This window comes from Chionomys nivalis, chromosome 11 (assembly GCF_950005125.1).
Source record: "Chionomys nivalis chromosome 11, mChiNiv1.1, whole genome shotgun sequence".
Taxonomy (NCBI): Eukaryota; Metazoa; Chordata; class Mammalia; order Rodentia; family Cricetidae; genus Chionomys; species Chionomys nivalis.
In genome coordinates this window covers 2282293-2422592 of record NC_080096.1, presented here as the reverse complement: position 1 = coordinate 2422592, position 140300 = coordinate 2282293, and the positions used below count along the sequence as shown (strand labels likewise).

The 140300-nt window shown below is 49.7% G+C and overlaps 6 protein-coding genes across 11 annotated transcripts in view; 3 read left to right on the top strand and 3 right to left on the bottom strand.

The window, feature by feature from the left end:
* The first annotated feature begins 57417 nt into the window (after nucleotides 1-57417).
* C11H1orf174 (chromosome 11 C1orf174 homolog) lies at nucleotides 57418-62493 on the top strand. The gene is made up of 4 exons (XM_057785086.1): nucleotides 57418-57506; nucleotides 59734-59847; nucleotides 60900-61364; nucleotides 61780-62493. Exons 1-4 carry the CDS (start codon nucleotides 57492-57494, stop codon nucleotides 61885-61887), a joined length of 702 nt encoding a protein of 233 aa, XP_057641069.1. The 5' UTR covers nucleotides 57418-57491; the 3' UTR covers nucleotides 61888-62493.
* A 31-nt stretch (nucleotides 62494-62524) lies between these two features.
* Dffb (DNA fragmentation factor subunit beta) lies at nucleotides 62525-75485 on the bottom strand. Of its 2 annotated transcripts, XM_057785085.1 has the most exons (8): nucleotides 75258-75485; nucleotides 74971-75101; nucleotides 74755-74789; nucleotides 73221-73478; nucleotides 71287-71366; nucleotides 68699-68869; nucleotides 67596-67696; nucleotides 62525-62796 (listed from the first exon to the last, which is right to left on the bottom strand). In XM_057785085.1, exons 1-8 carry the CDS (start codon nucleotides 75378-75380, stop codon nucleotides 62529-62531), a joined length of 1167 nt encoding a protein of 388 aa, XP_057641068.1. In that variant the 5' UTR covers nucleotides 75381-75485; the 3' UTR covers nucleotides 62525-62528. The 2 variants fall into 2 exon arrangements, with proteins under 2 accessions (XP_057641068.1, XP_057641067.1); XM_057785084.1 differs by lacking the exon at nucleotides 74755-74789 and having other exon boundaries at nucleotides 73221-73409; nucleotides 74975-75101.
* Nucleotides 75486-75615: 130 nt separating this feature from the next.
* On the top strand, nucleotides 75616-109748 carry Cep104 (centrosomal protein 104). Of its 3 annotated transcripts, none has more exons than XM_057785083.1 (21): nucleotides 75618-76008; nucleotides 79917-80043; nucleotides 82540-82713; nucleotides 82907-83045; nucleotides 84867-84929; nucleotides 85208-85290; nucleotides 86528-86855; nucleotides 88043-88270; nucleotides 90045-90242; nucleotides 90995-91162; nucleotides 91640-91813; nucleotides 94564-94740; nucleotides 96781-96987; nucleotides 97529-97636; nucleotides 99080-99116; nucleotides 100092-100158; nucleotides 100339-100447; nucleotides 105200-105338; nucleotides 105433-105500; nucleotides 107889-107979; nucleotides 108671-109748. In XM_057785083.1, exons 2-21 carry the CDS (start codon nucleotides 79931-79933, stop codon nucleotides 108784-108786), a joined length of 2787 nt encoding a protein of 928 aa, XP_057641066.1. In that variant the 5' UTR covers nucleotides 75618-76008; nucleotides 79917-79930; the 3' UTR covers nucleotides 108787-109748. The 3 variants fall into 3 exon arrangements, 2 of the variants coding, with proteins under 2 accessions (XP_057641066.1, XP_057641065.1); XM_057785082.1 differs by having other exon boundaries at nucleotides 79892-80043; XR_009058010.1 differs by lacking the exons at nucleotides 107889-107979; nucleotides 108671-109748 and having other exon boundaries at nucleotides 75616-76008; nucleotides 79892-80043; nucleotides 100339-100443.
* Nucleotides 109749-118920: 9172 nt separating this feature from the next.
* Lrrc47 (leucine rich repeat containing 47) lies at nucleotides 118921-129897 on the top strand. Its single transcript, XM_057785096.1, has 7 exons — nucleotides 118921-119553; nucleotides 124877-125329; nucleotides 126425-126541; nucleotides 127251-127366; nucleotides 127695-127797; nucleotides 128293-128382; nucleotides 128511-129897. Exons 1-7 carry the CDS (start codon nucleotides 118930-118932, stop codon nucleotides 128754-128756), a joined length of 1749 nt encoding a protein of 582 aa, XP_057641079.1. The 5' UTR covers nucleotides 118921-118929; the 3' UTR covers nucleotides 128757-129897.
* Nucleotides 129898-131436: 1539 nt separating this feature from the next.
* Smim1 (small integral membrane protein 1 (Vel blood group)) lies at nucleotides 131437-134880 on the bottom strand. Of its 3 annotated transcripts, XM_057784894.1 has the most exons (4): nucleotides 134816-134880; nucleotides 134407-134532; nucleotides 132506-132624; nucleotides 131437-132312 (listed from the first exon to the last, which is right to left on the bottom strand). In XM_057784894.1, the coding sequence occupies exons 3-4, from the start codon at nucleotides 132613-132615 to the stop codon at nucleotides 132186-132188; spliced, it is 237 nt and encodes a 78-aa protein (XP_057640877.1). In that variant the 5' UTR covers nucleotides 132616-132624; nucleotides 134407-134532; nucleotides 134816-134880; the 3' UTR covers nucleotides 131437-132185. The 3 variants fall into 3 exon arrangements, with proteins under 3 accessions (XP_057640877.1, XP_057640878.1, XP_057640876.1); XM_057784895.1 differs by lacking the exon at nucleotides 134407-134532 and having other exon boundaries at nucleotides 134816-134875; XM_057784893.1 differs by lacking the exon at nucleotides 134816-134880 and having other exon boundaries at nucleotides 134407-134636.
* Nucleotides 134881-135665: 785 nt separating this feature from the next.
* Ccdc27 (coiled-coil domain containing 27) overlaps nucleotides 135666-140300 on the bottom strand; it is a 16142-nt gene continuing 11507 nt past the window's right edge. The window contains exons 9-12 of the mRNA XM_057785483.1: nucleotides 139819-139896; nucleotides 139366-139578; nucleotides 137012-137116; nucleotides 135666-135788 (exon numbers count right to left, since the gene is read on the bottom strand). Coding sequence (XP_057641466.1) covers nucleotides 135666-135788; nucleotides 137012-137116; nucleotides 139366-139578; nucleotides 139819-139896 — 519 coding nt within the window. The remainder of the gene's footprint in view (nucleotides 135789-137011; nucleotides 137117-139365; nucleotides 139579-139818; nucleotides 139897-140300) is intronic.

Sequence of the window (140300 nt, the reverse complement as noted above, 5' to 3'; positions counted from 1 at the left end):
ATCTAGACAGCTGCCGGCGCCTCAGTGAAGTTTCCTGCCCTGTCCCATGCCTGTCATCCCTGCCTCTGTTCCTCAGTATCAGCTAGCCATGACATCAGCTGGACTCAGACTCTAAACAGGGGCTTTGCTCCTGTAGAATCCCAGAGTGGGCTACAGGATAGAGTACAGTGGAGTCCTGAGGAAAGAACTTTTGCTATACTTGGCATGCACCACACACCTCAGAATATTTAGCACTAAATCCTTGGCCCAGAATCTTCAGTGTGGATCTAGTCAAGTGTTGACAACGACCTCATCATGATGTATTCACTGATGTTACTTACGTTACATCACTCAGGTTAACAAGTGAAGTGTTGGCGTGACTTAGGTGACGGGGATTCTTCTTCGGTAGTAGACAGTGCATTAGGAGACACAGGTGTGAAGAGAGCTGGGTTTTGGAGTAGCCACCAACAATGTGTGTAGAAGCAAGCAGATCGGTTAGAAGGACAGACTGTACTGTGTTTTCTAGCTGCTTGGATTCGAGGGTGGAAGATGACACACTCAAGTCAGACTGACAGCCACAGCCACATTCAAAGCCAGAATTCCTCCATGGAAGCATCTGAAGTAACCTCATCATCATGACCAAAGAGCAGGTGGGTGCTGCTCATCACGCCTGCAGTTAGATTTGGGTGGAGGACGGCAAGGGGAGCTGAATATCACATTAACGGGTCTCCTAGGCTCAGGTGGGAAGCCAGCAAAGAAAGACTGGAGCCCTGAGTCCAGAGAAGGAGACATTTATGTGAGTGTCCCTAAGGCTTTTAGACCTTATTTGCCAAACCCTCCAGCAGGAAGAAGAAAGTGTCCTTCCTCTCTAGAGGCAGAGACACCCCTAATTGGTGACCCTGATTAGCAGAACTTGATCTGATGATGCCTGGGAGGTTATGCTCCACCTTCTTGGTGTTCTCGGATTCATCTGACTACCTCAAATCAAGGCCAGGCCCTGGTGTCAGAAGTTCAACGAGCGCATGAAGGCTGTGAGAAACCCAAAGCAAGTGGAGGAGAAAAATGCCAGGTTTCAGTTCCCACCTCTCAGGACCAGAGAAAGCAGAAAAATTAGCAGATTCTCAAGTCTCCGTAGCTTATGCCTTTGGGTGCAGCCTTGATGATTCCATGAAGAGTGGGTAACATGGAACATGTGTTCTGTGCATCTGAGGTCAGTCAAGGAAAGAGTACCACAGGCAGACCACAGGCAGAGATTTCAGCACTGTGCTCGCGGACAGTTCCATCGGCAAGGCTGGTTCTTGCTTTCACTGGTATCTTCTGTTCCCTGTCTGCTGCAATGCTGTAGAACGTTCCCCACGTAGGGTTAACGCTCAGATGATAATCACACCCATATCTTCTTCAGAGGGCAGTTTCAAAGAGTCTTGATCAAGATTCTTCAGGAATCTGCAGCAAAACTGGGCCCAGTCACCCAGGTGGTAACTAACTCAGACTTCTGAGTTAGTTACTGGCTTCTTTCTCTCCTTCCCCACCCTGAGCCATTGATCTCTACTGCTTCTGGGGAACCAACTCCTAATCCATCTCCCTAAACTGAAACCAGGTCCTCAGGCAAAGTAACCATGGCGGCTGGTGATGTATCCATCCAGGGTGTGCATGTGTGCTTTTGTCTAAAACAGATGAACTGGGTCTTAAGGTAACCCAAGTGGTCAAGGCTGATGTGTCTGTCAACAATTCAGATTCTCTGTCTTCCCTAAGACCCCTGTCACAGAGCTAAGACATAAAAAGACACTACAACACCCCTCTGTTCTGGGGGCATTTTACCCTACCTCGGCTCACCTAGGTATATATACATATACACACATACATACATATACACACATACATATGCATACATACACATATGTATGTGTGTGTATATGTATGTATGTATATGTATGTATGTGTGTGTATATATGTATATACAACCAAAGTGGCCCTAGGACCTCCCATCTTCTTCCTAGTTGACTTCTAGAACTCTGTATCCAGCCACAGAGAGCAGCTCAGTGCGCACCTTGCCTCACTGTCTCACCTCCAGCCCAGGCCCCAGGCCCCAGGCTCAGCCTCCTGGAGGAACTGCCTCATCTTCTGTGCTACCTGGACCGCCCAGCCCGATCTCCTCCATGTACACAGACAGTCCCTCTGCCAGGATGTGCCACTGTTCCCAGGATTCCTCACCTGTGGAATGGCATCTCACCTGTGGTAACTATGGCAACACTTCTGTGTTACTTGTGGAGTTAGCATATATATGGACCTTGAGCCATCATCTTCACGAGAAGAGGACTGTGGTCACATCCGCTCTGTAATCCTGACAGCAGCACATTTCAGGACCCATAGTGGGTGCATGATTGGCATGCTTGCTTGAGAAGTAGGTGCATGTGAAACACGTCTGCAGGGAGCCCCGCTAGGTTACCACCAATGTTAGCTCCTGGGAGTTGCTGTAACAGTGAACCTCAAATGGAGTAGCACTGTAAATGGACTCAGAGCTTTTCTTTTGTCCAGTCCTCCCAGTCCCAAACACACAGAAGTTTATATTAATTACAGAAAGTTTGGCCTATGTCTATGGCTTGTTGCGCATTAGCTCTAACAACTGAAATTAACCCATTGCTGTTAATCTACCTTTCCCATGTGGCTTTGCGGCTCCACCTGCTCTCCGGCACATCTTGTTCCCCTGGCGACTTGCTCGCATCTCTTTCTGACTCTGCCACTCTTTCTATTTCCAGTTTGGCTTTCCCACCTAGCCTTATTCTGCCTTGTTATAGGCCAAATCAGCTTTATTACCAACCAATGAGAGCAACACATATTCACAGCATACAAAAGCATTATCCCATAGTTTACCGTGAAAGAGGAGTTGACTTTCTCATAGGTCTAGGAACTAGATGTCTAAAATATGGGTCTCAGTGGGACTTGAAGTCACAGGTACTTTGGAGATATTACCAGATGAGCCATCCCGGGGGGGTCCTGGGAGAACAGAGAGCTCAATGCACCAGCAGGGGCAGCGTCCTTCCAGGTCACTGAGTCAGGGACCTGCAGCAGCTTCCAGAAGTTTCTGGAAATCCTCAACATTCCTCAGTTGCATCTGTACCTTTTCAGTTCCAGGCTGTTGCTGCATGACCCCCTCACGTGCCTCTCTAAAGCCAGAATTTCCTCTTCTTACGAGGATACTGAGCACGCTGTATTAATTACCTCTCCAGCGACCTCATCACGACTTTATTCTACAAAAATCTCTGTATTGCTTGCTTTTTGTGTATCTGTGGCCAAACGCGTGGGAATAACTTAATGGAAAGATTATTTATCTTGTGATTTCAAAGTGTCCACTGTCCACTTGCTCCTGTGAGCTGGAGCAGAACACTGTGACAGCAGGAGCATATGACAAAAGACTGACATTCGTGTCACAGATGGCCAGGAATCAGAGGTCCGGGGATGCACACTGCCAGTGGCCATGTCAGAGACACTGCAGTCAGCGACAGAGCTTACTGAACACAGCCCAGAGGATAGCAAAGCTACTCTGGATGCGTGCTGCAGAGGCAAAGCCTGGGAGGATTGTTCGCAGAACACCTCTTGCTTCTCTACTGTGCTTTTTCCTGCTTGCTGCTGCCATGTTCCTTCTGTCTTTGGCACAGTGTGATTACTATATGAAGGAACCCCACTGTACTTAGTAGAGTGTGATTGTTTCTTGGGAAAGCCTACTCCCTGCTGGGAAGTTTACATACAGATCATAATGAAGATGACTTTCTTAGGAACAATGATACTTAGTTGAATCAATGATTTAACTGGGCTTTTTGAGTTAGCCTAAAAGATACAGATGGTTAAGACAGTAAAGATGATTAGGGACATGATTTAGGATATTCTGCCAGTTGTTCTAATAAGAGATACAAAAAAAAGGCAGATCTAGGCTAAGAGCTAACTTCCCCTTGGTTAGACATGAGATTTGCTGAGCATGGGAAATAAGAACAAGGAAGTTTCATGCATTATAGACCCATGAATTGTGCCTGTGAAAAACAGGCAGATGATCAAAAGATACAATTATTTCCTTACACCCAAGGTTAGGCCCGAGTCCCTTGGTCATGTATGCACTTTGAGAAAACAAAGTTGTGAAAGGAAAAGGACCCTATTGTGTGTAAAGAAGAATAGGTAGTTAGCTAGACCATTTAAATGATGTTTTGTAGGAATCTGCCACATTGAAACTGCAGACAGCTGCCTGCCAATACAAAGGAACTGCAGAAATGTACTTGGCTTGCCTAAAACTTTGCTAATTAACTATAAAAGAACCTTAGCTTTGAGGTAAAGATGTTTTGTTGGGAAAATTAATACAAAAGAAAATGTTGCACTACTGTGGGCTTCTAAGTAAAATATGTAACATGATCCTAATGCCATTTTCTTTTGTAAAGATTTTAATTTCCTTTTGGAAAATATGTAACTTGTGGTCATGAGATAATCTTTTCTTGCATATAAATCTTTGTATGAGGAGGTATAAAAGGAAAAAGAAAAATTAGAGAAGAAAAAGAGAAGAAGGAAATATGTAGACAGAAAAATATCAGGAAAGAAAGAGAAGGGAAGAAGCTGGGAAGAAGAAAAAGGAAAACCACAGGGAAAAAGAACAGATCAGAGAAAGAACAGAGAGGGAAGAGCAACCAACAGAGAAAAAATAAAATGAAGAGTTAAACTTTGGCCCTCAGCTAAAGTTCCCACATGTGCATATATGTTTATTCCAATAGTTCGCCTATCCACATACCATCTCCAGTTCACTTGACCCATAAGGGCTGAGCCCCTCCTCAGTAGCATGCCTTCCGGAACCCACACAGAGACCTCCTTCCTCCAATCAAGTTTCCCTTTCCTAAGTTTCCATAATACGTCACACCAGCAACTTCACCAGGGTCTTGATGGGGGCATCTCAGATTCAAACCGTAACAGCCCCGCTTCCAAATGGGGATGCTCCCATGCATGCTAGGAGTAAAACATCAACATAGGTCTTGACACTGTACAATCCACACTGTCAGAGGAAAAAGGGACATTCATATGGATTGACACTTTGGGTGTCATCCCTACTCATGTGGGCATAGTGAAACAGAACCCCTGGTATTGTAACAAGTATTTCCTGTGGCCACACAGGAAAGGTGGGCACAGATCAGAGGTTGTGAATCCTTCTGTCCTGGCTTCAGGGAGGCCACTAGAGCAGTTTGAACTCGCATGTCCTCCCACGGTGCAGTCAGTCACTCATGCAGGACTCTCCTCCCAACCTTTTGCATGCAGGGTCATCATGTCTCTACATCTTGCCAATAGAGTATGGGTGACAATATGTATCCTCCCAGCAAGGATGTGGTGGTTTGAATGAGACTATGCCCCCATAGGCTCATATATTGAATACTTGATCTCCAGCTGGTTGAACTGCTTGGGAAGGATTAGGAGGTGTGGCCTCTTTGGAGAAGGTATGTCACTAAGGGAAAACTTTAAGGTTTCAAAGGTCAACACTATTTCCTAATGTCTCTCTCTGCCATATTATTGTCTCAAGATGTAAGGCCTCAGCACCATGCCCTCTTGCCTGCTGTCATGTTCCTCACCATGATGGTCATGGACTCATCCTCTGAAACCATGAGCCTCCAATAAACTCTTTCTTCTATAAGTTGCCTTTGTCCTGGTGTCTTATCACAGCAATAGAAAAGTAACTAAGAGCCGGACGGTGGTGGCGCACGCCTTTAATCCCAGCACTTGGGAGGCAGAGGTAGGCGGATCTCTGTGAGTTCGAGACCAGCCTGGTCTACAAGAGCTAGTTCCAGGACAGGCTCCAAAACCACAGAGAAACCCTGTCTCGAAAAACCAAAAAAAAAAAAAAAAAAAAAAAAAAAAAGTAACTAAGACACAGGTTTACCTCCCCACCCCACCTTCTGCTCACCATGGACAGACAATGGTGAGCTCTGGGAATTTGAATGGTAATAAATCACACATTATCCTTCACTTGTCTGTAGACAGTACATGGCACCTCCTTCCATCATGAAAACAGCTATCTCCTTCATGGGACAGCCTCACGGAACTCAGGGCTCTGAGACAGACAAGGCATCTTTGTGTCACACAAGAGACTGGGAATATGCAGTATATTTCACCACTGGCTCCTTCAGAATTCTTCATTAGAACTGCTGTTGGCCTTTCACACATTGATCAAAAAGCCTGTATGTTTGTATTCCTCAAACACGTTTGTAAATGGTCTGATGACTACATCTCAACCTGTCTCTTTGGTAACTGTGTGCCTTATTCGGGATGTGTGCAGGTGTGTATTCATGTTCATGGGGGAGCACATGGAGGCATTTACATAAAGGTGTACGGAGACCAGAGGTTGATGTTAGCTGTCTTCTTCAATTGCTCTCCACCTTGGCTATAGAGATAAAATCTCTCACTTGAATCCAGAGCTCACCCATTGAGCTGGTCAAGATAGCACTGCCTAGGGATGACTTTGTTAGCTGTTGAGTGTATGGCATCTTAGGATCATGGACCAAGCACAGTGGGGACAAGAAAGGTCCCACCATACTCAAAATTCCTACATCAGTGGGAGGATGGAGGATCCTAAGACTCAGAAAGGAAGTGAAACAACTAACCAAAACTTACAAGGCCCGGGAAGTTCCTGAAACTTAAAAGACTCACAAGGGCCTCCCCCAAGGGCATACAAGGAGTAACTGCTGAGAAGTAGTCTCCTACCCTCTTAACTGCAAGCCATGAAGGGAGCTTCAGGAGTGCAGCTTTCCTGAGTCATCACTCTTGTTGGGGTGGAATTTTCAATGACAAGGGTGATTTTGAATCACCTATGTTCCCATAAGTAACCTATCTCCCCCCACAAAAAAAAAATTCTCACTGATTCACTAAGCTAGATTTGAGTAGGATAATTTCTTTAGTCTGTCTCTAATGTCCTGTCTGGAATGAACAGACATTCACTTGTATCTGGTTGTTGCTAAAAGGACAAGGTGTTTCTAAGCAGATGTAGAATGGTACTGGGACCTCCAACACAGCCCAGGCTCCTTAGGCAAAAGGCAGTTCTCTTGGCTTTACTTGGGAAAGACAGTCCAATTGAAAGCCTCAGCAAGACCAAAGCAACAATAACTGGAATGAAGGGGTGAGGTCCAATTTCTACCCCTGGGCCTGTGACCCTAAGCACCCCTGAGATCCAGCATTTTCCAGGACTGTAATGGGAGCCAACCTGATTCTCCTTCACCACCCACCCCTTCTCGGATGGGGCTAATGATCTATTTGTATTCACCAAACTATTGTTAGGAAGATTAATTAAAGGGAGAGTATTTTTAGCCATCTGTACTAATTCGGGGAAAGAATTTAGAATATAATGGTATTATCTGTGGCTGAGGAATTCATACACCCCTCTTGGAATCAGAATATTAATGTCTCTCCAAAAGACTATGCAACACTGACAAATTATCACTCCTTTCCTCCTAAATTAGTCAAATTAAATGAGGATAATCTAAAACGTTTGGCTTATAGGGGAAATGACATTTCCGTGCCTCTAAGAAGATGGGCTTTCTCCTAAGTTTGGAGGAAATACATCTCCAGCCATTGAGTGAAGCCCACCCATGCCCTAGCTGATGCCACTAGAATTAAAACAGGGGAAGGTCTAGGGTGATAAAAACAGAATGGAAATCAGATCAGCCTCAGCTAGGGAGAGGTGACTCACTGGAAGTTCTTGCCCATCACCCGTGTCATCACCTGCTTTATCCTATGTCCTAGACCATTCTCCCTGAGTGGCCCCACCAGATCCTACGGGGAGGGACCAGTGCCCATGGAGAGAAAATGTAGTCAAAAGTTTATGTCTCGCTGGGTCCCACAGCTGTTCAGTCCCAAAGAAGCACATAGAAGCTTATATTAATTATAAACTGTTTGGGCTATTAGCTCAGGCTTATTAGTAACTAGTTCTTACAACTTAAATCAACCCATAATTCTTATCTATGTTTAGTCATGTGGCTTGGTACCTTACTCAGTAAGGCATTCTCATCTTGCTTCCTCTGAGTCTAGCTGGAGACTGCAGACTGAGCCTTTTCTCTTCTCAGAATTCTCTTAGTCTGGTCACCCCACCTATACTTCCTGCCTACCTACTGGCCAATCAGCATTTTATTAAACCAATACAAGTGACAAATCTTTACAAGGTACAAGAGTATTATCAAACAGCACTTCCCCTTTTTTTTCTTTTCAAAACAAGAACTCTGAATCTAATCTCCCCAAGTTGGGCACTAAATGAAGCATGATTAATAAAAACTCAGAGACAGATATTGGGGTTCAACCTGAAGACCAGAAAAGCAAAGCAGCCAGCCACTGATTCTTACCTCTATCTTAGTCAGAAATGATGATCCTGCCTCCAGGAATCTCACAATGAAACTGAGACTGAGAGCTGTCTCCTCCCGTATTATAATCCTCTCTAGTTCTGGGATTAAGGGCGAGCACCTCTACCACCTGGTTTCTATGACAAGCTAGTGTGACTACTGGATTAAAGGTGTATGACATTGTGACTCCAGGATTAAAGGTGTGTGTCATTGCTGCCTGGTCTGTAGGGCTGACCAGTGGGACTGTTTTACTCTCTGGTCTTCAGGCAAGCTTTATTTATTAAAATACAAATGAAATGCCACTACAAGGAAAGGTCACTGAGCTCAGCCTTCAGAGCAGTGTAGATGTGCACACCATGGCTGACCCAAGTGGAAGAAGCTTGTTCTTCCTCCTGGATGATACTGCCTCCTAGGGTGTATTCTAGGTCTTGGTCCAGGAAGGATTTCCCACGGAACTGATGAGGTTGAGGAAGGAAAGGTGCTGTTGGGTTTGACTTTGACTCGCCTTTCCTGGTTCCTCTGTGCGACTTCCTTGGCCGCTGGTGGTAGCATTCATTTGTTGACCCTCTCCAGGGCCTCGCTCAACCTGCTCTTGTACCCTGCTGCCCTATGTGCCCAGATGAGCCCCACCATCACTTCCCCTTCCAGAGCAGGCATCTTGGGTCCCCTTCTCAGCATCAACTGTGACTGCTTTTCTGAAGACCACTAATACTCCCCACAGCACATGGTCAACCACCAGCGTTATCTCTTGATGCCCAGGAAGCGTTCTCCTCTCTTCTCTGGTACTCCTTCCCAGGCCATTCCCTCCTACTCACATCCAAGATAAAGACAGAAATGGAGAGAGACAGAGATCTCATTGTGAGACTCTCCATCACAAAAAGTGAAACAAGAGAGCTTATGCCTCCCATGTGAGACTGCAATCAGACAGGTTTGGTCCTCACCACACAGTGAATCAATCCACAGGCATCCTGACCTTGAACTTCTAGCCTCTAGGCAATGAAAAAAAATCAGGTCTGCTCCCAGAAGCCATCTAGCTTATGGCATTTTGTAGCACCCAAACAATACTTAGCCAGTGGGTATTTGCCTCCTAACGTCATAACTTTTAGTTATGGGTCATAACTAAACAGATGGATACTTCCTGACCCTGCACCATTGCAGCTGTTTGTGACTACATCTAGAGACTCCGAAGAACACAATGTGACAAGAGTCACAGTTAGCCATGTCCTAAAAAGAATGTAAGTTCTCCCCTTCTTCTGGTACCTTGTCAGCAGTTGGAGCACAGCAATGATGGAGGGAAGTGGAGCAGCCATATCAGACTCGGTAAAAGAGTGAGACAGGAAGCTGAGGAAACGCAGCCCTTTGAGATTGCAGCAAGGCAGGGTGGCTTGTCCTTGAAATATTGCATGCTGGGAAACAGTCTTCTAAGCTGTTCCTGCCAGAGTGGTGTCTCTTTTTCTCCGAGTGTTCTGGGTTCGTTTCTATCGCTGACAAAAGTACAGTAAAGAAGAAAAGGAGAAAAGGGCTGTGTGGTTCACAGTTCCCATCGCTGCTGGGAAGTCAAGTGTGCAGAAACCTGAAGCACTGGCCACATCACATCCACAGTGACGAACCCAGCTTGCCCACTCCAGTGACGTAGCCAAGGCTTCCTCACCCAGGGAATGGTCCTACCCATAATTAAGATGTGTCTCCCCACATCAGCTAGCACAATGTCTGTGGCAGTCCCTCAGACACCATCAGAGGCTAACCTACTGGGTATGCCTGGCCACCTGCCTCCTCGGCATCACACAGAGGCCAAAGCTGCATTAACCTAGCAGAGAAGCTTCGTCCTCACGAGGGCTCAGCACCTAGAAGCTTTGGAGCAATGGAAACCAGCCATTCTGCTTGTGGTTTTGTTTTTGTTCGGTGTTTTTGGTTTTTTTTTTTTTTTGTTTTGTTTTGTTTTTAATTAGCGCTGTGGCAATTTTCTGAGTTGCGAGGAAAAACATCTCACATCATCTACACAAACGAAAGCACCTACTTGTGTTGACGGAGATGACGCCAACCGTTCCAATAAAGCCAGCGCATATGGCAGCTCAACAATATGACACAACAGTGCTTCAGCTTGAGTTTCAAAGCCTGAATGGGTGTTCCTGAGCAGGGATGGCTCTCCTCCCAGCTGCGATTCAGGGCAGTGCCACTCCTGATGTCCTTACTAGATCCCTCTCTCCGGTCACATGATGGGGAGAGAAGAGGACAGGGCACAGCTGTGCCTCCACTTACCCCGGGGAATGGCTCTGATAAGCCCACTGCAGTCTGAATGCACCATGGCTGGGAAGACCCATCGGGCAACCTGAAGTTGTGGCATCGTGTGTGGTCCAGCCATGCCTTGGTGCTTTCCGGTCTGTACTCACCTCCTGCCCGACCCACGGCCTCTCCCACAGTCAGGCTGGGATTGTCTCTGACCCCAACCCACCCACCCACAGAAATGTCCCCCACTCCTCCTTTGACATTAATCTCAGGTCTCTTCTTTGGTTGTTCTCTTGAGACAGGTTCTCTTCATCATCCTGGAGCTCACCCACTGGGCCACGTGCTAGGCAGCAAGCTCCAGGGATCCTCCTGCTTCCCCTTCCCCACCACTGAGACTGCAAGCCTGCCACAGTGCCCAGCTCTTCACCATATAAGGTCTGAGGGTCCAACTCAGGCGGTCTTGTCCAGCAGGCACTTACCCACCGAACTATCTATCGTCCTTGAATTTTATGTTTTTTTTCATTTTTCATAAAATATATTTCGATCATGTTCTTCCTCGGGTTCTTTTCTTAATTTACATTATTATTTAGCACAGCCTTGGGTTCACAGAAAAACTGACCGAAGGCAGCAGAAGCCTCTTCCCACATCCACAGCCCCCACTGTCGATGTCCCATCAGACAGGGCAACTGATCCCTCAGTGAGCCTGGCCTGCACAGCACCGCCATCACCCTCCAAAGCAATGCCTGTGCTTGCATCCCTTACTGCCTCCCCCACACACGCACCCGCCCCAGGACTCTCAAGAAGGGGGTGTTTCCTGTCGTGTGGAAAACAAGCCAGGCACACTGCAAACCTTGACGGCCCCTTCAAGCCACCAGAGCGGCTTCACGTGGCGTGAAAGAGGGGAAAAAAAAAAAAAAAACAATTTACAATTGCAAATTGTAACTCCTCTCTGCCAGCTCGGGAGACAGATGGTGAGGATGCATTCCAGGAATGAGCGTGTTGGAACACTCCACCGAGTGGCAGAGGCGTGCCTTCCCCACAAGGCCACTGCCATCCTTCCAAGCTTGATTGGCTTTCAGGAAGTACCTGTCCACACCCTCTCCTCTCTCCGCACCATCCTCCATCCTGCATGCTTCCTACTGTGCCAGGCGTCAGAACTGCGGACACTACCCCCTGTGCCAGAGTCCGGAACCACAGGTATCTATCACAGCCATTGCTTTTCAAATGAAGGGCAAGCATCCAGGGAGTTCCTGCAGCTGCCAGGGCTCACTTCACCCTAAATTGCAGCAAAGGATGCCCCAATGTGGGAGTGCAGGCTGGGTCGCAGGGAGGAGGAGTCAGCAGGTGTGCAGGAAGCTTGGCACCACACGGCCCCTCCTCCACCAAGGCCACAGGTGAGGCCTCTAGAATACCCACAGGCTGCTCTTTCCAGGAGAGAAAAAGGCTCCGCTCTGCAGATGTGAGCCTAGAACAAAGGGTCCTTTTACTCAATGCATCGTAGTCCCAAAGCTCACTCAGTCAGTGACCTCTGTGGCTATCTAAAGGACTGCCACAAAAAGCAGTGTGAAGCCAAAGGCAGACCCTTGAAGGGTGTTCACAGGTCAGTGCCCTGGCCACAAGAAACAGGAGAGAGCTGTGCCTGAGATCAGTCTACACACCACTGCCACACAGCACTCACGGTCTAGGCTAGTGCCAAAGCAACCAGATGAGCTAAGGCAAAGCACACTACTGGACAGACCCCAAGGCCCAAGTTGGATCGCAGAGTCATGGATAGGCTCCAAAGCCTGGCTATACTACAAGGCCTCGGGAGAGCCCCAAGGCCTGGGCAGACCAGACTCCGGGAGCAGGGATGTGGAAGAACAAAGGGAAGAGTCAAGGCAGGAGCTCAGAAGTGCATTCCTGTTCCAGTAGGCCAAGGGGCTGTGGAAAACCGTGGGCACACTTGATCATGACTGAAGCCAGAGCTAGTCTCCGTGAGAATGACCATGGAAAGAGAAAGTAAGCCCCAAGCCACGAAACGAGCTGCAATTCCAGCCAGTGTGTCCCCTGACCCTCTACCCCCAGCTGTAACTGCTCCCTGGCCCTGAGCTGTATAGATAGGCCAACCCCCATCTGTCTCCAAAGGCTGCAGCATGGAGGTTCTGGGTCACTAGGCAAAGTAGTCCATGCTGCCTCGCCCCTCAGAGCCAGTCCTCTGCCTCAGGGTCCTTGAGAGGTCACAGTAGGATGAACACGGTCCATCATGAATGCCAAGCACGAAAGACTAGTGCTGGGAATAGCATTGTCTGAGGTGTTGTCCTGAGCAAGTGGGACTCACTTCTCAACCCTGCAATCCATCTGTGAGTTGTAAAATTAATCCTGCAGATATCTACACGCAGCTCTACTCTTCCAATGGGGAAAGATGAAGATGCTGGCAGAGTTCCCGCCTAAGCCTCCCTCTCCCCGAGCTCTGGTTTCAAGAAAAATCCTGGGGCTGTTTAGGAAGCCAAGCTTCTTATTCCTCCAGCCAGACACCAGGCTCTAGACTCTGAGAATTCCTGCCATTTCCTCCTCTGAGTTACATTCCTGGATATAACAGGGCCACTGGCTAAATGATTTAAATCACATAGACACACTACCCCATGGCACAGGAAATGGAAGGACCCAGAGCAGGCAGCAGGGCCAGCTCCTCCTGAGACTCTCCTGGCTCACAGTAGGCATATTCTCCCCATGTCTGTGTGTTTGTGTTTTAATCTCCTAACCTTTTGTTTCACCCAATGTATTTGCTTTTTTAAAAAATTTTTAAGGTTTATATTCATTATTTATTCATGTGTGTGTGCAAACACATGAGTGTGCACCCATATGTGTGCTTGAGTCCACAGAGCCCAGAAAAGGAGGTCAGAACCCCCTTGATCTGGAGTTACAGGTAATTGTGAGCTACCTGATAAGGGTGCTAGAAACTGAACTCCAGTCCTCTGCAAGAATAGCAAAAACTTGCAACCACTGAGCCATCTCTCTAGCCTGTTTGGTGTTTGCTTGTCTGTAACAGAATTTCAGTGTATATCCTCAGCTGGTCTCCAGCTCAGTACCCTCCTACCTGCGTGAGAAAGCCAGGGGTGGCATTAGTGTCTTCCTTTATGGCTTTCCACCTTGTCTTTTGAGACAAGATCTTGCACTGAACCTGGTACTCACTAGCTGGTTAGATTGGCTGGCTGCTGAGCTCTGAGGACTCTGCCTGTCTCTGATTCCCCTTGTATTAAAGCTACAGAGGTGTATGGCTACCTGGGTGCCGGGGATTGGAATTCAGGTCCTTACGCTCAACAGCAAGCACTGAACAATCTGATCCATCTCCCCGACCACTTCTGATAGCAAGCTCTGTTTCTATTGCTATTATGCATCAGGTATAATATATAAACCAAGGTTCCCAAACACAAGAATCTGGAAATCAGTGGGTGCTCTCTGGACCCCAATCCGCACCTACAATAGGGTGGGGACACAATTCAACACTAACAGTCTCTGGGTCTCTGTGGGCAGCACCTGGAGACCGTCAGCTTGTAAAGGGCCTTGCACCACCCAGCTACCCTGTGACCACCGGGCTCCTGGGCAACGAAGGACATTAGCACATCCACCAGCAGAGAAAATCCTCTTGGAGAAACCAAGGTTCCTTGAAGGGGTCAGCATGGGGTCAGCACTGCCAAGTCAGACAATCCACCTCTCCGGCTAATTATGCCGCCCACTGGTGGACAGCATTACATGCTTACTAAGACTAGCGCTTCAGAGGTAATAAAAAAAGAAAGGCAAAAATGGCAGCCCCTGGGTGGGAGGGCTTTGGCGGTTCATTTGGATTCCATCATGAATAATTTATAGGAAAGCTTTTTCCCGGAGCCCAGCTTTCCACAGTAAATGTTCCACGAGAATGTACGCAAATATTTCAACACCGATATCTCTCCGGTGGATTCGGCTGACGGCCCAAACCAGATTTGAGTTGCTACATTGCTTATTTACGAAAAATATCATAATCTTGCTTTTATTTGCATTTTTCCAAGCATTGGCGGGTGATTTGAGAGGCATGACTGCAAACACAGCAGCTGCTGCTGGCTCCAGGGGCAAGGAGAGAGGGGTGGAAGGGATGGGAAGAGAAGGAGGGAGTGGGGGAGGAAGGAGCAGGATGGGGGAGAGATGGAGAAGGGAGGGGAAGAAAAGGGAGGTGGAGAGGAAGGAAACAAGGGAGGAGCTAGAAAGAGAAGGAAACAGAAGGCAGGATGGAGGGGAGCAGAGAGGGGATGGTAGAGGGAAAGGGAGAAGGGAAAGGGAGAGAGGAGGAAGGGTAGGAGAGAGATGGCTGGAAGGAGAGAGGAGGGAGCTGGAAGAGGGACAGCAGGGAGAGAGCACAGGGAGGGAAAACAGGAAGGAGTAGGGATGGAGGGGAAAGGGGAGGAGAGGGAAGAAGGGGGAGGAAGTGAGAAGGGGGTAAGAAGAATGAGAGGAGAGGGAGGAAGGGGGAGGAAGGAGGGGAGGGGGAAAGCAGGAAGCGGTAGGTATGGAGGGGAAAGGGGAAGACAGGAAGAAAGGAGAGGGGATGGAGTAGGGGAAAGAGAATGAGAGGGAAGAAGGGGGAGGAAGTGAGAAGGGGGTAAGAAGAATGAGAGAAGGAGAGGCAGGAAGGGGGAGGGAGGAGGAGAGGGGGAGAGCAGAGACCAAGGGAGGAAGGAGGGCCTGTGTCTGGGTCAGGGAAAGGGGACATGGGCGCTGGCCCCAGCTCTACTGCTGACCAGCAGTTGGACTTGGACATGTTTGTTAGCTTCTCTGCACTCTGTTTCCTGGCTTCTCAGTGGGTGACCACAATCCCTTCCCAAGAGGAGCCTGAGAGACTCCCAGGTAGCTGTGATCTATAACCTTGATACAGAGCTGAGGTAATTAACTCCATGGGGCTCTTAGAAAGGTTTGTTGTTGGACTTCATATAAGTCTTTCTTGAGGGGAAGGTTGGTGACCCAGGATGTAGCATTTCCCATGGGCCCTCGATGAGCTGCTAATGAAACCAGGCCTCTGTCTACTGCCCCTCCCCACCCCACTCCCAACCCCCCACCCCCTCGCTCATCTCACTAGAACCCAACATGCATCTCTCAATACCCAGCATGCATCTCTCAATAGCCAGCATGCATCTCTTCCCCATTCCCTACAGATTGTTATCTTACTCTAGAAGGATCTTCATTAGCCAATCACAGTCCACCCTCTTTCTTGCTGATGATACATTAGTCGATAGGCATGCAAATTCTCTGGTTGCCTATTATAGGTCTAGGAATGGGCACATAACCTGTATTAGCCGATCAGAAACAGAATGAGGACTGTCCATCTCCTTCCCACTGTGGGTGAATGAGTGAGCCTAGCTCAGGAGGGAGACTGTACGGGGGGCAGGAGGAGGCAGAGCCCTGGTCGCATGTGCCCGCAGCCCACCCTGTCTCAGAACGAGCGTTTCCAGAGGTCCAGCTTGTCCATCACAAGTCTCAGACTCCTTCATTCATCCTCATCTAATGGCGCCTTCCACTCTTAGCGCAAAGAACGAAAGCATAAGTAAAGCCTCTTGCCCTGCGTGCTGAGAGCCTCTGAAGGGGTGGCAGACAAGCTAGCCAACACCCAGGGAAGTCAGAGGATGAAAGAGAGGCAGGCAGGCTGCCCACAAGGCTGGCCTAGAGAGGGCAGAGCTCAGGGAAGCTTCCAGAAGTTCTCAGAGGAGGCAGACCTGGCTCTGTGACTGGATTACTTCCCCATCATCATGTGGGTGGCAGACCCTCATGTCCTGAGGGCACTGGACACTCAGAGAAGAGAAATGCAGGCAGTTTATTTTAGAATCTCGAAAAGTCGGGACATTGGCCTAGAAGGGCAGGTGCTGGTTGAAGCAGAGAACAAATTTCTAGAATTTATCTCTATCCTTGATTTTCTGTGGGTGGGACAGTTGCTCTCGGGAGCCAGAAAGAGGCATCAGATCCTCTACAGCTGGAGTTGCTGGGACCTGTACCTGGGTCCTCTGAGTCACCTCTTCAGCGCCCCCCCGCCCCCCGAGAACAATCTTTACAAACCATCACTTGTAGCCCTTCCACCATTTCCTCCTGGGCTGAGTATCAAGAGGGTTCAACCTTACACATCGTCCGGACTGATCTATTCCTCTGCCATGTAACGTCTGTCATTTCCTCAACAAAAGCCGGGCGTTTGCTCATCTTTACATTTTACATTCTGCTTATTTTAAGCCTTATCAGACTCATGACCTTTCAGAAGAACTTAGAACCTTAGCTTCTATTCTAGGCTTCTAGATGTGTGTGGGGCAGTGGTGACCTGAAGTTGGATCCAGGCACCTTTGGAAATGAGCCACCAGTGCCATTTCTAACAAGATGAACCATGCAACCTTCAATGTCCCCACGTGTAAAATGAGAAGGACCTCAACAGCAGCTGGACTTTCATGGGCTGCGTGTACCCAGACCCGGAAATATCCAAGCCAGAAGATGAGCACACAACAAAGTGAGGGAGGAAATGCTTGACCAGACAAAGGTGGGGAGGAAGGCTCCACCCAGCCCTGGCTGCTCTGGAGGGGCCTGACACAAAACCCGCAGATGCTCTGTGGTGTGGTCTGTGGCTGGCACTCCAGCTGGATGGTATAGCAGTGTGACCCAGGTAGTAGCCACTTAGGAACTGAGTGGCCTGGGCAAGAATCAGTTGTTCCGTGTGCAGGAGGGAGTGGCAGTGATGCCCACCTTACCAAATCACGGGGAAGATGCGACAGATAGGAAAAATGAAGTTCTCAGCAGTGTGTCTGGCAGAGTGAGTGCTCACTAAGTGTTCATGCCATTTCCTCAGCAATTAAGGCACGAGCGTGTCTCACCAAGTACAGTAACAGAGACTGGATGTTCCCTCCCGGTAGAAACAATGAACAGACACATGAAGTCGTGGTTGTCAAGCCGTGCCAGACAGACCGCCACGGCAGCGATTCTTCAGCAATGGCAAACAGAAGAAGCAAGTCCCAGTGTCACCACAGATGACAGCATCAGGGAACCAGAGTGCAACAGACCCCTAAGCGGAAGAGACAAAGCTCACTGTCCAGGGAGGCCATGAGAGCCGAGAGTCTACAAGGTGGCGAGCAGCGAGGAGGCAGTGCACAGGGTGTAACAGGTTCCTCCGACTGTGCAGAAAGGTGGCAATTAGTGAATCCAGGGAAGGACCAGGAGCTGGGAAGAGGAGCCCAAAGTGTCTGATGAATCAGTGCATGGTGCCTGCAATCACCACGGTGTGAAAGCGTTAATGTTCCCACAGAGCACCTAGAAGCCCTCCGCACTCCTGAGGGACTGATTGGGTAGAGCAGCTCACCTCACTGTTAGGAGTGATTATCTCTGCCCAGACACCGGTTTGATCCCACCTAGATCCCACCTAACAAAAGCTAAAGGCCAAATCTGAAAGGATAAAGTGTGTTCAAAAAACTTAACTACATCCCAGGACAGAACTTAGGAATTTAGTCGGGTGTTTTGCTTTGTTTTGCTTTAGTTTGCTTTGCCTTTATCAGCAACCAAAATAACCCTTTCCTAAATCAAAGTCTGACACCCAGTGAAAATTTCTAGACATGCACAGTAGTGTGAATATAATTGCCCCCATAAGCTCACAGGGAGTGGAACTATTAGGATGTGTGGCCTTGTTGGAGTAGGTGTGGTCTCACTGGAGGAAGTGTGTCACTGTGGGGGTGGGCTTTGAGGCCTCACATAAGCTCAAGCCACACCCAGTGTCTCAGATCACTTCCTGTTCCCTTTGGATCAAGATGCAAGTACTCTCATCTCCTTCTCCAGCACCATGTCTGCCTGCGGGCTGCCCTGCTTCCCACCATGGCTTTGATGGACTGAACCTCTGAACTGTAAGCGAGCCACCACAATGAAATGCTTTCCTTTATAAGAGCTGCTGTGAGCCAGGCGGTGGTGGTGCACACCTTTAATCCCAGCACTCGGGAGGCAGAGGCAGGCGGATCTCTGTAAGTTCGAGGCCAGCCTGGTCTACAAAGGGAGTTCCAGGACAGGCTCCAAAGCTACAGAGAAACCCTGTCTCGAAAACCCAAAAAAAAAAAAAAAAAAAAAAAAAAAAGAGCTGCTGTGCTCATGGGTCCTCTTTACAGCAATAGAAACTGTAACCAAGCCAACATGCAAAGACATATGAGGGGCTGGGGACATGGTTCGGTGGGTAAAGTGCTCACCACACAAGAACGAGGACCTGAGTTTAAATCCCCAGAACCCATGCAAAGGCCAAAGGCATAGCATGGGTGTCTGCAATTCCAGAGCTCCTACGGGAGACGAGAGGCAGAATCTTGGAAACTGAAGCCAGCTAACCTGTCTTATGCAGAGGAAAACAGTGACCAGAACCTGTCTCAGATGAGATGGGAGGCAGGCCCACCCACAACAAAGTTTTGATGGGCACCCTGAGTAGAGGTAGATTCGAGAATCCTGCAATTTAGCTGAGGGTTTGCTGGGTACGACAGCATTATCTAACCCGAACGCAGTACAGCTCAGATCCAAACACGGCGCTGAGGAGAAAGCTATGGGAAAGAAGTTCTTACCCACTGAACAGGATGGGATCTCCCAGCATCAGAGAAAGCACAGAAGGCCACGCCCTGCTCTTTTGTTTTCACACTTCAGCCTCTAAGCCAACGTTGGGGGTAGAAACTCTGTCAGAAGCCCATAAGAGCAGACCCTCTGAAGGAGGCTAACTTCCTGTTTGAGTCTCAGGTCTTCTACCAGCAGGCTGTAGAAGCTGGATATGCAGAGGAGGCCCCCAGGCCACTTCCAGAACCTGCTCCCCAGGTTGACATGGTTAGAGCAGAGAGGAGCCTGGGAAGAGAGGTCATCCGGGGGTGCCCGGCCTAGAACGTGGGTCATTGGTGTAGTGTGGGTTCTAATCAGTCTTAATAATAAAAACCTGGAGTCAGATATTGGGGGTGAAAGCTGAAGGATGAGAGAAGCAGAGCAGCCAGACACTAGTTCTTACCTCTACAAAATCCTCAGACCCAATGGGGTAGCCTGTGTCTACAAGTCCTCAGACTGAATCTACTTCTGTCCGTCAGGTGAAATGGAAGGAACCCAGAGGGGTAGCTTCTTCCTGCAGAAGCTGGGGACGGAAGACCATGTGACGACAGCTCCAGGAACAGAGCTACCTTGAGTCCATCAGCATGGAGTGACCACCAGGAGTGACTCTATACGTGTGCTCATGTCTCCATGTGTGTATCTATGCCACTATGTGTGTGTGTGTCTGTGGTTGTGTGTGTATGTATTGTGTGTGCTCATGTCTCCATGTGTGTATCTAAGCCACTGTGTGTGTGTCTGTGGTTGTGTGTGTTGTGTGTGCTCACATCTCCATGTGTGTATCTATGCCATTGTGTGTGTCTGTGGTTGTGTGTGTGTTGTGTGTGCTCATGTCTCCATGTGTGTATCTATGCCACTGTGTGTGTGTCTGTGGTTGTGTGTGTTGTGTGTGCTCATGTCTCCATGTTTGTATCTATGCCACTATGTGTGTGTGTGGTTGTGTGTGTGTTCATGTCTCCATGTGTGTATCTATGCCACTATGTGTGTGTGTGTGGTTGTGTGTGTGTGTGCTCATGTCTCCACGTATGTATCTATGCCACTATGTGTGTGTGTGTGTGTGCACGCACACAGACGATTTAGGGCTTACTCTAATAACCTCATTTTAACTGATGTCAATTGCAAGAATTTCCAGATCATATCTTATTCTCTGGACATGGAGGTCGCCATACCATCCATAGCCTTCTCCTTTATGTAGAGATGAAAACGCCTTTTCCAGTGACAACCATGTACATGACGCCTGTGTCACAAAGTGGAAGAGTGGAGGCAGATGTGAAGTGGTCTCACTGGCCACACCTCTGGCTGCTGGAGTCTCGCACCTCACCAAACATCCCTGTGTGCTTCCCTAAAGATGAGTCCCTTGTAGTTTCTAGGCTAGAGAAGGGGCACAGAGCGACGGTGGGTGTCCTGGATCCATGGCAAGTGTTCCAGACACACCACAAGGAGGCCCCGATGTCAAGGCACCACCTGGCAGACATGGCCCCACCCACTTCTTTACAAACGGCCAGAGGAGTGGGGCAAAAGTGAGCTCCCAACCTGGTACAGTTTTAACTTCCCTCCCTAAAGCAAAGCCTCTCACAGCTGTTCAATGGCTGGCATCTCACTCACGGTGATTCTCCGATAGCCTCCCACTTTACCAGTCACTGCATCAAAGGTGACTTGCAGTCAAGCCTGAGCACCCAGTGGGCACATCAGGGAAGCTGGGGTGGACTTCCTTTAAGCCCTAGCTGAGACAACAGCAGCTTTCCCTGAAGCCCCTGGCCAAACCCCAGACGCTGTCGTGGGAACTTGTAAACTGTCGTGTGAAATATTTATTCACATACACTGGCTTAAGCCACTTAAGTTTGGTGGAAATCAGCATCGTGTTTTCATTTTTAATGAACCTCTGCACAGCAGCCGCTTCTGTCACAGGCAGGTGCTGGGGGCAGGAGCGATCACAGCCAGATGCAATTTTAATCTCCCCTATCAACAGCACTGAATAACGTGCCCGCAGACGCAGGGTAGGTGGAGCCCCTTGGCCCAGGCAAGCCTTTCCTTTGCTAAGCCCCCACTCCTCTTATGTCTCCAAACACTGACAGATACCCCTTAACCAGGGCTCCTGATGCTGCACCAGATGAATTAAGCTCCCCCCAAACATATTCCTGTCCTAGTCACTGGAACCTGAGGCAAGGGGGACTTGGCAGACGTAGCTCCTTGAGACAATCAGTGTAATTGTTAGTTTTACGCTATTTTACTGGGACAAGAGATGCCCTGGAAGCTGGGAGAACCGTGGGCATGTCTGTGAAGATGCTACCAGGGGAGACAAGCATTTAAATGGGGAGACAGAAGATACCATCCAATGAGATTGGGTCTGAAGAACAAGGGCAGAGGGGAAGACAGTGGTGGTCTCTCTGGAGCATCCATCTCTTACCCTTATGCATCAGACCTGTTGGTTCGTGGGCCTTCAGACTCAGGCACTAACACCAATGACTTTACAGTTGCCAGGCCTTCACCCTGAACTACACATGGGATTTCCTGGCTCTTCAAGGTGCAGGCAACAGATCACAGGATTTCTTGTCTATATAATCATGAAAGTTAAGTCTCGGAATAAATCTTGGGTAGACAGGTGTGTAGGCAGATGGATACAGACAGATATATGATACAAACATACATACATACGTACATGATTCATAGACAGATACATAGATAATAGACATATGAGATCAGTGACATATAGTTAGATAATAGATGAACCAATATTAATAGATGAGTAAATAAATGAGTTAGATGATAAATACATACATACACACATGCATACATTATAGATAAGATAAATAAGATTTATTAATGATAGATAAGATATATGTTAGATGATTGATGAATACACATGTATACACATATAAGCACACACACGTATACATGCTGTGGTGGTTTGAATAAGAATGGCCCCCATAGGCTCATACATGTGAATGCTTGGTCCCAGTTAGCAGAACTGTTTGGGAAGGAGGAGGTGTGTTTCTGGAAGTGGGCTTTGAGGTTTCAAAGGCTCACAGCTCACACCAAGCCGAGTCTCTCTCTCTCTCTCTCTCTCTCTCTCTCTCTCTCTCTCTCTCTCTCTCTCTCTCCTGCCTATGGGCCTCCACACTCCCTGCCATGATGATAACTGACTCTCTGAAGCTGTAACATGATGTGGAATTTCCCTCTGTATGCTGTGATTACCAATGATTAAAAAGAGGAGTTGCTTTGCGCCTATAGCAGGGCTATAGGGGAACAGAGCTAGGTGGGGAAAACTAAGCTCAATGCTGGGAGAAAGGAGGTGGAGTCAGAGAGGAGCCATGGAGCCACTGCCAAAGACAGACAAGCTGAAACTTTGCTGGTAGGTCACGACCTTGTGGTGATGCACAGATTAATGGAGCTGGGTTAAATTAAGATGTAAGAGTTAGCCAATAAGAAGATAGAGCTAATGGGCCAAGCAGTGATTTAAATGATACAGTTTCTGTGTGATTGTTTTGGGGCTAAGTGACTGGGAACTAACCAGCAGCCTCCTACTACAGTAAGCAAGTCCTCAATTAAATATTTCCTACTATATGTTGGTCATAATGTCTCTGCACAACAATAAAACAGTAACATATGTAGAAGATGTTGGATAGATAAGAAGTAGAGATGATAGGTAGATAGGTAAGTAGATAGATAGATAGATGATAGATAGATGATAGATAGATAGATGATAGATAGATGATAGATAGATAGATAGATAGATAGATAGATAGATAGATAGATAGATAGATAGATAGATAGACAGATAGACAGACAGACAGACATGGTAGGTAGATGGATAGATGGAGAGAGAGAGAGCGAGAGAGAGAAGCTGAAATAAAGTGGATAAAAGCACTTCCCACATAAGACTGACAACCTGAGTTTTATCCTAGGTACCCATGATTGAAGAATGAAATTGACTCCAAAAATTTATCCTCCGACCTCTATAAGGTATCCATGCCCACACTTCAAACACATTTTAAACACACATAATGATAACAAATTCATTTTCAAACAAGAGATAGATGACAGAGGCAGACAGATCGATACTGATGTCAGTTTGCAGCTGACCCTCCAGACCCACAGATTTATATCCATGAATTCAAACAACTTCAGATTTCAAAACAAAAACAAAAAAGAACAAGGACTAGAGAAATGACTCAGGATTTAAGTTCAGTTCCTTGCACCCATTTGGCAGCTCACAACCATTTGTAACTCTAGTTCCGGGGGATCTGACACCCCCCATGGGCACCAGGTGTGCACACACATACAGGAAAACATCCATATCCATACAATAAATCTTAAAAGTTTATAAACTATAAAAAGAACTTGTATCCACTCACAAGTATAATCTAAAACAATTGTTCACATGGAAATTGACCAGAGACAAAGAGAGCTGGGGCAGGAGGGCAGAGGTGGGGAAGCTCACAGCATTGGTGTTGGATATGGGAATGAGTACAGGCATCTGACAGCAGGGCAAGCTGAATGTAATTAACAGGAATGGGTTGTGTATCTCAAAATAGTTAAAAGAGATGAATTTGAATCCACTCGCCATAAAAATGATAAATGTTTAGGCGATAGATATGCTAATTACCTGAGTGGATCACTACCCAGTGTAGCTGTGAATCAAAACATCACATCGTACTTCATGAATATGTACAAAACCCTGCATCAATCAAAGAAATTAAAAAGAAGAAAATTAACGTCTGTACGGGGACTTTTTCTCTTGTCATTATTCCCAAAACAATACAGGATAATGACTATTTACAGGGACTCTACATTGGATTACATAGCATTTACATTGGATTTACATAGTATTTACATTAGATTTACATGACATTTGCATTAGATTTACATAACATTCACATTGGATCACTTATTGAAGTTATGGAGAGATGAGTGAAGGCCTCCAGACACGCCCTGTCCTGATCACTGGAACCTGTGAGTGTGGAAGAGAGGACTTGGTAGACCTATGGGAGAGCTTTGAATGTGGCTGTAAGGAAGAGCCCTTGTGGAGCATGCCCGAGGCTCTGTGTTTGAACCCCAGTACTGCAAGATAAATTAATAAATACGACTAACGTCTATGGTAGAGTGCGTATAGGTTAAATGTGAACAGTGCACTGTTTCATGTAAGGGACACGGACATCTAGAGGTTTGTGTATTCACAGGAAGTCCTACAGTAAATTCCCATCAATGCCAGGTAGCTAGATGCATACATACATACATATAACCTGCTAGATATGTTTCTCTAAAAAATCCTCACAGAAAGATTATCCTAGATTACAGAATGGGGAAGCATTGCAATGACAAAGTAATCATACAAGAAGACAGGGAGTATGCGATACCTCCTGAGGGGTCAGTGTCTTAGTTAGGGTTTCTATTGCTGTGACAAGACACCATAACCACAGCCACTCTTTTTCTTTTTCTTTTTTTTTATAGTTTTTGTTTTTTGGGTTTTTTTTAAATATTTATTTATTTATTATGTATACAATATTCTGTCTATGTGTATGTCTGCAGGCTAGAAGAGGGCGCCAGACCTCATTACAGATGGTTGTGAACCACCATGTGGTTGCTGGGAATTGAACTCAGGACCTTTGGAAGAGCAGCCAGTGCTCTTAACTGTTGAACCATCTCTCCAGCCCCCCACAGCCACTCTTTTAAAGTAAAATATTTAATTGAAATGGCATCTTATCTTACAGTTTAGAAGTTCAGTCTATTATCATCATGGAGGGGAGTACGGTGGCTTGCAGGCAGATGTGGTGCTGGAGGAAGAGCTGAGAGACCCCCATTTTGCAGGCAACAGGAAGTTGACTGCCATCACACTGAGGGAAGCTTGAGCAAAAGACTTCAAAACCCACCCCCACAGTGACACACTTCCTACAAAGTAGTCATATTTTTCTTTGGGCTGCCAGTTTACAAAAAATGCAATGAAGAGTTATTATTAATTATGAAAGTCAGCCTATAGCTTAGGCTTGTTCCACTAGCTCTTATAACTTAAATTAACCCATTTATATTAATCTATGCCTTGTCTCATGTCTTTTTACCTCCTGTTTTCTCTCCTTGTCCTCTGGCATCTCTCTGAGTCCACCAGAAAACTCTACGTTCCACTCCTGCCAGCTGAATGTGACTCCGCCCTCCAAACCAAGGCTGATTCCATTGGCAGTCTCAAAGCAACAACGCATATAAATCTGCAGCACTCCAACCAGGCCACACCCACTTCAACGAAGCCACACCTCCTAACGGTGCCACTTCCTATGAGATTATGGGGGCCAATTACATTCAAACTACCACAGTTAGTGAGACCCCAGAGCCACATCACCCTAAAAATACAGGTTGTTCCCATTGCTTTTGTTGGCTCACCAGAACTAGATGGTGGGATCTTATAAGCTGAAGGCATCATGCACTCTGCTTGCAAGGCATAAAGAAATCAAACTGGAGCTGATCTAGAATCTTGCTTCCTTTTGACCAACTTTCATACTGAGAAATGTGCTACACAGGCCGCTAGGGAAGAAAAGTCACCATTGGTCTCATCCAGCAAGGAGCTCCATGTACCACAATACACCAACTGCCAGGCAAGCCTTGCACACCGCTGCAATAGTGGCATGACTTAACTTCCGGGAGAAAACAATCACTCTCTCATTAGACTTGAGGCCTGCTCCACATGAGGGAACTCCTGCCTGGCACTGAAAACTGATCAAAAGACATGACTGGGGAGATCTTGGGCCCTAAAATGAATCTTGCTACTGTGCTTTGCTAAACGGACATGATGTCAAGATTCCTTCTAAATAGTTATACCCGTGGGTTAACGCTGCTCTCAACCTTGGTTGGGAAGAAGCTTTCTTTAGTAACTGTGGTGAATGCAGGGACTTATCACTAGAAAAATAAGTGATAATAAAAATAATCCTACACAGCTCATCTGTAACACCCCCTCCAAGATCCAAGGAGCACCAACGGAAGAGGGACAGGAAGGACAAAAGATTCAAAGGATGGAGAAAAGTGCAGGGAAACACCATCTTCTGGGCATGACTATAGTGGTATATTATTTGTGTTTTAATAAATAAAGCTTGCCTGAAGATCAGAAGGCAAAGCAGTCATACAGGCCAGGGAGTGGTGGCACACACCTTTAATCCCAGGACTCAGGAGACAGAGGTAAGTAGACAGAGGTAAGTAAATGAGTTCAAGGACACCCTGGGCTGCACGAAATTGATCCAGATCTAAAAGAGAAACAGAACTCACACAAAGGTGATCCCAGCACTTGGGATCCCACACCTTTAATCCCAGTGCTAGGGAGGTAGAGACAGAGGTAAAATGTTGGGTGGAAAGAGGAACATAAGGCAGGAGGAGACAGGAGCTCAGTGGAGTGTGGAGTCTGAGGACTCGTGGAGACAGGATCTTGCCCTTTTGGTCTGAAGATCTGGTAAAGGTAAAAGGTCTCTCTAATGTTTGGCTGCTTTGCTTTTCTGATTGTCAGGCTGAACCCCAATATGTCCCTGGGTTTTATTATTCCTGCTACACATGACGTGAGCATTACACTCATGAACTTCCAGCAGCCGCGGTCACGTGCACAGGACCTGTACAAGATCAAATCAGTCAAAATGCCAGCATGGATGGGAGAGGGCTCATAAGGAGCCATTGGCAGCTAGAAGTTGCTGAAGGAGAGAAAGTTATTTTTCTGTGGCGGTGGAGCCCCTGGTAAGTTGACCGTGTTCCTGTAAGTGACGTCACACCCATGCCCATCAAGCAAACCTAACTAAATTTAGGAGGAAAAAGACACAAAGGCAAGAGGGACGCTTCTTGGGAAGAATGGATGCAGAGGGAATGGTATGGGAATAAGACATGGATGAATATGGCCAAAATGTATTTTACACATGTATGAAATTTTGTCAAAGGATAAACTTTTTTGGTTTTTTGAAACAGGGTTTCTCTATGTAGCTTTGGGGCCTCTCCTGGAACTCATTCTGTAGACCACACTAGCCTCAAACTCACAGAGATATGCCTGCCTCCGCCTCCCAAGTGCTGGGATTAAAGGCGTGCACCACCACTGCCTGGCAAGAATAAGTTTTAAAATATTTTAAGTTAATATAAATAAAATTTTAAAAATATTTATTTATTATGTATACAATAGTCTGTCTGCACGTATGCCTGCAGGCCAGAAGAGGGCACCAGACCTCATTACAGATGGTTGTGAGCCACCATGTGGTTGCTGGGAATTGAACTCAGGACCTTTGGAAGAGCAGGCAATGCTCTTAACCGCTGAGCCATCTCTCCAGCCCATAAATAAAAATTTTAAAGGTGCCTAGGCTGGGCATGTAGCTCAGTCGGTAGAGTGCTTGCCTTGAGTGCACAAAACCCAGGGTTTGGTTCCCAGCAGCTCATAAGCCAAGTGTGTGGCACATCTATGGAGGTGGGGGCAGGAAGATCAGGAGTCTAGGGCCATCCTCAACCATGTAGTGAGCTGAGGTACAGTCTGGAATACATGAAACCCTGTCTTAAAAAACAAACAACAACAACAACAACAAGCCTCCTTATAAGGAAGATTGTGGCAGACCCATGAGCCAAGGGGAGTGAGTGGCCTCTAGAGACTGAGACACGGGAAGCGGTGGGATCCCCGCAGCTAACAGCGGAACCAGTCTTGACCTCCGGGCTGTAAATGAAACACTTTGTGTTGGTTGGAGTCATAAGCCTGTTAGCCACGTGGTGCTGCCAAAAGAGAAACAGCATGGAGGGGTGGGTAGCCTCTCCCCGACTTTTCAAGTATTCCACATCCCTTCAGGAGTCCCTGCCAGGCCTAGCTTCAAGGCCCCTCCCTCACTTCCAGCTCTACGGCCTCAGGCTTCTGATTTGTCTACTGTGTGAGGAGTCTTCGGACTTCACGAGGACAACAGCTGGTCCTGGGAAGGTTGTAACACGAGGGCCTGCTTGTTGGGGTTTCTGTCCTGCCCAGTTCCCACGATCGGCAAGTCCCAAAGAATCACACAGACGTTCTACATAAGTTATAAAACTGATTGGCCCATTAGTTCAGGCTTCTTATTAGCTCTTGTAGCTTATATTAACTCATTATTCTTATCTATGTTAGCCACATGGCTAGTTACCTTTCTCAGCGGAGCAGTTCACATTTTGCTTCTTCCGTGGTCTGCACAGGACTCTGAGGAATGGGCTTCCACCTTCCTACAATTCTCCTGTTCTCATCGCCCGCTTCTACTTCCTGTCTGGTTGACCTGCCTATACTTCCTGCCTGGTCAATCAGCGTTTATTTAAAACATGATTGACAGAATACAGACAATTCTCCCGCACCAGAAGGAGCCACGGAAGTAGTGCCTCTGGCTACCACCATGGCTCTCTCTAGGCTGTTGGAGCAGGAGGCGTGTTTCGTACATTATCACAGAAGGTTCTGAGTGCCTGCCCTCAGAACACCACCAAGAGGAAGCATTCTCCAGCTCAGAGGCAAATACAGCCCACAGGCAGAGGAGACAGTTAAGGCTGAAGACAATGGGTATGAGCTGAGGGAAGAGACGGTCTGAGCCGGCTATGCCAATCAGGCTCGTGGATTTCAACAATGGCTTTGAAGAAATGGGACATGGAGATTCCCTCCCAATCCCCCTCAAGGAGAAAGAACTGAACCCCAGAACACTGTGCAACAGAATGGACCCTACCTGAGTGACAGAGAACACTGATCATGAGCTTCTGCCCTGCCCTGAGGAAACCCAAGATCTGGAAAAAGGGAAAGACCCCAGCAAGACATTGCAACTGCCCAAGGGATAGGTGCTTTGGAGACAGGCCTAGGCAGGAGGGAGGATTCTCCACACACATTAAGCACCTGCTGGGTACACAAACTGCTAGGGCTTAAGAGAGGACTCCAGATGGTCTTAGCCAAGCAAGACATCTGTCATTTGTCTGTGGAGAGGCGTGTGCGAGTCACTTTGCTCAGCAGATTTGCAGACACTGAGGGTCACCCAGGGCAGGGAAGCTGGCAGAGAGGAAGACTCAGAGGCTCTTAGGTAAGGGACCAACAGGGACGGGTTTGCAAGTGATCATCCTGGTATGTCCTGGGGAGGGGGCATATGAAAGGACAAAGGACCCTCAAACACAGGTGGGACATGCTTGCAGTGACTACTGGAGAAAGCCATCTACTTGGCTTAGGACTGTGAACCCTGAGGTCCAGAGGGAGCCTCAGTATGGAGGTTTGCTCTGTGGGGAAAACACAGAGGCGGAGGAATCACTAAAGTGACAACCAGCACAACCTGTGCAGTCCAAGAGCCTCCAAACACAGGAGCTGCACTCCAGAACCTGTGGAGACTAAGCACCTCCAAACACGCAGAGCACAGTCCTCCTCCTGCCCATCATCCTTCTCCTCCCCTGGGTGCCAACAGCTAAGAAGGAGCATGTGGTCTTCACCTGCACTGTCAAACTATGTTAGACACAGAAGCACTGATAAAGAAAGCACCCAAAGAATGGGGGGTTCCCTGGCGCGTGTGGGTGCAGGCAAGCTAAGACCACTACAGGATGGTGGAAGCAGAGTTCCCGGAGAAGAATGGAGGTTGCCATGGGGTGGGTCCCTCGATGGAATTCCTCCTGGGCTATCCTTGAAGTTGCCCTGAGGTCATTCTCTGTAGCATTCTCTGTAGCCCTCTGGAAGACCCCAAGGAAAGCCCGCCCAGGCTGAGCACAGCTGTCAGGGTATCTGTTAGAACTTCAAGCTTGCCCTTAATCTCTCTGATTCTACAATCATGTTACACTAGCAATGTGACCATCACCAGGGAAGTTTGGCACTCAGGGAGCCAGGATGGCCCCAGATGATCCAGGCCATGTGCTCACTGGGATGGGGACTCCTTCACCTCCCAATGAGCAGGCTTCTCCCTTCCCTGTCCCTCCAAGACTCTCCCTCAGCCAGCAGCTACAAGCCCCCAGTCCCAGAGTCTCACACTGTGTAACTGGGTTTCTAGACACTAATGGGGCTAAAACATGCAAAGATGCCTGTTCTCCAGTGATCAACATTGTAGGTCCCTCCCCAGGACATACCCTTCCCTCAGTCTTGACCACAGGCCCAAGGCTGCTCCTCATCCAGTGGTCTGCCCACTGACCCACAACATGCAGTGTCCAGGAATGGAGTGGGTCTCTGTGTGTACAGAGGGGGCACCTGGCATGAGGCTGGGATCCTTACCTGTCCCCAGGGTGTGGTCTTGATTAAAGGCAGGAGGAAGACGTCAATGAGAGACCTGGAGTCACGGCTTAGGTAGGACCGGGCCTTTGGTGGCCAGTTCACATCATGGCTCCATGGGTGTTCCCCAATTTTCCTTTGAAAAGGGCTGATGGAGGGGAGCAGGACCATCTCCTTATTTTATTGACCACAGAATGAAACCATGTACAGAGAGGAGATGTGATAGAAAAGTGACTTTGGGTTCTCTCAGTGCTCAGGGCACGGCCAGGGCTGGAGGTTAAGGGTGTGAGGCCTAGCACTGAAGCCATGGGGTACATTCCTATCAAACTTAGCAACATGGATGAGATGGGAAGAGTCATGCCCCAACGCCATGTCCACAGCCCAGTGGAGCGATGGATGTCATATGTAGATGAAAACGAAGTGGCCAACACTGGTCCCCAGCAATGAGCTATGTTCTCCCAAATCATCAAAAACATGCCTTACCCACTTGCTCATAGGCCAACCTGATGGAGGAATTTCATCAACTGAAATTCTCTCTTCCATGTCACCCTGGCTTATGTCAAGTTGACAAAAACAGAACAAAATTAAACTAACCAGAACACTTAGTAAGGGGCACATGCCTGTCATCCCAGCACTTGGGAGGGAGGCCGGGTCAGGATTCTAAGGTCGAGGTCACCTGGGGCTACATATCCCACCTCAAACCTCGGACTTAGTGGCCTCCAGAATTGTCAGTAACACTTTATTTCATTACCAGTCCATGACAACATTGTAACAACCCAAGATTAAAAAGAGAAGCCTCACTGTCCTCTGAATACCATTCCACACACGTTTACAGACACCCACACCTCTGTGATGCGGAACACAGACTTGCTCCTAGCCACTGGGAACCTTCCACCTGTGATCTGCAAACAGTGGACAGGAGACGGTCTGTACCCATGGTGACTACCCAAGCAACAGCATTTCTCTGCATGGGACATGAAGGTAAGAAGGGGATTCGGGAGCTAGGAGAAGACTTAGTAGATAAGACTCTTGTTCAAATCCCCAGAACCCATATAAAGGATAAACCATCTCATTTAAATCTCATGGCAATTCCCACTTCACTCATAAAAAAAGACCCACTCGTTGGAGCTGTGAAACTCCATTTTATATTTTACAGGCAAGTGAATGAACCCATGTGGTCATGACCCGGAAGAAGAGATTCAACAGGACGTATTGCCCCACTCCAGACCAGCCCTCTCACCCAGGGGCCATGGCTTATCTATTGATGAACTCAGTGCAGGTTTTTGTTGATTTTGTTTTAGTTTTGGTTTTTTTTTTTTGCCATAAAAGCATTTATTAAAAGGGGAAAAAGGGGAGGAGGGGGAGAGAGAAAGAGAGAGGGAGAGAGAGAGAGAGAGAGAGAGAAAGAGCCAGAGAGAGCGCGTGGCCACGCTGAAGAAACAAAAGAAGGTAGTTTTAGTTTTTGTATGTGTGCATTTTCTGTGTGTGTCTCTCTGTTTCTCTGTGTGTCTTTCTTTATCTCTGTCTCTCTCTGTCTCTGTGTGTGCACACACACACGTGTGTGTGTGTGTGTATGTGTGTGTATACATGTAAAGACAGAAGGTCAATGTCAGGTAGTGCTTCTCAGGTACTGTCCACCTTGTTTTCTAAGACAGGTCTCACATTGTTCTGGTACTTGTCAAGTAGAGTAGACTGACTGGCCAGTGAGCTTCGGGCATCCTCCTGTCCCCCACTCCCCAGGGCTAGGATTAAAGATACACATCCCTAAAGCTGACTTTTTTCTACAGGTCCTGGAGCTCAAACCCAGGTCCTTATATTTTCAAAACAAGCACTTCATGGCTAAACCATCTCCCCAGACCCTCAAGACAGTTTGAAGAAACTCCCTGCAATGAGCTGCCACCTTCCCTAAAGAAGAGGCGGGTCTGACTGCCCTCTCTAAGGTCACTGGAGCATCACATCACGCCCAAACTTTCACTGCTGGGCCAGTCAGTGACAACCAGTGAGCACCTGGCAGGCAGGGCACTGGTGATAACAACAGGGAGATCTCACAGTCTTGGTTATGCAGAGTTCACCTAGTTAAGCAGTGTGCAGTGGTGTGGCGGTCCTGACTTGAAGCACAGATTACTGGAGATGGGTTAAATGAATATGTAAGAGCTAGCTGACAAGAAGCTAGAGCTAGCCGGGCGGTGGTGGCGCACGCCTTTAATCCCAGCACTCGGGAGGCAGAGGCAGGCGGATCTCTGTGAGTTCGAGACCAGCCTGGTCTACAAGAGCTAGTTCCAGGACAGGCTCCAAAACCACAGAGAAACCTTGTCTCGAAAAACCAAAAAAAAAAAAAAAAAAAAAAAGAAGCTAGAGCTAATGGGCCAGGCAGTGATTTAAATAATACAATTTCTGTGTGATTTTGGGACTGAGCAGCCAGAAAAGAACAAGCAGCCTCCTTACAACAGTGCAGGGGTGAGGGCCCAGAAACAAGGAAGGGTCAAAGGCTAAGGACATATGGGGGGCAATGTGTAGAAAGGGAGGGGTGAGGGAGCCAATTACAAGGGGTACGGGGTGATCCCTACTCGTCATCTTCCTCCAGGGCAGCCTGCTGCAGTCCATGAAGGTGACTTGGGTGAAAAACATCCTCCAGTAGTTACATCTGCCCATCCAAACCTAAGCACCTCTATAATGCGAGCAGCTCCCAGTCCCCCACTGCTCGCCCTTGGCCTCCTGGGGTCCCTTGGGGTCAGCCACTGTGCCAACTTGCCTCTGTCACCAGGTAAAGAAACCAAAAAGAGTGTGTGTCTCAAGGTAAACCCAACCCTCATGGTGCCTACTCCCAGAGAATGGTTTCCTAGGACAGGAACGAGCATCAGCTGCCCTGCACCACAGCTCCTAAGGGGTGATAGCAGCCAGAGACATGGATGACTTTGAGTCGCTATTTGGAAAAGGAAAGAAATTGTCCCTGCAAAGGCAGCTGACGCCGTGGGCTGGGATTAAATGGCAGGAGGAACCAGCCTCCTCTGCTGGCCTTCCTGGTACACAAAGGCTTCCTCTGTACCAAGTAGGAGACCCACGAGTCGTGAAAGCCACAAATAGCACTGTAGAGGTTGAGCCCTTTGTAGCTGGTGAATGTCTGTATAGGGGTCCAGAGGTGGGAGGGAAATGAGGGGGGACCTTGCTGGGCGAATAAGGAGGGCTCTGCACTGAGTCCTTCATATCCACTCAGAACAGCCCTCTGCCTCCTTGGACAGCCAAGTGTGAGGAGCCACCAGCAGCCCTTGATTCAAGGCTCGTCCTCTCAGCTGTCTGGCCACCCCCTGTCATCACTCCACATGCTGAGATGTTTGTAGCAAGCATTTTAGGAGAGAATTCCAATGGAAGCAGCTCAGGGACTTCTCAGGAAATGTGCTATGTGGGTCTCAGAAAGCAACTTCAAGAGTTGGCTTCCTTTCCCCACGTGTAGAAACACGTGCACTTATCCCAGCGAAAGAGAATGAGTGCCAGCTCCCCGCCCCCTAAGTCTGCAGTGACAGCATCCAGATGTTTTCTCTAGGCCCTTCACCCCACAGATGCACACAGTCTGCATAGGAGGAGAGTCCTCTGAGCCCCTCTTACTGAGAACACAGGCTCTGTTACCAGCAAAAGCCTCCTTCTGCATGTTGTGGCCCCTCCTCACCTCATCTCCACACCCCTGCCATCTCTGTGGCTGCTTAGTCCTTCCTGGTTAATCCCAAAGAGCAGATATCTCTCAACGTTTGGAAAAGAAGGCCCACCCAGTGAAGCCTCACCACCCTCACTTCCGGCAAGCACTGTTACGGGCACTCACGCATCTTCTCTAGATGCGAGCAGGTGTGGTGGTCTGTGAGATTGGGTTTGGGCACCCCAGGGAAGCACCCACCTTCCAGGAGCAGTGGAGATTTCTTTAGGATGAAACTGACTCTGCCCTCAGCTCCCTGGCAGGTCTGACCAATTAGGCTCTAGCAATTCCCTGACAATGAAGATTGACTTGTGACAGGGCCTGGTACCCCATCAGAGCACAAGGATGGCAGACCACCTAGAGTGCCTGAAATCTGGGATACAAGGCCTGAGCTCCTAAAGCTGAAGGCTAGCAGAGATGGAGGCTGGACCTAGGGCTTGCGGGTGTGCGTCAATTCTTTCTTTGGCTTGAACCAATTTGGGTTGTTTCACATTTTCACCTAGAATTCAAAGAGCCCTATTGCACATCAGCCTCACAGTCGATACAGAAGCTGACACTCAAAGGGATTAAGTAATGTGGTCAAGTACACACCGCTGCTGAGTTGCAGCACTGAACTTAAATTTTTCAGTCAGATCTGTGTCTGGAGCAAGTACCACATTGTATCCAATCTCCCCAGTCTGCTACCATGTGATCAGCCGCCAAGAGCCAACAGTAACAGTGTATTAATTCCTCACACGCTGCTTTTAGAATCCTTGTCGTGGACTCTTAACTCAAACTTACTGGGAGAGCTGTACATACACGAAAAGGGGAAATATACGGAAATGATTGAACCATCGTCTCTAAACGTCCTCACCATGAGAGGACCTCTGACTCAATAGGGACGCGTATGGTTTCCCACACATTGTGGTCCCTGGGGAGCCGCTGAGAGTGGCAGGATAGACGTTAAGGCTGCTGCTGCACGTGGGACATCCTCCAAGCTGCTGCACCTGGGACATCCTCCAAGCTGCTACCCACTTTGAGCCTGGGTGCCCGCCCCTCTCTAGACGTCAAAGAAGGCTTATAGACGACCAAGGACCTCAGTTCTTCCCTGATCCTTTGTTAGTGATTGGACAAGGGTTTCAAGGATGAGGGTGAGCACGTGGCACCTGCTGCCAGGGCACAGCCCATGCAAAGGTGCTGGGATGGGAAAGGGGGTCCTTTGGTTGGATGTTGGCAGAGCACCTGCACATCCGGTGAGCATCCCCTCTGATTCAGTATGTAGAGCACGATTCACTGTTTCACTGTAGGGACCTAGGGCTGGGGAAGGCACTTGTGCCCAGGCCATATACAGGTGTAAGACAACTCTCAGAGTCCAACTCAGGCTTGCTACTGCCAGAGCCAGGGTTTCATTGACAATTACAGAGTCACCAAGGCGGGGAGGGAACAATGACCCTTTAAAATGCTGTCTTTAACCTGACTTTGTCAAGGGCTTTGAGGAGATCCAAATAATACCATCTTTCTTCCAACTCAAGTTATGAACGAGATGAGGAATAAGACCCATGAGTCAATGGAATTGGCGATGAATGAGGTGAGGTCTGGATACACAGATTTGGGAGAGATTCAAGCAGGCTTTTAATCCCGAGCAGAACTAATGAAGCCCTCCTAATGAGAGACTCCGGGATGGCTCAGCACTTCATCTAGCTGTGGCTCAGGGGGAGCAGAGAGAGAGATACAATCCTCCCGGCTCACGGATTCTTAGATTCTGTTATAACTGATCAGTCAAGTATACCATGGGCATAAGTCCACCCAGGACAAGAAGCCATGATCCATGAAGAGACCACTTCCACCTGGATGGAAACATCAGGAGTGGGCAGAAGATGTTGCCACACCCAGCCAGGTCCTCTTTCCTTTCAGGAGAACTGGACCTCATGACTGCACACAGAACATCCTGCCGTGGTGGCAGTGAGATGTAGGGTGTGGGAAGGGGCACACTCCTCTGCAGCTGGCACATCTCCTTTATGCGCAGCGGGAACCCCATAGAGAGCTCTGCCCCTGTGCCAGTGGGCAGCAGTCCCAACAGAGGTCCAAGGAACACAGTCTGTGCACAGGTTTAAGGGAAGTGGCTCCATCAAGAAATCAGGGACTTACAAGTGTTGGGGTTGGGGGGCTTAGAAAGGGAATAGGCCAGAAGGCTGGTGTATCTGTAATCTAAAGGCTCTGAGTGTATTCTGGGAGCTGAGAATGGGTGTCTAGTCCCCAAGTGGTCCCCTTGGTGTGGACACAAAGGAGACTTTGATGGAGGATGATGAATTTGATGCTAACACAGCCCACCATTGACCTCCAGGGAATCACTTCCACCCTGAAGCTCCAAATCTCACCAGAACTCCCAGACGCCCCAGGGGCAGTTTCCAGGATATGCATCTCCCAGCCTGGCTGAGAGTGCTGGCCAGGTGAAAAGTGATACCCCCATCCTCTGGCTTGTGAGAGACCAAGATGTGTGGATGTTCTGGAGGGTCTATTTGCATCAGCTGGGGCAGAGGCATGTTCTCTAACCAGGGTCAGGCCCCAGCCCAGCATGTTGGATAAGGGGTAGAAGAAACAGGACTTTAAGAACATGGTGGGCAAGATGCTTATCTCCATATTATTTCCCTTCTTGGGGGTACTGATGGCTCAAGGGAGGCCTGCTACCACCTCAGAGCAAAGTAGGGCCTCAGGAAAGCCGTGGAGAGCAGGCTGGCATGAGGTAATCAGGTGTCCAGCAGAAGAGCTAAGGGTCAGAGCTAGGATTAAAGTGGGGTGGGAAACCAGTAATCCTTGCAGGATCTTTTCTTTCTGCAGGGGGCATTATGACTCTGGGGGGGGTCCATTAGTCTCTAGAGGGGAATCAAGCATAGCCTTGAAGTCCCCAAGGACAATACCTCCCTGCGCATGATGGGTATCAAGGAAGTTTTCCCAGGGATGATAAGGTTAAGGTGACTTCATCACCACTGACATGCTTTGATGACCACAGCTAACCTGCCTAGGAGTCTATAGACCAGAGATCCATAGACAATCCCCAAAGAGTGTAGCTGGGAGGCAGACAAAAGACAGTACAGATTTCAGACATGGGGGTGGCCCTTCATGGTCTCCCTAATCCCCCAGCTCCCCGATGCATTCCTCAGAATAGATTCCATTCAATGTCAGTGACGGAGGAGATGAGAGCGACGAGCTTTGGGCCTAGCGACCGAGTCCTGCTGAGGCTCCAGAGAGGTGCAGAGATGATCTGAGGTGAGCATGAAAACTCAACCTAAAGCTGCTGAGAACAGTCGTAGTTACGGCCAGAGAGGAAGAACTGGAGAGGCCAGCATGGAAATCTCACACTCACAGGAGAATCCCACATCTGCACAGACAGCGGACATCACCTCCTACAGCAAAGCGGCCTCATTCCTTTCAACCTGGGACCCACAGACAGCTCTGAGAGGACTGCAGATGACACCAGAGAGCAACCAGCCTGGTGACAAGGGTATCATGAGTCCTCTGTGGGTGGCGGTGTTCATGTAGCTCACCCGCGGTCCAAGGAGAGTGTGGGAGTCACGTTAACACAATGTTCCTCTGGGGCCACTCATTGGATACTCGAGTTCTGCGTGGGGCTGTGGAGCTGAGGCTGCAGACATGGGGCCTGGCCTAAGTGACTTCAAGTGACATCTCACAGTATGGTTTAGGCATGCGTCACACTGCACCTCTATTCTATGGACTGGGCTCTCCCAGAAGTCCCTGGTAGCATATGCTCACTAGGCATGGGACAGTCATGCCACCTCTGTATTTGTGTTGGCAGTTGAGCCCAGCAGGCTGCCCTGATCCATGGCAGTAGCCAACCTAGGCAAGGACAGGGTCAGAGACATCCTCCCATTCTACTCTCTGTGTTGGTTTTGCTCACGAGGTTCATGGCTGGCTGTCCTGCAACATTCAGGGGCAATGCCTGTTCTCTTTGGTCCCCATAACATGAGGGACAGCTCAGAATCACACACACTCCCTTCCCTGACCAACGCAGGCTCCAGTCATAAGGGAAGCCAGCCTTGCCGGCTTACCCTTCTCCTATAAACTGGTCCCCATTGTGCCCATACTTCTGGTTGTATCCTAGGTCAACCTCTGTTTCTATGCCTGGTTAAATGAAGGGCTGGGATAACATTACCAAGCTGGGTACCGAAGCATGGCTGGATCCCCTGCGCCAGAGCGTGTGTGGTAACAGCCCACGTTATGTAAAAGTGGGTCTCTCAGGACAACTCTCCAGAGGCTCTGAAAACTCAAAAGCTCATTCCAGACTCCTCAGGCAGGTATCAAGGTCCAGGCTGGTGGAAGGGAGTCCTCCCGCAGACTTGGGGAACATGGATTACTGCTCTGATGGGGGCTGGGGCTGAGAGGCTGAGGGGGGGAAAGGTTGAAGGTAGGAGACAGAGAAAAAGTGTGCTGGGGAAGAAGATAGGGAGTTTGGTAGGAAGGACTATCCCAGGAGAGGGTACATACAAGCACCACAACCCGCCCAAGACTCAGCCAACCCTCATGCAAGTTTTTTTTTTGTTTTTGTTTTTGTTTTTTTGTTTTGTTTTTTTTTTTGGTTTTTCGAGACAGGGTTTCTCTGTGGCGTTTTGGAGCCTGTCCTGCAACTAGCTCTGTAGACCAGGCTGGTCTCGAACTCACAGAGATCCGCCTGCCTCTGCCTCCCAAGTGCTGGGATTAAAGGCGTGCGCCACCATCGCCCGGCCTCTAAGCCTGTTTCTTTAAGTAGACCTGCACACTCTTGAGTGCCTCCCCATGATTTAAGGGATCTCAAGGGATAAAAGGTGTATCCTGGATAGCATCCATGGGAATGGGGGTTCAGGAGGAGGGGATATCAGAGGAGCTGGGTCTCCTGGGGACCTGGAGCCCAGTGTAATAGGTGGGTGGCTTTCTAGAGAGTTCAGTAGAGGGGTTGGGCTTCTCCCACGTGGCTGGTGAAGGGGAAGGAGCAGTCCCTACTGCTAGTGAAGGGGAAGGTTGAGAGAGCCAAGAGACCTGAGACTATTTCTCCCAGGGATGAGTGATACCAGAAGGCAGGTCCCCAGCAACACCATGGCATGGGGCACCCAGGACCCATGGCATCCCAAGCTGACCTGTACCTTGAGAACACAGGTGAAGGCGATTTCTGAACTATGTCACAGCAGACAGGCTCTGGGCCGGCGGGTAGGGTGCCCATCCTGCAGGCGACCACTCTGCCTTTTCTTGCTGATGCGAGTTTGATGCTTTCTCTCTGGAGAACTCCAAAGCCCAAGACACATTTTCTATGGGTTTTTCTGCTGCCACCATTTCCATTCTTCACAGAAGATTCTGGAAGCCACTGGGAAGGAACTGTTCTCTCTCCTTGACCTGATGCCTGTGCCATTTCCTCAACGGCATCCTGAGAGTTTGGATCTCAGCCACTTCCTGGGAATAGTGGGCAAATACGTAGCATGGCTGCTTGCCTGTTCTCCTGTCTCATCCTGCCCCCTGGTGTCAGTGACCAGAGACACCTCCAGTGGGTTCAAAGCCACTTCTGGCCTTAGGAACTGTTTGCTTGTGATCTTGGGTAAGTTATGCCCCTTCCATGTGCCCCATGGTGTCACATAAGACCGTCTCTGTGCATACCATAGGTTTGTGACAACGACCTGGTGACACACAGAGAAACTATGAACTAGCCATATACAGTCCCAGGTACTCTCCACACACATGAACACGGCCATCCCTGTCACCATCAAGAAAGAGCCAAGCCACAGGATGTCCACAGCTTCACTGGGGACGTGCTTCTTCAAGCTGCAGTTGCTGCAGTCCCATACTCCCCAGGCCCTGTGGTCAGAAGTGGAGTGGCTGAGTCCATGAGGCGGGGGCGTCATGCAGCTTCTGAAGCAGACTGCCCTGCTTCCCTGCTCTCTTGGGAGACCCTGGGATCTGGTAGTTTATCCTCTCCTCTGCATCTCCAGCCACAGCCTGCATCTGATACTGCACCCATACCTCACCGTCTGTGTGCACACACCACACACACACACCACATTCGAAGTATCTTAAGAATAAAATCCCAGGTGGGACAGCTGGAAATTCTGGACCAAGGGAGCTTGGTAGGGACCCTGCGGTCTCTGTGTCAGGTGTCCCTCCTGCTGAGACTTTAGCTGCAAAGCCATTGCTAGGACATTCTTTCCAAGCAACCCCAGATTCTCAAGCCAGAAAACATCTTCCTCTGTGGTTCCCAGCCTGTGGGTACCCACAAAAGCCACAAGTACAAGGGCTGCTGTGTACACAGCAGCAACACTATCCACCTGGAAAGGGTTCCCCTGACCCGCCTCAGGCTAAAAGAAGCGAGGCTGGCAGTAGCAGCAGCTGGACATGGTCACCTCTTAACAGGAAAGATTGCTCATCTGCCCACCCCACACTGGTGATGTTCCTGAGGTCATGGTAGAACTGAGGGAGAAGGGAGACACTCACCCCAATTGGTGATGTTCCTGAAGTCATGGTAGGGCTGAGGGAGAGCGGGGAGACACCCGCCCCCATTGGTGATGTTCCTGAGGTCATGCTAGGGCTGAGGGAGAGCGGGGAGACACCTGCCCCCATTGGTGATGTTCCTGAGGTCATGCTAGGGCTGACTGAGAAGGGAGCCTGACCGAGGCTCCATTTGACCACAGGGAGGGAGAGACTGGCTTTCCTCTCAAAAGAGAGGGCGGAGTCCATTAGCAAGTGTGATGTCTCCTGGGCATCTGATTTAGGCTCTGCACCAATATTAAAAGGACATTATCTGTGTGTCTCTCTGTTGGAAGGTTGCTTCTCCTTAGCAAAAGAGTCAAAAGGATTTTCAGTAAATTTTAAAAAAGTATCCAGAAGAACATGTCTCTCTCACTGAGAGAGAGGCGGGGTGCCTATTTCCCTGGGAGGAAAATGTTCTACAGAACCTTTCTTTGTCATCAGGGGCGTGCAAGAGACGTTAGTTCCGGGGGGAATTTCAACAGAAGTCACAAAAAGAGAAAGAGAAGAAAGCAGCAGGCAGCCGCTGAGAGGGGAATTGGAGACCCACCAGAGCTATGTTCTTTCATCTCCTCGCTCCCCCAGCTGGTGTGTGCTGTGCTCTCCAGGACAATGTGGGGAGAACACCATCATTATCCCAATGATTCTAGACTTTGTCCTCGGCTCCCGCAGGAGTGTGACCTCCACGATGCCCTAATAGGATGCACTCTTTGTCTGGAATGCTGGGTCACCCTGGGTAGGCTAATGGTATTATTTAGGGTGGTAAGAGACGCACTGATTGTAAGACTGGCCAACCCAGAAGGGCACTTTGGGCCATGAATACCAATTAAAACAGAGAGGCTATGACAGCCACATGACCTTTCCTCATAAGAAACTCTCTCCAAGACGGTAACAGCTGTGAGGTTTCTACAAGTCCCTCTGGGACTGTGGAGCCTGGAGTTGATCTTGGAGACTTGGTATGTCGATCGGTTTCAGAAGTCATTTTGTGTGCCATTTTCTGTGTCTTACTTTTGCGGGAAGCCTGGACTTTGGCACCTGTATGTGTGAGAGAGATAGAGATTAGAGAAAAAAATCCATTTCCCCAACATCTGGTCCCATGCTGTCCCCTGGGGATACTTAATTGTAGACTCCTAGAAATAGCAAATCAGTGGTTCGATTATCCCCACCTTTTTGCTTCTAAATTCAGGTCAGCTGAGTTAGTCCAAGAATGTCCGAGAATTCCAGATAGTTGCCATAAAACCCCAGGCAAGACACAAACCTTCTTAGCTGCAACCTACACACAGGAGCCGACGCCCCAAGCCGAGGGACACTGTGAAGACCGGATAAGGAGGTGGACACTACCTCCTACTCCTTCTTCACACCCAAACTCTGCAAAGAAGGAGCCTGTGAGGCCTGGGGCACTTACACTCCAAGAGAATAGGTGAAATTGTTTCACAAGACCACTGGGAGACAGTAACCTTGGCAGAGCCCATCCTGAGAGGCAAGTTTATGTCTACGACATTAGTTCACAGTTAGCCGCTGGGGACCGGCAGCAGGCTGTCCTGGCACTACTGTCCATAGGAACACACAGTGTCATTTATCCAGCACTTAGCTGCCCAGATGCACTGACCTGGAACTGTGCTTGCTTTTAGGAAGCAGCCGGCTGGATTGCTGCCATGGGGACTTCAGCAGAAACACGGTTCACAGTACCTGGGTCTTCTCTGTGCAGAGGAGCCACAGTGAACAGATCCACAAGGAGAAGCAGAGACCCCTCTGGCCTCATCGAGAACCCTGGAGCGCCTCCTGCTGACCTGTGGGATCATTGTACGTGCTCTTGCAGGAGAACCTCTGAACGCATCAGAGGACAGACTCCCGGTATGGAAATGGACAGATTCCTCCCCTGAGCCTTCTTGTTCTTGAAGATGATGGTGCTGTCCCCAATTCATCCAGTCCCCCAGAGCAAAATGATTTGTGGGAAGATGGCCTCCTAGCTCTACCCACTCTTTGGAGCTGGCGCTCAGACCTTCTGTGCTCATCCTTCATTGCACCTCCTGATGCCTTCCCTGCCACCTCAGAAGCCACCATCCCCTGGTCTCTGTGGCCAGAAGAAACCATGTGACTTAAAAGCCAGTGAGATTTAGCTCAGGGTGTGTGCTCGGACCTCAACACGAACTTGAAGTCAGTCATCACCATCAAAAGACAAACAGAACCCCCACTGCGAGCCTCTCCTGGGTGTCCTTCCTGATGACAAGATGGATGTCTGAGTTGTTTGTTTTGAGACAGGGTTTCACTCTTTCTTTTAAGGATTTGTGTGTGTGTGTGTGTGTGTGTGTGTGCATCTGTGAGTGCCCCAAGGCCAGAAGAGGGCATCAGACCTAGGACTGGAAAAAACAAAAAACAAAAAAAAAAAAAACAGGTAGTGGGCTGGTTGATGTGGGTGCTGGGAACTGACCTCCTACTCTCCACAAGAGCAGGGAGTGCTCTTAACTGTGAACCCATCTCACCAGCAGCCCCCACCCCAACCCCACACCCCAACGCCACCGCCACTGAGGCTTTAGTCTAGTGTAGCCAGGAACTCCTTTTATAACCCAGGTTGGTTTCGGCAATCCTCCCACCTCAGCCTCCCAGGCACTGGGATCACCATCGAGAGCCACCACACGTGGTTTGTGCCCTGGGTTTGATAAAGGAGATCCCCTGGAACTTGCTTTTTTCCCTGTGTTCAGCAATGTCATTACCCAGACACAGAGGGAAAGGAAACACCAGTTAATGATCTTCACATCCACGGGCAAAGCCCTCTTCTCCGGCTGCTGTCCCTACTGTGACACTGATGTTTAGCCAAGTGAGCCAAAAGGGCAAGGAGAGGCTGGAGCATCCGAGTGGGGGGCGGGAATAGCTGCTTCAAGGCTGATTCACCCTCTCTGCTTTGCAGTCTGAGCCCCAGTTCCCATTTAATGAGATCACAGGAGCTCCCCACGGTCGCTAGTGCCCCTAAAAGGTGAGGGGCCCTCAAAATAGAGCTTTGCATCTGTGTTTCTTCCTATTTGGCCAAAGGTTCTCAAAAATAGGGTTTACTTTTACTTAACTGAAGACAATCGTTTCAAAGTTCTGCAAACGCCACGCCTCTTATTCAAAGGATGTTGTAACTGTGCCATGGCCACAGACCTGGCAGATGGCTGGGAGAGGCTCAGCCTTTGTGTCCAGGGATGTCGGGGTTCATGACGTGAACACTCTTTAGGGTTTGCAGTTTCACTAACACTTGAATGAAGGATGCCCCTGGCATTGCTGGGGCAAGCTGACACAGGCCGTTCCCAAAGCCCACAGCACCATAGTGTTTCTCTGACACCCAGATGTGAATGCTAGGACTCTCCAAGTAGACACCCTTTCCAAGCCAAACCCAGGGGCTCCACGCCTGTGCATTCTGTGCAGTCTATGGCATTCCTTGCCAGAAACTCACTCCAGGGCTAAATGAAGTTTGTCAGATGAACCAATCAAATAGCATCAACAGTTTGGGAGTGTGAGGAGCCATTGGGGAGTATTTCTGGTTGACCATGAGGAGGTTCCCAGTTCCCTTTTGTATCCGATGAGTGACCAAAATGATCTAGAGCTGTCATCAACTGCAAGAAAAAAACAATTCGATTTCTCAAACACACGTGACTGATGGATAGAGACAGAAAGAACGCCCAAGAAGGAAGAGACAGGAGACTGAGAATGAGTGGGATTGTCAGTGTGTGGGATGTAGACATGGAACCTCTGGATCCCTGCAAGCAGCAGAGGGGAGATGGGAAGTCTGGGTGGGGCTGTGAGCTTTGGGAGAGGTCATAAGCAGGCTGAGAAGCCATCGACTCTGGCAACTGGTACCAACCTGCCCTCAGCATGAATTATGAAGTTATGGACCAAGAACCAATGTGACTGGCACAGGAGACCATTTCCTAAATATAACCCTAGTAGCACAGACTCTGAGAGAAACAATTAATAAATGGGACCTCCTGAAACTGAAAAGCTTCTGTAAAGCAAAATGGTCAACAAGACAAAAACGACAGCCTACAGAATGGGAAAAGATCTTCACCAATCCCACATCAAACAGAGGTCTGATTTCCAAAATATACAAAGAACTCAAGAAATTGGTCATCAAAAGAACAAATAATCCAATTTTAAAAATGGGGTACAGACCTAAACAGAGAACTCTCAACAGAGGAATCTAAAATGGCTGAAAGACACTTAAGGAAATGTTCAACATCCTTAGTCATCAGAGAAATGCAAATCAAAACAACTGAGATTCCATCTTACACCTGTAAGAAAGGCCAAGATAAAAAACACTGATGGCAACTTATGCTGGAGAGGTGTGGGGTAAAGGGAACACTCCTGCATTGTTGATGGGAATGCGAACTAGTACAGCTGCTTTGGATATCAGTATGGCAATTTCTCAGAAAATTAGGAAGCAGCCTTCCTCAAGACCCAGTAATACCACTTTTGGGTATATATCTGAAGGAAGCTCAATTGTACCATAAGAACATGGACTCAACTATGTTCATAGCAGTATTGTTTGTCATAGCCGGAACCTGGAAACAACCTAAATGCTTCTCTACCAAAGAATGGATAAGGAAAATGTGTTACATTTACACAATGGAGTACTACACAGCAAAAAAAAAAAATAATGACATCTTGAAATTTGCGGGCAAATGAATGAATCTAGAAAATATCATATTGAGTGAGATAACCCAGACCCAGAAAGACAAATATCATATGTACTTACTCATAAGTGGCTTTTAGACATAAAGCAAAGAAAACCCAGCCTATCATTCACAATCCCAGAGAACCTAGACAACAAAGAGGACCCAAAGAGACATACATGAATCTAATCTACATGGGAAGTAGAAAAAGACAAGATCTCCTGAGTAAATTGGGAGCATGGGGATCATGGGAGAGGTTAGAAGGGGAGGGGAGAGAGAGGGAGGAGAGCAGAGAAAAATATATAGTTCAATAAAAACAATTTTAAAAATTTTAAAAAAGAACCAATGTGACACTCCACAGCTGGATCCCGATCCCAGCGGGTTGTGGGCTATCTGAGGCAGAAGATGGCTTACTGTTCTCAAATATTTTAATGTCACGGCTATTGATTCATCTACAAAGCAAAGCTGCCTAAATGCCACAAGCGCTTACCCCAGTGATCTCTGAAAGGAGCAGGCACGGAGCTTCCATGCAGACCCAAGCTCAGCCCCCCTCCCTTCAGCCCCCTCCACCTTCAGTGACATTTCCTGCAGCCCAGAGCCCAAGGCCGTGCCGCCCACCACAGGATGTCTGTCCTAACCAAGTTGGTTCTACATCTGCTCCTATTCCTTGCCGATGAGGTCCTTGATCCTGCTCACCCTCCTTCCGCCTCCTTGCCTCTTAGCTAGTGTGTGTGATCAGTGCATGCTGGATCCAGTGCAGGTGGCAATCGTGCTGTAGTTCACTGCTGCCAGCAAAGCAGGAGACAAGCAGGGTCATGGGGAAATAGTCATCGGGACAAGTAAGAGAATGTGTTTCAAATGGGCTATAAATCTTTCTGGGGATTTGTTTATATTATGTCTTTCACACAATTCTTTGCACTTATTTTGTGTTCATTCATGCGTATGTGCATGCATGTGCACATATATCTGAACATGTAGAGGTCACAGGATAGCTTGGAAGAGTTGGTTCTTTCCTTCCATCATGTTGGTTCTGGGGATGGAACTCAGGTCCTCAGGCTCAGTGGCAACTGCCTCTCCCCTCTGAGCCATCTCACCAGCCACTGCGACATTCTTTTAAACACAGTCAGAAAGCAGGAGACACACCTTCGTCACAGGGGCCTCCATTTTTCAGCAGAAATTAAATGTGCTCTGGCTTGGGTGCCCTGGTGAGTGAGGCTACTGACCGATTACTAATCAGTTCAAAATTCTCCTCGGGTCTACAGAGTTTGTCAAAGGCAAATACTGAGCAACGGACACGCAGTATTTAACCAGTGAATGTGGGTCGTGTACCAGCATACCAAGTTTCCCCAGAGCCTGCCATCCTCCCGCCCTCTGCGTGCCACCTCCACCCATCCCACAAATGTTTTTCTGCGAACACTCAGGAGGCTGAAGCATGAGGACAAGCCTGAGGCCAGACTCCATGGAGCAGGCAGAGAAGAAAAGGAAAGGAACTGGGGGCATCGTTCCATCTACATGGGGCTGTGAGTGTTACCGGGGCTCAACCAGCACATCCCAGCCACTGTGCTGAACCCATGTCCTCAACAGACCCTGGTCCATGTGGGAGACAAACCACATACAAGTGCTGCATAATATCATATCCTGCCACAGGATGGTGCCCTCCAGCCCCCTACTCCCTCATCCTGGAGGTCAGTAGATAGAACTGATCCCCAAATGAAGATAAGAAGTGGACAAGAGGGCTGGAGAGATGGCTCAGCAGTTAAGAGCATTGCCTGCTCTTCCAAAGGTCCTGAGTTCAATTCCCAGCAACCACATGGTGGCTCACAACCATCTGTAATGAGGTCTGGTGCCCTCTTCTGGCCTGCAGACATACACACAGACAGAATATTGTATGCATAACAAATAAATAAATATTTTAAAAAAAAAAAAAAAAAAAAAAAGAAGTGGACAAGAAAAAAAAAAAAGAAGTGGACAAGAGTATTCCAGTACTTGGGGAATAGTCGGTCCTTGCTCTTGTATCCCAGGAGTTTCTGTATCCCAACACACCAACAAGGGAATCAGAAAGTAGGGGAGATGTCCGGAAGAACATCTCCATCCATTTCAACGTGTGTCACCTCACAGGGAGAGTCACCTTGCGGCGAACTCCCTGACCAGCAGGAAAAGACGACCACCAGACGAGGATTCTTCCCAAATCACGCTTTATTGGAGCCTCTTGGTTGAAGGGAGAGCAGAAGCGAGGGGCCCCAAGCGCCAAATGGTGGCTGCTTATATAGGGGGTAAGGGAAAAGTCGTGCCTGGATTGGCCGATGCGCGCCTGCCGATGCTCCTGACCACGGGATTGGCCCTAAGCACATCATCGTCACTGCACATACGAGAGGCACGGTTCCACTGCTTTGCTTAATATGGAGCTGTCCAGCAAGCAAGGCCGGGGCCAAGTGCCATCTTGTAATGGTGGCCACTCAAATCGGCTCCCAGCATCACCTGACCAGTCTGGGCCACTACCAGATCTCAATTGTTTCTGAGAATCCTTACTGTTCTCTCCTGTTGGCCTGGAAAGGATGAATAAAGAAAGAGGTGACCAAGGGTCGCCACAGTCTGACACCCACCATGCCATGAAGCTTCCCCCATACACACCCCCCGCATGGCTCTTGTTATCTTGAAAATGTTCAGAACGCTCTGTGTGGTGTTTCAGTAGCATCTGCATCCCCCGCTGGTCCAAAGGCCGTAAAAGGCATGAGAGGGACTCACTTGCCAATACTGTAACATCTCCCCTGTCCAGACCCACAGCGAGAGCTTGGTAATGCAGGGAAATGAAGAATTCTGCCACCACAGCCTGTGGATGAACACATAGCTCCAAACAGAAACCCACAACACCCTCAGTCTTTGGGGGATGTCTGTTACCTGAGGTCACTGTCTGGACCAGGGGTGTTCAGGTCCTAGCTCTATAATCAAAGAATTACAGAAGAGAATACAGAATGGAAAGTTGTAAGAAACATTATCCAAGAGCAAAGTCGGGGTCATTCACTTTTCTGGCTACTTGGAAAAGCCTAGAAGGAGAGCCCTAACCACCACTCCCTGCTCACTAGAAGGGCTACCATCTCTAGAAAGAGAGAAAATCATAGCAGGACACACACGGAAGAAAGAGTCTTCTACAGTCTTGATGGAGGTTAAAAGGCGTGTAGCTGAAACTAACCAACCAGGTAGCACTATGCTTCTAGAAAAATCCCCAAGAAATGTCGTCCGGGAAACAGTAGCAGCTGTGGGGTGAGATGCTAAGGAATGGGTAGAGACATTCTGCCAAATAGTGTGAAAGTCAGAGCCAATCCCACCAGAGCACAGAGGCACCAGTGTGGGTCTAGATGACAAGAGTTATTTCTCATTTAGAGCTGGCGATATTTTTGGACATGAAGCTGCCCTTTTCGCTAAAGTTCTGACATATTTCATCACGTAAATCATCGCCATGCCTCCCTTTCATAATAAATGGATGATATGCAAACTAATGAATGAAAAAGAAACCGTGTGGGTCAGATACACTACAAAGAGAGCCACAAGCTCCTCGGGTTAAGCAATTCAAGAGACCCAGGTGACTGTCTGGGGCCTCCCTTTATGAGCTGTGAAAGGAGGAGTTTTGTTGATAAGGGGTGTCCTAGGGACGGTGTTGCAGAATATCCCTTTACACTGTGTGAAGATGTGGCACTATAATTGCTTTAATAAAGAGCTGAATGGCCAATAGCTAGGCAGGAAGCTGTTAGGTGGGACTTCTGGAGACAGAGAGGACTAGGAGAGGAAGAAAGGCGGGGTCACCAGCCAGACATGGAGAAAGCAGCATGAAATTGTGGAGAAATGAGGTAACAAACCATGCAGCTGATCATAGATTAAAATAAATGAGTTCTTTCAAGTTATAAGAGCTAGTGGGACAAGCCTAAGCAAAGGCTGAGCTTTCATAATTAATAATAAGTCTCCATGGCATTATTTGGGAACTGGTGGTACAGAGAAAGACTTGCTACATATGGTGTCTGATGTCCAAACATAGGATCTGAGAAAGCTAAGAAAAGTTCTTGACAAGGAGCTGGATGTAGCTTCCTAGTCCTGCAGTCTCTCAGGAGGCCTGGTGTTTGGTGACAGGCAGAGGTACAGCTACTGGCTGCTGCCTGCGGGCTAGAGCCAGCCACCAGCGCCACACACTTAAGCTGAGCCGCACGGCTGCTGACAAGAAGTTTAAGATTTGTCTCACATGACCAGAGAACACTGCAGATGCTTAGTAAAGCCAGGTCCAGACACAGAAAAGCTCTTTAAAAATTGACAGTATATCTAAAAATGTGCTCAGATGCTGAAGAAAGAAAAGGGTATAGACCATCATAGAAAAAAAATGGTTTAAAATTAATAAAGTCTTGAAGAGAGAGTAAAATAATATCTTTTTAAATCCACATAAGGATGGGAAATACACAGGGCATCTGGATCCTGTGTGGTGTTTTGTTGACTGTAATTAGTTAGTTTTTTTTTTTTTTTTTTTGCTCTTTGAGGGCCCACCACCCAGCTCCTAAATAAATACATGGAGTCTTGTTCTTACTTAAGAATGCCCAGCCTTAGCCAGGCTTGTTTCTAGCCAGCTTTTCTAGCTCAACATATCCCATTTCTCTTTAACTATGCTTTGCCTCTGGGCTTTTTACCTTTCTTATTCTATATTTCTTTCTTTCCTTCTTACTCTGTGGCTGGCTGGGTGGCTGGATGGCTGTGTGGCTGGGTGACCGTGTGGCTATGTGGCTGTGTGGCTGAGTGGCTGGGAGGCTATGTGGCTGGGTGGCTGGGTGGCTGGGTGACTGGGTGGCTGGGAGGCTGGGAGGCTGTGTGGCTGGGAGGCTGGGAGGCTGGGTAGCTGGGAGGCTGGGTGGCTGTGTGGCTGGCTGGCTGTGTGACTAGGTGGCTGGGCAGCTGGATGGTTGGTCCCTGGCGTCCTCCTCTCCTCCTTTTCTTGCTCCTCACCCTTCTCCGGATCTCTCCTCCTATCTATTCTCTCTGCCTGCCAGCCTCACCTATCCCTCGCCTGCCAGCCTCACCTATCCCTCACCTGCCAGCCTCACCTATCCCTCGCCTGCCTTGCTATTGGCCAATCAGCTCTTTATTAGAACAATCAGGTGTTTTAGGCAGGCAAAGTAACACAGCTTCACAGAGTTAAACAAGTGAACATAAAAGAATGCAGCCTGTCTTTGTATCGTTAAACACACTTCCCACAGCATAAACAAATGTGGCACATCCTAAGCTAAGATTCACTATGGTTGACTTTGAATTTTTGAATGCTAATGAAGAGAGACCTGCAGATGCTGAGAAACACTGGATTGTGGAAAGGACCGTTGAATTAAACCAGCCTGGATACTCTAGAGATAACTTAGCTCACCCTTAACCACCCTAGATACTCTAGAGATGACTGGGCTTCAGAATGGAAGCTGGGCAATGTGTTGCATTAGCGAGAAAGACATTATTTCATATGGCATGGAGAAAGATTTTTATTATAGTTTGGTTATACAATCCAAACAAACTATAAAGTTAACAGATGCCTTTTACCTGCTCAAACATAGAACAAAAAACAATCTTTAACTTATGTGGGCACACTGCACATTCCATACTTAGGTTAATGCGGAAATATATGTTACCTTTAAAAGTTTGTATGTTTTCAGAAAAAAAGAACCAGATACCAATAAAGACAAGAAGTTCAAGTGATCCAGCCTCTCAGAATGTCTGACACTTTTTTCAAAATTCTACATCCAGAACAACTTCAAAGCTGCTAGCTGAGATGGTCCAGTCTCACAGACTACTCTCGCCAGGACTTTGGATAAGCCCTGCACTTTTCCGTTATACAGAGACTGAACAACAAATGATACGGCTGGCTCTCCAGGACTTGACCAGTATCCCAATCTCCTGAGGGTCCCCTAAAGATTCCATCATCCCCAGAAACGGAGAAGTCTACAAAGCATGATGCCCACATTCCCAAGAGGTGGAGGGGGTGGATTTTAGTCATACAATGGGTTATGGATGCTTGTCATCATTTAGGGGAATTAATTACAATTTGTTATTGGTCATGGTCAGAAAAAAAGGCTGAACATGAAGATTAGATTTAGGGACCTCTTTCTGAAGGGAAAAAGAGGGATGCAGTATAGAAATGGTGGCATAAATGGTGTATTGTAACTTTGAACAACTCTGCCACCTTCACCCCAGGCTCCTGAAGAACTTCCTCTGGGCCCCTCAGCCCCAATTCTGTTGGACTGTTTCTGTTGACTTACATGTTTGGACTCTACCATGGACTCTTGGGGAGCAGACAGTCATGTCCTTTCTGCCTCCCCAGTGACATGTCTAGAACTTGGTCTACCACAAGTTATAAAGAGATGGCTCCCTCCCCAGCCCTCTAGAAAATCCATCCCCTGACTGGCTAGGAGTACTTTTCTCCCCATTTTTCAGATGTGAAAATTCACAATGACAGAAGCATGCTGTTACATGTTTATTGTGCCCCGGGCACTGTCTGAAGCACTTTACTTGCAGAATACAGCTGAATGCTTAGGAGAACGAGGCGGTTGTCTTCATTCTGTAAGCAGGAACTACCTGTGACAGGTTAAACGGCCTGTGTAAGGCTACAAAGTGGTGCTCGCCCAGGCCTTTTCCCCCCAAGCTTTGTGGTCTGCGGCACCTCTCCCTCCATCTGCACAATTGCCCACCCAATATTTTCTGTGTTTCTCAAATTGAGATATATTTGAAGAAAATAATTTTCAAAATGTAGTCTAGGGCCCAAGACAAACAAGGCTTCTCTCCTCAGGGTGCTCTGGAGGCCAGGCCATAGGTGGAAATACTTTCCTATTAAAATCTGCATCAGAACAAAATTCAAATAATTCTTTTTGATTTATTGCATTGAGACAGTTAGCCTGGATAACCCTGGATAGCCCTGCAGTCTCTATGTATCTGAGAATGGAGGAAGTCCTGATCCTCCTACCATCACCTCCCAAGTGCTGAGATAACAGGCATGTGCTGTCATGCTTGGCTCACAGAAAAATGTTAAGTTTTCCAATTTTGTGGAGCACAGGTTTTCAAAGTACGACCTAATGATTCTCTTTATTTTCTCAGTGTCTGTTGTTATGTCCCCCTTTTCATTTTGTTACTTTGGATATTTTCTCTCTGCCTTTTGGTTGGTTTGGATAAGGGTTTGTCTATCTTGTTGATTTTCCCAAAGAACCAACTCTTTGTTTCATTGATTCTATTCTTCTCTTTATGTCAGTTTTATTGATTCCAGCCCTGAGTTTGATAATTTCCTGCATCTACTCCTCCTGGGTGAGTCTGCTTCTTTTTGTTCTAGAGCTTTCAGGTGTGCTGTTAAGTCGGTCATGTGAGATTTCTCCAAATCCTTTATGTAGGCACTTAGTGATATGAACTTTCCTCTCAGCACTGCTTTCACTGCGTCCCACGGGTTTGGGTATGTTGTGGATTCATTTTCATTGAATTGTAGGAAGTCTTTAATTTATTTCTTTCCTGACCCAGTGGTGATTCAGTTGAGAGTTGTTTAGCTTCCTTGAGTTTGTAGACTTTCTGTAGTTTGTGTTGTTGTTGAACTCTAACCCCTCATGGTCCCATAAGACACAAGGGGTTATTCCAATCTTTTGCTTCTGTTGAGAGTTGCTTTATGACCAAGTATGTGGTCAATTTTAGAGAAGGTTCATGATGTGCTAAGAAGGTGTATTCATATATGTTTGGGTAAAATGTCCTGTAGATGTCTGTTAGTTCATTTGAAACATAACATCTGTTGGTTCCCTTGTTTCTCTGTTAAGATTATGTCTGGCAGACCTGTCCACTGGTGAGAATGGGTGTTGACATCTCCCACTGCAGTTGGAAGCTTTTTTGCATCCTACTCAGTCCCACAGCCACTTATAAAATAATCACTTAGAGACTTAATATTAATTTTGTCCAATGGTTCAGGCTTATTACTAACAAGCTCTTACATTTAAATTAACCTATATCTATTAATCTATGTATCACCACATGGTCCATGGTTACAGTAATGAGGAGTAAGTAATGGCATTTTACTCCTCAGCAATTGCTGGCATTTCTCTCGACCCCATGGCTTACAGGTATTGCTCAGGCATCTTACTCCTCTGGTGGCTACTGGTGTCTCCCTTGACCCCACCTTCTTTCTCCCTGTATTTAGTTTGACTTTCCTATATAGCTATATTTTGCCCTGTCATTGACCAAAGCAGCTTTATTCATCAATCAATAAAAGCAATACATATCTGCAGCATACAGAAGGACATCCCACATCATCCCACCATTAATGTGTGTGGTTTGATGTGTAATTTAAGCTTTAGTAATGTTTCTTTTATAAATGTGGGTGCCCTTGTATTGGGGGCATAGATGTTCAGAACTGAGACTTCATTCTGATGGATTTTTTCCTTTGATGAATATTAAATGTCCTTCTCTATCTCTTTTGATAAATTTTAGTTTGAAGTCTATTTTGTTAGATATTGGACTAGCTATACCAGCTTGCTTCTTAAGTTCATTTGATGGGAAAATCTTTTCCCAAACCTCTACTCCAAGGTAATGTCTGTCTTTGAAGTTGAGGTATGTTTCTTGTATGCAGCAGAAGGATGGATCCTGTTTTCATATCCATTCTGTTAGCCTGTGTTTTTTATTGGTGAATTGATTTCCTTGATATTAAGTTGTTATTGACCAGTGATTGTGGATTCCTGCTAATTTTTGGGTTTGGTGGTGGTGGTGGTAGTGTTTGGATTTCCCTTCTTTGAGTTTTGCTGCTGTGAAATTATCATTTGTCTGTGTTTTTGTAGATGTAACTGCCTTTCTTGGGTTGGAATTTTTCTTCTAGTAATTTCTGTAGCACTAGATTTATGGATAGATGTTGTTTAAATCTGGTTTTGTCATGAAATATCTTGTTTTCTCTATCTACAGCGATTGAAAATTTTGTTGGGTATAGTAGTCTGGGATGGCGTCCATGGCCCCTTAGTGTCTGTAAAATGTCTGTCCAGAATCTTCTGGCTTTTAGAGTCTCCATTGAGAAGTCAGGTGTAATTCTGATAGGTCTGCCTTTATACATTACTTGGCCTTTTTCCTTTGCAGCTCTTAAAATTCTTTCTTTATTCTGTGTTTAGTGTTTTTATTATTATGTGACAAGGGGATTTTTTGTCCAGCCTATTTGATGTTCTGCAAGCTTCTTGTACCCTTATGAACATGTCCTTCTTCAGTTTGGAAATGTTTTCTTCTATAATTTTAATGAATATGTGTTCTATGCCTTTGAACTGGAATCCTTCTACTATCCCTATTATTCTTAGCATTGGTCCTTTCATGGTGTCCCAGATTTTCTGGGTGTTTTGTGTTAGGAATTTATTGAATTTAACATTTTCTTTGCCTGATTAAGCTATTTCTTCTATCGTATCTTCAATGCCTGAGATTCTCTCTTCCATCTCTTGTATTTTGTTGGTAGTGTTGGCATCACTTCCCCAGATTTTCCACTACCAGAATTCCCTCAATTTGTGTTTTCTTGTTTCTATTTCAGTTTTGAAATCTTGAACTGTTTCCTTCACCTCTTTTTATTTTTTTTCTTTGCTTCCTTTAAGGGAGTTATATTTTCCAAATTTTTGCTTGTCTTTTCCTTGATTTCTTTAAGGAAAATTTTCATCCCCTCTTTAAGAGCCTCTATCATCTTCATTAATTAAATTCGTTTCCTTGTGTTTCAGTTGCATTGGTATGTTCAGGTCTTACTGTTGTAGGATCACTGGGATCTGGTGGTGCCACATTGCTTTTGGTTGTTGAATATATTCTTACAGTGGCGTTTACTCATCTTTTCTTCCAACTGGTGTGGCTTGGGCCTGTGCCTGTTCTTCCAACTACTGTGGTCAGCACCTGTGCCTATGTAGTCTGCTGGGGTTGAGAGGGAGGGTTGGCCAGGGGGAGGATTTCAGGTGCATGGAGTTGAGAGAGAGGGTTGGCCAGGGGGAGGATGTTCAGGTGCATGGGGTTGGAAAGCAGAGTGGGTCTTGGAGAGACAGAGTTTAGTGTGTGGTAGGGGTGGGCACAGCCTGCAGGCAGGCTGGCATAATCCATATTTTTTGTCTACCCTCTGCCAGGTGGCAGTACCTTCTTTCAGCATGGCAAATTCATTTTGCTTCTCTCCTCATGACCCTTTGACTGCCACCTGCTTCCTAATGTCCTCTTAGTTTGGTTCTTCCGCCCACCTCATCCTGTCAGATATAGGCAGTCAGCTTCTGTATTAAACCAATCATGGTGGTATATATTCACACAGAAAAAAACTCTAAACAGGATACAATGTCTTTAACAATGTGTACAGGCTTAAGAAAAAAAGAAAAAGGATCTAGACAATCATAAAAAAAGTTTAAAAATAGCAAAGTCTTTAAATATAGAAGTAATTTAAAAAAGAATAAGCCATGTAAAGATGGAAAATATTATAACACAAGGAGTTTGGACCTTAAACGGTGCTTTGTTAATTTTGAAGTTTTTGAATGCTAATGGACAAACAACAGCTGCTGAGAGACACAGGATTATGGAAGGGACTGCTGAATTAAACCAATCTATATACATTAGGAATACCTTAACTTTAAAATGGAAGTCCAAAATGTTTTATTTTTGGGAGGAGTTATGCTTTTGTTTCCACGGGAATCAAGTCTGATGATTCCTTCCAGGTTAATAGAGAAAAGATTTGATCATGGGAGACCTGCTGAGTGTCTTAGCTATAGACATGGGAGAGGAAACTAAGTTAGAGTCAGGAAGGTGATGTGTACACTGATCCTTCTACATGGGAACAACTGCCACCATACACGGAGACATTTCTAGGCCACGCAGCATGCTGCATAGCAGATTTAGCTTTAACTAAGACAGAAAAGATTTATGTGCCACATGGTGCTTCCAAGAGTTGAGGTGGTAAGCATGGCTCCCACCCAGCAGTCCCAGAACTGGCAGTAAATGTCCCTCTGTCATATGGAAAGGCCAAGAGAGGTGGAGCTGGCATCCAAGGCTGCGACAACCACATTGCTTACTATTTTTAAATGCTTCTTGTCAGAAAAGGATTGCAGATGCACAATAAGACAGATTCAAACATTTAAAACCCCTAAACAAGACACAATGTGTTTAAAAATGTACAAAGGCTTGGGAGAGAAAAAAAGAGTATAGACAGTTATAAAGAGAAGTAAAGTCTTTAAAGAGACAGTTAAAGTAATATAAAAGAGTACAGACAATCATAGATTAAAGAAGTAAAGAAAAATAAGCCACACAAAGATGAAAAATACATAGAGAATCTGGACTATGTATATTATTGTGTTTTCTTTGAATTTTTTGACTGCAGAGAGACATTTGTTTCTGGGGGCTGCTAACCTAAACTAACATATATTTTAAAGTTATCTTGACTTCAAAATTTGAGTCTAAGGATATGTTACTTTGGAAAAGAGGTTCTGCTTTTGTTTCCATAGAAGAACCTGTGGATTCCTTCCAGGCTAAGTGATTTGATGGAACAAGTCCCCAAAAGGTCTTCATGAACCCTAAAAACACTTCGGCCAATAAACAGTAGGAAGCAGTTTGGAGAAAACTACGCCCAACCCCCCCCCCCCCATTTCTCTCTGCTCTTCTCCCTTCTCCCCTTCCCCCTTTCCCCTCCATAACTCCAGCCTCACTCTGCATGGCTGCCTATCCGTCTCAGTCTCTCACCCAGCATGCAGCTCCCTACCTGGAACTGGCTGCCTTCGTGGTCCACCGTGGTCTCTGGTCCTGCTGCCTGCCGCTGCTCAGGGACCTGCAGCATGGTCTCGTGGCCCGTTGCCCACTGTCACCACTCGGGAACCTGCAGCGTTTTACTTAAACCATTACACTCAGTCCCAGCCACCCAGCAAGACCAGAGGCTGAGACCAAAGATTTCATTTGTATTTCAAGATCTTTATTATTTTTTACATTATTTATTTTGAGAGAGAATGAGTCAGTCTCGTGAGGGAGCATCAATCTGGTCACAGGATACCTAGTGGGTCTTGGGGTCAAACTCAAAAACTGTTTACTGCAAATGCATCTAACCGCTAGGCTCTTGCTGAGGCCCACAATGAAGCCAGGACCCGCAGCTGGCAGAGCTAGGCTGGGCCACCTGTCTGGGGCCTCACTGTAGGACTCAGCCAACCATGATAAGCTTAATAGGAGCAGACCACCAGAGAAAGTTCTTAACTTCCAACCACTATCACCTGCCACTGTGGGACCCAGCTATAAGTTCAACCTGGTTGCAGGAAGGACCACTGCACGTGATCCGGATACGGCAGTGACGTCAGACGCGGCGGCGGGCACGCGATTGAGACGGCGGCGGAGCGTTGGGTCCGGGGCGCTCACTCATGAGGAGCAGGAAGGTGAGCGGCCGGGCGGGAAGGACGCGCGCCGCCGTTTGGAGAGCCGAGGAGGAGCGGGTGCCTCGCTTGGCTCGGCCGGCGGGAGCTGCTCGGCCCGGCCGCCTCGGATCCCCCTCCAGCCCCGCCCCGGGAGTGCGGCTCCTGCACGGCCTCCTCTGGGCTCGGGGCTGCAGGACTTAGCGCTGGCGCTGGGACCGAGTGGGGCCCCTGACAGTGCGGCTTCCTGCCCTGGCGTCCTGGCCCCGCCACGCTGCCCAGACCCGGGCCCGCACGGGGCAGCCGGCCTCAGCCAGACCCCCGCGACATGTTGTCGGGGCAGAGGACCAGCAGTGTGACAGAGGGGAGGGTGGCTGGGCCTCATCCCCCCTGCAGAGAGACTCTGACCTGGCACGGCTTGCACGGCGGGGACCGTGTCCTTTAGCCTGAGTGTGCCCTCCGTCTCCAGGTGGCCAGAATCCCGCTGACATAGGCTGAACTGTGTAGGCGGCTGCCTGTAGTGTTGCTGATAGGCAACTGTGTGCCATGTCAGCTGCTGCCCCCCCTTTGCAAGCGCAGGCAGTGAGGTTTGAATTTAGTTTTTTGCTGTGCTTCTTCCTTCCTCGTGTGGGGGTTTGCAGAGCTGAGCTGCCTCACTCGCCTGGGTCGCTCCCCACGTTTTGTGATATTTTGTTTGCCATCTATTGACAGTCCAGTCCTGCAATCGTGACTTTCCCATCTTCCACAGGAGCCACTCGTCTGGGCCAGCAAGGCTCCCTCATACCCGCCCCTTTGTTTATTGCTTGCATGTCATGACCGGGTTGCCTCATTTGCCCGAGAGAAGTGTGTCTAAAGTATCCTGTACACGGACTTCCCTTGAAGCGGGGGTGCCCCTTTGTGTGTTTGGGCCCCTGTCGTGGTCATTAGCTTCAGCCAGCGCTCCCAGCCGTTCTAAAGCAGCCGTCCTCAGTTGGCATCGGGGAATTTCTTTATCCGTGCCTTCATTTTACAGGACAGGTTTCCTGGTGCAGATTTTCTTAGCTGGCATTTTGTTTTTAGTGTATCAAGTGCACTCAGTGTGGCTCCCACTGTTTCTGCTGAGTAAGGGACTGGCTTCTTACCAGTCCTTCCGAGATTAGAACTCTTACGGGGTGGTCCTGTCGGTGTTTATCCTCCTCTTGTGTCACAGAGGTGGCCTGTGAACTTGGAGTTGAGTTTGTTAAGATTCCTCGATGTATAGATTTCTGTTTTCAGTAAACAGAGGATGTTTTCAGCCATTATTTCTTCGAGGACTTTTTCTGCTTGCTTTCTTCCTGGTTGTCCCTCACATGCTTGCTGGCGTGTGGATTTAAGGCCAGCCTAGGAATTTCTAGGCCAGCTGCGGCAATAGGCTGATGTGAGAGACAGTTGTGTGTGGTGGCGGAGGCTGTGACCCCAGCACTCAAACAGCTAGGGCAGATGGGTGAAGCTTGCATTCAAGACCTGTCAGAGTAATTGGATGAACCTTTCTCAAAAAATGTTTTCAGGGGGTGGAGTTGGGAATGTGGCACAGCTGAGAAAACGCTTACCTAGCGTGCATGAAGCCGACTTGATCCCCGTCCCACATAAACCAAACGTAGCAGCTCACATCTGTAACCCCAGCACTTGGGAAACAGCGGCAGGTTCAGGGGTGCAAGGTCCTGGCTGGAGCTATAGCACAAGGTACAGATTCCGCCAAGCACACAGTAGGCCCTGGATGCCACCCCAGAATAAAAAATAATAATAAAAACATAAGCCAGGAGCTATGTGCTCTGCTCCATAGGATGGACAGAGATGAGTGCAGGAGCTGGTGTTTCTGTCTCATCTTACTTTTGCCAGGGGGACTGATGGTCCTGAGCGTCCACAGTGGACAAGTGGGCAGCCAGCCTTGCATCTTTTGTTTTAAATTGTGCGTGTGTGTGTGGCATGTGCCACAGCACAGGTGGAAGCCAGAAGACAACTTCCAGAAGTCGGTTCTTTCCTTCCACTACTTGGGTCCTTAGGATTGAACTTGGGTTCGCTGTCCTGTGGCAAGCCCCCTTTCCCACTGAGCCATCTCTCTGGCCCTGGACCCTATGTCTAAACCTAGACACTTGGGCTGGACCACCTTAGGCCGAAGCAGTCTTTGCCTGTAGGTGAGGGAATGTGGGCAGAAACGCTCAGGCTCCGAGCTGAGAAGCCACAGCTCTGCTGGCATGCCATAGCCCGCTCTCTGAGCTTCACTCTTGTCCAGCTCACAGGTGGAGTGCGATCCTCGGCGCGCCTTCAGGCCCGAAGCTACTCTCCAGCCAGCTCAGCCTCTGCTGAGGGCACTGCCAGCTCCACATCTGCCAAGACAGCATGTCTGGTGAGCTTCGTTACCAAGAACACCAAGGCCTTGGCTCCGCCCCTTCAACAGTTGTCGCCCCGAGATGTGTTGTGTGAAATATGAGCCATTGCTGCTGTGTGTAGACTGGGAGACATTTCAGAGATCCTGTACGTGCTGTCACTGCAGTCAGAGGGGTGCACGCTGCATCGCAGCTGAGTTTGCTTTCGTGCACTATGCTCGTGCATGGATGGAAGTGTGCTAGCAATCCCGACAATAAGACAGCTTCCCCCATAGTGCCACTTTGAAGGTGGCCTGTGCAGCCATGTGAGTCTGTCACTGCTTCACCCCTAGAGCAGAGCAAGGAGGGACACACCACAGTGCAGCTGCCCCAGTGCAGCTGGGGCCGGCCTCTGCGTCTGGCATAGCACCACTCAGGACAGCATGCTCACACTGCTGCAGCCAGCCTGAGTGTCTGCTGGTGTGCAGTGTCCAGGCAGAAGAGCCAGGAGCTTGCTCTGAGTGGGGAGATGGAAACTGATTTCTTTTACATATTTTAGAATTATATTATTTATTTGGGGGTGAGGCACACATGCCATGGTGCATATGTGGAGGCCAGAGGACAACTTGCAGTGGGAGATTCTCCTGTCATGTGGGTTCTAGGATGTGATCTTGGCAGCAGGCACCTTTATTCTCTAAGCCATCTTGCATGTCCCTACTAGGACTTTAAAGCAGGCAAGCATGTACTTTAGAAAACAGCCCTGGGGGCTGGGCGATGGTGGCGCACGCCTTTAATCCCAGCACTCGGGAGGCAGAGGCATGCGGATCTCTGTGAGTTCGAGACCAGCCTGGTCTACAGAGCTAGTTGCAGGACAGGCTCCAAAACGCCACAGAGAAACCCTATCTCGAAAAACCAAAAAAAAAAAAAAAAAGAAAGAAAAGAAAACAGCCCTTGTTGGAGCGGTGCTGTGGAGTCTCCCTCGGCATGCAGTCTGTTCTGCCCCTTAGCAGCAGGACAGAGGGGGCTCTGGCACTGAACCCAGTGCCTTTGCCAGATAGGTCTGGTTTTCTCTTACATTTTTCTTTCCTGGCAGACTTCCTCGTCACACAAGACTACAGACAGACGCACTTCCAAAAAGTTCAAGTATGACAAAGGTCACCTTGTAAAGGCAGAACTACAGAAAGCTGACCGTAAAAGTGACATTTCTTCTTTGCCAAAAGTGGCCCCCGAGGCCTCTTGTGACAATGAGTTTGCAGAGGCCAGCGCTAAGACAGCTATCCCTGCGCCGGAGAGTAGAGAGCCTCCCCAGGGCTGCTGCCAGCCTGTGAGTGAGGAACCCTTAGCAAAGACTGAAGGTGGCCTGCCCACACCAGAACCCAGCAGAGCGGCTGCAGCCCAGGAACCTGATGGCAGTTCTGCCAGACAGGCCGAGCCAGTGCCCAGGACAGAGGAGGTGCAGGCACCTGTCCTCCAGATGGACAGCAGCGTCTTTCTAGATGATGACAGCAACCAGCCCATGCCTGTGAGTCGCTTCTTCGGGAATGTTGAGCTTATGCAGGTAAGTGTTGCCTCCTGTCTCTCCTGCAGTGCGGGCAGCAAACTGCAGCTGCCATCATGGGCTCCCAGGTTTCTGTGTATCCATAAGGCCACAACTCAGAGGTAAACATAACTGAGAAAAAGAAAATGAGCTCTGTGTAAGTGGGAGGCTCCTCCCCTGCAGCGCCCCACTCTCGGGCTTACAGGCTGGAAGGCAGGGCTCCTGGCTCCAGCCCCCTGGGTGTATCTTGGACAGTGAACAGGTTAGGAAGTCAGAGCTGTGGTTTTGTGAGCATGCAGCCATGTTTCTGTTGCTGCCCCTAGTCTGTAGGATAGCGTCCTTCTTACCAAGGGCCCAGAGCAGACTGTGGTCAGGTTTGGATCTGGTACCCAGGCAGTGCCACTCAAGACTGAAGTCATGTTTTCTTCCCTCTAAGGATCTGCCACCAGCCTCTTCATCTTGTCCTTCCATGAGCAGACGAGAGTTCAGAAAAATGCATTTCAGAGCCAAAGAGGACGAGGATGAGGACGACGCCGAGATGTAGTGTGGGTCTTCCCCTCTTGTGTTCAGCAGACGGCGCAGCGAGTCTGAAGATCTCTGGATGGCGCCTCCAAGAGAACACACTCTGAGTTGAACACAGAATTGACACGAGGTCACCAGCGCCAACACCCGGCCCCTACGGGAGGGTTCCTCTTGCGGGTATCCAATCCTGCATGCACGTGGTACACTAACGTGCACTCAGGCACACACACACATGCGAGTGCCAAACTTCAGAGAGCCCAGTCCTGGCAGCCGGCGGTGACTTTACATGTCCCGGGTACTTTGAAAGGACTGCCCTCAGAAACATGGAAGACCACACATTGTGAACAGTGTGCGTCCGTGACTGTAAGACAGGCAGCGGGTCCTCAGAAAGCTCCACCGCACTGTCCTGAGGCACTGCTGCGCATGGCTGTGAAGACACTCAGCCGGGGCAATGGTTCCGTCACAGGCTGCTGTTATTGTGCCCTTGGCCCCACCTTTCTCGATACGTGCACACTTTTTAGACACGTCTATTTGGGAAAATATTTTATGTATGACAAATGTAAAAAATTTTAAACATTATAAAACATAAAAATATACTTGCTTTTAAAAACCAAACTCAGGCTGGGCCTTCTAGAGTGACAAAATGTAAGGGTAATAGCCCCATCACCACTGCATCACCTCAGAGGGCCTGGCGTGTGTCACCGGCGGGCGCTTACGAGCAGGCCGCTTCTTCTTGGATCCTGCCTGGGGCCGGTAGATCTTACTATGGTCACACTGCAGCTTGTGCGTGGTCTTCTTGTGGCAGGCGATGTGCACCAGCTTCAGGTTCTCGGCCGTGAAGAGCAGGCTGTAGAAGTACTCCCAGTTCACCTCCCTCCCATCCTGGACTGCTTCCGCTAGCGTGGGCACCACGGTGCGCTTCTTCTCTATTCTGCCAAGTCAGGGAAGACAGCCCATCTGCTGTCAGTGCCACGCTCCGCAGGGTGCTGTGCCCTTCCCACCAGCCACAGACACTCATAGCACAGTCTACCATAGCAAATACCCCTGCTGTGCTGCTTAGATTTTGGTCAACTTGACATAAGCTGGAGTCATTTAGGAAGAGGGACCCCCAAGTGAGAAAACGCCTGCATCAGACTGGTGTGTATAAAGGCTGTGAAGCGGGGGCTGTAGAGATGGCTCTCTGGTTAAGAGTGCTGACTGCTCTTCCAAAGGACCCAGGTTCAATTCCTACCACCCACATGGCAGTTAACAGCTGTCTGTAACTCCAAGATCTGACACCCTCAGACATACATGCAGGCAAAACACCAATGCAAATAAAATTTTAAAAAATTATAAAAAAAAAAAAATAAAGGCTGTGAAGCATTTTCTTGGTTAATGATTGGTGTGGGAGGGCCCAGCTCACAGTGGGCAGTGCCACCCCTAGGCCAGTGGTCCTGGACTGTATAAGAAAGCAGGCTGAAGAAGTCAGTAAACAACAGCCCTCCGTGGGCTCCGCGTCAGTTCCTGCCTCGAGTGACTGTCCTGACCCCTTCATGATGAACTGTATATTTTCAGATGAAATAATTCCTTTCCTCCCCATGCTGCTTTTGGCTGGTACTTTATTGCAGCAGCAGAAACCCTAATACACCTGCTAGCAGGTGTAACAGGCGGGAGGATCTTGAAGATTCTTAAGGAACCTAAGCTGGGAATATCCCAGAAGGGCAGGGGCAGTGGAATGGATGGGGCTTGTGGATAAATCACCAGAGAAGCCCAGCACTGTGCTTCACAGACCGGTGGCACTGGCCCAACACTGACATGGCCGTGGGCAGGCATGGTCAGTGTAGCAGAGTTTGGTGCTAGCAATGCCATTGTCTTACTTTGCAAACTTGAATTGTGGGTACTGCTTAACATACTAGAAAGAATGCAAGGCCAGGCGACTCACATGGTCATTCAACAAAGCCGAGCCCCACGTGGGAGTGCTTCTTGGCACAGAGTGATGGGGGAAAGTCTTCTGTTTCATGTTAATTTCATTGGTTAAAGAAAGAAACTGCCTTGGCCCTTTTGATAGGACAGCAGCTCAGATAGGCGGAGTAAACAGAACAGAATGCTGGGAGAAAGAAGCCGAGTCAGGCAGTAGCCATGATTCTCCCACAGGACACATACGCAGGTTAAGATCTTTCCTGGTAAGACACCTCGTGGTGTTACAGAGATATTAGAAATGGGTTAGATCAATATGTAAGAGCTAGCCAATAAGAGGTTAAAACTAATGGGCCAGGCAGTGTTTAAAAGAATATAGTTCCCGTGTAATTATTTCAGGTATAAAGCTAGCCGTGCGGGCGGCTGGGTGCCAGGAACGTAGCCCGCCGCTGCTCCTCACTACACCAGAGTGACTCCCGTTTACACAGGTGCCCACAGAACCACCCTCCCCAATCCTGTGTCTCCCACAGGCATGTGACCCAAGTGTGTATGACCAATGTGACACAGAAGTGGCAAGTAAAATGAATGTCGTGTTGCTTCAGAGCTACTGAAACTGAGACGCCTCCAGGGAAGAAGTGCAGACCACTCTGCAGAGACACTTTGACAAGCCAGCGACAGAAAAATGGTCACCAAAGAAACTCAGATCCAAACACAGTCCCAAGAACAGCAGAGTGGAAAGCAAGCCACCTCCCCCTCATCTATCGTTCCACAGCTCCGAGCTGGAAGTCTAAGCCGTTGCACAGTCTGGTCTGATCAGGGCCAACTTGCTGGCTTGTCCTCACACAGCAGTGATACCATGAACACGCTCTCCCACATACAAGACTATCTGTTCTTGTTGATCACTCTCCTCCCTAGGACACCAATTCACCTGAACTGTTTCCCAAAGGCCCAGTCTCTGGATGCGGTCTCATTGTGTGACAGTTTCAATGTATGGACGTGTGTGTGTGTGTGTGTGTGTGTGTTTGCAACTGATTCCACAGCAGGAAGTTACCCCAAAACAACAGCACTGAGCCAGAGCAGGCAAGCAGAGTCAGCATAAAGTGGGTGGGTAGATGGCAAGGAGTTCCCAGAATGCCCATGGGAATCCAAGGGACTGCAGAGGAGAATCGGAACGGAGGACAAGTCACAGCAGAAGCAAAGAGAAAGAGCTGGCTCTAGATGTGTATCCTTTTCAGGTAAGGGGGACGAACCAGTCTTGACTGAAAAGGCAGAATGCTGATCAATGTGATCAGCCTCCACCAGGGAGAGCAGAAGGGACCTAGATGCTTGTGATCCCAGACCCAGTGTGAGACAGTCACCCTGCACTCGCTCAGTGGTTGACGTTCTAGGAGGGAGTTCACCCCTAGGCCCTCCTTAAGAAGCACGAGGGTCACTCATTAGCCAGCCCTTAGCAGGAACAGGGAGATGCAGGAGGCAGTGAGCAGAGAAGTGGACGGCCTAAGTAGGTACTGAGATGAAAACAAGCATCCGTGCAGTCTTACAGCCAGGCAGGACAGCACTCAAAACACAACCCTGCAAGAGCAACAGGCGGGTCCAGGCTACACAGTGAGACCAAGACAACAGGTACAGCAAACAGACAATGAGACGAACCCAGTCACACTTATTCATGCTGAGCAGCCACTAGGAGGAGGGACCCGTGCAGGACAAAAGGCAGTTAATGTGCCAACTAGAGACCTCCTCTTTGATGGCAACAGAAACCGAGTCGGGGGAGCGTGAGGCAAAGAGCAGAGTGGGCGTAGGAGTCGCAACCTTCAGGTACCAGAGCAGAATGAGGGAACAGCCTTGGGACTCCGAGACCTGCCAAAGGCTCACACGTCAGAACAATCACACTGACCCCAAAACACTAAGGTCAGGTGCAGCCGGAGACACGTAGACTTCAGCATTTGTTAAAAGACAAAAGAGAGAAACTAGAAAACAAGGAGAAACCCTAAGAGGAGTGCAAAGTAGAAATAAAAATAAAAGCAAAACATCCTGCAGTTAAACATAGGGCAAACGCAGCTGCAGGCAATGGGGAGCAGAGGCCCCTACACCTGCAGGAGGAATGGCAGGATCTGTGCAGGCTCTGGGCCTGCCGTCAGGATCCTGACAACAGTGCCTCAGACCCTAAGAAAGGGGCCCAGTCTCCAAGGGCTCGCCAAGGCCACCCCATCCAGTTGTTATAAAAGACATCAGAAATGTGGCAAAACTATAGCAACAATGTCTCTCACAGACAGCCAGGAGAGAAGCAGTGCCGGGGACAAAAAGTAAACACTGAGCAAAAGGAAGCAACATGAAAGAAAGCCATGAATGGCAAAGAGGCCTCAGCCCTCCCAGGAGCCAGGAAACACAGAAGCCCCAGAGTGGGTGCTCTCCTCAGTCAGGGAAATGCAAAGAGGCTCAGTGACACCAAGTGGTGGCGAGGGCATGGAGCAACTCGCAAGCATGTGAGCTGGAACATTCAGAGAAGGCTGGAGATACTCGGAAGGGGAACACCGGTATCGATTTCCCAAGGAGCCTGGTGGTCAGAGCCAGGGCACTCTTTCTCATGGAGAGTCCACACCAGACCCCCGGACGCCCTCTTGATGCTGGGTGGGGTCCAAATCTGCATTGCTCGCCAGCTGTGGATGCAGCCGGTCCACAGATCAGACCGACGGGGATGGAACTGGGAGACAGTTTCATCCCAGGGTTAGGTAATGGCCTAAATGCCAAGGAGGGAACAAATGTGGGCTAGTCTGCAAACAGTGAAGGAGTCTGCTGTGCACTGAGTTGTGTGGACAGAGCACCGTGGAGCCAGAGGGCAGCACAGGCATGGAAGTCCACACTTGCTGGCAAAGGTGTACAGCAGGCATTAACAGGGCACATTTCAGGAGAGTGGTTTTCTGTGGCAACAGGGCAGGGGCACTGAGTACTGAGGGATAAAGGGGCCCTCAAATAAAACTCACTCTTTATATATGTTTCATAGTTTTGACTCCAAGAGTCAGGTAGCCATTTGTGGACACTTGGAGCACTTTGCCTTCACAAAGCAAGGTCAAGGGTAGTTACAGTCAAGAGTTGTAAGAATACATCCTGCCCTGCCCTGGTTAGGAGTGGCTGCAGCTTGCCCAGCTGCAATACCATCCTACTGGCCCTGACCTCCCACAACACAGCCCAAAAGCAGACTCCTGGTTCAAACACAGAGCACCCACTCTATTAGAATCCACCACTGGGCCATGAGGAGCCAGGCCACCAGATCCACCCACAGATGGGGGTGGGAGGGTGTTGCGGGAGGTCCTTCCGCACCTCCAGCCAATAGCCGCCGAGATACCAGCCCATTGGGGCATGGTATCTTTCCCTTTAAAAAAAGCGGCTACTTCCCTCCTCTCTCTCTTTACTTCCTGCTCCGGTTCCAGCGACTAGACTTCTTCCTAATTGCGTGCGCAGAGGGCTGTTGTCTGGGACGGTGATCTGTAAGTTTATTCCCCTTTAAATAAATACCACCCTATTAATCACAATTCCAAACTGGTGTGGGATTGTTTATGACTTGCGCCTTCATCTGGCGCCCAACGTGGGATGCCAGACCTCTTTACAGATGGTTGTGAGCCACCATGTGGCCTTCAGGAGGGGGCGGGACAGTTTAGCACTGGGCACTGACAACTGGAAGGTCAGGAGCATTGCTCCAGACGCTCCTTCCATAAGCGCTTGGGGTCTGTCCCTGGGCCTGAAGCACACAGGTGTAATGGACCAGACCTGAGCTGCCTGAGCAGATGCTGGGTTAATTCTGGTTAGTGAACTGGAATCTCAGTGACAGACACTCACATATGATCCAGGTTCCAGGTGCTGAAGAGGATCCGGCTCTCCCTGTTGCCATAGGGGTTGATGGAGTGTTTGGAAGGACAGCTCTCCAGGTCAAAGGGGCCCTGCAGGGACCGAGGCAGGGGTTGGAAAGGCAGAGGGAGGTACGTTACTGTCCTCCTCCAAGCCAACAAGCTTGCGAAGGAGCAGGCCCCACAAGGCGTTCAATCCACGAACCAACATTTGAACCAGGCAGTGATCCCCAGCACTGAGAGGCAGAGGTTAAGGCCAGGGGTGGCTCAGCAGGAAGAGCACTTTCCACGCAAGCCTGAGAACCACGTTTGGATCCTGAAGTCATGTAAAGGCCAGGTGTGGTCTGTCCTCTGACCACACCCATGCCGTGGCCTGTGCACACTCCCACACAAACACTACACACATATACATAAAAGGAAATAATATTAAGTCAGCCTCAGATACATAGTGATCTTAAGTCTAGCCTCAACTACATATTAAGACCTCATTTTAAAAAACAAAAGTGTTTGCTGTTCATTGGAGATTGAAAATTCTCTCTTTGTGGGGTGGAGAGACGGTTCAGAGGTTTGTGCCTGTTCTTCTAGAGGACCAAGGTTTGATTCCCAGCACCCATATGTGGCTCACACCCATCTGCAACCTCAGTTCCAGGGGATTTGACAACCTCTTCTGGTCTCTACAGGCACCAAGCACACATGGGCACAGACATATACACAGGCAAAACACTCATATTCAAAAACCTAAGCCTAATTTTTAAAAATGTTATCTTTGGAATTCTACCTGCCCCGATCTTAATATTCTGAATTTTCAAAAGATGAAGGCATTTCTGTCCCTGATACTAGAGAATCATCCTTCGCTAGGTGCCTCTACAGATCCACACAGGAGCAGACCTGTTATTCCCAACATGTTCCTGCACGACTACGGTGCCATATACTAACAACTGTACACCCCAACAATTGCACGCCACCATCCCTGCCTCCTCCCGCACTTTGAACTTGAGGGCTACCAGCACCTACTCTTAGGCCAGCTGCTGAATGTCCTACCCACCTCTCACCCCCAGGAGGCAGTAACCCCAGAATGAAGGGCACAGAGCTCACCTGGCAGGAGAACCAGCCTTCCGGAGTACAGAGCCGCTCACTGGCCTCTGCACCTCGGTCAAAGTAGCTGCCATTGTACTTCTGGGATTTGAGCTTCTGGCACATGGAGCTGAGGACCCGCTGGAATTCTTCTCGAGCCGATGCATCCACTGCAGAGGTGTGAGCACTCACCTGTGAGAGTGAGCCAGAGGCATCTCTGAGCCCGTGGCCTGCCTGTGGCCTGCCCGTGCCCGAAAGCCTGCCTTCAATCACCAACCTACATCATGCAGGAGCCAGCCTACACCTAGTTCTACAGTCAGAGTGTCTGACCACTGCTCAGCTATCACATCATGGCCATTCGGGGGGCTGTGAAGTGGAATCAACAATGCTCCCATCAGGCTGGGAGAACGAAACAAGAACAGGACAGGCAGAGAGGTTCACATCTGTAATCCTAGCACTTGGGAGGCTGAGGTGGGAAGATCCAAAGGCCAGCCTGCTCTACAGAGCAAGATCCCATGGTGAGGGCGGGGGGAGTGAATTAAGATCCCATAGTCAGCAGGAGGAGCATTCCCTCTGTGATAAGGGGAGCAGCACCGACAAGAGGGCCCCGTCCATGCAGCCAGAGGGTCAGTACTAGGATCAGTCAGGGCACCGGCGATGTTAGGTCATGTGGGGACAATCACCAAAGAAGGCCACATGAAGTACAAAACACTGGACACCATACATCGGCAGCTGTGACACGCTGAGCGGGTTGAGGTAGATATGGGGGGGTACAGGGACAGCACACAGCCATGTAAGGGCTCCTGCAGCACTTTCTACCTGCCAATCAATGTGGAGCCTGACATGCAAATGAGCAGCAAAGGCCAAGCTGACCCCACTGTGTGAGAGAGAGGGGAAAGGGAAAGGTTTAAAAACAAAGAAAGTGCAGGGTGAAGGGGGACCCACACCTGCTGCTCCAGCTGCCTGACCTCACAGGGTGAAGGGGAACCCACGCCTGCTGTTTCAGCTGCCTGGCCATGCAGGGTGAAGGGGACCCACGCCTGGCTTTGTTCCTGCAAACTTGAGCTGTGAATTCTATCTGCCCTGCCGTCTGCCTGGGGTTGTTACTGCCACCTAGAAGAAACCTGGGCAGAGCAGTCAGGCATGGAGCACCACTGTGCCCACTGCCCGCCACACTGCCCTTGCGGACCTCACTCCGGTGTGGAGGGCGGCTAACAGGTAGGTGAGTACAGGCAGTGCCGCAGCAGCCTGAGAAGGAAGTCCTAGAGCATGCCCAGTGGAGATTCTGAGCCCAGCGGGCCGGGGCAGGCAGGCAGTGTTCATGGCGACAAGAGAACAGTCAGGGCAGTCAGGTTCCAGGCCTGGTCAGGAAGGGAGGGTGGCTTCAACCAGCAGGGGGCTCTGTCAGGTTTTCCCCATAGACACCCAGCTCGAGCTTCAACCAGCAGGGGGCTCTGTCAGGTTTTCCCCATAGACACCCAGCTCGAGCTACACCAAGAGATAAGAAGATTTGGGAGGAGGGTGTGCAGGGAGGAAGAAAGCAGCCTTAGGATCTACTTTAACCAAGAACCTCAGGGGTAGGAACCCAAGCAGATGCTGGGTTAGTTCTGGTTAGTGAACTGGAATCTTGGTGACAGACACTGACATATGATCCATGTTCTGGGTGCTGAAGAGGATGCTGTAAAGACAGACAGATGGAGAAGCCCCAGGTCTGTGCCACTAGCCAACTGCTGGGCGGTTACCCAAGTTACCCCAAGGAGAGCAGGGAGAAGAAGGTCCCCAAAACAAGTTGCTGTCCCCAAACCACCCATCCACTGCTCATCCTATCTGAATGAAGGCAGTCACGTGGAGCCCAGTGCAGAGAGGCACAGAAGGCTCACCTGGCAAAATGAGGGGCACCTCATGCTCTCGGTATGGGCAGGTCCCATCCACCATAGAGGGTCTTCCTTCCACTCTGCACCTCACTGGCATTCGTGTCTTTATGAAAGGAAGCCAGGGTATCAGGACACCAAGGACAGCCTCCTCCTGGAGTTCAGGCTGGGTGCAGTGGAGCCGCTGGCCGCCCCTCCCAGAGAAGACCAGAGCTGAGACCCAATAGTCGCTCACAGCCTGTCTACAAAGCACCCCAAGCAGAGGTGTCTTCGGTCCTGTGTTCCATTTTTCCAAGGTCAGAGGACTGCCAAGCGCCCAGAGAATAAATAAATACAAGTGTTGGGGGGAAACAACCACCCGATCGTGAAGGTATCATCAGAGCAATGGAGGAGATGCAGAAAACCTCTCCATAATGGAATGAAGCTCATCAGAACAGACCTGCCCGCTGCATAAGACGCCAGCTGGTGCTGTTCTACGTAACAGCATCCTTGGCAAAGAGCTGAGGCTGAGACCTCTGACCCTATCCAAAGGACACGGCCCAGAAAGGTTCTAATACCTGCTAGATGACGGGGTCAGAGGCTAAAGTACAGAAGAGCTCAGATGCAGGAGACAGGAAGCTCTTGCTCCTCTGAGGTACGCAAGCCTCACAGGCAACCTTGCAGACGTGCATCAGCAGTGGAGTGGCAACCCCACCAACTGCACCATCCTCCCTTAGCGTGATCTGAGCATGGCCTTACCTCTCTCAGGTAGCCCCGGATCCTGCTCTCACAGCTATATCTCAGGTAGCCAGACTTATTCCTGAATCGAGACTCCAAACCTACGAGAAAGATGACTCTGGGATCTACAGGCAGACCACAACCTCTTGGTTTGTGTCCTGAATGGCTCAGGAGCCAAGCAGACAAGAAAGGAGCAGAGGGAGGTGTATCAGGGACTGCATCAGCCGCAGAGATGCCTGACGGCAGGGTGTGTGTTCTCTAGTTGGGGGATCTGGTTTTGAGGCACCTCAAACACTGCTAAGAGGTTTCTTTTTGGCTGGTCCTCAAACCCTCAAGAAATTTCAACTACTCAAGGACACCTCAATCTGGACTTAACAACCCAAGTAGTCAGCAGCAGAGGAGAGGGCCAAAAGTGTGCTCCATCCGCATGATTGGACACTATTAAAAGGAAAGGACGCTGGTCACCCAGGAGAACATAAAGGGCAGCATGCTGATGAGAGGAGCTGTGGGACAAACCCTGTATGATTCCACCCACACAAGGTACCACGTGAAGGAGGAGCTGGGGAGGGGTTCTGTTCATAGAGCTGGAAATGGGCATGAGAGGGCTTGGGCTGCAGACCCACAGAGCATGGGCTCTGACAGCAAACGCCAGTGCCGACGGCAGGACAGGGTAAAGGGGCTTGGATATGTGGAGTGCCACTAACTCTGCAGCCCAGCCTGCTCTACAGTAGACTCACCCAACCACAGACCTTAACCGTTTAAAAATCTCACATCCAGGCAGGTGCACAGCTTTAATCCCAGCACTCGGGAGGCAGAGGCAGATGGAACTCTGCGTTCGAGGACAGCCTGCTCTACAAGTGAGTTCCAGGACAGTCAGGGCTACACAGAGAAACCCTGTCTCAACAAACCAACACCAAAACAAATAAACAAATCATTTTTAAAACTTATATCTGAATAAGCATGTAGATTGTTTCCTGTTTTCTAGAATTTTAAGTCTGTGCATGTGTGCATGTGGTGTACATGAATGTGCACGTGTGCGCACATCTGTGCAGGTGCACTCACCCATGCACACACATGTTAAGGGCAGAGGTCACCACTGAGTGTCTTCCTCTGTCACTCTCCACCCTCACTAAACATGGAGCTCACTGTTTGGGATATATTGGCTGACCAGTGAACCCCAAGGATCTGCCTGACTCTGCCTGACATATGCCACCACACCTGGATTTTACATGGGTGCTGGGGATCTGAACTCAAGTCCCCAAGCTCAAGCAGCAAGCACTGGCCACTGATTCATCTCCCAGAACCCTATAGACTGGTTTTTCTTGTCATTATTCCTTAAAGGGACCAGCTGACAACTACTTTCCCAGCATTTGCATGGAACCAGGTACCTTAAGTGACCTATGGAGGAATATGAATCATATAGGAGAGATTTCTGAAGTGTGCTGGCCAGTCAGCCCAGCCTAGCTCTAGCCAATGAGACCCTATCTCAAGGGAGGTGAATAGTATTCCTGAGGATGACACCCAGGGTGGTCTTCTGACACACAGACACGCACACATGCTCTCTCTCTCTCTCTCTCTCTCTCTCTCTCTCTCTCTCTCCTCTCTCTAATGGTAAGATGATAAACTTACCATGGCTTTTGGAAGAATGATTTAAAAGGAAGGAAGGAAGGAAGGAAGGAAGGAAGGAAGGAAGGAAGGAAGGGAGAAAAAGAAAAAGAAAAAAAGAAAGAAAGCTATTTCAAGGCTGCCTAGGACACTTCCCCCACCCAGGAGTCCTGGCCAGATGCCTTGTCATGGACACCTTTTGCTATCACTCAGTCCAGAGGCCAGTCACCCTTGGTTGGGAAGCATCAGGATCTGAAGTGGACAAAGATCCTCCCGAGCCTCTGCTCCAAAGAGGCCCTTCCCTGCCTGTCCCAGACATCCTGGTCACATGGTCACCCCAGTCCACGTACCTTCAAACCAGGACGGGTCCTGCTCCCGGGTCTCAGCAGTGATGTTCTGGTTGACATGATGCAGAAGGTCAGCCAGCAGCTTCTGCCTCAGTGGGTCCCGCTCATCTGACAGCAGTTGCTGCGCAGCCCGGATGACCCCAGCATGTGGCTCATTAAACACACTGAGGAAGCGGGTGACGTCACTCACATCTGCCACCACCACAAGACAAACAGAAACACATTCATGTTGCTCTGGTCCCAAGAGAAGGCTCCTGTCCACTAAGCCCAGAGACAGCTAGAAGTGAAGACTCAAGACTCTGGTGTCACCAACCCTTGCCTTGGCACTTGACACTCGAATCCTCCACAGGGTGACGCTGCCAATTCCATTCCTCTGGCCACATCCTGCCAGGTGATAGGATTGCAGTGCCCTAGAACAGTGCACTTGCTCTTCTTCTGCTTTCTCTTCCTCCACACTAGGTCACCTCCTTTGCTCATTCCCTTAGGACCCAACTTCCAGGCCTCACAGTCCCTCTCCCGACTTTCCCGGGAACCCTTTCCACAAGTAGCAAGCTACAATGGGCTTTCCTAGCAGGTGCTGAATGCCAAGTGTATTCTCCTGAGGATCTTAGCTAAACAGGAGCGAACAGAATCCAGCGACAACTAAAAAGCACAGACCACAGCCAAGTGAGGCTCCAACTCTGCTTCATACTCAAAACTCAGTGAGATCCACTGTATCAACAAACTGAAGAAATGAGGTCTTGTGGGCACAGCAGCAGATGTAGAAAATGCAGGGGGAAACCTCAGGAAGACAGGACTCACCAAGAGATTCCTGGACAGTGAAAATGCACAGTGAACATGAAGAAACATCAAAAATAAGTAAATTAGTAATATTAATAAAGGAAAGAAAAAGAAAATGCACAGCGAAGAAAATGACAATCTGGATGTCATCAAAGTCAAAAATTTTGAAGCTGGGTGTGGGACACATGCCTGGAATGCCAGCAGTTGGAGATGGAGGCAGGAGAAACAAAAGTTTTAGGTCAGCCTTAGCTACAGAGTGAATTTAAGGCCATCCTCAGCTACATGTAACCTTGGTCTCCATTTCCCTCGCAAATCTGAACCGTTTGCTCTATTACAGAGCATGAAAAGAGCAAGGTCGGTTAGCTCAGCTGGTTGGAGCTCGGTTCCAAAACAGAGAATGAAAGGGAACCCAACAGAGGATATTAGAAAACCACATTATCTGACATGGAAGTCATAACCAGGATTTGCTGAGGGTGGGGTAAATATTTCAACAGCTTAAAAAATCCGATTAAGAAACACAAAAGACATGAAGACTGCTTCACCAAGGAGTGCCTGCAGGTGGCAAATAAAAACACAGAATGATATCCAATCCCATTAGCCACCGGGGAAATTCGGATTAAGGCCACACTGAGATGTCATCACACACCTACCTAGAAGAGCTTTAATAAAAACTACGATCCCTGAGAGCATTTCAACACTCACACGTCGGAGAACGGCCCTGAGCAAGGGTGAGTGAGCCATGCCTGCCCTGCCCAGCACAGCACGCAAAACCTTCCCCAGGCTCCTCCAATCCTCCCCCCTTGCTTTTCCAGTTACGAAATAAAAAATAAATAAATAATACACTGGAAATAGAGTTCTTCAGCAAAAGCTCTTGGCATTCAGTGGCCCTGACCTGATCTACTAGGCTCGTGCCTGGGCTCCTGGACCTGGGCTTAAACAGCATGGGTCCCGCCCATCTCCAAAGTTTTACTACTTACAGCCCTGCCAGGTCTGGCCAGCAGTGAGCAGCAGGAGTTCGGCGTCGTTGGGGAGCCCCGGGAAATAGTCATCAGTCACCTCCGTGCCATCTTCGTACAAGCACAGCCGGGAGCCGGACACCGGGAGCTGGAGAACAGGAAGAGTAGGCTCGTCCTGCCCACAGGCAGTCCGCTCAGGGTGCCACCTGTCTGCAGGAGCCCAGCGCCCGTCCAAGTCCATCCAAGGGGACGGAAACCGTGCGCACGTAGTAGCCGGGGTCCCCGCCCCGCCACCCCGACCCACCAGGAAGCGGACGCAACCCTTGTGCAGCAGCTCCTGGCAGCTCCGGGCCGCCACGCCGAACTTGCTCTCGCTGTGTAAGGCTCGCAACTTGACGCTCTTGGGTTGGCGGAGCACCGCGCACATGGCAAGACTCCAGCAGCGGACACTGAACGCACCGGACGACGACGACTGACCCTCGCTCCTCGCCACTCTCGGAACTGTGGCGCGTAGGCGCCGCCCGGAACGCTTTTCTCTACTCCTTGGCAGGCGCGACCCGAAACGTCCGTCTGCAGGACCTTTCCCCAGCCGGAACCGGCGAGGCGTGGCTGCGCGCGCAGGCGCCTGCGGACGGCCGCGCAGGCGTACAGCGCGGGCCGGCCTGGTTGCCATGGGAGCGTGGCTGCGGCCCGGGCGCTGGGCAGAGGAGGCCCGGGCTGCTCCTCCGCTGCCCTCGCCTCAGTGGCCCGGGGTGGGGGCGGCCGGACCGAGGCGAGGCCCCTCCGAAGCGAGCGGGGGCCGGCATCGCGGCAGCGTCCCTCCTGCTCGTCTCCGCGGCGCCCTGTGACCCCGCGCGGCCTTGTTCCTCAGCGGCACCGATGCGGAAGACATCTGGCCGTGGAGGGACGTGGCCGCTGCCTGCTCAAGGCCTCTAGGTAGCGCATCTCGGCCTTCGTGTCGGGAATTCGGCTCCAGCCCCGCCTTGTCCTCTTTTGGATGCGTTACTGAGCAGAACCAGTTACCAAGAGGCTGAAGACTGTAGCTCTGGCCCCTGGTAAGCCAGACACTTTGATGAGTGTTGTTTGCGGGGTTTGTTTCGTAGTTGGGTTTGGTTTGAGATGTTTTTTAAGCTTAAAGATTCCCTAAAAACACTTTCAATCCTTAAGATTAATCGGTCCCAAATCAACACTTAATATTGTAACATTTGCGTTTCTTGAAAAGAAAACTAGAAACATTTTTTTTTTATTTCTTTGTAACAAAATGTTTGAAGTTGCTACATTGTTTTTGTACTTAGGGCTAGAGAGATGGCTTTAAAGGGAAGGGTCGCAACCAAAAATATAAGAGTTTGTGCCTAGTTACAGTTTATAAGCAATATTAGGGCAAATGTCACCTGACACTGTTGGCTATGGCTGCCCTGGGGACAGCTGGGACACCACCTATTCTGGTGACCAGATGTTTCCGTGGTGTGTTTTGTGGAGCCACGAGCACGTTCAGAGGCTCCTGATGATTGGGGCAAAGGGGAGGAGTAGGGAGTGGAAGTCTCCTGCAGGTGGATTGTTTTGTATTGAGTTCCGGGTGTTTCGCCCACACTGCCCCACAGCCCTTTTGCCAGGGTCTTCAGTACCAGTTATTTGTTCTGGTTTTATTGGGGACACACTTGTATCTGCCTTTAACATTCTGTTTGTAAGTCTCGGTGCACCCCAGAAGGTGCTAGTTAAGACCAGAGATGCAGACCCAACTGAGTAAAACTGTTGTCAAGGTAGAAATCTGGCCTGTCTGCGCTCGCTCTCTCTCTCTCTCTGTCTAAAACTGTCTCACTATATAGCCCTGTTACTCCTACATAGACCATGCTGACCTCAAACTCAGAGATCCTCCTTCCAAGTGCCGGGATTAAAAGTGTGTGCAACCACAACCGGCCATAGGCCAGGCCCTTGAAGATGGTCAAATAATTGAAGGAGTCAGAGCCAGGGGTATACCTCTAAGTGTTTGGATCCTTCTAAAATTCACAACACGCTGAGACATAATGGCACATGCCTTTAATCTCAGTACTTTGCGTGCCAAGGCAAGAGGATCTCTGTGAGTTTGAGGCCAGTGCAGTCTACATACTGAGTTCTAGGCTAGTCGAAGCTAAATATTGAGACTCTGTCTCAAAAATAACAAATTTCAAGATAAGAGGTAAGAATGGGGGAAACGAGGTATCAGAACAGAAGCAGCATTTTAATTCCTAGATGGAGGCCACAGAGGGCTTTGGAATTAAGACCTGAATAGAGGTAACTGAAGTTGGGTGTAAGGAATGTTGTCTGGTAGGAACATGCGTGGAACAGAAGAGCCAAGGCAGTGGAAATGACTGAATGCAGTAAGACTTTACATGCTTCCGTGGGTGTTGAAGGGGAGTGTAGTGCCTGAGAGGAGCTCCAGGCTTGGGGACCTGAGTGACCTAGGAGTGTGGTCTCCCAGTCAGAGGAGACGCATGTTCTGGGAGTGTAGTCTCACAGTCAGAGGAGACGCATGTTCTGGGAGTGTGGTCTCACAGTCAGAGGAGACGCATGTTCTGGGAGTGTGGTCTCACAGTCAGAGGAGACGCATGTTCTGGGAGTGTGGTCTCCCAGTCAGAGGAGACGCATGTTCTGGGAATGTGGTCTCACAGTCAGAGGAGACGCATGTTAAGTCACCCAGCTATGCGTATGAACCACTCTTGATTGTGTTCTGGGTCAGTTTCCTCCGCTCTGCTGCATCAGACACAGGGAACTCAGTGGAGCACCTTTAATGGTGACTTGCTGTGCTGGCTTTAGTAGTTTAGTGCATACATTCCAAAAACAAAACAAAACACACCAGCAAGCATCAGACTGGCACTGATCCTTGAAATGGTCCTTTTCAAATCCCATGAAAGTAAGCAAAAGCTCTGAATTTTACATCAGGCATATTCACGTGAGCCAGGCCTTCTGCGGGGTACTTTGGATAGCACTGCCTACAGAGTATTTCAGTGATGCATCTTATTCCAAGAAACCTCCAATGCTTTTCTTTTTCCTGTATTAGGAGGATTGTTGTTTTTTCTGATGATGATTTATTTCACCAACAGTTGTCTACTTAGCAAGTATTTGATTGGTTTGATAACTGAGAAGTAGCCATGCCCGTGTGTTGCTCTCTGACGTTGCTGCTCCAGCCCAAGGTTAGCTTCACTTGGGCAGGGCCTCCTCTCCTGGTGGCCTCAGTAGCCCTGGACTCTTGTGTTAGGAGTCTCTCTGGGGAGAGAGCTCCTCTGCTGTGGCCTCAGTATAATCCTGGGATTGAGTGTCACCTGTTCCCTCTGGGCAACACATATGTGTGTTCCCATCCATGAACCGTCACTGTGCATGGATGTGGAATTCTCGGACTGTCTGAGCCTAGGAAAGTGTAACAGGTCCCAACCAGGGCCAGAGGGGAGTGCAGAGTCACCAGCCCATCGCTGACTCTGTGCTGTGTTCCAGCATGAAGAGCATGCGTGCCAAGCAGCAAAGCAGACATGACAGCACACGTCCTCCAAGTGACAGTGGTGAGCTAGGACACAGGTCAGCACGCGCCCTCCAGGTGACGGTGGTGGGCACAGGTCAGTTCACCAAAAAATCATACTGAAAGAATCATTCAGCCAGTTTTTCCTCTTCAAGCTCCTTCAAGTTTGACCATGTCTCCCCTTGACTTGGCTTCCAGCAGACTTTCTGTTAGTATAAGCAGTGACACTCCTTCTTCACTAGGACTGGGAGAGCTGCCCCTGCTTCTGGCCTAGCTTGATTGTCTAGGTTCAGGGGGAAAATGACAACTGCTTGTGTCCATCTGGAGGGCAAGGGCAGGTGGCCCAGCAATGTGTCCTACGAGACATCGCTGGGTGGTTTTCCACATCTTCTGAGGATCTGGGAGCCAATAGATGGTCCTGGTCCATCTTGTTCACAGATAACACTTTTAAATGTCCTGAGTCAGGCTCCCAACTCAATTGTGCTCACATCTGTACCAGTGCATCTGTGCGTCCTGCATTCCTTAGGGCTGCACGTTTACACTAAACTGTGCTCATGATTGCACCAGTGCATCTGTGCGTCCTGCATTCCGTAGGGCTGCACGTTTACACTAAACTGTGCTCACGATTTCACCAGTGCATCTGTGCATCCTGCATTCCGTAGGGCTGCATGTTTACACTAACGATTAGGTGCCCTTCCTAATCATTGCTAGTTGTTTGTTTCCTTAATAATACCGAAAGACTTCTTATCCTACCAAAAGCTTTGGTTTTACCATGAGAGTGTGACAAGCAGGATGGCTTAGGAATTTCAGAGCTGGCATTGAGGTGGCAGCAGGGACAAGCATCTCTGAAGTCTGGGTTCTTCTGCCTTTTCTCACTCCTGGTGGTTTCCAGTACCAGCCTTAGCATTAACTGAGTGGCTCCAGTCTCTCAGTATGTGGCACCACCCCCACCCCCCCGAGTATGTCTGAGCCTCCACTTCTTGCGTGTGTTTCTTGTGTGTGTTTTTTAGGGATTGTTTTGTGGGGGATGGGTTCTGGAGATGAAGTCCACACCTAGCCTTCTGTATGCTAGGTGGGCATTGTCTCTTAGTGGTACTCACCCCAGATCCTTTTCCTCTTCTCCAAGTGCACCAGCCACATGGATTCCCCAGTAGGGTATCATTTTAATTTGATCACATCTGCAGAAACCCCAGTGAGGTAACTTTCACACACAACAAAGGCAGACTCTGATCATTAGTGAGGATGTAACTCAGCCGCAGCACAGGTCAGACTCTCAGGAAAATCAAGATAGCTTAAATGGTGTGTTAAGTAGAATTAGAACATCCATTTTAAAATGTTTTGTAGACAAACTAACCTTTTTGGAGTGATGGGCCAGTCTGAGTACTCTGTGGCTTACCTTGTATGACGTGAGCTAACACATCATCTAACCTAGTTGAATCCCTTCTCAGAACTCTTCCCTGATCTTCTGAACAGCCCATGTGTGCAGAATGCCCCACAAGATTGGATTTGTAGTGGTCAGCTCTTCTGGACATGAAGATGGCTTCAGTGCTCGGGAACTAATGATCCATGCACCGACTGTCAGTGGCTGGAGGTCACCAAAGTAAGGCTGGCCTGAAGGGCGGGGCTTAGAGCACATCTCTGGGTCTGAATACCTGGTAGGGTTGGTGCCTCTCGATCTAAAAACACGAAATGCATTTCTAGTTGGGTACATGGTGTATTTCAGTGAAAACTAAATTAAAATCACTAAAATTAAAGTGCATTTTCCTCTTGGAATGTCTGAGGGGACCCAGTAAGCATGACTCCCTCCCCCCATGCCTGAGCTCCCGGGAACTGGAAAAGTCAAACAGGTAGGGTAGAGAGGCGCTTGCTGGAGCTGTAGGTGTCAGGTAAGCAGGACCCCTCCTCCGTGCCTGAGCTCTGGGAGACTGGAAGAGTCAAGCAGAGGGGACAGAGCAGAACCTGCTGGAGCTGACAGTGTTGAACTTCCTGGTCCACTCCCTCCCAGGCATGTTGTCCCCACTGAGGGGTGCAGGTTCATGCTCCTAGCCACACCCTCTTTTCTCCCGAGCTCCCCATTTCTGTGGTCCTGCTTCCCCTCCAGTTGCTAAGGGCAAAGCTTCCACTCTCTGCCTTCTGCATTTCCCTCTGCAGAGATCTTAGCATTAGCTGTGTCTGCCATGCTAGTGGAGTCCATGAAGCTCATAGGTTCTTAAGTAGACACACAGAGCTACTTTGTAACAGTGATTATGCGAGTCACCCCAGCATGGTACTTTTGTCCTTGGCGTGGTTTTCCTTTAAATTCTTAATTGTATCCATGTTAGTACCATGCTTCCAGAGGATACCAAAGGAAAGGGTTGTGTACCGCAACCACCGGACACACAAGGTTTGGCCCAGGAGTCTCCTGATTTACCTGAGGTCAAATGTGTTGCAGGAGTCAAGAGAAAGTATCCCCAAGTGTCACCAAGATGGACAAAGGGTCCTGTCAGGAGTGGTTCAGAAAGCTTGCTCAGGGTTCTGGTGGAACTGGGTATAGGGTGCTACTTATGGGATGGGGGAAGTTCCTGCCATGTCTTTCTCAGAGCCTTGGGATCCAGGCTTCAAATCTCCAGAGCTGATGACTGCAGCCTGCATAGTCTCAGTTTTCAGGTTTTTTTCCACATTTATTAATGTGCATGTCCTTGCATGTCTCTCAATGTGTGTGGAGATCGGAGGTCAGGTCTGAAGCACGATTAATAAGAACTCAGAGAGAAATTGGGCTTCAACCTGAAGATCCAAAAAGCAAAGTAGTCAGCCACTGGCTTTTACCTTAACCTCAGTCAGAAATGGCGATCCTGCCTCCAGAATCTCAGAATGAGACTGTGTCTGAGAGCTGTCTCCTCCCGTTTTATAATCCTCTCTAGGGCTGGGATTAAAGGCGTGCACCACTGAGATTAAAAGCATGCACTGCCTGGTTTCTATGACAACTATTGTGACTACTAGGATTAAAGATGTGTGTCACCACTGCCTGGTCTGTGAGGCTGACCAGTGTGGCTGTTCTACTCTCTGATCTTCAGGCAGGCTTTATTTATCAGAATACAAATGAAATGCCACTGCAGAGGTCAACTTGAAGGACTCAGTTCTTTATCATTGTATGGATCCCAGGGATTGGCAGCAGGCACCTTCACCCACTGAGCTGTTGTTATTCGAGGCAAAGCAGTCTGTCCCTGTCTGTGTATTTTATAAGTGGGTGGTTCAGTGGGAGAGCACTTACCCTGAGTTGAAGAAGTCAGAACTGGGAGGTGAACACAGGGCTGATGTGTTAGTGGCACCCAGGCTAACTGTGCTCCACCTGGTGGGGGGAAGTGGCTCTACTCTTGAAGAACCCCAAAGGAGCCCCACCGTGTTGATGGGTTTTCTTAATGGGTTGTGGAAGAAGGACCTGGCCAGCAATGATAACACATGAGCGCGCGTGCACACACAGGTCACCAGGCAATAATGTTGAGACCTGTGAAGGGAGGGGCCTTCCCTGACTGCCCTGTTCTTCAGAGCTCCCTTTGTTCCATGTGCCCACAGTGCCTGCTGGCTAGCGTGTGTCAGTGCTGTCCTTTCAGCGTACTGTACTGCTGAGTCACGGCTGTGCCTGGCTGTGTAGGTTCCTTGCTGACAGAAGCTGTGCTCTAGCCAAGTCTTGCTTGGTGCTCATGCAGTGTGTAGTTAAACACTCAGCTCAGCCTGCGCCTGGAAGTCCCCTGCTGTTTGTTGACAGCCTGTGTGTTGTAAGCAGACACTTCACTTAAGGACTCAGGTTCCTGTGGGGAAACCTTTGGCTCTGCCTGGCCTACTGGTACAGCCCCAGAAGAATGGCTGATTTATCTCCTGATTAACCCGAAGGCCACTGTAGCCTTTAGTCTTAGCAGCCTGAAGTTAGGTTTGCAGGTGGCCAGCAGAGCCAGTCAGCCTTAGGTCCAGGCTTTGGAAGGGAGGGGCAGCACAGTCTTCTAGTCAGGTGGATGCTACCCCACATCCAGAATGCGCGCCTCACACTCCCCTGCCTGGAAGTGGACCAACAGGAAACTACAGATGTTTCTCAGAAACCCAAGGCTATGTTTGCTTTCAGATTCTGCCAGTTTCCACAAGAGATTGTTCTCCAGATGGTGGAGAGGTGTCGGATAAGGAAACTGCAGCTCCTCGCTCACCAGTACATGATCTCCAGTAAGGTTGAGTTCTACATCAGTGAAAGCTTGCCTGAGTACCTGGTGCCGTACCAAGCAGAGCGCTTCCGCAGACTGGGGTGAGAATGAGACTCGGTGCACGGGGGTGCCCTCAACCTGACAGCTTTGTGGGTTGTCCCTCTCAGCCCTTTGTGATCTTCCCAACACATGCCTGGGATTCATATGCTTAACAGGCAGGGTTACCGTATCTGTGGGGTTCAATGGGAGTGGAACATCTTTGTGGACAGTTCATCAGGTGTGACTTCCTTCTAGCTATGTCTCTCTGTGTGACAACGAAAAGACAGGCTGCAAAGCCCGGGAACTCAAGTCTGTTTACGTGGATGCTGTGGGGCAGTTTCTTAAGCTGATCTTTCACCAAAACCACGCCAACAAGTACAACATATATAATCAGGTAAGGTGTGTGTGTATGTGTGTGTGTGTGAGGCTTTGTCCTGACACCACAGCACACCCCACACCCTCTACCCCCTTACCACACACCTCCATGAACAGACTGCTCAGGTGTCCTCGTACCTACACCCTCCTGGGAGCAGTTGTGTGAGCAGCTGTTGCTCTCTGAAGCCAGACTCTCCCATATGTTAACTCTGGCATGTAGTCATGGGGCACACAAGAGCCTCTGATTGGACCAGACTCAGATGAAAGAGAGTACAAGAATGGTTCCTGGGGTTTGCGCTTCAGTTGTATGCAGTAGCTTGACACCGCTGTGGTAAAATCGCTTCCACGGTTCCTACCTCGTATTTTCCTTAGCTGACAGCGTGTGTGACTTTGACTGGCAGCTGTTCTGGCAGAATGAAGCAGATAACCCGTCTGGACTGTCCAAGGCCAGGGAAGCTGCTTGCCCGCCCGCCACTACTCCAGCTGCTCCAGAGGCTCTGCCTGCCTGCCTGCCTTCCTTCCTTCCTTACTTAAAATTTAATCAATTATTTATTTACTTTACATCCCAACCTCAGTTTCTCCTCCCTCCTCTCCTTCATTCCCTCCCTCCATCTCCCCTCCACCCCCGCCCCCCAGTCCACTCCTCTATTTCTGCTCCGGAAGGGGAAGGCCTCCCATGGGTATCAGCAAAGCGTGGCATATGGAGTTGCGGTAGGACTAAGCACCTGCCTTTGTACTAAGGCTGGGCAAGGCAACCAATATGAGGAATATGTTCCCAAAAGCCAGCCAAAGCGCTAGGGACAGCCTGTGTAGCCCAGCGCTAGGGACAGCCTGTGTAGCCCAGCGCTAGGGACAGCCTGTGTAGCTCAGTGGTAGAGTGTTTGGTAGAACTCAATCCCACCCTGACAAAGGAGATCATGTGTGCCCAGAACAATCTTGTTTGCACGCACATTTGTACCCCTTGCTGCCTCTCCAAGAGGAGTAGGAGAAAGCCAACAGGTCACATTGTTGTGGCAGGTGAATAAGTTGTGAAATGCTCAACTGCTAGGAACTGGTTAGGAACCTGGACCACAGTGATGGGTGGGAAGGAGAGCGACTTCCCTGCCAAGGCGAGAGGTGAAGCACCTGGGTTAGCTGGGCTGTGTCAATTTAGTTTCTTTTCCTCGTCTGGGGTAATGTGGGTAGAGACCTCTTATTGGGAGACTGCTAAAAGTCTAGGTTAGTGGTTACTGTTTTAGAAACCTATAAGCCATAGCAACTTGGTTGAGCATGAGAAGAGCAGTTGTTGTTATCTGTTGAGCACGTCACAGTTCTCTACATCAGCATGTCCCTTACTGTCATCACACACCCTCCTACCTGATAACAACATGGGCAAGATATGGTTCAAGGGCTTAAGGCATCTCAAACACTTCATACTTTGTTGTAATAGGAGTGGCAGGCTACGTTCCTGGCACCCGGCTGCCCGCATGGCTAGCTTATGCCCCGAAATAATTACACGGAAACTGTATTCTTTTAAACACTGCCTGGCCCATTAGTTCCAGCCTCTTATTGGCTAGCTCTTACATATTGATCTAACCCATTTTTAATATTTTGTGTAGCACCACGAGCTAGCTTACCAGGAAAGATCTTAACCTGCGTCTGTCTGGAGTGGGAGAATCATGGTGACTCACTGACTCGGCTTCTTTCTCCCAGCATTCTGTTCTGTCTACTCTACCTACCTAATTTTTTGTCCTATCAAAGGCCAAGCAGTTTCTTTATTAATTAACCAGTAAAAGCAACAGATAGACACAAGACCCACCTCCATCAATGCTTGATTTCTGCTGATTTAACTATTTCTTAGGTGGCTTTGGTTGCAATAAATATCATTGGAGACCCTGCAGATTTTGGTGATGAAAGCAATATTGTAAGTATGAGAAGTTTAGTTCCTAAAGTAAAGGGAATTTCTGTGGGAGGGGGAATCATTAATTCTCATCACACACACACACACACACACACACACACACACACACAAAATGTATCAATTAAGAAGGCCTCAAAACTTTCCTCAAGGATTTTAGCTGCCTGTCCAGAAAACTAGGGCCACTGAGTCTTACTGGCACCTCTCTGTTAAACAGTTGTAAAATTAAGGTTTGTTTTGTCCTTTGTTTGCTGAGAGTCTAAGAAGATGTTTTGTCCCCAAAGACCTCTAGAGAGAAGCTGATTGACCATTACCTTGGCCACAGTCCCCACAATGAGGACCCAGCCCTAGAAGGAACTTTTGCCGGGTAAGACCTTTCCCCATTCCTTCACAAGACAGCTCATAACACCTTGGTCATTCCAGAGGGTTTGGGGTCTCCATGAGGCCTAGGTCAGGTGAGAGCAGGAAGCCGAGATTAAGGTGACTGCATGTCCTGCACGCCTGTACTGCTGCCATTCAGAGTGTTCGGGTGTTAGCGCGGATGCCTGAGAACAGTGATGCAGCTGCCCACCGTGCCTCAGCTCTCAGTGTCATCGCTAGTCAGCTCCTTCCTGGTAGCCACCCCTTGGTTTCTGCCTCCCCAAAGCCTGAGCCCACCAGCAGCCACAGCAGCAATGGCATGCTCCAGCAGCGCTTCCAGCTTCGGTGGTAGAGCAGGCTGTGCCTGGCCTGACCTGTCTGGCCCCCAGGACTCTGTGGAGTTGAGTGTCGGTGCTGAGATTCATGGTGTGAGAACCTGACCCTCCCTGGGGTGCTGCATAAAAGTGAGTGTGCTCCTGCCCTGCAAATTCTGACTATGGCAACATGGAACTTTTTTTCCCTTTTTTCTGGTAAGGTTTTTAAAAATAAAACCTTTATATTATTTCTGGGACATCGTGGCCAAGTGATGTAGAGTTGCAAGCTTAGTGTTGAGAGTTAATAATGTGCCGTGTGGGGCAGCATTTCTGTTATATCAACCCTAACACTACTTGATGGAAGGAATGACCAGAGCCGCTGCAGCTGTCCCTCACAGTCACTGGGCTGCCAGGCAAAGGGCATGGAGTGGCAGAAAGGAACCTGGGGATTTTTAAATGTGGTGTGTGCCCAAGTCCCACTTGAACTTATTATTAAAGTTTTCCAACTAAAGTCTTTGTGACAAATAATATCTAATTAGACTTTACCTCTATGTAAAATACCCAGGTCACAGCTTGTGTTTGGTTTACTTGATGCAGCCAGTGCAGCTGCTGTGAGACCTTGAGCTGGTCCTGAGTCTGCAGTGGTCCCAGCAATGCTATTGCTGTACTTTGTGACCGCAAAGTGAAGTTCATCACTACCATGCTGTAAATTTTAAGAATAGTGGCATAATCACGTGGTCATGGATGCTAAGTTTATCTGTGGTTTGGCCTGACATACAGCTCGGTCAAGCACCAGGAGCAAGAACCCCAAATAGTTCATGGCTGCAGCCTGACCAGCTGAGGCTGTACTCCCTCACATAGGAGACCTTTTCACCTTTGTGTGCAGCATGACTCCTGACTCTCCTGACTGAGGTCGTCTTCTCTCCTTAGGAGATCTGACTATATCTCTCCACTCGATGACTTGGCGTTTGACATGTACCAAGACCCCGAAGTTGCACAGATCATTCGCAGGCTGGATGAAAAGAAACGGGATGCTGTCAAGAAGGAGCGCTATGATCACGCAAAGAAACTGAAGCAAGCTATCGCTGACTTACAGAAGGTCGGTGAGCGCCTGGGGCGCTTCGAGGTGGAGAAGCGCTGTGCAGTGGAGAAGGAAGACTATGATCTGGCTAAAGAGAAGAAGCAGCAGATGGCACGCTACCGTGCCCAGGTGTACGAACAGCTGGAGCTGCACGGCCTCCTGCAGGGCGAGCCAGAGGTCAGAATGGGCCACAGGGTAGGGGCAAGTGGGAGAGAGTGAAGGGCTAACCAGAGTTGTGCTCGGGCTCTGTGAATGTGTGGGCTAAAGCAGCTGTTCCGTGCCACATGCAGTCAGCAGGTTTCTGCTGGGATGGGATCTTCTAGAGTTCACGTAGAAGATGAGGAGAGGGAGCCCAGGGCTGGAAGATCAAGGCACTGTCACTTTTCAGGGACCCCTCCAGCCCAGTCACCATATTGTATAGAGTATGGTACCTGCGCCACATGCCCTCAGGTGTAAACCCCCTGAGTAGTCTAAGTGAGTGGAGACAGACTTCTAGCAAGATCCATAACCTTACGGTTCATCAGGCAGATGCTGAATGCAGATGGGGGCAGGCTTGGTGTGCATACAGACTGCCAGTTCTCACCAGTCCCACCCTCCAGGCTGCTGGTCTCAGGCTGGTACTGCCGGCTCTATATCTACCTCTGCCTTCCTGGCAAGTAAAACATAGATCAGTGAGAATCACAGTGTGCCATCCGTCAGCCCTGCCTGTTTGGATTGTGAAGAGTCACTTGACCAGCTGTGAATAGCATAGACCAGTTCTGAACCCAGAGTCCTGCCCAAGTGCCACCTGCCTACTGTTGTGCTTCTAGCACAAGTATGTTTGTAATCATGCCCAAGCACGCATGCTCAGGCTGTCAGGTATTTGGGGCTGCTGTGATCTGCGCTGTAACTGTGGCAGAGACAGCTGAGGTGATGCCATGGTCCTGTGACTAACCAATAGGCCATTGTGTGCTCAGCACAGCTTCCTTCAGATGACCTGCAGTGGTCATGGCCCCTTGTCCTTCAGATGACCTACAGTGGTCGTGGCCCCTTGTCCTTCAGATGACCTGCAGTGGTCGTGGCCCCTTGTCCTTCAGATGACCTGCAGTGGTCGTGGCCCCTTGTCCTTCAGATGACCTGCAGTGGTCGTGGCCCCTTGTCCTTCAGATGACCTGCAGTGGTCGTGGCCCCTTGTCCTTCAGATGACCTGCAGTGGTCGTGGCCCCTTGTCCTTCAGATGACCTGCAGTGGTCATGGCCCCTTGTCCTTCAGATGATCTGCAGTGGTCATGGCCCCTTGTCCTTCAGATGACCTGCAGTGGTTATGACCTCTTGTCCTTCAGATGACCTGCAGTGGTCATGGCCCCTTGTCCATCTTTCCTCCAGATGCAGAGGCCCTTCGTTTTGCCCCTCCAGCCCCTTGCATCTCCCAGCAGTCCCCAGCACTGGAAGGCAGCGTCCTCACTGCCGCGCATGGAAGAGCTGGAAACAGAAGGCACATTTGCAGGCCCTGCGCTCCAGGAAAAGCCCTTGGCATATCCCTCGGCATCATCTCCTCGACATTCAGCAGTGGACCAGTCCCCACCTGCCGCAGGCCCTGTACCTAGGAGCCATGTAAGTTATCCCACGCCAGCTTGACTGCTATCAGCTGCATCGCTGAGGACCTGGGTTGGACTGGGTACTAATCCCAAGGCATAGGTACGTGCCTGCCTCCAAGGCCAGCCCTCCTCCCCGAGTCCAGAAGGGACCTGAGATGCTGGCTAGAGCAGAGCACAAGCAAGCATAGTCCATTGGCCACGTCCCTTGAGAGGCACATCTGTCACCTGGCCTGTCGGGCCCTCTGGGTCTACCATGTCATCTGTGGGCTCACAAGGTCTTTACATCTACTTCAAGCATTGCTTCAAGGAATAAGAGAGCATGTGTAAAATGCCGATTCCTGGAGTGCTCAAGAAGCTGAGGCAGCATTGCTGCCAGGTCAGCTTGGACTACATAGCAAGGACCAGGACATCCAAGGCAATAAGAGTGAGATCCTGTCTCAAAATAAACGGGTAAATTCCCTATCCATACTTTTCCAGATGACACCTCAGTCATGTACCTGTGGTCACCATGCCTCTTAGAACAGCTTGGTAACAGGAAACCTGAGTCAAGCTGGGCTTTTTATTGACTGTTCTAGCTGGGAACACAGTAGGTCCTGCAGGTTTCAGGACTAGTTTGACTTGGGAGCACAGTATTGTCATTAGCAACCTGATTTCTGTTGCTGATTATAATAAAGCCCCACACTAGCCCAGAATGGAGTACGATAAAGGTCTCTTTGTCTGGGGGTAGACTCACAAGCCATCAGTCTTCTACGTGAGTGGGGCACAGGAGCCGAATCCAGCAGCCAAGGGGCCGCACATATTTTATATCTGTATATATAGTGTATTTGACCATGCCCCAAGTGGTCCAGTATCTTAAAGGCTGTTGGCTGAAGGAGTTCCCACAGCAGATTTCCTCCCATCACGTGACTCCCCGGCTCCTTGTCTCTGGGCTGCCTGCTGTCACGGCAGCACCTTTTGCCCATGGATCCTCACTTCAGTCAGCTGGACCAACTTAGTCATACACTCCAGCCTCTGCAGCAGCCGCAAAAGCAGATCAGATCCCTGTGCTGACTGCCCCACCAGGCCTCTACAAAAGGGGCCTTGACCCACGTGTCCATCTTAGGGTCCCGATGTCCTTGTGCCTAGCCTTCCATGTGTCTCAGGGATTCACACAGTGATTTCACTCACGTGTGCACTCACCCGCTCTCTCAGCACCGTGTGCTCCCTCTCCGCTCTCACCCTGCTGTGTCCTTGCCTCTTCAATTCTGTGCCTTTGTCTCTGACAGAATGGGGCTGTGAGGGCAGAAGGTCCATCTTCCCTGCTGTGTGGGCACCAAGAGCAGCACCTGGTGATTTAGGTGCTGAGGACTGAAGGCTGGGTTGGCAGCTGCCTCACCAAGGAGCACCACAGAGAAGGCTTGTTACAACTTCCCTCACTGGGCCCCTAAGGAGAAGCATGTTTATTGCTCTATGCAATGCAGTAAGAGTATGTCAACAGACACTAGTCTGAAAAATAATGGGTTGACCCTTCCTCCTGTCCTCTGTGTCAGCCGAACTGGAGTGGCTGCAGGTGACTAGTGTGTGTCTGAGCTGACTTCTGAGGTGGCAGTGCTGCTGCTCCATGTCTGGATGAGTCTGACAGGAATGGAAGGCTTCATCAATTTTTTCCAGTTACAGCCCACTTGTAGGAATTATTCTAACCTGGTGCTTAGCAGACTGACTCCTTTAGAGCTCTCGCCCGGCAGTCTGTGAGGAGACACCCCAGCAGAGCACCCACCCCCAGCACTCTGCTCACCTCTGCATACCTCCAGGTGGACGCCGTGCCCTACGATGAACGGCCTCTTCCCATTACTCGGAAGCAACTGGGGGAAGCATCCACCGAGCCCGAAATGAAAGACGCAGACAGCAGTGACGTCCGGAGACGGGGTGTCTCAGGGGAACCAGAGCCCTTGACAGAGAAGGCCTTGAGAGAAGCTAGTTCTGCCATTGACATCTTAGGCGAACCCTTGGTAAAAATCAAAACCAAGTTATGCATGTGTATGGCATGCAAGTGTGCAGATACATGCAGACACAGAGCACACCAGCACAGGGAAAGAAGGGGAAACAGACTCAGAGCACACCAGCATAGGGAGAGAAGGGGAAACAGATACAGAGCACACCAGCACAGGGAAAGAAGGGGAAACAGATACAGAGCACACCAGCATAGGGAAAGAAGGGGAAACAGATACAGAGCACACCAGCATAGGGAAAGAAGGGGAAACAGATACAGAGAACACCAGCACAGGGAAAGAAGGGGAAACAGATACAGAGCACACCAGCACAGGGAGAGAAGGGGAAACAGATACAGAGCACACCAGCACAGGGAAAGAAGGGGAAACAGATACAGAGCACACCAGCACAGGGAAAGAAGGGGAAACAGATACAGAGCACACCAGCACAGGGAGAAAAGGGGAAACAAATACAGAGCACACCAGCACAGGGAAAGAAGGGGAAAATTGCTGCAGGGGTTTTGCTTTGTTTAATGTGTGTGTGTCCTAACCCTAACCGTGTGTGTGTGTGTGTGTGTGTATACATCCTGCCGTTCACATGTGGAGGTCTCAGGTCTTAATTTCCCCCCAGTGTAGCTGAGCTCTCCCCCTCAATTCTGCAGAGGGCTTCCTCCTACAGAAGAGTTTTGAAGTGCAGGATGGCAGTTGGGATGGCTGTGTGGGGCTGGACAGTCTGCTTCCTGAGCTGAGACAGGACTGCTGTTGGCTGGTAGGTGGCTGGGGCCTATTCTAAGACGTGGTCCTGCCGGGAAGATGCCCTGCTGGCGCTGTACCAGAAGCTGATGGAGATGCCTGTTGGAACCCAGAAGGAGGATTTGAAAAACATGCTTAGAGCATCTGTCTTTCTCATCAGAAGAGCCATAAAGGACATCGTGACCTCAGTAAGTCCCTCTGCCTGCTGTCCCCAGGTCATTGACATAACTGTGACTTAGCTTTCAGTGAGACCAGGAATGAGGGTTCTCCAGTAAGAGGCACATCCTAGCTCCAGGACAATGGCAGATGGGAGATGCCATGCTTCCTGGGCACGTCTCTGCTCTGCACAGCCCGTTTCCACACAGAGCTCAGCAGGTGTGCTGAGTGCTCTCCTTCTCGTGAGACTGTGGGGCCAACGAGCTGAGTTCCTTTTTGTAGCTCCAGACAGGCTTTAGATTCAGTATTCAGAAATGAAAAGTGGAGAGGCTGGGTGTCTCTCAGGAGTGCTGAACTGGCATCACGTGGTCAGGAGGGTCAAGTGGGGGGTCCACAGTGAGCAGGGCTCCGGGTGTGGGGTGCTGTACTTGGAAGCAATTTGTAGTATGAGGTTCACATTTGTTGATCTCCCACCACAGTGGCTGATGTGTCTGACCTCGTTCCTTCAGGTCTTTCAGGCCTCATTGAAGTTGGTGAAAATGATAATTACCCAGTACATTCCCAAGCACAAGCTGAGCAAACTGGAGACGACACACTGTGTAGAGAGGACCGTTCCCCTTTTACTCACCAGAACCGGAGATTCCTCTGCTCGCCTCCGTGTCATGGCTCTGAATTTCATTCAGGTCTGAACCTCCCCATCACCTTCCTGTGACTGTCTGACTCTGCCTCACAGGGTTCTCTACTGCTGATCCTCAGACAGCTGCCGTGATGCTCCCCAGTGCTGGGAGGAATGAGCTCTGTCTACACCAGCTTGTGTTGTTGTTTTGAGACAGCCTCATTCTGTAATGCAGGCTGGACTTGAACTCACCATGTAGTCCAGGCTGGCTCCTTGAGACTCAGTGATCTTCCTGCCCTAACTTTCCAAGTGCTCAGATTGCAAGCATGACTCCACGCCCAACTTATTGGAGATAAAAGTAAGGATTGTATAAAGCTAGGGAGATGATTCAGCAGTTAGAGCAGTTGCTGATTCACAGATACAATCCTTTGAACCCACATAAACACAGGGTGAGCATGGAGCAAGCTGCCTAGCAAGACTAGCCATGTCGGCAGTCTCTGGGTTCAATTAAGAGACCCTTCCTCAAATAAGATGGACTAGGTATGGACGAAGATTCCTGAAATCAACTCGGGCCTCCACATGCACCTACACACATGCTGGTATACATAGATATTCACACACATGCCATTCACATGAACAAAGAAAGGGCCGGAGCAATGGCTCAGTAGGTAAAAGGCGCCTGTCACCAAGCCTGACAACCTGAGTTTACTCCCTGAGATGGACTCACAGGGTTGAAGGAAAGAACTCCAGCAAACTGTCTTTTGCCCTCCACTCTCCCTCTGTGGTGTGCTCACACCCACACACATGCCGAGATCAGAGGAACGGGGTGCAGTCACCTAGAGGGCTGCTAACAAAAATGGAAAGGAAACCCAGTCCTGTCTGAGTCCATGCTCACCCTTTCACCAAGCACACTTACTCTATCCTCGGTGTGAAAGTCACACGCCGTACCTGGGCAAGAGTTTAGGAAGTGCTGTGAAAGTATTGGCTTTATTTAAGTTAGCTGATGACGCATCTAGTTCAGGAAGCTGTTTTGTTTTGCTTTGCTTTGCTTATTATGAGACATGGTCTCATGTAGCCCTGGCTCAGCTGGTACTGTGCATAGCCAAGAGTAACCCGGAACTAGATATGGTGCTCCTGGCTCGACCTCCTAAGCCCTGGGGTTGTACAGGTATGCACTGCCCAGCAGATTTTGGGATCCTAAAGCTCCGTATCTGAACTGGAGAAAACCTAAGAACTCCTTAAAATTTGATGCAAGTTTTGTGACTTAGAACATCTGTCTTAGGGCTCTTGTCATTCATCAAGATGTGAGGAATCCCAGACTTGGTTTATTAAGAAACTTATTTTCAGGGAAAACAATTATGGAAAAAAATAAGCAGAACAGGCTGGCGGTGGTGGCGCACACCTTTGATCCCAGCACTTGGGAGGCAGAGGTCCGTGGATCTCTGAGTTCAAGGCCAGCTGGTCTACATAGTGAGTTCCAGAACAGCCAGGACTGACACACAGAGAAACCCTGTCTCATGAAAAGAAAGAACAAAAAGCAGAAGTGCTGCCATGTGCTTGTAGCACAGAGCTTGGCAGGGTGTCACCGTAAAAAGATACGTCAACCCTTGAAAGACAGAGGCAGGAGGATTTCATGAGTCTCAGCACAAATGAAAATGTGTATTGCTTCATTTCTTTTCTATGTGTGAAGTCGGTTTGGTTTTTGTTTTCCTGAAGAGACAGGGTCTGCCATGTCACCCAGGCTGCCTCCTTCTGGGCACAGGTGTTCCTCCTACCTCAGCCTTCCCACAGCCAGAACTGCAGGAGTGTGCCACCACACTCAGCTCACGTTCAATATTTTTTAAAGACAGTTCTACCATATAGCCATGCTACCCTCAACTCACAGGTCCCCTGCCCCAGCATCCCTTTTGCTAGTGCTCCAGGGTGGTCTAAAGCTCCCTCACTAGGGCTAAAGAGACAGCTCTGTGAAGAGTGCTTACTGCTCTTTCTGAGGACTGCAGTTAGGTTCCCAAAACCCATGTGTGGTTTCTCACACCGTCCTATGACTCCAGCTCACAGAATCTAGCGCCCTCTTGTGGCCTCCACCTACACTCCTGTGGCATATACACACAGACACATAGCACAAGTGCACATGTAGACACACTCACATGAATAAAAATAAACTTTCAAAGTTGCCAGGTTACCTGTCCCTGAGCCTTCCTGCTCAGGCCCACTTGTCATTTCAGGAACCTGTTGTCCTGACCTCTGGAGGCCACATTTACTGTGCCTTTGTCCTTTGTATCTGAGCCATCACTCATGGCCCAAATACAAAGAGAGATTGTGACTACATACTGAGCACAGTATAGCAAGTTCAAGGAGACTAAGCATCATAGTGAGACCCTGTCACCCAACAATGGAAGCAATAGATAGGACTTTCTTCTGGCCCACCGGTGATCACATTACTAGAGAATCATTGACACTTGATGCTGAAATTCTATCTCTAAGCCTAATCTTTTCCCACATTTTACATTCAGAAAATGGTTTTATTGAGGTTGAGAAATTCCAAGAACAGAAGCCTTCAGGTTTTCAGTTTGTTTGTTTTCAACGTTCTCCTGACTCTCATGTTGACCTCTTCTGTTTCAGATCTGTGGTTCTACCCTCCCTAACTGTTTCCAAGAAACCCCAGCTCCCATTCATAATTCTCGTGTGGCTTGTCACCGTCCCTTCACTTCCCTGTTTGTTCCCTTGGGTGTTCAATGTGACAGTCATGCTAAGTTGTACTGAATTACCTCTAGCTTTTTACCTGTAATAATTAACAAATCATGCTATGTTTTGTAGGAAATGGCCTTGTTTAAGGAGGTGAAATCTCTCCAACTCATTCCATCCTACTTAGTACAGCCACTGAAGCCCAATGCTTCCATTCATCTGGCAATGAGCCAGGTGGACCTTCTGGCCCGGCTGCTGAGAGACCTGGGCACTGGGAACTCAGGCTTCACCGTGGACAGTGTGATGAAGGTGAGCCAGCTTCATGCGGCAGGATATTGGTCACAGCTTAGGGCAGGGCTATCCAATCAGTGACTGAGCCAGGGAGCATGCAGGAGCGGTCACTATCCAAAGTGGGGAGCAAATCATGAGAGTCATTCTTTGGGGAGTTGACTGAATGCTCACCTGGCAAGCATAGACCCCCAGGTTCAATCTGCAACATTGCATACACTCCTGCAATCCCAGCACGGAGGAGGTAGAGGCAGGAGAATCAGGAGGTCAGGATTATCATTGGCTGCACAGTGAGTTTGAGACCAGCCTGGGCTACATAATATTCTATCTCAAAAAACCTGAAAAACAAAAAAACTTATTTGCTTAAGAATACATCAGAGAACATAAACAAACCATCCCTACCTTGGTCTCCGGCCTGGATCATTGCCAGACACTTGTTTCATGCCTGAACCTCGCTGTCCATGGTACAAGACACCCCTAGTGTGTGTGACCCAAGACTGAGGTGAAACAAAATAAACCAGTGGGGCATTGATGGCTGCCATCACATTCAGCACCCCCTGATGTTATGAAGGAAAGGAAGAAGGGTACGGGGTGACTGCAAGACTGGGTGAGCAGGACCGGAGTGGCTGTGCAGTGCAGACCCAGTGCAGAGGCCGGGAGACTCGACAACAGGGTGGACCAGAATCTCTGATGTAAGAGTAGAGGAAACAGCCAAACGGTGGTGGCACGCGCCTTTAATCCCAGCACTCGGGAGGCAGAGGCAGGCGGATCTCTGTGAGTTCGAGGCCAGCCTGGTCTTCAAGAACTAGTTCCAGGACAGCCTCCAAAACCACAGAGAAACCCTGTCTCAAAAAAATAAAAAAAAAAGAGTAGAGGAAACACAGACGCAGTGTGAGAGCCAGATGGTGACAGAACACAGCCAGGTCTAAGTAGAGCCTAAGAGTGGGACTCAGGCTCTTCAGAAATGTGGGAGGTGGGAGGCCCAGGGCCCAGAGCCACTGGGGAGGCATTGGCCTGGATATGACCACACCACAGTGCAGTGAAAACGAAAGTCATAGGCAGAGGTTCTCAGCCTTCCTAATGCTGGGACCCTTTAATACAGCTTTCATGTTGTGACCCAACCATAACATTATTTTTGTTGCTACTTCATAACTAATTTTGTGCTGTTAGGAATCATAATGTAGATATCAGTGTTTTCCGATGGTCATTTGGGGGTTGGGAACCACTGACACGAGGTGAGTGAGCTCAGGGTGTGGAAAGCATGGTGTTGAGCGCTGCTGGAGCAGAAGACACAGTGTGCATGTGGAGATAACCAGGTTGAGGCCAGCCTGGGCTGCATAGATGAGACTGTCATAGATAGATAGACAGACAGACAGACAGACAGACAGACAGACAGACAGACAGAGTGAGCAGAAAGCACAACGTGCGTGTGGAGGTCAGAGGATAATTTGTAAGAGTCATGTTCTCTTTTCACTCTGGTTCCCAAGGCCAGGACTCAGGCAGTCAGGCTGGGTGGCAAGTACCTTTACTGGCTGAGCCATTTCCCCAGTATTTTTGGTGGTCTGATTGATTACGGTTCTAGGGAAAGATATGTTAGACCAGTGCTCTTAACACTAGCTGCATCCCAGCACCCTGCTCATGATGCCAAAACAACAAACTGCCCAGACAGTGCTGTGCGCAGACACTGTGCAAAGTGACAGCCTGCAGGCAGCAGCACATGTCAGCTGCCGATAAATGGGAACCTGCAGGCAGGGCAAGAAAACAGCCCGGGCAGACAGACAGACAAAAGTCCCAGAGGCGCCACCCACTTCATCCCTGTTTGGAGTGTTTCCCAGTAGGAAGTGTGTGGATGTAAATTAAGGAGGGCTTCCCAGTGCACCAGTGGTGCTAGACTCCAGTGGGCTGTGTCACATGTGGAAGAGAACTCTGGGTGTGTGGCCCCCTCTGCTCTTGTCTTTATTTTCCAAGTCTCTGCGGTATACCTGGGTCTCTCTTGTGCTGGGAGAAGTTAACTGTGTTAATAGAAAATCAGTAGCAGAGCTGAGACTGCTTTCTTTGCAGTTTGCACTGAGTGCCCTGGAGCACAAGGTATATGAGGTGCGAGAGACAGCAGTCAGAATCATCCTGGACTTGTACAGACAGCACCCAGCCCTCACCCTGGAGCACCTTCCCCCGGAAGACAGCAGCACACGCAGGAACCTGCTCTACAAAGCCATTTTTGAGGGAATTGCTAAGATAGACGGCAGGCCGACGGAGGCTGAAGTCAGGGTGAGTGCCTCACGGATCGATGAAACTGCAGTCTGGGTTGAAGAAGTAACCTGGACCACACACCAGCCATGCTGACTCATACCTATGGTCTCAGTGTTGGGAGGCTGAGCTGAGAGGATTGAGAGGATTGCTATGAATACAGGACAGGCTGGGCTAGGAGGAGAGAGAGAGAGAGAGAGAGAGAGAGAGAGAGAGAGAGAGAGAGAGAGAGAGAGAGAGAGAGGGAGAGAGAGAGAGAGAACAGTGCTACCTGAGATGTGAATAAACGGCCAGTTTCTTTCTAGGAGCCCATATGGAGAAGCACAGTCTGGTAAGAAGCATACCCCTGAGCGAGGCCCTGGCCAGTCTGTGCCCTGCCTGTAAGACCAGTGTTTCCTGTCTAGGGAGAGCGGTATCAGTGCTATACAAACCTTTAGTAAATTACCGAAGAATTTCCTTTTAATACGAGTTACAGTCATGTCCAAATTAGATGCTTCAGTTTGTCTCCCAATGTCCTACCCTAAGAAAGTTCCTCTAATGGGGAAAATGTTTTTTTAACCAGGCCCAGAAAAGAGCAGCCACTAAAGAAGCAGAAAAGCAGAAGAAGGAAGAGGTGAAGGTTCTGCAGGGCCAGTTGGCAGCGCTGAGAGAGACCCAGGCCGGAGCCCAGGTCAGAACGCCAGCACCTTCCACCTGAGTGTGTGGAGTGCCACGGTGATGCAGATGGTGCCTTGCTTTCTTTCTGGTTGGCATGGGCACAGATAAAAGAGGGCCTGCCTCAGGCCTTTGGTGCCCATGTCAGTAGTTAGCCAGCTCCACTGCTGCTCTGAGGCTTGGGGGGAGCATCCTCCTGCCTGTTCTCAAGACAACCTGAGTTCAGTCTCCCTGAGAGCCACGTGGTAGGACTGACTCCATAAAGTGGTCCTCTGACCTCTTCACTTTGCACCGTGGTATGCATGCAGCCGCCCCCATACACGCGTACACACAAAGTAAAGTAATTTTGAAACTTGTAGGAGGGCAGAGGAGTTAAGGAGGATCACAGTCCCAGATGAAGGCTCAGTCTTACCAGGTGTACTTGGAGCCTGCCTCCGAGCTGCTTGTGCCTGTGGCCACAGCTACTACACAAACCCAAGGATGCTGTGGAGAGGACGGAGGTCTACACGCTACTGTCCACACAAATGGAAAAGAACAAAGAGAGAAGCAGAAAACACATCTACAAATACATTTGCCCAAGAAGGGCTGGAGGTCCCTAGACCTTCCCACCAAAGGCCAAAGTGAGAGGAACAATAAGGAAAGGAGAAGCGGTGGGGGCAGGAGCTGGCCGCTTCCTTCCCCTGCCTCCTCTACCACTGTAGTGCTATGGCAGCCACCACTGGGGGGTGGGGAGGACAGGCAGTCATGCTGTGTTTTTCCCACTGGTTCACAAGTGTGATGAACGAGAGGCTCACTCCAGGTCACACGCTAGCTAGGACATGACCAGGGCCCTGCTGCCCATCATACCTGTGCTGGGGATGATGATCACTTGGCTCCTAGGAAAGACAGTCACCTGTGGAGGAGATTGGTAGCCTTGGTATTTGTGTGTCTAAGGAATAGTGGAGCTAAGGGGCTTAAAGAGAGCAGGAGAAAATGTTGGAGTTGTTTTGTTCTTGTTTTTAGCATTGAGTCTCACAGTTGTAGCTAAGGCTGCCCTAGAACTCATTCAGTAGCACAGACTGGCCTCAAATTTGTGATCCTCTTGCTTCTGCTTAAGAAGTGCCAACATCACAAGTGTTCACCACCAGGTTTGGCTTGAAAAGATTGCTGATAACCCTTTCATAGTTTTGTGGAGCCCAGTGCCTATAATTACAGCACTAAAGAGGCTGAGGCAGGAGGATTGCAATGTTGCGGCCAGATGAGACTGTTACAGATAGATAGATGGATGGATGGATGGACGGACGGACGGACAGACAGACAGGAAGGACTGTCCTGAATGAATGAATAGAAAAACATGAATTCTGTTATTCTTTGATAGAAATATCAAACAAAACCTAAACATGCACTTTGAGGACAGTGCATCCTGGGTAGACTAACTCACAGCTGCAGTTCACTCTGACCGTTGCTGTCTGTGTCCTAGGAGAAGGAGAATGATGGCGTGAAGCTCAGAAATCAAGGTGAGCGAATTCCAACCAAGACACCGCAACACTGACCTCACTTCCTTTGCTGAGCACAAGACACCGCAACACTGACCTCACTTCCTTTGCCGAGCATGGTTATACATTCCTTTAATCCCAGCCTTTGGAGACTGGAGGATTTCTTGTGGGTTTGATGCCAGCCTGGGCTACAAAACAAGTTTCAAGCCAGGGCTGCATAGTGAGACTGTGTCAAAACAAAATAAAATCACTTCCTCTAGCAGACCTGGTGTCAGACATCTGAGCCCAGCGAATGGCAGATGAGGCAGGAGGATGGCAAATGCCTTAGTTACTTTTCTGTTGTGATAAGATGTCAATAACTAAGGCACCTTATAAAAGAAAAACTTTATTTGGGGCTTACAGTTTCAGAAGGTGAGCCCATGACTACCCTGGCAGGAGCATGACTGCAGGCAGGCAGACAGGCATGGTGCTGGAGCAGTAGCTGAGAGCTCACATCTGATCCACGGGCACCAGAGAGAGGGACAGATGCTGGGAATGGCATGGGCTTTTGAAACATCAAAGCTTGCCACCAGCGACACACCTCCTCCAACAGACCACACCTCCTAATCCTTCCCAAACAGTTCCGCCACCTGGGGACACGTGTTCAGACATGAGCCTGTGGGGGCCCTGCTCACTCGGAGCACTGCAGCAAGTTTGCAGCTACTCCAAGCTGCGTCGCAAGGCCTTGGCCACAAACCTGAGGCTGCAGCTGTAGCTCATGGTGCCAGTGCTTGCCCGGGATGTGCAAGGCCTCGATTTGGCTCCTAGCACTGAAGAAAAGGAAAGAAAGCTGCTTCTCTTGATTCTGCAGCCCCAACTGGAGCTTGCTTTGTGCTTGGACACCTGACCACTGGTTTTAGAAACCAAACCAACAGTTTCATAAATTACTATTTTTTGCTGAAACTTTAAACATTTCAACCAAACATTACTTAGATTGTGTTTTTTTAATCTCCTCAGACCCTCAAGGAAGGAAAGCTGCCCCACCAGATGCTCCGGAAATCCCAGATAACCATTATTTGGATAAGTGAGTGATGCTGCCTGTGTCTGTACATGGGGGCTCTCAAGGGGAATAGCCTGCCTGTGGAGCACCAGGCCTTTCAGGACAGGAGGGACCTAGCGAGTTCTGAGTCTAATGCATTGGGGGTTGAATGGTCATGGTAGCCAGAGCAAAGCCTTCACTTCTGCCTTTTCTTATTCATTGTAGTCTGTGCATCTTTTGTGGGGAGAGGAATGAGTCTTTCACAGAAGAGGGCCTGGACCTCCACTACTGGAAACACTGCCTCATGCTGACAAGATGCGACCACTGCAGGCAGGTCAGGTGCTGGGCATGGGCCATGGCCACTCACAGGTGACCACTGCAGGTCAGGTGCTGGGCACTAAGACACCAAGGTTTTGAGAAAAAGACCAAAGCATGGGTAGCCCCGATCTTTGAAGCTTGAGAGGGAAGTCATGAAGAGAGCAGAGAAGTCTGTGCTATGACCCAGAGTGACTGACTGTGTCAGCCACCCTCTACCACCTGCAACTCAGTCTGTTCCTGTCCCCCTTTGACAACATTTTTACAGCATTTGTTGCTTGGCCTTCCTGTAAGTGGAATCCTGTTGTGTGGGCCCACGCTCTCCTGTGTCCATTGCCTGTTGCTATGTATGTGTTTTGCATAGACCATGATTGATTCATGCCCTGACTGTGTCAGTTTGGTACTGCTGGGAATAGCTTTGCTGTTGGCATTCTCGTGTTTCATTACTCCTGAAACACACAAAGAAACATCCATTGTCCCCAGCTAGGACACTAATTAGGATCCTCTAAGTCCAACTTAACAGGAAGTTTATTGGCTACTTATGGCTCGTGGGCATTGTGTGGCCCTCCATCTCCAGCAAGTAGCCAGGTGATGTGCACTACTGTGGCCTGCTTCCAGTCCTGTCCCCAGTGTGCTGCCTGAAGGCATGTTATTATATGCTCCAGTTGAGTGTGTTTTCAGGACCTCCAGCTATACAAGACAAGAACAGGCACACTGAGATTCTCCTGCACATGCTCCCACCTTAGATGGTTCAGCCGCAGTTGTAGATGCCTCTTGTTTCCCATAACAGGCAATGCAGCAGCTTGTCCAACACTCTTCCTTGGCTCTATTGTGTCTATAGTCAGGCTCTTGATTTGCTGTGTGGGTTTTCCTAGGGAGATATACAAAACATTTGTTCACCTCCACAAGACACCAGCTCAGGGTACAGCTGACAAAAGCCATGTCAGTGGAGTGCCATCCTCAGTGAACCTTCCACTTCCTGTGTGCTGCAGCTGAGGGGCAGGATCAGGAATGGTGGGTGGAATCTCGGGAGGGCTCCAGTTCTATCCCTTACCATGTATCAGGCTATCGGTGTATTGTTTTGCCTAATTTTATTGCCATAACTATGGGTTCAAGATCAGCACAGCAATCTCTGCTCTACAATGGCCATGGTCGAGTTAATTATGGAGTCTCGATGTGACCACAGCACTGGGCCACATGCCTCGCCTGGTCCTGTTGATGGGCCATAGTTTAGCACTAGGCCATATGTCCAATCATGGTCCTGTGGATGTGACCACAGGGCAACTCTGGGCCTCATGTCTAGCCGGGTCCTGTTGGACAGGCTTTTTCTACTGAACTAGTGCCCAGAGGTACAGAGTCCCGGCCACCTTACAGCTCACAGCAATGAGAAAGAGGGCACCTCTGTTCTCACATGCTACATGCTGCCTGTGACTGAGGCGGGCACCATTTGTCTACTGGTCATTGGCCTCCATTGCTAGGTGTCTTTTTATTGTCATCTTCTGCATCTGGGTATAGCCCTCGGTCTCATTCTTGGCAGCGTCTCTTGGATGTGCCACCAGCCGACAAATGATGGCAAAGACTCTGTTAATTATGAGAGCTCGGTCCTTGGCTCGGGCTTGTTGCACCAGCTCTTATAACTTACATTAGCCCATATTTTTATAAATCTACATTCTACCACATGGCTTCTGCTGCTCTCGTGTTCGGTGTGTTCAACTTGTTCTGCATTTCAATGGTGTCTCCTGCGTTCCTTGATTGCCTCCTCTTCCTCTCTCTGTCCAGAAGTCCCGCCTCTACCTCCGGCCTAGCTATTGGCTGGGCAGTTTCTTATCACAGCAATACATCTTCACACAGTGTGCAAATATCTTCAACATTTCTCCCTTGTCTAAATAAAAAGGAAAGATTTTTAATTCTAATACAGTAAAACTATTTAGCAAATTTGGAAAGATTATTTTATTATGTATTCTATCTTGATGAATCCAAGATTTTATACCTATGATTTTTTTTTTTTTTTTTTTTTTTTTTTTGGTTTTTCAAGGCAGGGTTTCTCTGGAACTTTGGAGCTTTGGAGCCTGTCCTGGAACTCACTCTGTAGACCAGGCTGGCCTCAGACTCACAGAGATCCATCTGCCTCTGCCTCCTGAGTGCTGGGATTAAAGGTGTGTGCCACTATCACCCAGCCCTAAATCATTTTTTAGCATAATTTATATTGCCATCCTAAAAATATCCTTTTACCTTTTAGACTTTAAAACGTTTTCTTAGATAAACAACTTAGGTTTATATGTCTCTCAACCTTTATAAGCTTAACATCTCTTATATGAGTGTCTTTTCTGAATTTGGTAACAAAACCATAACTTTAACTGTCTCATCTTCAACCCCATCAGAGACCCGAGATGGATATAATATTACCTGAGTAAACAGGAAGTGCAGAGCAAGCAACTTCTAAAATTGTAGAAATGACAGAACAGCTGACTTTCTGGACAGTCAACAAAGTTTCCTCTACAGTGTTGGGGCATTACGTCTTCAGCCTACAGGCTTAGAATATTCGACAGACTTTTCTGTGAAGCAGGAATTTTGAAGGACTGTCCTACTGTGTCTTGACAAAGTTCAGCAGTCACTCTTTTGTGTCCTGCTTGTCCAATTTGGACAGTATACTGTCAGCAATCGAGGCAAGGGGAGTTTCTTGCCCAAATGGCTAGCTTTACCCCAATGAAAGCAAACTCCATATGGAGGTTCTTCAATGTCTGTCATCATTTTTTGGAGTAAAATGGTGCTGCTAGGAGCAGATGTGTCTCACTATCACGAAAAGTTTTATGCTATGAAAAACATCTTAAATGCCATATTCTGTAGGTCTCTGAAGTATTTGAAGACCATCTATCTAAAATATCTGTTTGACCTTGAAAACATACCTAACATGGCTACAAGTTTGACTGTTATAGATGACTAACCACTAACCTACATTTTCTTAATTGTCCTAAACAATTTGTAATAATAGCCTTTAAGGACTAGAGCTTTACATTGCATTTTAAAATGAGCTGCATAGGTACAATACCTTAAACAAGAGTAGGAACATATATACAGTATATTAAAATAAAAATAACTTTAAATTTGTATCAGTATATAAAAATCCTTACCAATGTAAACTACTTAAGACTAGTAGTTGCTTTTTTTTACTTTATAAGTAGATTCAAAAATTTACCATTTTATCCTATCATTCCTATATCCCCCTTTTTCTTTTCAAAATGAGATCCATGAATATAATCTCTTTTGCTCAATTTTTTTCTTGACCATGATCAACAACAATTTGTAACCAATTCCCCTAAATGATGATAAATATCCTTAACCTTCCAAAAGACCAAAAACCATTCACCCCACCTCTTGATGATACAGGTGTTAGATTTTCTAGACTGCTTCCTGTTGTCTGGGGTGATGGTACCTATAGGGGATCCTGATAAAATTGGGATAATGGTCAAGTCCTGAGAGAGCTAGCTATATTATTTTTTGTTTAGTTTCTGTGTGATGGGAAAGTGCAAGGAAAGTCCTGGCTGGAGTAGTCTGTGAGACTGGACCATCTTAGTTTAGCAGCTTTGAAGTTGTTCTGGATGCAGAATTTTGAGGAAATTCTGAGAGACTGGATCATCTGGGCGACTTGACTTCATTGGTGTCTGATCATTTTTTTCTGAAAATATAGACTTTTAAAGGTAGCATACATATCAGCATTGACACAAGAACAGAATGTGCAGTAAGCACAGTCAGCTAAAGATGATTCTCTGCTCTGTGTTCGAGCAGTAAAAGGCATCTGCCAACCTTATAAACGGTCTGTCTGAACTGTATAACCAACCTCTATCCACACCATGGAAGGACTTACCATGTCTCATACAATCTCAGAGCTATTCCCATGTCAAGGAATCAGCGTACATGTCATCTGTCCTGTGGTCTTTCCTGTCTTCCTCCCTCACGTCTGCAGCCAAGATCCTCGGAGGTCTCCCCTGGTCAGATCTGATCTTTGTTCATTTTGAAGGAATCCATAGCTTTTCATTTCCTGTGCAAAAAAAAAACACAACCTCTCCCCCATTCTGTGTGTCTGAGTTGTTTGGTATCTCGTTGGTGTCTCCTGCATGCCTCCATTATCGCCCCTTCCACTCTTAACCCAGAAGTCCCGCCTATACCTCCTGCCTAGCTATTGGCCATTCAGCTTTGTATTGCACCAACCACAACCCATCTTCACACAGTGTACAAATATCCCACAACAGAAGTCCTTCCTAGGGGTCATGCCCTGCTCTGCTTCCCTCCTGCTCTGGGCCTCTGTCTTCAAACAATGACGACAAATGGGAAGTGTTTCGTTTCATCTGGTGCACAGGGAAGGATGTAAGAGGGCAGGTCTCACCCTTTGGACACTCATTCCTCCATCCGGCAGTACAGATTCTGACAGCCCCAGGTGTGCAACTGACCTCTTCAGCAGTGTGTGGTTCCATGGCTATGTGGAAGGTATTCTGAGCAAGTGTTGGATGGGTGGGAGAACCTTCTTCATATGCACATTCTTAGAAATACTGGGGAGCCAGAATTTGAACCCAGAGCCACAGCAGACACTCAGATCAACTGTAGCCCCAGCCCATACCATGGCCTTTCCATGGCACTCAGGTGACATGAGGAGGACCCAGGGTCTCTACGAAGTGTGTGACTGCTGACACTGTTGGTTAAACAAATGCCAGAGGATCCAGAACAGCTGCCCTGGCCTCCCCACAGCAGTCACACGGCTCTGTCTCCGGTGCAGGTGGTTGAGATCTCCAGCCTGACGGAGCACCTGCTGACAGAGTGTGACAAGAGGCATGGGTTTGGGAAGTGCCACCGCTGCAGCGAGGCTGTCCCCATGGAGGAGCTTCCCAGACACATCCAAGCCAAGGAGTGCAACCGTGAGTGCCATCTAGAATTGTAGGGTTGGATGGACCCTTCCTCTCACTGAGGGATCATCCAAGTAACCAAGTCTTCTTATTGAAATCATTGCAGCTGCCAAATCGGAGAAGGTGGCAAACCGATGTCCTCTGTGTCATGAAAACTTTGCCCCTGGAGAAGAGGTAAGGGGGCCTGAACCAAGATGGGCTCAGCAGGGGAGCACCGAACGCACTCTCAGGATGACAGTTAGGAGGCACAATGCCCTCCTGACTTCCTAACAGCAGAGTCTTGGTCACTGGGCACCCATGGTTTTACACTTCTTGGTGTGGCTTTCATGTATGAATCTAGGTCTCCCTGGCATCATGGTCAGGTCTGTAGCTCATAACCATTTGGAGTAAAAGAATGTGCCCCATGGTGGTTGATGGTTCTCTTCCTACTAAGTGCCATGCTCTCCCCCTGTCCTGAGCAGGTACCATGGTGACACAGGCTGCTTTTTGTCATGTGCTTTGCCTCTGGTATTTGGGGATGCATGCAAGGGCCAAGGTATCCACGGGCCTACCCCCTTTCTGCCTGCACAGCACAGTGGTGGTGCCCTACATGCCAGGCAGCTCTAGAGACCTTCTCTTGGCTGTGCTTCTGCCCCAGGAGATGCTATGGAGTCAAATATTCTTTCCTGTCACCTTTCTTCATCCCCAGTGTTGTGTGACAAGACTTTCACTGGGGAGACACAACACACATCTATCCACCCCAGAGAAGGAGCCCACACAGTACAGAAACTACCAAATTCCAACTTGGTGAAGCCTGCGTAGTACTGGATAACTTAGGAGGAGAATAAGTGAGGGGTTGCTTATAGGAGAATATAGTATCACCAAAGCTCGCCCCAGCGTGAGCGACAATTTATTGAAGCTGGGAACCTGGAGCACACTGCACATTCTGCAGACAGAGCTGGATGGGGTGTCCTTTCCTGGTGACTCTGGTCTAAACCTCTCCCAGGCAGCTGGTCTGGTCTTGGGGTCTTTACAGCTTGACTTCATTCACTGACAGGGAGGGGCGTAGTGAACCTGGTCAGTTTTGGGGACTTCCTGAAGCTGTTTACCTTCCTGCTTAAGGAGTTTTCCCACAGCATGAGGTTTTTTTCCGATCTTGGAGGAACCTGTTACACAACTTTTAGTGGCTGTCAGAATGTCAGGCCAGCTCACTAGTCTCTAGGTGGCAGCTTGTCTGCTTTTAGTGTCGTGCTAAACTCATGGATGGGAGTAGATACAGAGCCATGGCCACCCTGCCCTATGGATGGTCACCTCTGGACAGCAAGGGTCCTTTTGCCTGGTCTTCTGAGGCTTTGTAGCTGACGTGTATCCTCCTGTGTGGAACATTCTACCCAGACAGGAATCAGCTGTCCTGCCAAAATGTGTGGCCCTCTCTCTCTCAGCAGGCCTCAGCACAGGGAGGACCACTATTGCCAAGCCACAGTGGACAGAGCTGGGACACTTATGTGTCACAACCCTGTCAGTACACACTGCTGTCTGTTGTCTCCCATCCACACCCAGCCACTGCACCTTTCTCACCTTGTCTTCCTGGAGTCCCGGCATGCTCCCTCCTCTCTTGTCCCCAAGTTCTGTAGCCTCACCAACCAAAAAAGGTCCAAGGACACAGAATTAGTGTGTCTGCCCTAGGACAACCCTGGAGTCGGTGGGTCCAGCCCCTGCTATTGTCAGGTTCTGTTCTGGAGCCCAGGGCGTGGCTGCAGCCGCCACCCCCCTGCTGAAGACCCGCTTGGGTACATTGTTTCCATTTCACAGGCCCAGGCTTTGAGCTCTAGCATTGGTTTCCCCAGTCTGTAAGTAGGGCTTATTCTAAGACCCGCATCCAGGCTGAGACTGCTGTGCTTACCCTGCTGCCCTGTGTAAGAGGACTTGTTCATACCTGCACGTCCTGCACGTCCAGACTCATCTGTAATTTAGGAGCCTTCAGTTTTCATCATAATCGCTGCCTTTACTGACCCACTTCCAGCTGCCCACAGTCCTCTCTCTTGCCCTCGCTCTGTTGGTCTCTGCCCTGAACAGTACTGAACCAGCCAGCAGCTTCCTCCTTTCTGCCCTCTGTGCCCACCATCTGCCATGTACTAATACCCTGTCCGTATCGGTGGCTGTTCGCTGTCACGTGACTTTCCTATTCCGGGTGTCTATGCTACCTTAGCTCTGTCTGACAACATCCATTTACCACCTCATGGTTCCCCTGACTCCAGGCTGGGCTGCCATGGAATTGCTAGCTAACCTACATGTTCACCTGCAGCTCAACAAGGGAAGAGCCCACTGCCTAGTGCCTTCTAGCAGCTGACAAAAATAAGTCCTCGTAGCCACAGGACTCAGGTTCCAGTCATTCAGGGTGGAATGTGAAATACAAAACCAGCCTGTAAGACTTTGGTGCTCAGGCCAAAGAAGGGCAGGGAGCCAGGCCTCTCACTGGTTGGCACCTCATTCCCATTATGAGCAATGAGTTGTGTATTCTGGCAGCGCCCCAGGTCCCTTGGAGCCACCAGGCTAACATGCTGAGCCTCCTCTTTGTTGCAGGCGTGGAAGGCTCATCTGATGGGCCCTACTGGCTGCACAATGAACCTACGCAAGACACACGTTCTCAGCAGGGCCACAGCCCCACAGCAAGGTGAGTCAGAAGTCACACGTGGGGCCCTGCGTTCTGCTGCAACTTAAGGGAAATGCATCCTGAGTTTCCTGTCCATGTGCATCTGACCTGCTAACCCCATTCTACAAGGGGCAGCTGCTCCCCACAGATGCCTCCTGGCAGCTCACTGGGGGCTGTAAGGCTCCCACAGCTGCTGCACCCACAGAGGAAGCCACTGCCTTCTTTCAGCCCACCATCTAAGGCATTCATTTCAGATTAAGACACCCTCCCAGAGAACAGAAGACCTTTGGATGTGGTGATACCGTGAAACAGTGGCTCGTTCTGGGGGTGTAGCTCTGCATCTCCGTACTTATGCACAAGGAAGGCTCTCCACTCCCTTCCTGGTTCAGCGGGAAATAGTGGCTCAGGCAGGGCTCACATGGCAAGACCTCCTCTTTAGCCAACCTCTTAGACGTAAGTGGACAGAAGCCCATGGCTCCTTGTCAGGTCACATTCATTGTGGCTGCTGCCACATTTCTGGAGTTGGGTCTTTGAACTGATGGCCTTCTGTGCCATGCATCCTGTGTCTTCCTCTCCCGCTGCCATGTGCATTTCTAACCTAGTGTGGGTTCTCGGCCATTCTCACAGTCACTGTGGGGTCTGTAGTCCACCTGCAGGTAAGAGTTCCTCTTTTCATGTGGTTCTGTGTCCTGTGCATCTGTCTCCGCTACAGGGAAGGGTCCAGCAGCATCGAAGTCAGGCACCTCAGGACCCAAGGTTGGAAGCAAGATCCCCACCCCAAAGGGGGGCCCGAGTAAGAGCTCCAGCAGGACATACATGAGACGGTGACAGTTTCCTTCTGTCTCTGCCAGGGGCTGTGCAAGTTTCCCCGTTCTAAGCCATGTGTGTTGACATAATGATGCAGGACTCTGTGCCTGCTGACCTTGGCCTCTTGTGTCGCAGGAACAGAGTGTATGGATATGACCAAAGAACCCGTCCCACGCTAGGCCCTTTGTCAGTGCCCGGGCACAGAAGTACCTCTTGCTCAGGAAGCCAGCAAGTACAGCACCCACTTTCCTTACTACTGAGATGTACCCCAAACTTTGAGCTCACTGGTGTCTGTTGCACATGTTAGACTTTGCACAGGGCTAAGCTCAGCGTTGGTGGCCCTAGCAGACAGCAGCAAGCCAGACTGAACCTCCTGTGTTGTCTCTCTCACGGCCTGTCTGCTAGGTTGTCACTGCATATACAGTGACAAGCAATAAAGGGAAGCAAGCAAAAGGCAGCCGTCCTAAGAACAAGTCCCTCCAGGACACACTGCCCAGTGCTCCTGTGCACACCTGTCCCCATTCCCCACTGACAGCCCTACCTTGATGCCTTCCCTCAGCGGGCTCAGCTCCTCTGCTGCAGAGTCCTCAGTGGGCTTTGGGTGATGTTCCCTGGTTACCCTCTTCTCACCTGACCATAGCCCACCTGCAAGCCTCAGTTTCTTTACGGCACAAGAGAGCACCTTCCACATTTGCTAACCCAAAAAGTTGTGTTATGTCCTGTGATGTAAGTGAACCCACTTTCCCAGATCATTCACAGGATGTCACTCACAAGACCTCAGGGGCAGCTGCAGCATCCTCCGCCCGCCTTCCTCCCAGGAGCTCCAGCAGACAAGCATCTGTGGAGAACTGAGTCCATCTGAAACTCATGCCCCTGTCTCCGCCCCAGGCTGAAGGGGGCCACTGAGGCCCTGCCCTGTGCCTGCTTCCTGAGGTTTTTCCTCATTTCCCCTTGAAATGTCTGGGATTGAGAAAATGAGTGTTTATAAAATTAGGGCATATTTCTTTAAAATTCCCAACCATGTAAAACAAAATCCATATGTATAGGTGCCTGAGCAGCGAGCATGCTGGGTAGTCAATCCCATGAGCTCACCCCTGATGTTGGCAGACAGCTGCTGTGCGTGGCTGAGAGTGTCGCGTGGAGCAGGATCTGTTGAGAGGAAGATCCTTTTGGAGGCCTTTACTAAGACATTTGTAAAAATCCTTCCTTCTTAGCCCGCGTGGTGGCTCACACCTGTGCTCCTGGCACTCGAGAGGCCGGAGTCAGAAGCTCACCACAAGTTCAAGGGAAGCCTGGGCTCCAGAGTGAGGTGCTGGCTCAAAATTAAACAGAACAAAAAAGAATCCCTCATTTTAGCTCCCGTGTTTGCCTGTTACAGAATCATGAGTTTCTGCAGAGGTGACTGGCGGTCTCGGCAGCCTCAAAGCTCCACACCACTGTGCTTGATTCAGGGAGGGAGCTAAGAGCCCACCATTCATAATATCAAAGTGTGGAACACTCCTCAAGCTTCACGTACGACACGTTGTGGATATTTAATATTTATTTATATTATTTTTCATAAAAGATATTCTATTAAACCTAATTTAAAAGAATTGTGTCATATCTGATCCTGAAATACATTGTAAATACCTTTAATGAAAATCTGCAACTTTTTAATGTTTTAACATAGTTTTTCTATTTGTCTTTATTTCAGGTGCCAGAAGTATAAAATAATATATTTTTATTGTTTTAGGATTTATGTGCTAATTTGACTTGAGTACATTAATACAGTAAAAAGATCATTCAGTGTTTGTCACTCTTATTTCAAGATTTTATATACAGATTTCATTTTTTTTACTAGATTTACTCCTTTTACATGTGTGTGTTTTGCCAACATGTATGTTTGTGCACCACATGTGTGCCTGGTGCTCATGGAAGTCAGAAAAGGGCACCAGATTCTTTGGAACGGGAGTAATCGTTACAAGCCACCCACCGCGTGAGTACTGGGAACTGAACCAAGGCCCACTACAGAGCAATAAGAGCTCTTAACCACCGAGCCATCGCTCCAGTCCTGTTTCTGTGTTTGAATCAAGGTCTCACTATGCAGCCCTGGCTGGTTGAGAGCTTGTGGTGTAGGCCAGGCTGACCTTGAACTCAGAGATCCACACGAGTCTGGCTCCCAGGTGCTGGGACTAAAGGCAAGCACCACTGTGCCCAGCTCACTGGATTTGTAAGTCACGTTCTTGGTGTCTGTGGGGCAAGTTTCCAGAGAGAATTAACCAGACTGGCCTTAAGAGTTGCATCCTTTGGACTGGGGCATGATCTCTCTACCCTGACCTCTCCTTCTCCTCTCTGATTTGCTCTCCCATGAGATGTACCACCTCTTCTGTCTGCTTCCAACACCACATTTCTGCTCCTCCGCAGGCCCAGTGATAAAGCCAGCCAACCATGAATGGTTCTAGAATTAAAGCTTGATAAGTCACCTATGTAGACAAAGATGAGCAGCTGGGTGTTGTCCTGGTTGGTTTTATGTCAACTTCACATACACTAGAGTCACCAGAAAGAAAGAAGCCTCAGTTGAGGAAATGGCTCCAGCAGGAAGGCATTTCTTCAATTAGTGATTATCACTGTCTTGGGGACCAGCCCCAGCAGTGCAGGGTACAAAGGGAATCCACAGAGTCAGCACTTACTGTGACTTCGTTATCTGAAGTGTGTAGACGAAGTTTCTGTCCCACCCAGTCCCATAGCCGTTCAGTCCCAAAGAAACACACAGTCCCAAAGAAAAACACATAATTATAGACTGTTTGACCTATTAGCTCTGGCTCATTATTAACAAGCTCTTACAACTTAAATTAACCCATAATTTTTATCTATGTTTAGTCACGTGGCTTGGAACCATTTCCCAGTAAGGCATTCTCATCTTGCTTCCTCTGCATCTGGCTGGTGTGACTCTCTGTTTTTCCTCTTCCTAGAATTCTAGTCCGATTGCCCCACCTATACTTCCTGCCTGGCTATTGGCCAATCAGCGTTTTATTAAACCAATACAAGTGACAAATCTTTACAGTGTACAAGAGCATTATCCCACAGCAGAGGGGGTTAAGGGAAAAGACACATTGTCTCTTGAAGGTTTCCTTCTTTATTCTGTGTTCTATGTTCTCTTTTCTATCTCTATCCAGAAATGTCCCTTCTATCTCTCTTGATGTTTTCCTTCTAATCTATTTTAACTCTCTCTTCATTCTTTCACTTACATCTTATATACCTCAGGAAAATCATTCGGGCAGTATAAAAATTACAGTGTGGTTACATTCTGTTTTTCAAGTGAATTATTACAATGAGTACGAATAAAACACAGCCTGTTTTCCACATCCCTTCCATGATTTTCTGTATGACAGGTGAGAAATCGATTATCCAAGAACCCAGGCATATTCACACTCACGCAACTTGTTAGAGATCAGCAGTGTGTAAGCAAGCAAGGTATTCTACAGGCAGGCTACATTTTGTAGAGCCAAAGAAAGGACCAATCACTTTACTACTTATCTTTAAAGGTAATCTTACAAGGAATCTTAAAGAAATCATGAATCTAAAATTTTGTATATGGAAAAGAGTCGGTCAGTTCTATTTTAAATATTTAGAGTCCATACCCACTCATAAATATTGTTTATATCAGGAGATTGAGGGCAAAAATGGGTACAAGGAATTAATCATCACCGTTGGTCGTCAACCAATCCCAGTAATAATTAGGCTGCTTCGTTCTGTTCTCTGAACTTAGAGAGTTCCTCATTCAGCTGTGTGGCTTTCTAAAACTTCAGATTGTCTTCTTGGGTTTGTGACCTCAGAGCTATCATCAAAGCATCTGCTCTAAGGGCCGGGCGGTGGTGGCGCACGCCTTTAATCCCAGCACTTGGGAGGCAGAGGCAGGTGGATCTCTGTGAGTTCGAGACCAGCCTGGTCTACAAGAGCTAGTTCCAGGACAGGCTCCAAAACCGCAGAGAAACCCTGTCTCGAAAAACTTTAAAAAAAAAAAAAAAAGCATCTGCTCTAACCTGAGGTTATTGTGAGGCTTTGTTTGAGCTAATGATGTCCACTGGAGCCTATGAGTGCTTCTTTCTACATTAAGATGAAAGGAATTGGAGCCAGCCAGGCTCCAGGGACTCAATCGTTTTTCTTTTTTTCTTTAATATTTAATTATTTATTTATTATGTATACAATATTCTGTCTGTGTGTATATCTGCAGGCCAGAAGAGGGCACCAGACCTCATTACAGATGGTTGTGAGCCACCATGTGGTTGCTGGGAATTGAACTCAGGACCTTTGGAAGAGCAGGCAATGCTCTTAAGCACTGAGCCATCTCTCCAGCCCTCAATCATTTTTCTTAATCATTAACTTGAGCTGCAATCTGTGCAGCTCCTTAGGTGAAACTCATAGGCCCTGGCTATGTAACATGTCCTTGTATGTATTTTTATTCATCAAAACCCTGTATAAACATTATTATTATCAATCAGCACAGCTTAGAAAGGAATCATCTTCATAAATTTCACAGGTAAAAATGACCAGCAGAATGAGATAAACATACTATATTACAGGCAGTGGGGATCTCCCACACCCATTCACACCATGCCAGATACCAGAAAAAGACAGCAGCCGCAAACATGTAAAGGCACAGCAGAAGCAAAAGACATTCCAGAGTCTGAGGTCTCAGGGCCTCTTCTATCAGAGATTCATCCACCAGGGAATTGCCTCCTGGTGGGCTAACACCTTGAACTTCAATTGCCTCCTGCTGCTCCTCTAAAAGTGATCACTGGGGGAGGGCCCAACTCATTGTGGGTGGTGCTTTCCCCAGGCTAGTGGTCCTGGGTTCTGTAAGAAAGCAGGCTGAGCAAGCCTTGAGAAGCAAGCAGTAAGCAACACCCCTTCATGGCCTCTGTGTCAGCTCCTGCCTCCAGGTTCCTACCATGCTTGAGTCCCTGTCCTGATTTCTTTAAGGATGAGCAGTGATGTAGAAATGTAAGCTGAATAAACCTTTTCCTTCCCAGTTTGTTTTGGTCATGGTGTTCCATCACAGTAACAGTGGTCTAAGACAAGTGGGATGTGCTGTGATGGACCTGGTCATGTTTGGGGGAGGATAAAGGAAGGACTTTGGAACTTTGGGCAAAAAAGCCACTGAGTATTAAGAGCTCTGTGGCATGTTCTGTAGGGGCTTGGAAGCTGAGAATGTTGAGGGCAGTGCAGATGATGGAGGCCTGGCTTGGGATGTTTCAGGGTGGGGGAAAGTTTGACGATTTTGTCAGGGTTGTTTGCTACTTTGAACTGAGAGTCTATCATTCTTGTCAGCTGGGGCTGAATAATCAGCCTCGATTATCAAGAGACCAGCACCATTGAAGTGAAACCTTTGCATTACTGCATTACTGGGACAATTGATACTGGTTGGCTGGAGGTGAGAAATTAGCAGTGATTAAAAAGAGACCAGCATCATGGAAGTGAAATCTTCTGGGAAGTGTTTCCTGAGAGCACAGAGAAGCCATGTTCTGGAACTGGTCTAGGTTGTGTCTCATGCTGGAAGCTGAACTGGACTTTAAGAGTGACCCAGGTGGTATTGGTTTTGAAGGCATGAAGGGATCATGTATGTAGAGCAACTTGAGGCTTAGCACTGTGAGAGACCAGGAGAAACCATTAGTGAAGGTGCAGCCTCAGTAACAGTTCAAGATCCAGGAATGAAAGGGTCACGAGAAGCGGAGGCTTGGTTCCATGTAGAGCCTAGAAGAGGCTATTGGTGAAAGTTCAGTCCAGTTGCAGTAGAGGACCCCAGCAGTGTTGGAGATGCCAGTACCCTGGGCCAACAAGGACAGAAGTAGCAGTGGAGTGGAGCCAGCCAAAGCCTAGAAGATCAGCTGTGTGTGCTGCTGGGGGCAGAACATAGGGTGTGACCCAGATCGTGTGTCAATCCAGACATTGGACATTGCTGTTGACGCAGTGGGAATTTGGTTTGATTGTGACTGTCCCATCTTAAAGCACAAAAGTATTTAAATTTGATTTTTTCCCCCCAGGAGACCACAGATAAAAGACACTGAGCTTTTAAAAAAGAGATTTGAACTTTTTAGAGAGATTGGATATTTTTAAAAGACCGAAATTTTTAATGTGTTTGAACTTGTAAAGACTATGGGACTTTTAAGTTATTTATGTTTTTAGTGTGAGATCCTGGAGATGAATAAGAAAGGAAGGGCTAGCCGGGCAGTGGTGGCGCACGCCTTTAATCCCAGCACTCGGGAGGCAGAGGCAGGCGGATCTCTGTGAGTTCGAGACCAGCCTGGTCTACAGAGCTAGTTCCGGGACAGGCTCCAAAACCACAGAGAAACCCTGTCTTGAAAAACCAAAAAAAAAAAAAAAAAAAAGAAATGGCTGAATAGTGATGTATTTGTGTGTCAGCTAGAGTCGTCAGAGAGAAAAGAGCCTCAGTTGAGGAAATGCCTCCATGAGATCCAGCAGTAAGACATTTTCTTAGTGATCAATGGGGGCACCACTGTAAGTGCCAGACCTGGGCAGGTGGTCCTGGGCTCTATAAGAAAGCAGGCTGAACAAGCCATGTGGAGCAAGTCAGTAAGCAGAAGTCCTCCATGCCTCTCCATCAGCTCCTGCCTCCAGTTTCCAGCTCTGCTTGAATTCCTGTCCTGACTTCCCTCAATGATGAACAGTGCTGTGGAAATGTAAGCTGAATAAACCCTTTCCTCCCCACCTTGCTTTGGGGTCTTGGTGTTTCATCACAGCAATAGTAACCCTGACTAGGACAGATGTGTAGGTCAAGGAGCACAGCATTTGCCTCTCATGTACAGGACTCTGACCCAGAGAGGAGGGTGGAGGGCTTTCAAAGTGCAACCAACCACGACTGTGTGTCTCCGAGGGAGGAGGCTCTTATGCGCTAGTAAAGGAACAAGCACCACACCTCCCTCCAGCCATTCCACCTACAGGTGAAAATAATTACTACTGAAATACAACAATACTTCCCAATGCTTCGTTAGCAGGATAGCACAGAGGCTTCCACCTTACAGTTCTGTTGTGCTGAGGTCAGCTACAAATCTCACCAGACTCAAACCAATGAATCATACATGAAGTCCATTCCTTTGTAGGGGAGAACCCGCTGAGGTGTCTCCATGTCTCCACTCACTATACCACTGTCCATCTGTCTGCTTCCTCCTTTTCCTACTTCTCTTCTAAAGACCCTTGGCAGTGTGTTGGGCCTTCCTCTTCCTCCTTCCTTCTCTTCTTCCTTCTTCCTTTTCTTCTTCCTCTTTTCCTTCTTCTTCTTCCTTCTTCTTCTTCCTTCTTCTTCTTCTTCTTCTTCTTCTTCTTCTTCTTCTTCTTCTTCTTCTTCTTCTTCTCCTTCTTCTTCTTCCTCTTTTCTTTTTTGGTCTTTTTGAGGCAGGGTTTCTCTGTGTAACAGTCCTGGCTGTCCTGGAACTCTTTTTGTAGACCAGGCTGGCTTCAAACTTACAGAGATCCACCTGCCACTGCCTCTTGAGTGCTGGCGTTAAAGGTGTGTGCCACCACTGCCTGGCTACACCACCACCGCCTGGCAGGCCCTTTCTTCTTGCATTGGTTCCACTCAACATAACCAAAGCCATCCTGAGTCATAATCACCAAGATTACTACTATCCCCATTTCACCCTGGTTATGTATTCCTGCACAGTTCCCTAGAAACCACGGATAAGATTAGTAATCACAATCCAGTCTCTGAAAATGTGCCTGACTCTTCCTATTATTTTATGACAAACTGTAGATGAAATTTTTTTGTCCCAACCACCCATTTCTAAATAAACACACAGAGGCTTATATTAATTACAAATGCTTGGCCAATAGCTCAAGCTTGTTACTAAGTCTTACATTTAAATTAACCCATTTTTATTAATCCACGTATTGCCACGTGGCTCGTGGCTTTACCTGTCCTCTAGCATCTTGCTTTCCCAGCAGCTGGCTGCCTCTATCTCAAGTCCTCCCTCCTTCATCCCGGTCCTCAATTGGATTGTCCCACCTAACTTTATCCTGCGCTGCTATAGACCAATCAGCTTTATTTTTTTATTTATTTATTTATTTTTTTTTTTTTTTTGGTTTTTCGAGACAGGGTTTCTCTGTGGTTTTGGAGCCTGTCCTGGAACTAGCTCTTGTAGACCAGGCTAGTCTCGAACTCACAGAGATCCGCCTGCCTCTGCCTCCCAAGTGCTGGGATTAAAGGCGTGCGCCACCACCGCCCGGCAATCAGCTTTATTATTAACCAATGAAAGTAAAACATCTTCACAACATCAGAAGGATCATCCCACCACAATAAACCTGCTGCACTCCAGGCCCAGTGCAGCGAGTTTTGTCCTAACCCCTTATTTCTGACCACTAGGCCTCACCCATGGGAACTTAGTAGCTCCCCCTTGAAGGAAGGCAGCAGATACAACTTCAACGTCTTGGACCACCTTCCAAGACCAGAAAGAACATACAGATGGCTAGGTCATACCTTGGCCCAAGACTGTTCCCTCCCACCAGGGCTGGGGATTGAAACTTGGGCTGGCATATGTTTCTACCAACTGGGCTACATTTTGTTGCTTGTCCCAATTCTTCCTCTACTTAAATCTAAGGCTCTTGTCAGTACCCTGCAGACAGTACCCTGGTGGGAGGGGATCACTGGAGCCCTTTATCTTTTCCTCATCCCTGTATGCCATACTGACTAAATTTTCTCATTGCCTGTCTCTTTTATTACTTTCTATATACAGTCTCATGTTGCTCAGGCTGACCTCAAACTTGTTATAGAGCCATTGAACTCCTAATCCTCCTGCCTTGTTGCAGCCCAACAGGCCAGCTCCCAGGACTGCACCCAGGGTTGCAGAAAGAATGCCTTCAGAGTAACAGGACTTAGAAAAAATTCTTATCTGAGGGTCTTTAGGAAAAGAACTTATGTGTTATGATAATAACTTTATCACTGCCTCTTGAAAATCTCTTTAGACAGTCTCTCTACACAGTTACATCTCTCTCCTCCACAGATTTCTCTTCTATACACATTTCCTCGCTCCACTCTGTCACATTTCTTCACACACTCACTGCTACATTTCTCTTCCACATCTCATGCACGCACACACACACACGGGGGGGGGCTCTGGACAATATATAAATTATATTTTCAGGCTCACATAGCATTTGGATGCATGGCAATGCTTGGCCATACAGGAGGAAGGCACAGCCTCTCTGCACGTAGCCTGAGAGACATGGAGAGTGACATCAAAATTCAGAACCTAAGCAAAAACAGTTTGTTCACTGGACCTTGTGTCCTGAATCACAAACTGGGGCCAGGAGTGCATGCAAGAAGTCAATTGCGGCACAGAGTTATGTCTTTAATGTTGTCAGCCTGACTTGGTTCAACAAACAGACACCTGGGAACTTGACCTTGTGCACGTTTTGCCAGGGCAACTAGTCCATTTTGAATCTGCACTGAAGTCTAAAATCAATTAAATGAGTTAAAAGCTGTTTTGTAACTGAGAATATTGTAATTTTCCTATGACAGTCTGAGCTATGAAAAATATCCTACTATTTCTATTCATCGATATTTTACACTTTCAATAGAAATCATCTTCCTGACCACTCACAGCTATGTGTGCCCAGTAGATGGAATACAAGATAAACACACAGGCGGTGGGGAAAATATACATAGCTCTTTTTAGGGAAGGAAGGTAGAAAAATCACAGACAGAAACAAACGGATTCACTGTCAGTGATCCCACGATCTTTGCCAAGTGGGGCTCCCCATCAGAGAGTTACATCAGGTCGACCTGTTGAATGCTAGCTGCCATCAGCTGTATACTCCCCCAGTGTCCCGCACGGCCTCCACCTGCTGAGGGCTCGGGTGACCGGTGTGCACCACCACGCACCGAGTATGCAGAGCTGGGAATCAAACCGAGGGCTTCATGCACACCAGACAAGAGCTTTACTAATTAAACGACATCCCCAGCACAACTGTGTGCTTAGCTGGTGTTTGGGTGTTAGGAAAGGAGGCCACCCTAGCCTATTAGAATCCCCAGGACCATCAGCACTGGACAGCCCCAGGGAGGCTAAGTGACCGTCCCCGGCCACCCACCCCGCAAACTGTCTGCCGTCACTTCCGGCTCCCGCCGGAACTAAGGCGCCGCACTCCGGAAGCGGCGCTCGGGCGGGTGTGATGGCGGCGGCGGCGGCGGCGGCGGTATCCGAGGCCTGGCCGGAGCTGGAGCTCGCGGAGCGCGAGCGGCGTCGCGAGCTGCTGCTGACGGGGCCGGGGCTGGAGGAGCGGGTGAAGGCGGCGGGAGGGCGGCTGCCCCCGCGGCTCTTCACGCTGCCGCTGCTGCACTACCTGGAGGTGAGCGGCTGCGGCAGCCTGCGTGCGCCGGGGCCCGGCCTGGCCCAGGGCCTCCCGCAGCTGCACAGCCTGGTGCTGCGGCGCAACGCGCTGGGGCCCGGCCTGAGCCCCGAGCTGGGGCCGCTGCCCGCGCTGCGCGTGCTCGACCTGTCCGGCAACGCGCTGGAGGCGCTGCCGCCGGGCGAGGGCCTGGGCCCAGCCGAGCCGCCCGGGCTGCCCCAGCTGCAGAGCCTCAACCTCAGCGGCAACCGCCTGCGCCAGCTGCCCGCCGACCTGGCGCGCTGCGCCCCTCGCCTGCAGAGCCTCAACCTCACCGGCAACCGCCTGGACGCCTTCCCCGCCGAGCTCTTCCTCCCGGGAGCTCTACCCCTGCTCAGTGAGCTGGCCGCCGCCGACAACTGCCTGCGGGAGCTCAGCCCTGACGTCGCGCACCTGGCTTCGCTCAAGGTCAGCTGGGGCCCCTCGGAGGCTGCCTTGGCCCCCGCCGCCGGTCCATGAGCCAGGTCTCGTTCTTTTGTGTGTAAGTGGTCCGGTTTCCAAGTGGCAGTGCATCCAGAGGAGGCACAAAAACATGAGAGAACTGGAATTGGCGGTGTTCACCCTAACAGCAGCCTTCAGAGGTCTCTCGGGTTGGGGCTTCCGTTTCATAGAATGCTCATGCGTTCTGTGGACCCAGACTCCCGCCATGTTTGACGCCCACCAGGTGCTCTTTGAGTCTGTCGAATGAGGGATGGGAGGGTAGAAGATGCAGAGCCACAGCCGGACCTGACTCCAGATTGATCTCTCCACAGTCTTGCCGGCACCCCTACCCCATGTGCAACCTTGGCTGGGCAGGCTTTTGTGTCTTCTCCGGCTTCTCAACCTTATGCAGACTTTTCCTAATGAGGGTGAATCGGCATAGCGGCTGGTTCGCAAGGGTTCACTTTGACAATATGCCTCTGTCTGTCTGTCTGTCTGTCTGTCTGTCTGTCTCTCTCTCTCTCTCTCTATATATATATATATATACACACACACACACACACACACACACACACATACATATATATGAATGAATGAATGAATGAAAAGACTTGACTGGTAATATGTTTGTTCTCTCCTCTCTCTCTCTCTCTCTCTCTCTCTCTCTCTCTCTCTCTCTCTCTCTGCGCGTGTGTGTGTGTGTGTGTGTGTGAGAGAGAGAGAGAGACAGAGAGAGAGAGAGAGAGATGGGCCAGCCACTCTGCAGAATGATACCTGTTTTTTGGAATCTCCATGAGGACTGGAGGAGGCTGTGGGATGTGACTCCCTGTGGTACCTTGGACCACTAGGTCATTGACATTCCAATGGCTTAGGTGGGACACAGGCTGGACACTATGCCTTCCTATGTAGTAGATGTTTTGACTCTCCAGGAGGCCGATGGTTGCGATAACATGGTGCCTCTCTTTGTACCAGCCACTGACCTGATCTGGCTCCACAAATGGATGCAACTGCCTTTGCTGTTGGGTGTGTGTGTGTGTGTCAGCTGACTGTTGTCTGCATATCATCCATCATCTTGGAACTCCTCTCTCTCTTCACCTGGCAGCTCAGAAGCAGGTTGTCAGGCCTCTAGGCCTAGCCTCTTGCCACTAAACCACATTCCACTGGTTAAAAAAGCAAAGCCAGTACAGGCAAGGATGTGGACACACAAAGCCTGCTTGATTAGGCCCAGGGCATTGACACCAAGGCCTCTGCTTATCTCTTTACTTCCAGAAAAGAGAATCGAACACAGGTGCCTTGGCTCTTGCCCAGTAGCTGCCACCACCTCTGGCCCCACACCAGCCTGAGGGACTACCAACACAAAGCTAGATCAATTCCTCAACCCTAATCTGAGGAGAATAGGAAAACTTGAATCTGGTATTTCGGCCTTTGGGGCAAGGAATTCAAGCAGCAGCTGGCCTCCCTCTTCTGTCCTGTCCCTCTCTGTTGACTATGCTTGCTGGGGCATGAGTTCATTGCTCTGCCTTAGACCTGTGTGGCTTGGTTTCTCCTTGCAGGAGACCTGCATGTTGCAGGCAGAGGGCCCGCTTGTTCATCTCAGCTGCTCGGCTAGCTTAACCCCGAAATAACCACACAGAAACTGTATTAATTAAATTACTGCTTGGCCCATTAGCTCTAGCTTCTTATTGGCTAACTCTTACATCTTGTTTTAACCTATTTCTATTAATCTGTGTATCGCTACATGGCAGTGGCTTACTGGCTAAGTTTCAGCAGCATGTCTTACTCTAGCAGGGATCCATGGCATCTCCCTTACTCTGCTTTCTTCCTCCCAGAATTCAGTTCCGTCTTCTCTGCCTACCCAAGTTCTGCCCTATCAACAGGCCAAGGCAGTTTCTTTATTCATTAACCAATACAAGCAGCACACAGAGGGGACTTCCACATCTCCTGTGAACCCAGAGTAATATCCATTCTCTTCTCCTGAGGTTCTGTGGTCTCTTAGGAATCATGCCAGGGCTGTGGTAAGCCAGGGAGGGTTTTGTGACATCACTCTGGTCTACCTCTGCAGTGTCTGTCACTTGAGACTTCTGAAGTAGACAGTCAGTACCTTAGTCATCAAAGACACACCATAGAGATTCTTCCTGGCCAAGGATTGGTCCCTCCCTGTCACTCACACAGGGACCAAAACCTCTGTCTCTGACCAGAATCTGGGGTAAATAAGTCCTTCCCAATCTTTGAATCGCAGTTGTAGCCAAAGTGCCCGGATTCACCCAGCAGCCGTTGCCATATTGTGGTCCCTATGTGTCTCACAGACACCGCCTCACACTGCCGCCACCGCTGTGTTGTGCACTCGTTCCTAGCAGGTGTCTGATGCAGAGGTGGCCTCAGTTGTCCTTATGCCCCACTGGATGTCCTGGTGTCAGGTGTTCAGCACATCCTGCAAGGCATCCAGGTGTCCCAAGCACAGCCACTTACAACTTCCCCTGGCACCTAGCATTCTGCCCTGCTTCAGCGTCTGCTGTTGTTACCTTCCACACAGGAGGGCCCATCGCAGCTGGAGCCCGGGCTCTGCTCTCATGACAAGGTTGCCACTCTAGGTGCTGAGACCCTGCTCAACCCAAGCAGGTGTCACCTTTCTCACAAGAACACGTCACCCTGTGGTTCTGTGCGCCAGGACCCATCTGCCTCTCTCTGGCTCGTCTTCATCTTTGTCGCTGTCCTGCCCTGGTCAGGTGGTGTCCCTGGAAGATGCCCCTCCTCTAGCGGCTGTTTCTGAGGCTGTGCTGTACAAGCAGCCCTACCCCCGTCCCCCTTCCCTGCTTATTGCTTTCCTGGCTCTTCAGTAAATTGTATTTCAACAGCGGAAGCGGAAACATCTCGTTCAACCCAGTGTCTGAGAAGTGTGTTTTCATCCCACTGTAGTCTGAACATTTACACACAACTCTTTTTTTTTTTTAAATTCATCTAATCATTATATTCTTTTGTGTGTGCTACAGCAAAAAATGTAAAATTATACATGTGGCTCACATTACAGTTCAAATAACAATGTCTCGGACAGTGCTGGCTTCATGTTGGTTTCTCAAGCCTTTATGTCAGTCCCTTACTTTTCTGGAAGCTTCTTGACCACTCCAGCTGAAGATCGTTTCCAGACATTTCATTTTTACAAATTAGCTTATGTCACTTGAGACAGCTTTGTTGTGTAGCTGTCTGGGTTTGCATCTGTCCACATCTCCTGTTAGTCCCACGGAGCAGGCACCTTGACAGAGTGACAATGTGAATTCTGGAGGCCCCAGAAGACACCCAGGGGACTTGGGAAGGTTGCTAAACAGGGGCTGGAGTGGATAGTGGTGCTTCTCAGGTTACTAGAGTTAGGAGTCTCACACACTGAGAAAACCCTGTTCCTCAACTGGAAAAAGGAAGGTTAAATCCAGTAGCCTCAGAGGGAGGGACCGCCACAGGCATCCACCTCACGTGTTTTACCTTCAGGGCGTGGTTCGTCATGGGGACATTGTACACAACTCTTCTAAGGAGCACAGAAGCCCCTTTTGTCAGGGTTGGGAGGAAGGTACGGACCCAGCAGGTTTCCTGATAGTGTCGTAGTGGTCCTAAGAGGTCAGTGGAGTCACTGGGGAGCAGCTAGGTCCTGCCGGTGCTCTCCGCCTCCAGTGGACAGAGGCACAGCACAGATCTGATGCTCCAGACTCGTGGGGCGCTGGGGTGGCTGCACTGCGGGAAAGGCCAGCCGTCGGCAGTCCAAGTCAGCACGTTAAAGCACTTCATGAGCTCCCTTCAGGCTGTGTGGGTGTGTGAAGCAGCTGAGCCCCTTCCCGAGATAGCTCATCACATTCACACAAATATCCACATCTCAGAGATCTTAAAGCTGAAAGCTCCTGGCTCTGAGTGTTGGTGGAGGAGCACTGTGCTCAGGTTCCCCAGCGGGGCTGCTCTCGAGGACCCCCTTGCAGGGCACCTGCACATGCAGGTCAGCTCTGCATTTTACCCAGCAGGCCTTGCTGTTGTCTGGCCTCTCCCTTCTCAAGGACCTGTGTCACTTTTCTTTCATGCTTTTCTCCTTTGGCTTTTATGGCTGTCTTCTGCCTCGTGCATCTCTGCTGTCCCTGGGTGGTGTGTCTGGATCCCCTCTGTGCTGTGTCCTCCCACCCAACCAGCCTTGTGGCTCCAGCCAGTTTCCCTCTCCCTTGCTTGAGAAGCGCCACCGTCCAGAGCAGGTGTTTCCGTAAAAGTCCCCTCCCTGTGCTGTCCTCTTCCCGTTTCCACACCCCGAGGTCCAGGCACAGCTGCCACAGACTGCATCCGAGTGCTTGCTGCAGCCCTTGCATGGCTCTGGTGTTTGAGGGCAGAGCTGAGGTATCGCACCTGTGGTGCCTGTGGCCTCTCCCAGGCTCTTCAGAAGGGTGCTTGATGTAAGAGCAGAGAGCCAGGCAGACAGAGTCCCACCAGCCCTGAGAGGGATGTGTGTGTGTGTGTGTGTGTGTGTGTGTGTGTGTGTGTGTGTCACAGAGCAGCTGTGACTGAGACCAGATCAGGCTTGTTGACTGTTGATGTCACTCCTAGAAGGAGGGTCGCTGGAGTTGTCTCAGTCCTTCCCAGCTACATTCTCAGAATGTATATAATTCTGCCCCGCGTGCATGTGGCCTTGTGATCTGGGGTGTGTGTATGTGTAGACTCTCCATCTATTACCCATGCTGTGATGAGGTTTTCCAGTGGTGTGGCCGCTTTGAGGTTCCTGTAAGTAACCCTGACCCACGTTCTCTGAGAAAGCTCACTAAAAACCACCAGCTCCTCAAACTGGACAGTGTTGCTCTATGAGGCAGGGCAGGCATTAGTTTGTCTCCCTGGAAAGGAATTTTTACACCTAGCCTGCTGCTGAGCTCCCCCCAGCCACAATGACTGTGGAGGCCGAGTGGCTGCACTCTTCCCCATGTTGGCAACAGCAGCATTGTCCGGCAGTAGGGATAGCAACAGGATGATGTCCTTTTCCACAGACCACTGGTCTTTGTACATGTGTGGCATGGACACAGGGGCCCTACTGCCTTCCCCAGCTGAGGCGGTGTTCCACTCATGATGTCATACTTGGTCTGGGGAGGGGGCTACTGGTGCTTGATTTTGTCATTATATTCAAAAAATAGAAGGGTGCCATTTGAGGACCCTGTTTTCAGATTGGAAGGAGTTCTGGTCGGTCCCCTGCCTGCTGACAGGCCTGATGCATTGAGTTAGCAGCCTCTGTGGAGGGTTAGCCTGGCTGTGGCTCCTGGTCCTGGACCACAGTAGGACTTTTTGTCCTCTTTCATTCCAGACACTGGACCTCTCCAACAACCAGCTGACCGAGATCCCTGCTGAACTGGCAGACTGCCCTAAGCTCAAAGAGATCAACTTCCGAGGGAACAAGCTTCGAGACAAACGCCTGGAGAAGATGGTGGGTGGCTGCCAGACCAAATCCATCCTAGAGTACCTACGTGCTGGTGGCCGCGGTGGCCGGAGCAAGGGCCGTCAAGAGGGTACTGAAAAGGAGGACAGAAAGAAGAGGCGGGAGCGGAAGCAGCGTCGGGAAAGTGGGGAGGGCGAAGAGGAGGTAGCAGACTCAGCCAGGCTGATGCTCAAGGTCTTGCACGTCTCTGAGAACCCCACACCCCTGACAGTCAGGGTGAGCCCAGAGGTCAGGGATGTGCGCCCGTACATCGTGGGGGCCATCGTGAGAGGCATGGACCTGCAGCCGGGAAATGCACTCCGTCGCTTTCTCAACTCCCAGGTGGGCACTCAGTAGGCGGACTTGGGGGACTGCATGCTGGGGTGGGTATGCATGCAGTGAGCTGGCTTGATGGGTGCTGCATGCTGGGGTGGGTATGCATGCAGCGAGCTGGCTTGATGGGTGCTGCATGCTGGGGTGGGTATGCATGCAGCAGATAGATTTGGGGAGCCTGTATACTGGGTGTAGTGGCTGCATCCTGGGTATACCACTGGAGCCAGCAGTCAGGTCAGGGTCACGAGGTGCGAGGTAGTCTCCATGCCTCAGTTTCCCTACATCAGTGGTAGTATGGCAGGCCCTGGTTCAGGGTGCAGAAAGTCCATTGCCTGCCCCCTTGGGATCCAGAGCACACCCTTGTCAAGTGTCTGCCAGGCCTGGGCTATCGGTTCCTCCACACAGTGGTCACATGTCGCCCCACTCTAGACATGAATTTATTGATGTTTGATGCTAGTGAGAAATTTCTGGTTTCTGCAGTAAAATACAGTCTGTTTTTATAGGAGACCATGTTAGAATTGTCTTTTCTTGCCAAGCTTGGTATCACACACTTTTAGTCCCAGCAGAGGCAGACAGATCTCTGTGAGTTTGAGGCCATTTTAGTTTACATAGCAAGTTCCAGATCAATCAGGACTATGCAGTGTGGTCTTATCTCAACAACAAACAAATAATAAATAACAGTACATTTGTCCCTTCTCAGCAGCACATCCTCATGGGAGTCCCTGGGTCTGGCTGACTGGACCACTCCTGGCAGCTGTCTCCCTGTGCACTGAAAAGCACATCTGTGCCTTTTGTGCCCAGCAGAGACAGGTGCAGCCCTGTGCAGGCAAGGCCAGAGTTGTTATCTGAGACGTCCCTCAGCAGCTCAGGGAGGAAGCCAGTAGTGCCCCCTCCCTGCCCCAGCCATGCCCAGCCTAGCAGCAGACCTGCGATCTGCCCTGTAGATGGAGATGAGAGTTCTAGAATTAAAGAGAAGAGAAAGGGTGTTGGTGACCAGATAGCCACAGAGTTGGGAGGCAGGGAGGTGCCGCTTTGTGGTGGTGAGCTTCAGGCCTCCCTGGACAGCAGGGACTCTGAAGCCCATTCCTCTGCTCTCATCTGCAGACCAAGCTCCATGACGACCTCTGTGAGAAGAGGACAGCAGCAACCATTGCGACCCACGACCTCCAGGCAGTACGCGGGCCCCTGCTGTATGCAGCCCGGCCACCCGATGACCTGAAGGTACCAACTGCTCTGCCCCTTCTGTCTACACCTGCACTTTCCCTATACTCACAGGCTGGGGGTTGGACCTGGGAAGCTTAACCTGGTACTTTCTGGGCAAGTACATAAGGGACGTGATTTCTGCCTTTGCTCTGGGACCCAGGGCACAGCTGTGCAGATGCCCGTCCTAAGGGAGGCCTTGGAAAGGGCTTCCAGTACTTACCCACTTTTATTGAGACAGGGTCTCACTCTGTAGCCCTGTCTGACTTGAAACTTTCTGTGTAGAGCAGACTGGCCTTGAACTTACAGAGATCTACCTGCCTCTGCACCAAGTGCTGGGATTAAAGGTGTGTGCTACCATGCCTAGGTAGATCGCCAACTTTAACAAAAGATTTTGGTCCCACTTAACACCTGTAGTGTGAGCTGAATCACCAGGTTGCTCTCTGGGCTGTGATTTCCAGGCTTGGATTTACATAGAGACCCAGGGGTAGGGACTCAGCCAGCTCAGGTGACTGATTCCTGTCTCTCTGTTGGCCTTCTGAGCAGTCGCATATTATAGAAATACAGGTGTCTGAGCACCCCCTCTGCAGAGGGGTCTCTGGAAATCTAGTCTCTTGCTTCCAGACTTGGAGACTTGGCAGCCCACTCCCTGAGAGTAGAGTGAACAGCATCCCTCATGCTTATGGGCTGCCTCAGTAACACAATGAGCTATGAGCTTTTGTTCCTACAGATTGTGCCCTTGGGGCGGAAAGAAGCCAAGGCCAAGGAGCTGGTGAGGCAGCTGCAGCTGGAGGCTGAGGAGCAGAGAAAGCAGAAGAAACGGCAAAGCGTCTCGGGGCTGCACAGGTCAGTCAGCTGGCAGACAGGTCGGCACACTGCCCACCACAAATCCCTCTATCTCGGCCCGCCCTCCAGCTGCCAGAAGACAGCATAAGCAGATGGGGAGGGACTCTCCCAGATTCCCTTCTAAGAGAGAGTCAGTACCTCCTGAAAGGGCCAGGCTCCATTGTGAGGGGTTGGGGGGGGGGGGGGTCCTGCTCCACGCAGCCATCAGGTTCTCAGTGGTGGTCAGGGTTGTCAGACCTAAGGCCTCTGTCACTTCACCTCCCAGGTCTCTGGGCAGATGAGGATGCGGGACTCACACTGCCTGTCACCTGGATTCTCTCCCACACAGGTACCTTCACTTACTGGACGGGAAGGAAAACTACCCCTGTCTCGTGGATGCCGAAGGAGATGTGATTTCTTTTCCACCTATAACAAACAGTGAGAAGACAAAGGTAGGCAGTGTGTGGCGTGTGGACTCGTCCTTTAGGCTGCACCACCTGCTCGTGCCCGCTCGTGAGAGATGCAAAGTGGAGGACTGGGCTCTGCTCCTTGGCATTGCTCACACCTGGTGCCGCCCACCTCTACAAAGTCACCATCGTGCCGTCCCCCAGTCTCTGGCCCTTGCTACAAGTTCTTAGTTTAAGACAGGTTTTCGTGTAGCCCAGGCTGGCCTTTTACTTGATATCTAGTCTAAGAGTTACCATGAACTTCCAATCTTCCTGTCTCCGCGTCCCTAACGCTATAGGATTATAGGTGTGTACCGCGTGTACCGCCATTCCTGCCTGGTTTATACAGTGCTGGGGACTTAACCCAAGGCTTCCTGCATACAAGGCAGGCGCTCTGCACCTCCAGCCCTACATAACTCTGCTCATAGATTTTTCTCCTGAATACACTGAGCAGCTGGTGTTCCCGCACCAATAACTTTCTCCTGAACTCTAACTCTTCAGATTAAGAAAACCACATGCGACTTGTTTTTGGAAGTCACAAGTGCCACTAGCCTGCAGCTCTGTAAGGACATCATGGACAGCCTCATTCTGGTGAGTGGCCATGACGGCAGCTTTGTGTCCCCACCCTCCATGGCTGCTGCTTGCTGCTCTGTGGGTCACGGCAGCCTGACTTCCTAGATCACTTCTCCTCTCTGTTAAAAAGTTATTTTTCTTTGCAGAAAATGGCAGAACTGAGCAAAAGCACTTCAGAAAATAAAGAGGAAGACGCACTCTCGGGTACCGAAGCTGATGCCAGCTGTGGGGTTTCTGATCCCAGCTTGAATCAGAGAGCTGGGAAGGATGGACAGTGCCCCCTGGTGGTGGAGCAGGTCCGAGTGGTGGACCTGGAGGGCAGCTTGAAGGTGGTCTACCCGTCCAAGGCCGACCTGGTCACCACCCCTCCCTATGTGACTGTGGTTCGCTGACACCCAGGCCGCATAGCTGGTTCCACTTGTGGCTCCTGTGGGGGCACTGGCTGTAGATGTCTCTGTGTGGTTGGTTGTTCTTCGTCCCTTTTCCCTGGGTGTTTTAAGGTGTCTGCGTTTTGTCTGGGTGACAGTTGTAAAGTGAGCTGTGTCATCATTACAGCACTAATAGATTCTGCTGTTCTGGTGGGTGTTCACATAACTGCTGGAAATGTCCTGAATCGTGTGGGTAACGGGGGGAGGCTGAGCAGGGTTTGATGAGCAGGTGTGAATTCAGGGTAAATGACGGCAGGCGTCCCGTGGGACAGCGCTTCCTTCTCAACAGCATGTTAATAGCAGAGACAAGGGAGAACATGATGTGATTGTAACCTCTGTAGAGCTTGCGTCCCAGCACGGTGCTGCTGCCGTGTGCCCAGGGCTGAAGTCCATCCACTCCTCAGCCCCAGAGGTCATGCCCATGTAGTCCTGGGTAGTCGACAGATTTCTGTGCGTGATGGGAAGGCTGGTTTGTGAGCTGTTGGCCAGTGGCCGGAAGGTGTGCCACACACACGGCCCTACAGGCTTCCGTGTCAGTCTGTCCTTGTCCACCACCTGTCTCACTCTGCGTGTGTTGGCGTACGTACCGGGCACACCTGCCATCCTTGGAGCCAAAGCGCTTGATCCTGAGGACCCAGCCAGCTGCACAAGGGACTTAATGGCCCTATCCTATGCCTTACCATCTGGCTGCAGAAGGGACCCGGCCCTTCGGCCTTTCTTTGGTGGTCTTTGACCTCAAAGGACAGTTCCTGTCTTCTGTAAAACAACAACGTTTTGGGTTTGTGGTTTTAGTTTTGAGGCTGTGCAAGATCCTGTGGTTGTCAGAGCCAGTGGGGCTGCAGGTCCCTCGAGGAGCAGTGTCCTGGACAAAGCTTGTGACTGCACAGTTGATCTCGGGTCCCTTTGAGTGACCATGGCAAGAGCTCACCTATTCTGTGTGGATTCACCAAAGTGTGGAAGGGTGGAGCTGCCCCATGCCCACCCCTCCACCCCTGCCAGTTCCTGCTGTTTCTTCCAGAACAACCCATGTATGAGATTAAAATTTTTGGAACTTTTTACAGACACAAGCAGAACGCCTCTTTGTTCTAATAAAACTAATAAAACCCCTTGGAAACAGCATGTTCTCTGCATCCAGCCGTCTGCCCACTCTCATCAACAGGACAGCGCCAGGGTCTGTTCCCAGCATTGACGTGGGAAAACAGCCCAAATCCCCACCTGGTTCTGGACGCCCACCAGCGCCCATGGCCTGTGGCCACTTGAGACTACCCACTCCCTGTATAGTACTGGCCAGAGAGCGCTAGGCTGAAGACACTGGTCAGTTGCCAGGGCTGAGAGCACCTGTCTCAATTGGAGTACAGGATATGGCTAGATGCCCATCCACTACCATCATCCCAGGGGTGCAGGACTACCAAGAGAAGCTGGGCACTTCCTTTCTCTCACCTGGAGCCCCTTAGGTGGAACACACTTGGTCCTCCCTGCCCCACTCCCCCCCTCCCACCGCACCCCATATACCTGGCTCAGCCATGTCCTACTTGTCCAGGCACATACCTGCTCCTACTCCAAGGGCTACCAGGCTAGGGTGCCCTGCTCTTGACAATGGCCACACTAGGCCTTGAGGTTCCTTCCCTGGGACCTCCCAATGCCTGTTTTGCTATTATGGGGATAGGAGGGCATTCCACTGTCTTACCTCAGTTGGGGCCTGTGAGTAGGGACAGGTGGTGTCTGTTAGAACCCAGGCCAGTTGGAGCAATTCCACTGCAGATTCCCACATGAGGGCCACTGAAGCTCAGGACAATACAAACCAGGAGTTCTGAGAATGAGGCCAGCCATACCAGCCCTCCCCGGCCAGTGTGGCCAAGCCCCTCAACTTGTCAGTGCGGTAAAGGCAAATGGGAGGGGGGAGTCTTTCCAACCTGAGAGCAGTGGGTTTAATCTTCTGGCACCTGCCACCTACTGTCTGGCTCCCCTTCTCCCATACCCTCCACCCTCTCGGCCCAGGGTGGAGACTTCACCTCAATATTTTCTAGCAAATGTCCTGTAAGCCTGGAATCTTTTCACAGCATGGCAGGGATGAGAGGTGGCCCAGAGAGGAGGCCACAGTACCCTCAAGTGTTGAAGGCCCTGTCCTCCATGGTCCAGTAAGGAGGGACAGGTCCAACCACATCCCAACCCTTAGGATTCCTGTGTTCTCGGGAGATGGCCCAGCCAGGAGGGGCACATTCCAGTATGGAGTCAAACAGGAAGAGCTGTGGAGGAGGCTCAGGCCTGCAGCAAGTCATGCCTGGCTGGGCAGCACTGCTGGCAGTCACCCACTGTTCCTTCAGTAAGCAGTGATTTGTCCACAGGCTCTATAAGGAGGGGGAGCCTGTGGAGAGGCAGCGAGCAGAGCACCAGTCTCCATTTTCTCTCAGGGCCATCCCTAAAGACATCCCTAGTTTGCTAAAGAATACAATGTTGTGCTGGGTGGTGGCGCACGCCTTTAATCCCAGCACTCGGGGAGGCAGAGACAGGCGGATCTCTGTGAGTTCGAGGCCACCCTGATCTACAAGAGCTAGTTCCAGGACAGGCTCCAAAAGCTACAGAGAAACCCTGTCTCGAAAAACAAAAAATCAAAAACCAAACAAAAGTATACAATGTTGTATGCCATGTGGCCCATGCCTTTAATCCCAGCACTCAAGAGAGAGGCAAGTGGATCTGAGTTCAAGACCAGCCTGGTTTACAAAGTGAGTTCCAGGACAGCCAAGACTACACAAAGAAACCCTGTCTCAAATAAAAAGCATACAATGTTGTGTTTGAAAAGGCCTCTGTGCCAAGCACAGAAACAGGTCTTCTATATGGGGCCCTATCTGTGTCCCCTAAAAAGAATAGGTAGGGGACACATCATTATTCAGGGCCCTCCCTGCACAACCAGGAATCTGGAAGGCCTAGAGGGCCAGGAGCCTAGCCCAAGGCCACAGGGAGGACACTACGGTGGCCTGCCTCAGTTACAGGCCAAGCCCTGGACTGAGGAAGATCTCGCCTAGCATTGGTCAAAGGGATGTGGACACCACAGGCAGCGCTCAGCCTGGGGAGGTCCCTCCAGCTCTACTGAGACTGAGCCTCATCCCCAGCATGTATGCAGCTGGCATTGCCTGTGCCCGGCTGTTGGAGCTGCACAGTGCGCGCTGGCATCTTCATATGCCCTGGGGTCTGTGTACATGGGAGGGAGTCCCAGGGGTGGGAGTGGGTCCCAGGGGTGGGAACAGGTCCCGGGTGGGGGGAGCGGGTCCGGGGGGGGGGCAAGTCCCAGAGGTGGGAGCAGGTGGTGGGGGGCGAGTCCTGGGGGAGGCGAGTCTCAGGGGGGGAGTGGGTCGGGGGGGGGGAGCGAGTCCCAGGGATGGGAGCTGGCAGCATTTATTTGCACTTGTGCACGTAGTAGCCAGTGACATAGCCCAAGATGAAGATGATCCAGAAGAGGGCCACTCCACCCAGCACCTTCATAGCGATCCCCAGCTTGCCTGAGCACAACTTCTGGGAGAGCCTAGAGCGAGAACCACCAGTGAGCCTAAGCCAGGGCTCCAGGGAGACCTGGATAAGTTTGGATGGGGAAGGAAGATCAGGGCCTCCTGAGTGCCCTGCTGGAGTTGGGAGTTACCTGTCCATCCAGAGGGACGGCCCAATGGTTGGACAAGGCTGGTCAGTGCAATGGGGGTCACGGCCTGTTGGGATTTTACCTCCTATAGCATGAGGGCTCCTCTGTGCTGGACATGGCAGTCATGCTGACTTCATCCCGGTTGCTGTTGTCCCACCTGCTGTAGCGGACACCACTCTCCTGGGGCTGCATGCTGTAGGCCTGCGGGGAGGGGGTACGGGGAGGCTACAGCAGTCAGAGTGGAGACAAGACAGATATCAGACCAGACTCCCAGAAGGGCCTGCTGCTGTCACGGAAGGGTCAGCCCAGAAGGAGGGGGCGGTGCTTACCTAGGTAACTAGAAACTAGCTCAGGGTCAGAGGACTAAGCAAAGCAAGAATTCCAACCCAGAGGGCAGGGCGGTCCCTGGCTAAGCCCTGACCCTCAGGAATTTGAGCCTCTGCTTTGCCAGCTGGGGCCTCTTCTGAGGGGTCAGGGGCTCTCCTCCCTTGCAGGACATTTATCAGGAGAGGCAGCCAGTGCCGCCCTCAGAGACCAGGAAAGTGTAGCTGCCAAGGACCCGATAACTGTCTTCCTCCCAGGCCCAGGCGATAAGGCCTGGAGCTGCCCTCCAGAGAGGCTGGCAGGGAAAGGGATGAGCAGTGGATGGTGGCTGGTACCGCCAGTCCAGCCAGCCAGGGAGCTGCTGGGCAGCAGCTGTCCTCTCCCCTCCTCCACCTGCTGCCCCTGAGAGGCGTCAAGCAGGGCTTCTGGGGCCCCTGTAGATTATAGATTAGCAGGAAGTAGGGGCCACATGAGTGCCTAGAGCAGGAAGGTTCCTACCACCAAACCATCCCTGACTCCTTCAGGGCCAGCCACCCCAGGGCCACAGACAGTGGGTTGGGAGGAGGAAAAGTCATAGTGACAATGTTGCCATGCATGGTTGCTCCTGCCTCCCTGCAGGTTTGCCTGCACTGGATACTTGACTAACCCTCTCATTTACCCTCTGACCTCTCCCGTGGCCTCTTGTTTACCTGAGGGGAACAGGGCACACATTAGAAGTACAGGCTGAGATAGGGAGAAGGTTAGGGTTCCTGTGTACTGGGCATCCAAGTGTCCCCTCGCAACACCCAGCTCCAAGACCCTGCCTCACAGCCGCTGAGTCCATGGGAAGGCAGCATGCATCCTAGATAACCCTGTGCACAGTGACCCAAAGGCACAGCAGGTCAGTGGGCTGCAGAAGACGACTACAGAAACCCAGGATGCCAGTCTGGCTGGGTGGAAGAAGGAAGGCCATCTTAACCACAAGTGTCTCCAGGTGGGGCCTCTGGCTGACTGCCAGGAGTGGCAAGCGTGACTGGAGTATCCTGTTTGTTACCTGCCTCAGACAGAGCACACCAGCTACCTGCACAAGGCTCAATCCCTTCCTCCAGGTGGACAGCAGGAGTGTTGGCTCCGGGTAGCAGCCACGCCAAGATGAGTTTGATACCCGAACCCCTCTTTTGCCATGCCACTGGTTGTGGGCAAAGTGCGGGGTGAAGCGGGATGCGGGGAGAGGAAGCTTTTGCTCTCTCACAGTTAAGAGTGGCCACCTCTTTCCTGCTTCTGCGGTGGCCGGAGCTGCTACACCACACATGCAGTCTAGACATCAATGCAACACTGGCTCTAACAGGACCGACTCTACAGCAAAACCTGCCCACATGTGGAATTTGGGGTATGGGAGTCTCCCCAATTGGTTCAAACCGGAGGTAGTGGGATCTTGTTATCTGCCAACCATCCGTGGCTGGACAGGCCACCAGAGAGCAATGGGCTCCTCGGGCCGGGGTCTCCTGGGTTTCGTGCACCCTGATCTGTACAATCGTCATAGACACAGTAGGAAGGGCCTACAAGGCCCCTCCAAACCCAGAGCCTCCCTGAAGAGGTGTGCACACAGGAGTCCAACATGCCATGCGGCTGCTCGTTAGACCCGTTTGCCTACAGAGTACCTCTGAGACCCCAACTTACAAAGGCGAATCGTGGTGGGGGCTGAAGCCTCCGGTGCCCAGGAAGGCTGTCAGGGTCTGGTCAGTGGATCCCACCTTCCCCCAGCAGGGTAAGCCAGGATGTAAGGTAGGGTTGGTGCCTGAGAGCCTTAAATAAAGAAAACAAAGGTGGGAAGAGGAGCAAATAGCTAAAGGAAAGGAAGAAACGGGCCCCAAGGGAATTCCTGGGTCCCGAACGAAGCTGGGCCGCCAGTTCCGGGCCTGATAGCCCTTGGTAGTTAGGCCTTATCTAGCCCTTCCCACTCCGGAATTCTAGGGCCAGGGAAGCTCTAGCCCCGGAGGGAGGACATAGGAGTGGTGGGGGCGAGCTGTCAGGTCCACCTCCGTGGGTTGCCACGGGAAGCTGCTAATCCCTGCTGAGTGCGTCTCACCTGCGCCCCTCGCCAGGGCCGCTGCGCAAGCCCGGGAAGCGTCTCCACAGCCCTGGGGGTGACGGGGGCGGGGCCCGAGGCTGGGGGCGGGTCTGAAGGGCGGGGCCGAGTTGAGGGAGGCACGGCTGAGAAGGGGGCAGTGGACTGGGAAGTCTGATCCAGATCGGGAGGGGCAGACCCCTCTGGCTGCTGGAGTTGCGGAACCGAGCCGGCCACCGGAGAGACCTGCAGAGGGCGCCAGGTCCTTGCCCAGCCTCTCAGAGTCAGGCTCAGAGAAGGCACGGTGTCCGGGCCTTCTGTTCCCCAGAAGGAAGACAGAGATGGTGCTCCTGCACTAATGCCGCCCAGTGCACGGGCGGCCGCAGGATCAGGAGAGTGTATGGCATAATATGTGTGTAAAGAGCCGCTTTATATTCATCAGGGTACCGGGGCACAGTCGTATGTGAAAACATCCTGACCACAGACGCCAGGAGGCCGTGGATTGGGAAGAGCTGTCCTCAGCCCCTTCACTACCTACCCCATCCCACGCTTTTCCCACCTTCCAAAGGGGCCCCAGTAGCAAGAGCATGCCCCAGGCAGAAGTGTTGGATCTAAGGGGGGGGGGGAGCGGTCTTTGGCCCTCTGCAAAGTGAAGCCTGGAAGAGGGGTCCTGGAGGTGTGGCTCTCCCCTACAGATGGGGCTGTGACGTGGGACCTGGCCCGTGAAGTTGTGGTGCAAAGGATGAGGCCCTGTAGGTTGCAAAGAAGATGAGACTGTGGCCAACTCTAAGGTTTAATTCTTTAACACAGAGCAAGACGCACAGGTCCTGGCCTCTGCCTGGCAGGCCACATCCTGGGGTCCCTGCCAGGTCTACTTGGGAAAGAGCTTCTTGAGCTTGCTGGGGAGGGAGATGTCTGACTGCTGCAGCGGGGGCACCTTGACGCCTTTTTGTTTCAGCTGGCTGTAGAACTCGCTTCTTTCTGTGATGATTCTCTGCACAAGAAACAGTCCATGGGTGGCCCCCGCCCCGCACCTTGGCCCCGCCCCCCCAGGACTTGCTGCTGCAGCAGGCAAGTTGGAGTGTGGTATCCCTGCCAGTGGTGCGGCTTCAGAGATGCTGTCCCAGGAGGCGAGGTGGGGGGATACACACTTGTCCCAGGAGTCAGCCCGCGCACCGAGCCCACCCCTTTAGTCAGTGTGGCACTGAAGGGAACCTTAGACTCCTAGAGACCAGAAGCTGTTTCGTCTCGTCGAGCAGGGCTTGACCAGTCTCTTTCCAGCCCTAGCCCTGTTCTCACTCCTAGCAGAGACTCAGGGCCTTGAGTATCTTCTCTGTCCTTCTGTCCCTCTTCTTCCCCACCAGCAGACACATGACCACAGGCCTGTCCCCACAGGTGACAGTGGAGTGACCCAGGCTCCTTCCCCAAAGCCGCAGGGAAATGCGAACGTGTTGGGTTCGCTGGGCAATGCAGCGGAACCTTGGGAACAGAGTGTCTGCTAAGGAGATGTGACCCTGTGTGGCTTATGACCCCAACCAGAGCAGCCTGGTGCCTCAGCCATCCCCAGGGCTATACCTTCAGGGTAGGTGGGTTCCTCCCCTTTATAAAGGGAAGGCCCTGTTATTCAGGGAAACACAAAGTAGCTAGGATTAGCACCGAGGGCTGGCAGGTGGTGACTACTCCAGTTCACAGGCACCAAAGCCTGCACCCCCAGGACAGCTTCTGCTTTGGGGGACTCTAGGTCCATAGGAGTTGGCAAGGCTGAGGCCAAGAGAAAGGAATCTGTGCCAGAACTCTGGCCCAGAAGCTTCTCTGGAGGGAGCTCCACCAAGGAAGCTGAGCTGGGCAGAGAACTTCCAAAATGCAGATAACTTGTCCCTCTCCCTGTGCAGGGATGAGCACCAGGATAACTGAGTGCCATCCTCCATAAGGCTGAGAGCAGCTCCATGCTAGAGCTATCTCCAAGGATGGGCTGGCCCTCTCTGGTTGAGCAGGGAAAAGGGACAGTCCTGGAGTTACAATGCATGGTGATACAGCTGGGATGAGAACCTGGTTTACAAACTGAGTTCAGACCTCCTCAGCGATGGGCAGGGGGAACACAGCTTGGGTCCCCTCCTCCCTCAGCCTCAGCAATGAGCAGTGGAAACACAGCTTGGGTCCCCTTTTCCCTTGAGTCTTGGGTGGTGGGCAATGGGGACATAGCTTGGGTCCTCTCACCTGCAGGGACTCCAGGATGTAGTTGTCAGAGAGCTCCGTGGACAAGTTCTTGGTCCCACTGACACTGTAGACGGCCTGGATGATCTTATTCCTTAGTCGCTCCAGCTGTGAAGAAAGGTGAAACCATCTCCCACTGTTACTAAGAATAACGCCCAGCACTGCCACCGTAAGCCCTGCAGGCCGGAAGTTATTTCTTGCTCTTGCATGTCATGGCTGGAAATGGGACTTGCCTAAGAGCTAGAATGTTCTGGATCAGATCCCAGTTTCTGAGTGGCCCCGCATTGAAGTACAGAAACTTTAGCATGGCAACACACTTATTTTTATGTTCTTAAACTAGAAAAGTGCACGTCTCCACCAGGAGTCCTTGGGAATTGAAACAGGGACTCCCACATGCTAGGAAGCTCTCTACCGCTGAGATATATCCCCAGCTCTGCATATGACTTTAAAATATTAGCACAGGGCTGGAGAGATGGTGCTGTGGTTAAGAGCACTTGCTGTTCTTGCAGAGGGACCTGAGTTTGGTCCTAGCACCCAACAGGACCCAGGACTCTCAGCTGCCTGTACCTCCAGCTCCAGGGGATTGAATGCATACAGACTGTATACACACAGACTCACACATGCACATACATAAAAATACATGCTTTAAAAATAAAAGAATGAGCTGGACGGTGGTGGCACACACCTTTAATCCCAGCACTTGGGAGGCAGAGGCAGGTGGATCTCTGTGAGTTCGAGGCCAGCTTGGTCTACAGAGTGAGTTCAAGGACAGGCTCCAAATCCACAGAGAAACCCTGTCTCGAAAAACAAACAAACAAACAATAAATAAATAAATAAAAGAATGACACAACCAATTATTTTAAATTTTAGTTTCCAGCTGCCACTGAAGACCTCAGCCTCTCTTTTGTTTGTTTTGCTTTAATTTTATTTTATGTGTATGGGAGTTTTGCCTGCTTGTACATCTGTGCACCAAATGCATGCAATGCCCACAGAGGCCAGAAGAGGGCATCAGACCCTGTGGGACCCGAGTTGCATGTGGTTGTGAACTGCCATGTGGGTGCTGGGAATTCAACCCATGTACTCTGAAAGAGCAGCAGCCAGAGCTCTTAATGACTGGGCTATCTCTCCAGCCCCACCTCAGCCTCTTAACAATTCACAACATCCCTTCTCTGTAGACTATCGGTTTTTAGACAGCTCTCTCTTATCTATGATATATACCCCTTCAACCTCCGCAACCAAAAAACTGCCATGGAGACCAATACTAAGCCAGTTAAAAACTCTAGTATAGATTGTGACAGACAAGATGGTTCTGTGGTTAAGAGCCTTGCCTGTTCTGCTCCTGCCTGAATTTGATTCTGTCTAGTTACTTTTCTATTGCTATGATAAGACACCATAACCAAGGCCACTTATAAAAGTGTTTGATTTGAGCTGCACATTTGGAGGGTTGAAGTCTGTGACAGTGCAGCAAGGGCATTATGGCACACACACCCAAGACCCACAAGTAGGAGGTAGAAGCAGGCACTCGGAAGGGTAGAGTCTTTTGAAACCCCAAAGCCCATCCTCCAACAAGGCTGCACTCCGGACTCCTTCCCAGGAAGGTCTACCAACTGGGGACCTTGTACGTAAACAATGGAACCTGAGCCTCTGGGAATCCTTCTCATTCAAACCACCACAGGTTATAGGCTCTTAGCACCCATATGGGGTGTTTTCAACCCCCTATCACTCCGCTCTGCAGGAATCTGAAGCTTCTAGCCTCGCAGGCACCTGTGCTCACATGTGCTGGCACCCACACACCACATACACATGTTTGTTTATTCCAGAGTGGAGCACAGAGTGGGCTCCTAAGGTCCCACCCCAGCTGAGGAACTATTGGCAGTTAATGACTGGTATGGGAAGGAGTCTTTGTGACCACTGACTGGGTGTTCGTGCCCCCCACTGTGTGACCCCACTGCCATTCACATATGGGCAGCACAAAGTGGACTCGACAGGTTATAAAAAAATCAGCTTAGAAAAGATAAAGAGGACTTGAAGCAGGAAGGCAGACACACTGGGGAGGGGCAGACACGGACATCATCACCCTCCTTCCTGCCTCTTTTTCTAGGTGAACCCAAGGTCCACTTTCTCCATGAACAATACTAGCTCCTGTCTTCTGCTTCCAGAATGTTCCATGAGCCTTGACTCCCTCCTCTACTACTTCACAAGCATCAGTTCTGTACTGCACGTTGCAATCTGAGGCAGAATGAGCCAGAGCCCTTGTCTGCTGGGCATATGGTCCATGTGGGCGGGTAGTGGGTAAGGATATAGGTGGTCATCAACATGAATCTGAATCCTCGGTGGGGGGCAACGGTGGGCGTTACCCTGGCCTGAAAGGACTCTAGGACCACGCGAGTCTGTTGCTCTGCTTGCTGGATTGTCTCATTCCGGCTCTGGAGATCGTTGTGAAGCTCTTTCCACCTCCTCAGGTGGTCCTCGTACAGGTCGACCTGAGCCTGCAGCTCGCTGACTTTGCTGTGCAGCTCCACGATGGCCTGATCGCGCTTGAGGAGCTCTGTCTCCAAGTCAGACACTTGCTGGGGGAACCAGGAAGGGCTGTGTTAACTGTGTGGCCAGAGCTGCTCCTGTGCAATCCTTACTGTGTCTTTCCAAAAGATGAGGCAAAGAGCCTCGGGTTCCTGCCACCCAGGGGACCCCCATGGATTAAGAGGGCCAGCTCCACTGTGAAGATGCTCCAACCTTATCTTGTCCATCATGGTACCCCAACCCACAGGACGATAGCCCAGCCCAGGCCTCAGCGGTGCCCGTGCCATCACCTGTCGGAGGATAAGGTTCTCCTTCTCAATGAGTCCCATTATCCCCTGTTGCTTCTTTTCCTCCCGGAGGCTGGAGAACTGCAGGGCAGACAATGGGGTCAGCGTGGGTCCCAGGCCCAGGACAGGTGGCATACAGACACCTGACCTGCCTCCCCGCCCTCCCAAGAAGAAAAAGCCATGGGTTTCTGCAGACGTGCAAGAAGAGAAACAGAGCCAAGGACACAGTGGAAAAAGGGAAACAGAGCAGTGGATAGCATCCAACATGGCAGAGCCAAGAAAGCCAGACGCTAAGCCCTTCACAGGGAAACCAAAGACAGGCCCTGGCCTGGCAGCTACCTGCCCTTTTATCCACTCTAGTAAAGACTAGTCATTTTCAGGCCTGGAGATGCCACCCTCCCATGTGTTGAGTGTGGGGACATCCTCAGCTTTCTGTCCTCCAGGCCCAGAACTGGAGCAAGAAACCTTTGCTTGTTAGCCAAGAT

Excerpts from the sequence above, each read along its gene's own strand:
- C11H1orf174 (XM_057785086.1), top strand. Across the intron at positions 59,848-60,899 it reads CTGCCAAGACAGCATGTCTG|ACTTCCTCGTCACACAAGAC; the intron begins GTGAGCTTCGTT and ends CTTTCCTGGCAG. Across the intron at positions 61,365-61,779 it reads GGAATGTTGAGCTTATGCAG|GATCTGCCACCAGCCTCTTC; the intron begins GTAAGTGTTGCC and ends CTTCCCTCTAAG.
- Dffb (XM_057785085.1), bottom strand. The coding sequence starts at position 75,380 with ATGTGCGCGGTGCTCCGCCAACCCAAGAGCGTCAAGTTGCGAGCCTTA. Across the intron at positions 74,790-74,970 it reads CAGACCTGGCAGGGCTGTAA|GATTGGAGGAGCCTGGGGAA; the intron begins GTAGTAAAACTT and ends GCAAGGGGGGAG. Across the intron at positions 71,367-73,220 it reads GGACCCGTCCTGGTTTGAAG|GTTTGGAGTCTCGATTCAGG; the intron begins GTACGTGGACTG and ends TCTTTCTCGTAG.
- Cep104 (XM_057785083.1), top strand. The coding sequence starts at position 79,931 with ATGCCCCACAAGATTGGATTTGTAGTGGTCAGCTCTTCTGGACATGAA. Across the intron at positions 85,291-86,527 it reads CTAGAAGGAACTTTTGCCGG|GAGATCTGACTATATCTCTC; the intron begins GTAAGACCTTTC and ends TTCTCTCCTTAG. Across the intron at positions 91,814-94,563 it reads TGGCTCTGAATTTCATTCAG|GAAATGGCCTTGTTTAAGGA; the intron begins GTCTGAACCTCC and ends TATGTTTTGTAG.
- Lrrc47 (XM_057785096.1), top strand. The coding sequence starts at position 118,930 with ATGGCGGCGGCGGCGGCGGCGGCGGTATCCGAGGCCTGGCCGGAGCTG. Across the intron at positions 126,542-127,250 it reads GGCCACCCGATGACCTGAAG|ATTGTGCCCTTGGGGCGGAA; the intron begins GTACCAACTGCT and ends TTGTTCCTACAG. Across the intron at positions 127,367-127,694 it reads AGCGTCTCGGGGCTGCACAG|GTACCTTCACTTACTGGACG; the intron begins GTCAGTCAGCTG and ends TCTCCCACACAG.
- Smim1 (XM_057784894.1), bottom strand. The coding sequence starts at position 132,615 with ATGCAGCCCCAGGAGAGTGGTGTCCGCTACAGCAGGTGGGACAACAGC. Across the intron at positions 132,313-132,505 it reads GAGCCCTCATGCTATAGGAG|GCTCTCCCAGAAGTTGTGCT; the intron begins GTAAAATCCCAA and ends TTCTCGCTCTAG.